The following is a 135329-nucleotide window of genomic DNA, read 5'->3' as shown; positions in this document are numbered from 1 at the left end:
CAGGCTTCCCACCGAGCAGGGAGCCCGATGTGGGGCTCGATCCCAGGAGCCTGGGATCATGACCTGAGCCGAAGGCAGACGCTTAACAACTGAGCCACCCAGGCGCCCCTATTTATTTATCTATTTTAGAGACCATGCACACGCATGCATGTATGTCGTTGGGGGTACAGAGGGAGAGGGTGAGTCCCAAGCAGACTCTGCACCCAGCACGGAGCCTGAGGTGGGGCTCCATCTTACAAGCCTGAGAGCATGACCTGAGCTGAAATCAAGAGTCTGATGCTTAACCGACTGCGCCACCTTGGACACCCTTAATCTCCTCTTCTTTTTTAAATTTTATTATTTATTTATTTACTTATTTATTTATTTATGCATGAGCAGGGCAGAGGGGCAGGCAGAGGGAGAAGCAGGCTCCCCACTGAGCAGGGAGCCTGATGTGGGGACTCCATCCCAGAACGCTGGGATCATGACCTGAGCCTAAGGCAGACACTTAACCGACTGAGCCACCCAGGTGCCCCATCTCTTTCTCTTCTTGAGCAAAATCTATCCATTTAGCAAACTTCACTCCTTTCATTATAAATAGGGCAAGTGTGCTGCAGCTTACCTCGGTACTGAATGCAGCTTCCTGCTCAGTTGGACCATTTCACTACCTTTGATATAAGTCTGACAACAGTTCCTCACATGCAGACAGCACTTTAGAGTTTTCCCAAACACGGTTCCATCTAAAACACCACACTGGACAGGCCCGGGATAATTCCACAGCCACCAGAGGGTACGGGTCCCTTTGTAGAGATGTTGAAACGGAGGCCAGAGTGTCGTGATCTTGGTCGTGATTGATCTCCCTTTAGTCATCTGCACATACCGTCTCATCCAGGCTGGCGTTAGGGTGAGGCAAAGGAGACACATGGCTCAGGCACAAAACTGATGGAGATGCCAAAAAAGTCAGTAATTAAGAGAAATCATATTTTAATGCAACGTTTAAAAAGAATGAGTTGGCACCTAAATATCCATGCGGAACAAACACCAAATCTTGATTTCAAGGCAGGAACAGGAGTACCATACAGAGTCACATAGGTACCTGAGCAAAAGGAAGAATCAGTGCTACTGGCCTGTCTTTTATTTAGAATTTTGATATTTTGCTCATCGTGGGGTTTTTGCATTAATTTTGATTTTTTTCAGAGTGTTGCATTAGATATGATCTATCTTGATTACAGAGGTTTTTTTTTTTTTTTTTTTTTTTTTTTGGTGCCCAAGGGGGGTGCCTCCCTCCCCTCATCCTAACCCTGGCTCTGATTCCACCTTCCGATTTCTGTGTACTAGTGTGACAGGGACCCACCTCCCGGGTCCCTAGGCCGCGGGTTGCCGTATGCCAAAGCCTTTCTACCACTGCTGAGAGTGGCATTTGCTCTCTGCAGTCTATTTTTGTGCTTGCCCTTCAGCGACTGATAAAATGTTGCTCTGGGTCGAGCTGATGTGTTGAAATGGTGAGTGTTCATGTCAGGTGGTTTGTGTGATCCGATATCTTCATTCTTGACCTCGCGAAGGGGCCTGGAACCGGGAAAGAAAAGGAGCTTTTGGCAGTTTTGCCCCCACAGAGTTGGACAAAACTGGAAATCATGATCTGGTCACAGAGGCTACCGGGCATTTTGGCCTCGTCTTGGGGCTGTATGGGAAAAAAATATCCCCGCTGCCTTCTTACTTTCAGGCCCAGTTTACCAGGCATGGCCACGTTGATCTCATTTGGTTTATTGAACACCTACTGTGTGCTGAGTACCCGCTCGGTACTGGGGAAACAGCAGGGACCAAGACAGATAGGCCCCACTCGCAGGGAGCGACGAGTCGGGGCAGGCGACAGCGCAGAGGCAGATGAGTGAAAACTGGGGATGAGCTCTGGAGAGGGCTGGTGGTGGCGGCTTCATAACAGCGTCATTGCACTCAGTGCCTTGGAACTGTACACTTAAAAATGGCGAAAGTGGTAAATTTTATGTTCTGTATATTTACAAGTTTTTCCAAATCTGAAAAAAAGGCAAGGGAGGCTCTCGGAACAGAAAGTGCTGCTTGAGGGCGTGGCAGTGGGGCAACGGGGCAGCTGCTGTGGGATGCAATGGTCAGGAAGGCCCAGCTGGGAGAGGCGCTTCATCTGCCGTGGGAATGGTAAGAAGCCACCAGCCACCAGCCGTGTGAAGATGCAAGGGAGAGGAGGCAGGCTGGGCGGAGGGAGCGGCCGCCCAGAGGCCCCAGGCTGGAAACTCAAGCCCTGCAACCGTTCCATGGGGGAGGTTGGTCTCAGGAGATGCCAAGAGGCCAGGTGACGCCCTGTAAGTAGCAAGTGATGAGCCAGAGCCAGTTCTTCCTCTGCAGATCTTAACAACACCTACCTGCACATGCTGTGCAGTTCACTGAGCACTTTTCTTGCCACTCTCCCTTGAATTCAAGAGCCCTTGAACTCAAGTGCGTAAGATGGACTGCAGTTGCAGACAGGCACAATGCGCGGATCACACTGTCCCCAAAACACCTTCGCTCGCTCCCTTGCTCGACTCAAGTGGCAGAGTAGATACTTCAGCCTTTTCCTGTTTTAAAATAAAAAATGCAGTGCACACCACCTTCCTGAGCCCTGGGGGCAACCTGTGCCTTCTGAAAGGCAGCCCTGACAGGTGCCAGCAGGGACGCAGTGGGCCCGGGGTGTAGCTGCCAAGGGAGGGGCACCTGGGCCCTGGCCGGGCAGTCCAAGAGCTGCTCCACCCCAGGTGACCTCGCTGGGCGCAGCTCCAAGAGACTTTGCAGATCTCTGTTGGATAAGGGGCCGCTTGGAGACAACAGGGGGAAGAAAGGAGATGTAAAGGAGTAAGATAACACCTACCCCAGGAGACTTTCTGCCTCAGTTTCCTTAGCTGCAAAATAAGAGATGAGTCTCTACAAGTCTCTCTGCAGAGTCTTCCAGCACCCAGCCCCCCTGGTTCTGTGCTGTGTTTGTAGTCCGTTGTAAGGATTGATTTCCTGTGCCTTGCAAACCATGGACAATCATCTTATCTGATGGGAGTGGGAACAGTAGCTGGGGGTGGCAGGGTGTTGTGGGGGCTGGAGAGGGGAGTTCTTGGAAGAAGTCAGTGAAAGTACAAAATTATGAAACATAATAACGAAGCCACGTGACATGCACATTATTTCCAGTCTTTTGCTCTAGGGCTGTTTGTGGTGCCAGCACCGAAATCCCAGCTCATCTCCTGCATAGGCCACACCCACAGCACCAGGGTGCCTGTTTCCAGATTGGGGATTCATTCTGTGGGATCAAGCATTTATAGTAATACACGGGTTTGGGAAGAAGCACAGCTGACCCCCAGTAAACAGGCATCCCAGCCGGCAGGTACCCTGGAGAGTCCCCTCTGTGGCTCTGGGGCTCTGGGCATCCGTGAACACTCGTCACAGGAGGAGATGGACAATGTTGGCTAATGTGGCTGGCAGGTTAGGAGAGCTCCATCCTATTGCCCTGCCTACCGAAGGTCACTGGTAACTGGTCAACCTTCCTGGTGAGTGGGTCCGGCCTGGCCTTGTAGCCCAGTGTGGAGTCCTGGAACCCGTTTTGCTCTCCAGGCTGGAGAACGCACTCTCACCAGACCTGATGTCCTTTGGTGGGTCGCCTTTACACGAAGCCCTGAGCGGGCAGCTTGAGGGGTGGGTTGAGGAGCTTAGCCTTGAGTGTTTTGGCGGGAGAGCCTTTCAATGGCCTGGTTTATCTAAGCTCTGGGTGTTTATTCTTTGAGGCTGGGCTCAGAACCCCTCAATTTTCTGGGGCGCCTGGGTGGCTCAGTCAGTGAAGCATCTGCTTTTGACTCAGGTCGATCTCAGGGTCCTGGGATCGAGCCTCACGTTGGGCTCCCTGCTTGACAGGGAGCCTGCCTCTCTCTCTCTGCTGTTTCCCCTGCTTGTGCTCTCTGGCTCGCTTGCTCTCTCTCTGTCAAGTAAATAAATAAAATCTTAAAAAAATTTTTTTCTACTCTTTCTGGAGCTTCACTTTGTGTCTGTGGCTCCTGAGGTCTTATTTCAGAGGATGCTGTAAGTACTTACGTGTGGACTAAGATCAGTTACTCTTCTTACTGTTCTCCTAGAAGGCTCTTTAGGAGTTTTTGTACTAATTTGGAAGACAGTGGGAAGATTAGATTTTTTTTTTTTAATGTAAGAGAGATGAATTAGTCATAACTTTTTCATTGATAGGTGACAGAAACTCCAACTGGCATGTAATCTGGAAAGGGAACTTTTTCACTCATATAACTGCAGATGCAGTTATAAAGAGAATACACTGGCTTCAGGCACAGCTGGATCCAAGTGTTTAAATTACTTTATCGGGACTCTCATTTCAATTAAATTCAGCCGGCTGAGTCCCTTTATTTAAATGCTCTAGCAAAGTCTTGGTGTTCACTCTGATCTACCCCTGAACCAGGTGAAGTACTTACTTGTTGTGGTCACTGGATGAAGCATTTTAATTAGCCAGACTGTGCTTACCTGGACCGTCTGGGTGGCATGGAGGGGCAGCTTCCCCAAGAAACATCAGTAGGCTGCCACCATTAAGAAGGAGAATGGGTGGGAGGCCAGCCAGATAACAGAGGTGGGAGGAGAAGAAAACATCGGTTTAATGAAATGGCTTTGCAGGGACTTCATGAACATCTACCTTACTTCCTTCTTAGGAGGCAAGTATGGGTCCAGAGTCATCGGTCTAGACCAGGCCAGTTCTAATTGACTAGTAGTGGCTACTAAGACTCCATGTTGAGCAGGCTTGGGGCTCAGCAGGAAGTATAGTGGTGTTCAGTTGGTGGTATCCACCATGGTTAGGAAGGCGGGGAAGGTGACCCCACTGCCAGGTACCTGCCACCCTAGCAGATCCCATGGCTGGTCTGGGCATTCCTGATTGCAGTTTAAAAGGGAAAACTTGGCTCAGACCATCAAATACAGCTTCTTGTCAGTGGAGAAGGCTCTGAGCGACAGTAGCATGCCACCCTAACTACCATCCTGTACTAGAGTCTCCAAGATGGTGGTCAAGAGGTCTGTCGGGCCCGGCTGGGGGCCCCGTTCCACGCCATCCCAGGCAGGTCTGGAAAGAGCCAGTGTAGTCTGGCTGTCAGGGCAAGGTTATTTCTCCCACAGAAACCATGAGCGATGATAAAACTGGGATTAGGGGCTGGTGGAGGTTGAAGGAACACAAGGTTGGAAGAGCCAGTAGTTTTAGGATTGAGGGGATGGGTCAGAAGACAAGGTCAAGCATTGACCTTCTGAGAGCCCCCATTTTTCCATCAGTCAAGTGGGGATGCTGACCACTGACCACTTCCTGAACGGGAAGGTACCAGTGAGACCATAGCTGTGAATGTCACTTGAAAGTCAACTCTAGGAGCTGTATCTGTGACCACTACTCAAGGGGTGTCTGATGTATGCTAGGCTCCCAACCTATGTTGCTTTATCTTTGTAAGAACACTATGAAGCAGGATTCTTTTTATTATCCCTGTTTCATCAATAGAAGCTGAGGCGGCCAAAGTTATGTCCTGACCTCAGAGAGTTAGTGTTAAGCGGCAAAGCTAGGGCCCAGACCTTTGTCTAGGCCTCTTTCCCTTTCACGACAGTCCTTCCGCGCTCCACCTTTGTCTCCCCCACGGGAAATTCATTCATTCATTCATTCATTCATTCGTTAAGTGCCAAGTTCTACCTAGATATTTCCTGAAAGCCTATGTGGATTTCAGAAACTAGATTAGTACAGAATTGTACCGAATACTTGAGCAAGAGGGGTCCACAGGTCTGTCTGTTGGATGTTCTCTTTCCTAGAGGGGCAGTGAGAACTGAGAGGGTAGGTGACATAGTGAAGTGCGCACGTGGTGAAAGACGCGTGGTCAAGTGTGGACGGGCCCAGAACCCAAGCTCTGTCACTGCAGGCTGCCTTCTTCCCCCTCCTGCTTCCTTCTGCTCAGTAACTCTGACAGTGTGCTCTAGGCCAGGGCCTAAGCTTGACGATTCGCTGATTGTAGTCAGGGAAGTGGAGCCACCAATTTTTCCTGAAGATGCATTCTTTCTTAAGCAGGGAATCGATTTCCAACAAGATACACAGGCTTCCAATGAAGCCACTTAGGTGAATCTGTACAAAACACCATTAATCCACTGCTAGGGCCGTTTATCTCCCTGGCTGGGGCAGCCACGGCCTTTTCAGACCCAGGATGTGATGCTGCTGGAGGAATGGGTACAGAAGGTTCCCCAACCAGAGGGGCATCCCATGGCAGGGGTGTAAGCGGACCAATGGTGGGGACCCGAGGGAGCCATCTGCAGGAGGCCAGTGCACAGCGCAGTGTGTGTGTGTGGCCCCAGGCCTGTCCCTGCGTAGCCATGAACTTGCCGTGTGACTTGGATCTTTCTCAGCCCTTGTCCGGAAGCCCCCACCTTCCTTCCCATCGGTAAATGGGAATAAATGGTCCTGAATGTTCCTTTCCACTTTCAGAAGCAGATGCCAGGTGATGACACACACTTTGCAGGGAGCAAAGAGACTTGGCTTTGGATCTCAGCTTCACCATTCTGGAACTCTGGGGGCTGTGGGTTGAGTTGTGTCTTCCAAGAGAAGATACGTTTGAGCCCTAACCCCCAGCACCTAGGAATGTGACCTGATTTGGAGATAGGGTCTTTACAGAGGTCATTAAGTTAACATGAGGTCATTAGCATGGGCCCTAATCCAGTATGGCTGGTCTCCTTATCAAAAGGGGAAGTGTGGACACAGAGACAGGCACCCACAGAAGCAAGACGATGGGAAGACATACAGGGAGAAGGCCATCCACAAGCCAGCAAGAGTGGCCTCAGAAGGAGCCACCCCTGCCAACACCTGGTGCTCAGCCTTTTAGCCTCCAGACCTGCAAGATCAAACATTCCTGTCTTGAGGCCCCCAGCCTGTGGTGCTTTGTTACAGCAGCCCTGGCAGACTGCTACAGGGGACTAGATCTCTGAGTTCCCTGAGGAGTGATTTGGGCACGGGGACACCTGCGCTGCAAGGGTTGCTTTAGGAGTCCCTTAGTGCGGCCCTTGAAATTTGGTAAGCGCTCAGTGGCTGTCAGTCCCGCTGTGCCCCCCAGCGCCGCTAGGGGGCCTGCAGAGGAGGGACAAGACAGAACGAGGCCTCAAGTCAGACCTTTCACAGAGAACTGGGTCACGCAAGGCACCCCTTCAAAAAGCCTCTCTAAATATGGAGAAGGCCAGAGAAATCACTATTAATGCAGTGCTTAATGGTTTTCAGCCAGAGAGTGGCCTCAGCCCTAATCGACAAGGCCTCGAAGCTGAGGTTTCTTTATTTTTATGTCCTGGGTACACTTTGAGTATGTTGAGCTGCTATGAATAATCAATAAGTGCAGTAGTCACGGCCATTTTATGGGTGTTCTGTAAAGGAGGCGGCATGGTTCTGATGGGAAGGACACTCCCTGGATGACCCTGAGAAAATCCATTATCCTCCTTGGGCCTCAGTTTCCCTATCTGCAAAGCGAAGGGGGTAGACCAACCAGGCCAGGGATTCTTACGCTGCATTTGTGAAGGCCGGGGGGTTAAGTATAAATTTCTTGCATACACATGCATTGCTCAAACGTATTTTATGGGCAGCAAAAAAGCTATCCATAGCTCTTGCCTGGTTCTTGAAGGGGCCTCTGACTCCCAGATTGTCTGCAATGACTTTCCTGGACAACCTCTCAGGGCTGCTAGTTCCTGGCCGGTCTGCGGTTCTGGGACTCTGATTTTATAATGGTTTCTAAGCCTCAAGAAGCAAGTCCTACAGATGTGGCTTCTCTGAGTTACTGGGATGAGGGGGATCAGGGACATAGAACTCCCCAGAGAGCTCATCGCTGGGGGCTTTGCTGACCAGGGAGACCCCAGCTGCCCAGCACTCAGGTGTCTCTGCTTTGGCCCTCCCTCCTGCCCCACAGCCCTTGCGGTGGCTGAGTGGTGCCTCCCAGCCCCTCTACTCGCCCCTCTCCTGGATGCTACACCTGCCTAACCCATCTGCCTGCTTCAATGCTGGCCCCACCCCCATCACATTTGGAGTAAAACCCAAATCCCTTACAATCCCTCCCTGATCCATCCTCCACCGGTCTCTCTGAAGGCATCTTCCCCCATCCCCCCACGTTCCCTGAGCTGCAGCCTCACCGACCATTGGTCAGGGCTTCATGCCCTAGCCTCCGCCCACGCTTGGGTCTTTGCCTTGCTGGGCCTTCGGCCTAGAACGTTCCTCCCCACATCTTCCACTGAAGATGAAGACTCCTCCAAGTCTCAACTCAGACACCAGCTCTTCAGGAAGCCTTTCCTGCCCCCCACTAACACAGACTTCCTTCCCTCTGTTCTCCTCCCTCAGTGCACCTGGCCCGTTTCCTTCAGAGCACTAACACGACCTATAAGGAAATATTTATGTGTTTTCTTCCCTACCAAAATGTCAACTCGTGAGGGAATAAACTAAGTCTTACATGTGCAGTGCCTGGCTCATAGTAGCATTTAATAAATGCTGGAACACACTCACTCACTTGGTTAAAATTAAGATGACTGACAACACCAGGTGCTGGGGAGGGTGTGGGACAGTGGGCCCTCTGAGTACAGGCGGAGAGCGTGGACTATGGTACAACAATTCTGTCATTTTTACAAAATCACATAACACTTACTTACTCCATGAACCAGCCATTCCACTCCCAGGTATCTGCCCAAGGGAACTGAAGACGTATGTCCACACACAGACTTGTACACACATATTGCAGATCTGTTCACCATAGCCGAAGACTGGAAACAGACCATCTAGAACAGGCAAGACCTCTGCATCCCCACGGTCTGACGGGACCGAGAGGAGAAGGAAGCTGAGAATCCACCGAGCGTGCCCTGTGGCCCGGGCAGCTGAGTGGTGGTGACCCGTAGTGGTAGGGTGTGTTGGGCGGGGCCTGGGGCGATCCCAGGGATGTCCCCAGAGACAGAGATTCGCCCAGCACCCTGGTCCCAAGTCTGAGAGCAGGGGACCAGCCACTTGAGAGAACCTGGTCCTGGTGCTGCCCGTGGGTACAGGATTCTTGCAAAATGCCAATTAAGACATTTGACCCAAATTCAGATAAAAGCCTTTTTCCTGTGTCGAGTGGAGCTAATAATATACATTTGTTCATAATTTATGAGGCTTAGTAAGTGGGAACAATTAAGGAAGAGGCCTGCGCAAAACCTATTTCTTTTAAGTGTCACATAGGCCTTTTCTTGTTCTCTAAGGCCATCCCACGCTCTCTGCGCGCCATGAAACACTTTATTGTTTTTATTATTCTTATTTCTTATTTGTTGTTAGTACTGTTAGCTACCATTTATTGAGCCTCTTCCGAGCCAGGCTGTAACATTGCCTTGTTTAATCTTAACTCTATGAGGCGGGTGTTGTCCCATTCTACAGATGAGGCTGGTGAGCTTCAGAGAGGAGATTTGCCCAAGGTTTCATAGCTGGCGAGTGGGGATTATGATTTAGGTCCGCCATACCCCAAAGCCTGTGGTACGCCGTTTCTGGGTCAGCCTCCCAGCTCAGGCTGTTTCTCAATCTGCAGGGCATCCCTTCTGTTGGTTGTTGTTAAATGGGGGAGACCAGGGTCAGAAAGCCATCACCTTCTGATGAGTCGGTCCGGCGTTTGGCCTGAGAATGTGCATTGTTTCTAACACATTCCCAGGTGGTGTTGACCCTGCCGGTCCTGGGACCACACTTTGAGATTCGCTGGTTCGATCAGTGCTGTTACCATAGTCCTCCATGCCTCCCTCCTCCCCCACCCACCACAGTCAGGTGCGCTTAGAGCCTTATAGACCTTTTCCTGTACATTTGCATATGTATTATCGTACACAAAGAATTATGTAGTTTGATTTTCCTCTTTATGCACGTGAGATTATAGTCTACCCGCTATATTCTACAATTTAGTTTTTATTTCCATTTCATGTGTCTTGGAGAGCATATACCTCTACCTCATTCTTTTCAGAGGCACCATGGTTTTCCAGGCTTCAGGTGATTATAGTTTTATTTACCTGTTGTCCACGGATGGCTGGTCTTCCACATTTTAGACATTACGCATAGTCCTGTAAAGTCGCTGAGAACGTGGATGAGTATTTCTCCAGAACATCGTCATCCCTCAGTAATGTCAGCCATTATTATTGCTGGGTTTTGTTTCATTGTTAATATTGCATTCCAGAAATCCCCTTTCAGGTGGGGACAGGAAATGAGTATCTGTTTAGAGCTTCTAATGAAGTTTTTAACACAGTAGTTCTGCTAAGAAGAAAGAGGTGCTGTGGGGCTTTGAGGGATGTGTAGGAGAGCAAAGGAGGAGGGGAGAGAACAGCAGGCAGGATTTAGCTTAGCTCCTGGTAGATTCAACCCTTGCCGGAGGGTGGGGCCTACCTTGATATCTCTTGGTCGGTCACATGGCAAAATCAGGCCTTGACCAAGGGCTGCCGGAGGTCCAAGTTGGCAGCACCATGAGTAAGAAGTTTGGCCCAATGCCCGGATCCAGCCAAGCCCAGCTCTGACTCGCCTCCTTCCTTCCTGTCTCCTCAGGGTGGGGGGTCCGGGGAGGAGCAACTCTGCGCTGACTTTCCCGAGCTTGACCTCTCCCAGCTGGACGCCAGCGACTTTGACTCAGCCACCTGCTTCGGGGAGCTGCAGTGGTGCCCAGAGAACTCCGACACTGAACCCAGCCATTATAGCCCCGATGACTCCGAGCTCTTCCAGGTATGTCCTCTGAGGCTTGCGGTCACTCTCTGCTCCTGAAAGCCTGGCTCTGCCCTGCCCCACCTGCTTTTGCATTTGCTCATGCAGAGAAGTCTCATCACCCCCTAAAGCTCTTGGGACCCTGCCTCTTGCCCTGGATCTGCCCTTGATCTTGGGCAGTTCTCACCCCCTCACCGGGCCTGTTACCACCTCCGCACAGTGAGGGCCGGGAAGAGCTGCTCTTGCCAATCCCCCCCCCAAGTCAGAAGCAGCCCCCCTATGGGCCCCAGGTGGTTTAAAACCTCGAGACCTCCCTTCCCTGTATTATCTCACTGAATTCTCATCCCCACTCTGCGAGGCAGGTGTGATTATGAACCCATTTTATAGGTGAGGAGACTGAGGCTTCGGGAAGTTAAGTCATGTGCTGAGGGCGATTCACCTGGTCAGTAGCTGAGCTGGTTGCAAACCCAGTCGGCCTCCCTCCTGAGCCAGGGCTTTGTAACCACAGCGACACCATAATGGAGATGACTCACATGTATTGAACAACTGCTCTGTGGCAGGACTGTCCCTGTTGTGTCTATTAACTCATTTAATTCTCTTAACAACTCTTAGAGCGGGTACAGCTGTCTTCATTTTTCAGCTGGGGCCTAGAGATTGTTCAAAAAGAGGCAGTTCTGAGAACTGCAGTGCATATCAGTGCCTCTCACCTTGCATGCTCTGCGTCCAGTCTCGGGGGCCCGTGATGGGTGACCTTTTCTTTAAGAAGCCCCCGAGTATGGAATATTATGATGTCTGGGACTTGCTTCAAAATACGGCAAGCTCTGCATGCATTTGTGGGTGTGGGTGTGTCGGGGAGGGCAGTATGTGAAATAAGATCCGCCGTGTTGAAGCTGAGTGATGGGTACAATCAGATGTATTATTCTTTCCTTGAAATCCGCTCCCCCATAAAGACTGGCAGGAGAAGGCCTCGCTCCCCATGTCTGTCTGGCAAGATAATCATCATACCAGTAATGGACCGTGCGCATGTCACGTGTCATGCTGGTGTGCCATGAGCGTCATCTCAGTCCCGATGGATTGTAGTGCTCCTAGAAATGGAAGCTCCCTCTTCTTGTCAGGCACTGTGCTGTCTACAATCTAGAGAGAAAACTGACCGGAGCTCAGTTAACACAGAAACCGTGGTCATCGTGACACGCGCACAAAAGAAACGAGCCGGGTGTGAGAAGGGGATCCAAAGACTGGATGATCAGGAAGGGCCTCTCCAAGGAGGCCATGCTTCAGTTGGAGGTTGAGACGGATCAGCCGTGTGAAGCTCAAAGAGTGGGGACAGAACTTTCCAGGCAGAGGAAGCAGTAAGGGCAGAGCCAGGGAGCAGGAAAGCTTGCTGTGTTGGGGAACAGAAGAGCTGCGGGTAGCAGGGGAGAGTCAGAGAGGTAGGCAGGGGCCGGATCATGCAGGGTCTCGTGGGTCATGGTGAGGAGTCTGGATTTTTCCCAAGTCTGTTCTAACCTATAAAGAAAGGACTATTAATAACCATTTTACAGGCGAGGAAAGCGAAACTCAAGAGGGGTTAAGGAACCTGGTGCCAGGTCACACAGCTGGAAGGGTCCGGGGAAGACTCTAACTGAGGAAGCCATACCCCTCAGTGCTGAGCAACCTCTCTACCAACGCTATGCAGAGCAGCATGGCTGGGCTCCAGTTCTGGCTTTGTCCAGGCACCTGCATTCTTTATTTGAACGACAGGGATGAGACCTACGCTATGCTGCTTTCTCCCTCAGGGGGGGCTAACCTCCGGAAAATGCTTTCAGGTCATGGAGAGCTGGTGAGCGAGAGAGGTGTAGATGCTTCATGGAGACCACACCCACCTGAACTGAACAGGCCCCCACTTCCTCAGACTGGCCAGTCCCACCAGCAAGCCCCTGCCGAGATCCCACTCTGTGCTTGAAATGGTCTTGGGCACAAGTGAGCCTATGTGGCCCCAGGGCTCCCAGCCCAGCGAGGAAGGCAGGGCCCTCACAGACGGATAGCAGCCTGGCCGACCCCTGCCCACCCAGTCCCTCCCCCGTCACGGTCTGCACACCCCCACCTGCCCTCCCAAGCCCAGGCCAGTTCCACCCATTACCCACGGATGCGCCCCTGTGCATGTGATTATGTGATCAGTGCCTGCCCCCCCCCCCCCCCCCCCGCCACACACAGCATAAACCCCATGACCTTGGGGGCCACAATGGCATTATGCGCTGCTCTATCCTCAGGCTCTGCACAGAGCCTGGCACTCGTTCGGGCCTTAACAAACAGCTATCAAATGAGTAAATCCCTCAAGGCCCAGCTCTACTGTCGCCTCCTTAGGCAGTTGGTGAGTTCCTCTCCTGGGCTCCCATCTGCGTGTGCGCACGCACGGGCGTGCCTGTGTCTCCGTGCCCTTTAGACGGTGAGTTCCTTGAGGACAAACAGCATTGCATTAGTCTCGGGCCGTCACACGTCGTAAGGACTCAATCACATGCGTTGAATGAAGGAACTGATGGTGATACTTTCTTTCCTGCCAAGGACCAGATGTGGCCCATTCCACAAACCTCAAGCTCACGTCGTGGGTTCTCCCTCGGCCGCAAGCTCGGTTTTCTCAGTTGGCCACTGGGAATCCTGGGGCCATGCTGCCTGGGTCAGAGCCGGGTTCCCCCAGTCAGATGGTGCCACTGCTATGGAAACAGACTGGGAGCGTGGAGGGCAAGCCACGGTGACAGGGTTAACAACTCCTCGGGGGCAGGGACGGTGCCCTCTATGTCTCTGCGTTTCCAGAGTCCTCCCGCCAGGACCACAACCGTCGCTAAGTATTTTTGGAGGAAGCAGGCTTTGGTTGTTCTGTCAGTTTGCTGTGTGGTCTTGGGCAGGGAGCTCCCTGAGTTGGGTCTCAGTTTCCCCATGTGGGGAATGAGGAAGGAATGTGGTGGATTCAATCAGTGGTTCTTAATCCGTTGAGGGGAGAGTCACCAGGTCCTTTTAGACTCTGATGAAATCTGTGGACCCACTGCCGGAAAAAAAGGAAAAACCGATTTCCTGGGTTTTCTGGAGCCCAGTTGAGTCTCCTGGACAGGCGGGATTTCTGTCCCTTGTAGCAGAAATCCTGTTCTATGTCATTCCGGAATTCAGGCCCCTTCTAGACCTTCAAAGTGAAGCATTTTCCCTGGGATTTCTTCAAGACTCCTTTTCCTCTGGCTTGAGAGCAGCTCAGGAAGGCTGGGGTGGGCTGAGGCTATTAATATCCCTTCCTTCCCTGATTAACTCTCCATTAATTTGCACTCCGCTTCCAAGTGGAGCAGGCAGAGCCCGGCCAGTGGGCCCGCGAAGAGGAGAGGGTGGTGCGGCCCCTGTGATGTATTATCCTGGGTGCTGACAGACGCTGTGGACACTGTGGGCAGATGGGCCTTGCTTCCCGGCAGGGTCAGGGCCTCCAACCCCACTGGCTGCTCCCGAGCTGGAGCAGCCCAGGGAGGGCAGAGGAGAGGGGGCAGGTCTTACTCATTTCATTTTGGCCCAGCCTATTGGGTGCTTCCTGAGGGCTTGGCTGTTTTACGTTCATTTTCCCATGGTGCCTGGCACACAGTAAATCCTACCCCCACCCTGACTTGCTCTGTGACCTTGACAAGTCTGTTTCCTGGACCTTCATTCCACCCCCACCCCCCGCAAAAAAGAATGGCAAATAGGTTTCCTCATAAGGAAATGAGGAATGTCAGTTATTGCCTGGAGGGCTCTGTTACAGATGTTGGTGTAGGGGCACCTGGGTGACGCAGTCAGTTAAGCGGCCGACTCTTGATTTCAGCGCAGGTCATGATCTCAGGGTGGTGAGATCGAGCCCCGTGTCGGGCTCTGTGCTGGGCGTGGAGCCTGCTTGATTCTCTCTCTCCCTCCGTCCCTCCCCCTCCTTGTCTTAAAAAAAAAAAACAAACAAACCCAAAAACCAGGAAGATACTGGCGTGGAAAGAACAAGAGCCACAGTTGGTGAATGATATGGGGGAGGGGCAGTGGCGTGTCAGGCCCACGTTTAACACCCCTGGTCATTACATGATCCCTGAGGGATCGAGCTCTGATGTGTGTGATAATTCATAGTATCTCTGGGCCATTGGCTGTGTCTCTGTGAGAAAGGGGGAGCTCTCGTTCCATCCGGAGCTGGTGACATCATTTCTGAATAGCTTCCCTCTAGAATCTCTCCTTCGAGATGCTCATCTCAGTATCTCCCGGTGGCCAGAATTCACTGTTTGGTGCATTCGTTGTTGTGTTCGACAAAATCTGCCTGGGTGCCACCTGCCCCAGGCGCTGAGCTAAGCTTGGGAGCACCCTCTGGAGGAGCACTTTCATCATTACTTCCAGACCTGGCCTTCCTGAGCAGACAGTGGGGGTGGGGGGTGAGGGATCATGTTTTCCTGTTTTACAGAAAAACCAGCAACGCTTAGAAGAGAGAAGCGATTTGCTCACAGTCACCCTGTGGTGGCACAGTCTCATGTGGTCAGCCCCCAGGTGGTCATTGGGTCCCTGGTTCCAAGCTCTTACTTCACTCCCTATCAGGAGAGACAGATCACTCTGGGAATACCTGGGACTCTGGCCTGAGGGTGGTGGTGGGGGGCAGTCAAATGAGCCCATCACGTTCTCGAGCCAGGGTCTGCAGGCCCGGATCTGCCCCTGTGTTGTTGCCCTCCCCCAGCACCGCCCCCCTCCCCCCGCCCACTCCCCAGGGCCTGGGGCAGGTCCAACCAAAACCTTCTTTTGACCTTTCTTTTATTTTAGCTCTGTTCCAAAAATGACAAATGCATTTGTTCTCTCCGCCCCATGTCCCCCCTTCGAGTTACTCAGCTGCTGCTCCGGTTGTAAGGCCTGGAACGGGCTGAGTGCAGCCAAAGGCTGTCACGAGACGCGATTTTCAGATGCACTCCCTGAAGAAGGGATAAACACCCTGAGCTGGGATGGGACAGAGTGCGGGCAGAGGCATCACGTGACCACAGGCGCCTCCTGCCAAAACAGGCCCAGGGGGCAGCGCTTCCTGAACGAGGTGCTCGGTGCCTCACCTGGGAGCTGTGTGATCGCCACGCTTCAGGGCTTCTGGGCATGGGGGCCCGCGGGCTGCCGTCTGTGGGCGGGCAGGCCTGTACGTGCTGACCCTTGTCATTGTAGGTCTTAGGCATTGGAGGAGCTCGAGTCCCGGCTCATCTGTGCCCTAGTGGCCTCGGTGGAAGTCCTCCCCTGTGCTGGATTTGCTCTGTGACCCTGGACACCTTGTTCAGCCTCCACGTGCCTCAGTTTCCCCAACTGCAAAATGGAGATGAGAGTAGAACTCCCATCATAGACCTCGTTGTGAGGCTTCCCCGAGGCAGGATTCATGGAGCCTTTCTGCTCCTCTCCTTGGCCCCAGTCTTTGTCCCTGGCTTTTTGCTCCAGGTTTTCCCCTCTGCCTGGAGTCTTCTGTTGCCCCCCCCCCCCACCCCTTTGCCTGGCACCTTCTTGTCTTCCAGGCCTCGGCTGAAGTGCCAGCTAGCTGCTCAGAGCAGCCTCCTGGGACCCCCCTCACTAGCCTGTAACTCTTCACCACGTTGTCTCCGTCGCAGCTTCCGTTTACTTTCTTCCTAGACTTTCATTCTCTGAAATGATCTTGTTTGTTCCCTTGTTCTAAGTCTGTTCTCCGCTGGGGAGGATGCTCCATGGGGGCAGGGGCTGCCCCTGTCCTGGCATGCAGTAGGACCGGTGCCCGGACCCTGCCGGGCGCAGCGTAGCCATTCGGTACACGCGTGTTTGGGGAGGGGAGGGAGGGGGAGGGGGGAGAGGCTGCCTGCACCACTACCACCGTCATCCCAGTAGCGATGGGAGTGGTGGTCGTGAGTACTTATTATGCACCAGGCACCATTTGTTTGCGAGGCATCTTCATATACGTTCACTCAGATGAAGTCAGGTCCTCGACAGTAACCGTAAGAAGTAGGTACTGTTGTTGCGTGGGACAGATGAAGAAACTAAGTAACTTGCCTGAGGACCCATGATTGATAAGTATGGGATCTGAGATGCAACCCCAGCTCCAGAGCCCAAGCTCCTGACCACTCCTGAGTGGTGGGCGAGGCCAAGGAACCCCCTGGGACATGGGAGCGGTTTTATTATTGCTGTGGTTGTCATTGTCACGGCCAACCCCAAAGCTTCCATCCTGTACGCTGCCTGCCTGGGCTCCGGCATCAGTGGGGCTGCGAGGCTGCAATGGGATGCTGCTGCCAGAGGCAGAGACCAGCTTCAGGGGCCAAGGGCTGTGTCCCAGGAGTCAGAACAGGAGGCTGTGGTGTGGGAGGCCGCTGTCCTTGGTCAAGGGGACAGCAGGTGTCTTCCAGGTGGACAGCCCTGTGCTCACACTGAGCCAGGATTGGAGCTTCCGGGGCGAGGCTCTTTCCAGTATCACCTGCTGCCTGCTCGCAAACTTCTGATTCCTGGAGTCTCTAACATATTTCTTGGGCATCTGCTATCCCAGCGATACTGAGAGATCTGAGAGCGGGGGAAGGACGGGAGAGGATTTGGCAAGGGGGTGATGGTGGTGCAGCTGCATGTGCAGAGCAGATTTCTACCAAGAAGACGTGCAGACGGCCGAGCCCAGGGTACTGACTAACCGTGTCCCTCTCTGCTCCACCGCACTCCTCACTTCAGATCATCGACAGTGAGAATGAGGCCCTCCTGGCAGCGCTCACCAAGACCCTGGACGACATCCCTGAAGACGACGTGGGTCTGGCTGCCTTCCCGGCCCTGGATGGTGGAGACGCACTATCCTGCACTTCGGCTTCGCCTGCCACTTCATCTGCACCCCCCAGCCCCAGCCCCTCGCTGGAAAGGCCCCAGGCCCCGACGCCTGAGGTGGACGAGCTCTCCCTGGTGAGAACCTAGTTTCAGCTGATGTGATGGTGGTGGGCTGGGCTGTAGTGTCTGGGTGTAGGGTCGTGGGTGCAGGGGAGGCAGCACCAGCCGCTGCAGGGCTCTCTGTGCACCACTGAGCAGCCTGGAAGGCCTCTCCGGGCCTGTACAGCTGCACCAACTCTGCAGGCTCCACCTGCACTCTGTAGGTCCTTTGGGATTTCATGGATTGACCTTCCTTGTGTGGTAAACCCTCAAAATCACGTGTAAACCTTTCCCTAAAGGTTATGCATGCACGCGCAATAAAAATTCAAGCAGGAAATGTGGATAGTTAAAAGCAAAATCTCCTTATCCATTCCACAGTTGTGTTCTCCTTGCCTGGAGGTAACCATGGTTACCGATCTGTTCTGTGACTTTCCTCTTCCACCTTTTTTTTTTTTAAACTACAAAAGGGAGTCTACATTATACACCGCTCTGTACCTTTTCTCAGTGAACTGTCTTGAAAACTCAGATGAGCACAGGTCACTCTGTTCCATCCTTTTTGTCAGCTGCATAGTGTTCTTTTGTAAGGATGTACCATAACTTGTTTAACTTGTCCCCCGGTTGGTGATTTATGTTGTTCCAACTCTGATTGCTACACTGTTGGGGTCAGTGCCCCGGCACAGGACTTTGCCTCATCTGAGTGGGTGAGTTTCTAGCAGTGGAATTCCTGGGCCTCCAGATACCTGATGTTTCAGTTTAGACAGCTCTTCCAGATTGCCCTCCACAGAGTTTGGGCTGATTGATGCTCCCACCAGCAGAAGTTCAATGCCGTCTATGAGTATATGTGGAATGGGGGAATGAGCAGTTTTCTGCGCAGCTTTGCAGTTTTCTGAGGAGAGGCTCTCAGCTTCTCAGGTTCTCAAAGGAGTCCAGACCTCAAAAGTTACTGAAAGCAGTTGCCCCTAATTCAGACTGAGGGTGTTGGAAGCTGGGAGCTGAGATGTCATGGGGCGTGTGAAGTCCAGCTTCACTCAGCTATCTTGGGCTCTGTGCCTTGGCGCTGCAGCTCCTGGGGGCTGAGAAGACCCAGCTGGAAAATCGGAGCCTACTGAGCTGGGAAGGGTCTTGGGTCATGGAAAGTTCTGAGCGGAAAGGCCCTTGGTGACTATCAAGTGCAGCTCTGGGAAAACTGAGGCCCAGAGCAGGGAGGGATTCTCCTGTGGTCACAGAGCAAGTCAGTATTCTGACTTCTGGTCCAGGAGCCTTTTCCTTCTTTCCCACTGCCTGTAAGTTCCCCAGAGCGGCATGAAACATTTAGTAAGCACCTACTATGTGCTGGGCACGAGAATGTGTTCAGTCCCACATTGTGGCTTCTGCTGACAAGAATCCGACTGGGTCTGAATCCCAGCCCCACCAGTTAGTGCTTGTGGGTCCTTTAGATTCCCAATATCTCTGATTTAGCTTCCTGGTCCATAAGGTGAAGCTGATAATAGGGCTTATCTCAAAGGCTGTTAAGAGGAGTCCAGCAGATAATGCATGGAGAGCACTTAGAACGGTGCCTGGCACATAGCAGTTGCTCAGTAAATACTATCTAAGTAATAGTCCTGGCGGTAGTACTGCCAAGAGGAATTAGTGTGGGGACTCTGGGGAGCGATCAAGCCCCAGAGAGGCAGAGAGCGACCCCCGCTGGCCACAGGGTGTTTCTCTCCCGTGCCTCAGACTGCCTTTCCACCTAGGTCTGTTGAGCACTTCAGGCACTGTGCTAGGTGCACAGGAAACAGACTCACCATCTAGACTCCCAGCATACCCAAAGAGTTCAGAAAGGCCCTGAGAAGTGATCCAGATGCCCAGTTTTCATGGATCCCAGAGAGTCCACTGGTGTACTGACCTGGACCCACGGACCTCTACATATCCGTGCGTCTTTCTGAGGTCAGCAGCTTCTGTCTTATCCCTTGAGAAACTCCTGAGTCCAAAAAGGTTCATAACCAGTCCTTGAGTGTTCTTGCTGCCATTATGCCAATGGAGAAACCAAGGCCTGGAGAGGGAAAGGACTCGCTCAAGGTCTCATCGTGAGTGGGGCTGAGCTGGGCCAGAACCAGGTCCCTCCCACCAGCTCAAGGGTCTTTTCCTGTCCATGTCAGAGGATCACAGAGCTGCGTGTGTTGGTTTGGGGTCTAGGTGCGATGGTGGGAATCGGCTTCTAGGGGAGTGAGGAGTGGCCTTTTCTCTGGTGCCTGAGCCCTTGGCACTCCTTGCTGGGGTGGCCTGGGGGGCATAGCCCTTGAGGGAAGATTGGTGCAATAGCAAACACCCATCATGCTTCCCGACTTGTTCTCAGTCTTGCTGGGACAGCACCCCTGGTGGAATTCCCAGGGGTGCTCGGCTCCCAGCTCTCTTGCTGGGATGCACCACGCACCTGCTCTCTGGGTGCAGAAGTATAACAGCGTCTCAGCAATTTTTATAGAAAGCGTAGAAAAGCTAGACAAACTTTGGTATTCTTCCACCTGTGTAAAAACAATCAGGTGTGTTGGAGGTGATACGTACATATATTTTTTTTTTTTTTTTTTTAAAGATTTTATGTATTTGTTTGAGAGAGAGAGAGAGCATGAGGGGGGGAGGGTCAGAGGGAGAAGCAGGCTCCCCGCTGAGCAGGGAGCCCGATGCGGGACTCGATCCCGGGACTCCAGGATCATGACCTGAGCCGAAGGCAGTCGCCCAACCAACTGAGCCACCCAGGCGCCCACGTACATATATTCTTGCGTGATTGAATTCCACCTTAGGATTGGGTCCCAAGGAGGTGGTTAATAGTCATCGCCTCTGGGAAGGAGGAAGGGGACACCTCGGGCAGGAGGGAGACTTGCTTCTCATTGTCCACCCCTTAGTATTTGTGGTATATATTTTTATACCATTTACAAGTATTACTTTTTTAATTTAAGAAATTAACTTTTATATTTACTTTTTTTAAGATTTTATTTATTTATTTGAGAGAGAGAATGAGATAGAATGAGCGTGAGGGGGGGAGGGTCAGAGGGAGAAGAAATTAACTTTTAACGGAACAGTATGAATAAGCGAAAAGAACAAAAGGGAAATCAGCTGGAATCCCGTACCAAAGAACCATTGTGGTGCCCGGCTTTCCAGATTGTGTGCACATATGTGTGTACCATAAGTGTGTGCAGAGTGTCCCAGTAAACTGTTCATGCCCTATCTTAACAGTAGAATGGGAAGACATTCCCCAAGAAGTGTATGGATTTCTCAAAGGCACAGGTACTCCTCTTGGTTTAGTAACTCTGAAAAGGATTTACATTTTACAGGGATGCTTAGATTGTTAGACAGTCTGCTTTTTATACTTTCTGTAGTGGGAACATATTCATGAAATGCCCTCCCTGTATTCTTCCCATCGTCCTGTGATGACCTGGGGTCAGGGCGTGCTCCATCCCAAGAAGCTAGCTCTGGGCTCAGACTTCTCCCCGAGCCACATTTCTCCACGGCCCCCAGCCAGAGCCCAGCCCCAGCTCCTGTCCTCTCTGCTTCTCCCACAGCTGCAGAAACTCCTCCTCGGCACGACCTACCCGACCTCAAGCTCTGATACCCAGAAGGAAGGGACCGCCTGGCGCCAGGCAGGCCTCAGGTCTAGGAATCAGCGGCCCTGTGTCAAGGTATTTGTGCATGTGTCCCCACATCCACCCCGGCCCCCAGGTGGCCTCTGAGGGGTGCAACCTTCAGCTCTTATTAGGGGGTATCGAGTTCAGTCACCTTCCATTTGCCCTCCTTGTGCCTCACATAGCCGTCGTAGCTGGTGTGCTGGGTACTTCTTGAGGCCCAGGCCAGTTTGGGGTTCTGGAAAGAGCATTGGACTTTCTCCTACACCTCAGTGTTTGAGGCACCGTGTTAGACATTGGGTTAGAGCAGAGACAGGAAGATGTGGCCTGCTCTCAGCGGGCTTATTCTAATGGGTGACACACGGAAACCTCAGATCCTCGCTGCAGACCACAGTAAAGAGTTTGGATTTCTTCAGGGGGGAAGCCATGGGAGAGTCCCAGGCTCTGTTGTGAACACCAAGGAGTGAAGCAAATCCCTTTTCCTCCTTGGACTCCATCTTCCAAGACTTTCAGAGGTTTCACAGGTGATTCCTGGCATTCCCGTGACTCAAAGCCTGCACTTGGTCCTTCCCCTTGGGTCCCTAGACACTCCTGCAGGGTACCGTTGCACACAGTCCCATGCCCTCGGGGCAGAATCAGGGTTTTGTTTTGTTTTGTTTTTAACAGTTTTATGGAGGCTTCACTTACCTATCATAAAAGGCACTTATTTCGAAAGAACTATTCGATGATTCGTAGTAGAGGTACAGGGTTGTGCAGCCATGACCACAATTTAGTTTTAGAACATTGCCGTCATCCCAGAAAGCTCCCCAGCACCCCCATGTACAGTTAATCCCTCTCCCCACACCCAGGCAACCACTAATGTGGTTCCTGGTGCCATTACTGAAGGGTGTAGTGCAGGGGAGCAGGGTGGTCAGAGCAGGGCTGCGGCAGTGAACTGGGTAGGGGTGAAATCCGTGGCTGGGGGGCCTGTTAGGAGGCTGGTCATTCCTTTGCTCCTCATTACCTGAGCACTGCTAGATGCCACGTGGGCCCCAGCTGGTGGCTACAGGCGTGGGGCAGAGTGGAGGGGGGGCGGCATGGGCCTCCCTCCTCACTCGGCCCTCTTTCTCTCTCTAGATGGACGGCACCCAAGACAAGAAGGCCCCCACGATGCAGTCTCAGAGCCGGAGTTGTACAGAACTGCATAAGCACCTCACTTCGGTGCCGTCCTGCCCCCAGACTAAAGCCCGCTCCCCAGACAGGAGCTTGCAGCCACCACCCACCCTGAGTCCCCAGCTCCCAGCCAAGGAGGAGGAGGAAGCTGGTGAGGACTGCCCGAGCCCCCAGCCGGCTCCAGCCTCGCCCCAAGACTCCCCAGCACCGGGCAGGGCAGGCCCCGGCGCCCAGGGGTCCCGGGAGGACATGCAGGCGATGGTGCAGCTCATTCGCTACATGCACACCTACTGCCTTCCCCAGAGGAAGCTGCCCCCACAGGCCCCGGAGCCAGCCCCCCAGCTCTGCGGCAGCCCCTCCAAGCAGGTCAAACCCCGGCCCCGGTCCCAACACCCTTCCAAAGGCTCCTGGGCTGAGTTCTCCATCCTGAGGGAACTTCTGGCTCAAGATGTCCTCTGTGATGTCAGCAAACCTTACCGCCTGGCCACACCTGTCTACGCCTCCCTCACGCCCCGGCCCAGGCCCAGGGCCCCCAGAGACAGCCAGGCCTCCCCTGGCCACCCGTCCCCTGTGGAGGAGGTGAGGATCACAGCGTCGCCCAGGAGCACCGGGCCCAGACCCAGCCTGCGCCCACTGCGGCTTGAGGTGAAAGGACACGCCGGCTGGTCAGCCAGGCTGCAGCGGGAGGAGGAAGAGGAGGAGGAGGAAGAGGAGGAGGAGGAAGAGGAGGAGGAGGAGGAGTGGGGCCGGAAAAGACCTGGCCGAGGCCTGCCGTGGACTAAGCTGGGGAGGAAGCTGGAGAACGCAGTGTGCCCCGTGCGGCGTTCCAGGAGACTGAACCCGGAGCTGGGTCCCTGGCTGGCATTCTCCGATGAGTCTCTGGTCCCTGCGGAGCCCCAAGGAGCTCTGCCCTCGCTGCGCCTGGCTCCTGAGGCCTACGACATGGCGGGGGCACTGGGCAGCCCCACGGATGAGGACAGTGGCCAAGACCAGCAGCTCCCACGGGGACCCCAGATCCCGGCTCTGGAGAGCCCCTGTGAGAGTGGGTGTGGGGACACGGATGAGGACCCCAGCTGCCCACGGCTCCCTTCCAGAGGTAGTCGGAGTCGGTGGTCTGCAAGAGAGGGGGCAGGGATGGGGCGTGGCGTACCCCACTGCGCTGGGAGCCAGGAGCCCTGTGCTGGGCAAGTCCCTTCCCCTCTCCAGCTCTCGACTTCCCTTTCTGTGCAATGGGCTAGTTGGGCGGATCTTCAGGAATCACCCACCCATCTCTGAGTTTCTCATCACGCATGGGCCAGGCACCACTTAATGAACACGGAGCGAGATGCCTGCCTTCGTGGGGCTTGTGTGTCAGTGGGGCAGACAGGCAATCACAAAGTAAATAAAAAAGGAAGATAATTACAAATTGTGCTAAGTGCTCTAAAGAAGACGTCCTGGGTGACGATGTGACGAAAGGAGTGAGTCTGTAAATCCAGCTCCCTAATGATGTTGAATTTTAAATGGTAACAGTAGTGGTGGTGATTATAACAGGTACCTATTGTATGCTTCTGCCAGGCGCTGGTCTAAAACTTGACCCAGCTTAACCCCACTGACTCCTCACGGGGGGCCTTTGTGGTAGGTGCGGGCATAATCTCCATTGTCAGACACAGAAACTGAGGCACAGAGGTATCGAGCAACCCGTCCAGCTAGCAGGTCCTTCATCCATCTGTCCACCTGTGCCTGGGCCCCCCAGCTCCTGGTCTTCCCTGGGGCTCCCCTCCCCCCGACTGTAATACACCGTTTGGCCAGAAGGGGTCACCTGCTCTTTCCGAAACCTCCCGTAGCCCTGCCGCTGCTAATGTTGCTGAGATCCTGGGAAGGAAGGTGGCTTTGAGTTGTCCCTGCCCTTCCCTAAAAATGATGGAGGCTTTTGGGTCACATGCCTGCAGGGAGTCCTGCTTGGCACCAGTGGGAGTTCGGGGTTTCCTCCAGAGGGAAACACCTGCTAGTGATGCCGTGTTGGGGAATCTTATTTTTTTTCTTTTTCATCTTCTTTTCAGACTCTCCCAGGTGCCTCATGCTGGCCTTGTCACAAAGGTAGATTTTTGGAAATCACTGGTTTATTATTCCATGAGTCTTTGTCCCGTTGGGTATGTGTATCAGGGGTGGGGGGTTAGGTGGGTGGTCAGCCTCTGTGCCTGCCCCTTCCCATGCCCCCACCCTCACTGCCATGTGGGGCCCGCAGTAGCTGGGGTCCCTTAGAAGGGAGGTCTCTGCAGGCCCAGGAAAAGTGGGGAATTAAGGTTTCAGGCCATTCCAGAAGCTGTCCTCTCCAGGACGGGGGAGGGGGGTGGAATTCTTTTCTCTGCAGGGGAAAGCTGATAATGCTGTGTGGCGTTGGCAAGTCTCCTCCCCACTCTGGGCCTTAGGTGCTCGTTCTGTAAAATGAGGGTGTTGGAGGGTGATGATGCTTGCCCTCTCTCTATCCTCCAGAAAATGTCTCCTGTGTCTCCTGCCAGAGCCGTAGGCGGCTTTGACTTCCTCTAAGCCAGGATGGGGGTTTCCCAGAAAATTCTCCCCGGGACCCACGTCTGTGGGCAGCAGAAGCAGGGTCTGTCCCGGTGTCCCCTTGCCCCCCTTGCATGGCGGGGAAGTGGAGCCTGCTGCTGATTGGCCTCTTTCCTTTCTGTCCTCCCCACTCCCACCAGTGACCCTCCTTTCGGCAGGAAGAGCTTTGAGCAGACCTTGACGGTGGAGCTCTGTGGCACCGCAGGTGAGCCTGGGGCTCGGCTGGTAGGGTGCCCTTGGGGGAGCTGACACGACTCCTGGCCACGAGTCCCCACACCGAGCGGCCCCCTCGAGCCGTCCCTGCCACTGCCGCGCAGGCTTCAGGGGGCCTGAAGGTGCATGATGAGGGTGTCGTAAGGGGGAGAGTCAGCCGATCGGCTGCAAACGATCCGCACATGAGCTGAGGGCGGGGTTAGGAAAGGGACACACGTCTCCCCCCGGAAGGAGCCCGCCATCTTCTGTAGGAGACAGACTCACGCCACGACGAGTCCTGTTCCAGGCACATGTGTTCAAAGTGTGTGCCACGGCTCTGGGAGCACGCAGGAAGGGGTGGCCCGGGCAGGAGTGTGGCCTGGGAAGATTTGCAAGGCCTCCAGAGCAGGGGGCTTATGAGCCGGGCTTGCGGGAGGAGCAGAAGCTGGGGAGATGAAGAGGTGGGAAGGAGGTCCCTGGCGGGCAGGATTGACGGGAGCAGTGGCACATGGGGTGAAATCACAGGTGCCCCTGGGGAGGCTGGGTACCTGGAGTCGCTGCGTAGCAAAAGGGGGGCGGGCAGGAAAGAGCCATCACAGAAGGCCGAGAGGAACGCCAGGCTGAGGGTTTGATCTCCATCCTGGAGGCTTCAGGAGCCCCTAAAAGGGAGAGATCTTGGGTGTTTAGCAAGTGCCCTTGGGTGCATTGGGGAGGATGGAGGCCAAGGTCAGATGCAGGAAGCACTGATGGCACTGTGGCAGCCCGGTCCAGGTGGGAGGTTTGACCTGTGGCGCCTGCCTCCTTCCCACTCGGGGAGACCTCGGAGCCAGTTGAGAGAGCTTGTTGAGTGACTGGATGTAGAGCAGGAGGAGATATCTCAAAGGACCTGAAGGTTTGGGCTACTGTGGTCAGGCTACAGAGGGATGGCAAGGGGATTTCGTCACATGCCCGCTCAAGATTGGCTGTGGACTGTGTGCACAGTCCTGGGCCACATTCAGGCTCAGCCAGCCGTGCAATGATTGGTTAGTGACGCCTGCCATTCATTGGGCTGGGTCTCTGCCCATTGGAGAAGTGATCTGTCTCCGCCTCACAGGGTTCTCCTCTTGCTTGGCTAGGACTCACCCCACCCACCACACCTCCCTACAAGCCCACAGAGGAGGACCCCTTCAAGCCAGACATCAAACACAGCCTAGGCGAAGACAGAGCTCCCAGCCTCCCCAGCTTGGAGGGCCTCCAGCTCAGGGCTGCCCCCGTGGCTGCCCACAAGCTGCCAAAGAGGCACCCAGAACGGAGCGAGCTCCTGTCCCACCTGCGGCATGCTACAGCCCAGCCAGCCTCCCAGACTGGTCAGAAGCGCCCCTTCTCCTGTTCCTTCGGAGACCATGATTATTGCCAGGTGCTCAAGCCAGAAGGCGCCCTGCAGAGGAAGGTGCTGAGGTCCTGGCAGCCGTCTGGGGTCCACCTTGAGGACTGGCCCCAACAGGGGGCCCCACAGGCTGCGGGGCAGGCCTCCGACAGGGAGGAAGACAGAAGCTGTGACGGCGGTGCCCCTGCCAAGGACAGTGTGCTCCTGAGAGACCACGAGATCCGCGCCAGCCTCACCAAGCACTTTGGGCTCCTGGAGACCGCCCTGGAGGACGAAGACCTGGCCTCCTGTAAGAGTGCTGAGTACGACACGGTCTTTGAGGACAGCAACAGCAGTAGTGGTGAGAGCAGCTTCCTCCTGGAGGAGGAGGAGGAGGATGATGCAGAGGATGACTCGGGGCTCAGCCCCCCTCGCTCTGACCACTGCCCCTACCAGAGCCCCCCAAGCAAGGCCCGTCGGCAGCCTTGCTCCCGCAGCCGCTCCAGCTCCGGCTCCGCCTGCCGCTCCCGCTCACCAGCCACCCGGAGGACCTTCAGGTACGGATGGGTGGCCTCCAGAGGGACAGTGGGCCGCTGAGGACCGCAGTTCCCGGGGTGCCAAGGGAGGGAGGAGCCTGAAGCCAGGGCTGCGTCTCCCCATGTGGCCCACGTCTGGTCCGAGGCCCCAGAGGTTCTCCCTGGGGGAGTTGTGGGCAAGTTCTGGAAGCAAGCAAAGCCTGCTGCGTGATGGTCAGGAGCCACCCAAATCTCTTGGCCCTGGGAGAGGAAGAAAGCCCACTTCCTGGCCATTCGTGGCCTTTATGTCTAAATGAATGTGTCCCTTACTTATCTGTGTTTTCTGCTTTTATATTTGTAAATCGGACGCAGTTTAGTATCTATGTGACAACTACACGTGAAAGGAAGATGAGCAGAATTCTGATCTGCGTTCTAAAAAAAAACCAACCTGGATTTAAAGCAGTGATAAGGTTTATTCCCATTTCTTGGTGCTGCTGAGCTGTGCAGGACTTCTAGCAGCCAGCCGTCCCTCTGGTTGCTGCTGACCTTCCCACAGGGATGGATGGTGCATCATGAGCCTGTGTGCTCATACCATCTTGGCTCACTGAACTGGTCTGAAAGAAGGAGCCGGTCCAAAAGTGCGCGGGGAGCTGGGCAGAAAGAATGAAGGTTTGGCATATGTTGGTGGAGACAGGTTGCTTCTCTCCCTGATCACAGCAGGACCTGATTCTTCACCTGAGGGAGGCCTGAGGAGGGTCAGTGCAGCTCCCAAACCCTCTGCCTGAGATGCATGTGAGTGACCACTAGATGGTGCTCTTGGGCCTAAAGCCGGGCCGCGGCCACCTGGCGCTCGTTACCGTGACGACTGGACCCCACCCGCCCAGCGTCTGATTTTGTGCGTCTGGGGGTGGTGGTGGAGAATCTGCATTTCTAACTAGTTCCAGGTGATGATGATGTCCCGAGTGCCAGACTCTGAGACCCAGAATTCAGGTAATAGAAAAATATCTTTTCTTAGAAAAGCTCGGCTTTATATATCTACACCAGTAGCTCTTATCTGATTGAAAATCTGATTAAAGCAAACACTCCTCTTCCCCTTAAAATGTACATAGACCTCTAACTGGGCATTCGATTTTAGGGGGTTTGTAGACTCTCCAGACACTAAGGTTAAGAAGCCCTGCGCTGTTACTCAAAACGAGTTCCTTCTCGATTTCTTTAAATACCCTTCTATGTGATAAGCCAGGATGATTGGTTGGACCTCTCTGAGCCCTGTTTCCGGCTCCAGTCTCTCCTGGCATCCGCATTAGGCAGTTTCCTCTGCAACATTTTGTAGCTTAGAAGCTACTAAGGCTCTTTTCTTTTCTGAAACATGTCCCCCAAGGCTGGAACTGGAGCTTCTTGGCCTCCTTTCCCTCCTGACCAGTTCAGGGCTGTTGGGGGGAAGGCCTGCATTCATGCACTTGCCTGCAGAGAGTTGGGAGCTTCTCTAGAAACTCCCATGGATTCTCCTTTTCCTCTTCTCGCTTTTGGGCCAAGTTCAGGGCTGGCTTTTTCTGCTCTCTAGAGAAAATTAATTGGTTAATTCGATACTTGCTCAGCTGACAGAACTTGGCTCCTGGTAAATCTGGTAAACCAGTCATCCGTCTTCTCCAAACCCACATTTTTTTCACCCGTGCTGGCAATACCAAACATTGGTCCACAAGTGCTTTGAGCTGGTTTAAAAGAACACAAACCCCATAGTACCTTCCCGTCACTCTCAGCTGATCTTCAGGTGGGAAACTGCCAATCTGTTGCAAATGGATGATGATACTGTTATTCACAGCACTTTAATTAATTAATTAACTAATTTATTTATTTACTTGTTTTTATTGGAGAGAGAGATTCCCAAGCAGGCTCCATGCCCGGTGTGGAGCCCTACTCAGGGTTCGATCTCATGACTCTGAGATCATGACCTGAGCCAAAATCAAGAGTAGGACGCTTAGCTGACTGAGCCACCCAGAGCGCATTTATAGCACTTTAAAGTTTTCAAGTCATATCCCCTTCTGTGACCCTATTTAGCTTCACAGATGCACTTGGAGGGCACGTCTGCTTCTTATTCCCATTTTATAGATGAGGGAGCTGAGGCTCTTAAGAGGTGCAACAGAAAAGCAAGCAAGCAATTATTGAGCAGGTCTTGAGCTCAGCATTTTCTAATGTGCGCCTCACAAATGGCCAAGGAGGCTGTACAGTCAGTTCTCCCTGTCTTACAGTCGAAGAACTGGAGCTAAGGGGATGTAAGTAACTAGCCCAAGGTCACCCAGCAGGGAGGTGGTAGGGCCAGGATTCGAATGCAGGCCGTCTGACCGGAGAGCCGATGTGCTTATCCTGTGTGCTGAGTTTCCCAAGGACGCAGATGGAACGTGCAGAGCCAGGACTCCCCGCCCTCTGCTCATGCCACGCTCCTTCCACTCCAGCAGCTGGCTCCCTGGAGGAGGACAGGCGAGAGGACGCGGGCATGTGGCGCCCAGGAGTGTCCTGGGACTGCGCACCGGGGCTGAAGGGCCTGATAGCCCGACTGGCCGTGGGGGCTGTGACGGCCGGGCTCGCCTCTTGGTTGGGCACCAAGCGCTAGAGGGCAGTGGGTCTAGGATGAGCAGCCCTCCTTCTAGCTCTGGCTCCCCTGCGTTCTAGCTTTAGGCAGATCCCATATTGAACCTGAGCCTTGGGGTTTTCCTTTGGAAAATGGGGAAACGTAAGACCTCATAGGTTGCTTTTCCCGCATCAGATCAAATGCAGTAATGAAGCGAAAGGGCCCTCATGGCATAAAAAGGCGCTGATTAGCGACACGGTGGTTCCCAGCAATCCAGTCCCAGAAGCTGTGGCCAGAGCCATGTGTCTGATGGTGCAGACCCGCACGCAGCCCCGGGCTGTCGCTGCTGGGGGCGAAGCTGGGCTTCTGCAGGCGCCCTTGTGAGCGAGTTCGAAAGAAGCATCCCTTGCTTCCTGGGGCAGCTGCACCCGCCCACCCTGCCGTGGTCCCTCCTGAGAGTGAGTGCCTCTGCTTTGCTTGTTCACTGACAGATGTGAGAGCAGAGGGCCGTGTTCAGACGGAACGCCAAGCGTCCGGCACGCCAGGAAGCGGCGGGAAAAGGCCATTGTAAGTGATCTGGGGCCCCGGAGCCCGGAGCGAGTGGGGAAGAGCAGGGGCATCAGGACGTGCCAGGACTTCCTAGACCCGAAGCCCTTTGAGGCTGGCTGTGGCCTGCAGAAGATAATTCCATTTCTCTGACTTCAGAAAGCACCAGGGTCCCCAAAGGGCACCAGAGGTGGCATCGTGCAAAGTGCGGCCTAGGGACTGGCTGTGAGGCACGGAGCCGGTGGTGATTTTAGGGCTGAGCATCGGAGGCTCGACAGGACCAAGAGGGCAGGCTGTGTGTCGGGGGGGCGGGGGGGCAGCGGGGAGCAGAGCTGGGCCAACCAGGCCACAGAGCAGCCCTGCTGCCACCTTCTGTGTGACCTTGGGCAGGTCTCCCAGCTTCCCTGAGCCTCAGTTTACTCATCTGTACATAAGGGAGTTGGGTCTTGTCATTCCTAAGGGTCCCCCAGCTTGATCAGGGCTAAAGGATCAGGAGAGCCTGCTCCTTGCTTCCCGCTGACCTCCCTCATCCTCCCCCAGAGTTAGTCTCCGGGCCCAGGCTGTGCCAGGAAGCTGCAGAGGAGAGCTGGAACCAGCCCTTCCACGTCACAGGAAGGAAGGGAAGGGAAAGTAAGACGGAGCGCAGAAAGACAGACTTGCGCTTGATTGCTTTCCCCCATGACGGGTGCTCCGGGGCAGAGACGGGGGGTGGGTACATGAGGTGTGCATACCCCAGAGGTGCACAGGTGTCTGCAAGCAGGTCCTTACCAGCACGGGCTGTGCCTGGAGCGTCTTCCTGGAATGCATGTGTGACCATTCAGTGGTTGTGACGTGCTTGGCATGAGCGAGACGGACCAGGTTCCCCCCCTCCCCCCATTCCTGTGGCTGGGGCAGAAGGGGGAGAAGGGCAGCAGACTCATAAACAAGGAATAAGCACTGTAATCAGAGATGGGGAGGGGCGCGGTGGCAGTAATCATGGCAGGCTAAAGTCTCCGAAATAAACAGTCATTGTGTTGACTCTTGGGGAGGATATATTCATAGGGTGGTCTGGGAAGGACATCGGCAAGGAGCTAGATGCTGATGGATGAGAGGAGCCACCAGGCAGTTTCAGGAGGACCGTGGGGCCGAGGCAGCAAAGAACCTTATCAGTTGAAGGAGCCGCCAGGAGCCTGGGGGAGGGCGTTCCTTCACTGAGCAGAACCCCGTTCCCCTGCGATTGGCAGCGGAGGCGTGCCGTGGCCCCTGGGCCGACCTTCCCTCCCTGTCCTCTGTGAGATGAGAATGGAACGGCTCCAGAATCACTGGCCTGAACCTGTTCCCAGAGAAAGCCTGTCCAAACCAGAACCTGTCCATTTGACCCACCGGAGCACAGGTTTCCAGGAATGCAGCTGGAGTTGACCCAGCTGGTCAAAGCAGCTCTTCCACCAGCAGGGCCTTGAACTGGATCCAGTCACAGATTGTAGAGGAGAGGAGGGGACATTCCAGCCTGGGCTTCCACCCCTCCCTCTGCTGGGCTGTTCGAGGGACCCAGCTCGCCTGATGTGACCTCTTAAGTCACAGTGTCTCCACGCTGGCCTGGCACAGCTGGGGATGATGGTGGCTCCAAGCCCCGTGGCCTGCATCCCATTGCCCTCCTCCCAGCCCACCGTGACCCCCACAACGACCTGGCTCCCCATCCTTGCCCATTACCATCTTGGCAACTCTCCTTTCTACCACAGCCTCCCCCACGACCAGAAGAAGTCCCAGGCTCAGAACACAACTGTTAAGTAGGCAGTTACGTTAATGATGATGAACCCTTCTCTTGTCTCTGTCCCTCCTCCGCTCCTTTCCTTCAAGCGAGCAGTTGCTTCCTTTGGGAGCCATTCCCCATCCGACATTCGGCGGCCCCTCCGGCAACAAGGCAGGTCTTCTGGGATAGGGGTCGACACCGTCCTCTCTGACTCCAGCCCCAGCTGGTGTCACCCACTCAGCCAGGTGTCATGGGCTGAGGACGAGGACTCCACAGAAGCCCACCATCGAGGGAGTCCCAGGAAGCCAGGCAGTGACTGGGTCTTTCTGTGTGTCCCTTCTTGAGCAGGGCGAAGGCCGTGTGGTGTATGTTCGAAATCTCTCCAGTGACATGAGCTCCCGAGAGCTGAAGCGGCGCTTTGAAGTGTTTGGTGAGATTGTGGAGTGCCAGGTGCTGACGAGAAGCAGGAGGTGAGTCAGGTCAAGCTGTTGCAGAAGAGGGGAGCGGGGAGGGGCAGAGGTCCCAGTCCGGGGCTGGCCACACAGAAGATGCCCGAGAAGATGTGCAGAACAAATCTGATGAAACCCACAGCCTGGACCTGGAGAGCCAGGCCCCCAGAGAAGGTCCAGTAACAGTCGTGCGGCCCAGCAGTAAGCTGGTGGTTCACTAAGTGCCAGGCAATTCCTGTGCGTTCTCTTCAGCCTTTGGACATTCCTGTGACCTATGCGCTCATTCTAGCGCTCTCCCTTTCGGGAGAGCTCAGACAAGTTAAGTGAGCAGCTAGTTAGTAGCAGAGCTGAATCTGCAGCCCACGTGTCCGCTTCAGGTTTTCTTCCCTGGGGCTGGTACGGGACAGCAAACAACCCCCCGGGGCCTGACCGCACACTTGTACTGGAACGTCGCTGCCCTGCAAGACCCCCACCACTCACATCCCTCCATTCCACTGGACCAGCCAGTTTCAGACCTTTTATTCTGCTGGGCATCTTGGTTTTTCCTCCCTCACCTGGGGAAGCAGTGTTCATCTGTCAGGGGATCTGCAAGAAGAACGGGTTGTGTGTAAATGCACAACTTAGATGTAAAAACTGTCCATTTCGAGATAATTCTAAAGTATCTCCCATTGTATTTGCCAACTAGGTTATTAAGGTTTTTAAATTCTAATTTAATGATCATTTTTTAAAAGCTTCCGTGAGAAAATAGTTTCTATATAGGAATCATTATACACTTCATATCCATTAAGGTGGCTACAGAACATCCCAAGTGTGGAGAAATCAGAACCCTCGTGCACGTTGGTGGGAATGCAGACTGGGGCAGCCACCATGGAAACTGGTATGGAGGCGCTTCAAAAAATGAAATAGAGAATTACCGTATGATCCAGCAATCCCACTGCTGGGTATATACTTCAAAGAATCAAAAGCAAGATCTCAAAGAGATATTTGCACACCCATGTGTATAGGAGCTTTATTCACAATAACCAAGAAGTAGAAACAACCCAAGTGTCCGTTGACTCATGAACAGATAAACAAAATGTAGTCTCTGCATACAGTGGAATATTACTTAGCTTTAGAAAGGGAGGAAATCCTGTCACATGCCTCAAGCATGGATGGACCTTGATAATCATAACCTCATTATGCTCTATGAAATCAGCAGTCTCCGAAGGACAAAGATTGTATGATTCCATTACATGAGGTATCTGGAGTAGTCCAATTCCTGGAAACAGCAAGCAGCAGAGAGAGTGGAGATCCGTTCCCAGTAGCGTGAATATACTGAACTGTACACTTGTTCTAAAGATGGTACATTTTATGTTTTGTGTTTTTTACCACAATTAAAAAAAAAAGTCATTACACAAGTAAATTGTTTAAGTTCTGTGCAGTATTCAGGGCATCAAATGGAAAGAGCATGCAAAAACAAAGTGAGCAGTCCCGGGCGTTTCAAGAGGCAGAAGGGGTCCAACTGTGGCCTGGTTCAGAGAGGAGTCAGGAAATGGAATTCACCCGAGTGTTTATTAGGCGCCTGGTGTTGGTAAGCCCGTCCTCAGCGGTAGGGGGACTCCACCGTCTCTCTGCCCTGAGGATTCTACATAGCAGAGGGACTAGCAGCCAGGATTCTTTTTCTTGCTGTTTGTATTGCTGAAGAGCTGAGGGAAGAACTGACCTTAGGACCCCCTCGCCTCACGTCCTTCTCGTGCAGGCTGCCCTCCGGTGGCAAAGTGGCTGCCTCCAGCTCTAAGCTTATCTACCTCCTACCAGGGAAAGGAGGGGTCTCCCTCACAGTTCCAGCCAAGAGCAAGAGCTGGGACAGATTCTTTGGCTTTCTGTTTTGGGCAGCAGGTGCATCCTTGGACGGGTCGCTGCGAACACACAGCACCGTTGTCAGAGGAAGGGGAGTGGATGCTGAGCAGGCAGACACGGAGTTGCCTACCACAAAGGACGAGATGTGTACAGAATACCAGCTGTATTAGGGAAGGGGGAGGCCACATTAGCAGCCAAGGACGTGGTGGCAGAGGCTGGCTTCGAAGGAGGCTGGAGGGCTAGACTGGGGGTAGAGGTGTGGCCAATAAGCTTTCTGCTGGGAGGCCCGAGTTTGAATACCCTGCCCTACCACTTGCCTTTGGGGCAAATTCTGAACTCCACAGAGCCGGTTTCCTCATCCCTGAGGGGGAGCAAGGTTGAGGTGCGTGGCAGACATTCTGTGAGTCACCGGCTCTTACTATTATTACACAGTAGAGGCCGGCCTAGCGATGGCCATCATCTGTATTTGGGGGGCCATGAGACATGGTTACTGAATCAGTGTGGCTCTTGCTCATTATCTCGTCATGGGTGCTCTGAGAGTGTCGACCAAGCTGGCTCAGTAACGTGCTCCCCCTGACCTCTCACCACAGAGGCGAGAAATATGGCTTCATCACCTACCAGTGTTCGGAGCACGCTGCCCTGTCTCTGAGGAATGGCGCTGCCCTGCGGAAACGCAACGAGCCCTCCTTCCAGCTGAGCTATGGAGGGCTCCAGCACTTCTGCTGGCCCAGACACACTGACTATGGTAAGTGCACAAGGCCCTGCCACACTCCAGTGAAACCTAAAGCCCCCTCTGGACCCAGCTCCCACCCTAAAGCTTTAATGTGCCTGTTGGTCAAACTTCGCAGCCTGGAGGCTGCCATCTTGTTTTTCTTCTGGTCTCTGGTCCGTCTTGTCTAGTCTCAAGACTGGTACCAAGAGAGAGATTCAGGGCCCCCGTGGCCTCTTGGAAGGTCCAGTCTTGTGTTCATAGCCAGTTGGCAGAACCACGATTAACTGTCTCTTTCACCTCCCGGGGCCAGTGGCTGCCCTGCTGCTTTTCAGGGGCATTCCATTGTGGCCCCAACAGGCAGCAGGCAGCCTTGTCTGTTAATGGGCCACAGCGAAATAATACTGTCAGCATGCCCTCACCACTGGGGGACGAGTTAGTGGAGAAGGACAAAGACGTACGATTTAGGAGAGAGTGATCTATGGAGGAGAGTCTGACCTGCCCCCGTAGCACAGGTCTGAGGGTGAGGAAACGCAGGAGGGTTCCTGGCCAGGCCGTGTTTCGCCTGGGCTGCACGTCCACGGGGCATCCTAGCTTTGTTGGCCACCTTAGGTGACTTTGGCAGTGGTTTACTAGTGGGCAAGAAGCTCTTGGGGAGAAACAGCTTTATAGGATATCGGAGCTAGAAAGGAGCTGTGGGGCACGCTAGTTGGGGCCACCACGTTCTGGAAACAGGGCAGCCCCGAGCCGTTGACGACGGGACAGAGGTAATGCTTGCTGTCTAGTGCTCTCTGAGGCCCTGGGCCACACGCGCTCCACGGGGCTGACCCTGGTGGCAGGTTTCCTGATCGTCCGGCCTTTCTGAGTTGCTCACCGCCTTCCCCTCTCCTTGACTCCTCCACCCCCTGCCCAGATTCCAATTCAGAAGAGGCCCTCCCTGCGTCAGTGAAAAACAAGTACGAAGCCATGGATTTTGACAGCTTACTGAAGGAGGCCCAGCAGAGCCTGCATTGATAACAGCCTTAACCTTCGAGGAATACCTCAATACCTCAGACAAGGCCCTTCCAATATGTTTACGTTTTCAAAGAAATTAAGTATACGAGAAGGCGAGAGCGCGAGCGCGTGAGAGAACACACGTGAGAGAGAGAGAGAGAGAGAGAGAGAGAGAGACTTGAAACTGCTGTCCTTTTAAAAAAAAAAAAAATCAATGTTTACATTGAACAAAGCTGCTTCTGTCTGTGAGTTTCCATGGTGTTGATGCCCCACGGCCACTGTAGCGTCCTCGCTTCCGGCGGGCGGCCCCAGGTGCGCCTCCCGGTGCTGGGCCAGCCCCCGTCCCCTCGCTCCCTGACCGGCTTCCCTCGTAGACGTGCAGCCGTGTGCACCATAACATTTCTTGTCCGTAGTATGTGATGATGAAATTGTTACTCGTGAATAGAATCAGGATTATACACTCGTTTTTAATTGAAGACAAAAAAAGTATATCCTTCAAATAACGTATTTATGGCTCAGACGTACTGTGCCTGGGATTATTGTATCGCTTCCTTGATTTTTTAACTATGCACTGTCGTGAGGTGTTTGCCACTGAGCTGCTGTGCTCCCTCGGCCAGGGCGCCCTAGAGGTGCTGGGTGGCTGGCGGGTTGGTCCCCAGGGGAGGGCGGCCTGCAGCCACAAGTCGGAGCAGTGGAGAAAGGCTTCTGGGACTCGCCTGCCAAGCTCTGCCCTGTCTCTCACTGAGCACACGTGGGTCCAGTTCCAGTCGGAACCCTCATCTGGTGCCAGCCGGTGCTTGGAGCTTGGGCCTGGCCTGGAGTGCTCGGATCCTGGCAGACCCTGTAAGGAAGGTGGGGCGAGCCGCCTGAATCTTGTTTTTCCAGGCGAGGCGGGCAGTGCCCCAAGAGGGGATGTGACTTGCCCGAGGTCCCATGGCCAGTGATGGGGCGGAGCAGTGACCCAGCCCAGGCCTCCTGATTCCTGGTCCCATGCCCTTGCAGTAGCTGGGGTAAAAGATGCACAGTTCCAGGGACCGGTGGAGGTGAGACCAGCTACGTTGGGCCACAGGCAAGAGGCCTCTGGGCTTACTCGGAGGGTTAAGTCAAAAGCTGGCTCGCCAGCATGAGGAACGTTTAGGCTCGGGCATGCGTCTTGATCCAGAGGGTTCTGTGGTTTGCCTATACCTGTGGACATGCCATCAGAGCCTCAGTGACATACCTGGAGTGGCACAGGCAGGTGATCTGGGAGCAGTCGTCCTCCTGGGGCCAGCCACCAGCCCATCCTACTTCCACCAGCTTGTCTTCCCCTTCTCACCTGTACAGTTGTCTGGGCGGCATGAGGCAGGGGAAGCAGGAGGGGCGTGTGAGGGCCGGGGGGTGGAGAAGACAATCTCCAAGGTCCTTTCCAACTTAGACAACATTCTAATTGGGCTTTACTTTAAATTTTATGTTCTTGAGTGATGTCAAAACCATGTCCAGCTTGGATGTTCTGCAGGTGCCTTGGAGGCCATTCATGAGGGAAAGCCTGGCCAGGCAGGGTATGAGCTCGTTACCTCCAACTTCATCTTGTTCATATGTCAGGGTTCCTTGGGAAATGTTTGTACTAAGAAGAAAAAAAAGAGAAAAAGTCCTGCTTGCTTTAAAAATAAACGTTTGAAATTAACTCAGTAAACTCAACAAGCTAATTTAATCTGTTGCTCCTGCCAGGCTTAGAAATTTGAGAATTGGTATTTGATCATTATTATTATTTTTAAGATGATCAGATACCTGAGTAGGTATCCAGTGGGCTTGTCCCGGGAGGTGAGCATACTCCAAGCCCATGGAGAAGGCTGGAGGAAACGGGCTTTAGAAGGAATAGGGAATTTGAGCTCCTGTGTATCAAATCACTTCCTTCCACCTCCCTGGGCCCCAACTTCCTTTTCCGCGAAATGGACTGAGGGGCGGAAGTAGGCAAGAAGTAGGCAAGAAGTAGGGACCCTAAGGTCCCTGCCAGCTCTTAGCTTCTGCAAAGGTGGTAACTAGCTCAAGATGGCAATTACATGGCACATGTACCACTATTGGCACATCCTTGGCCAGTGGCAGACATAACTAATCGACCACAGCACTCATGTTCTTTGAGCTTGGGAGTTCTTTTAGAATTCTCAGCACAGTGCTCTGGGCAGCCATTACTAATGGATCAGAGTTTAACTAAACCATCTGACATCCTGGTCTGATCTTTGAAAAGTTTCCATCAAAATAGAACCAAATGGTGGCTGGGTTTCATGCTGGTCCGTCCCTGTCTATCATGTTCTGATCTATGAGAGAAAATTCCCCTAAAGCCATTCATTGGCACAGGACTCCCAATACTGTGACACACAACCCCCACTTGGGTTCGGAGGGGAGCAAGCAGAATAGCGGACATGAAATGTTTGAGGGTGGTGGGGTTTATGAGGATGAACCCAAAAAAGGGACTTTTCCACAGCACGGACCTGAACATTGTAAATTCCTTTTAGAGCTATTCACTGCCTAGCACACAGTAGGCACACAATAAATGGTTATGGAATGCAAGAGAATAGAATTTAAATCTGTCTGCTGCCTCCCCTAAGTCCTGATTTGCACCAAGGAGTATACTGAGGGTTCATCCTGTGGAAACCAGTAGGAAGGAACTCGAGATTCAGAGTCTGGAGAGCTGGGTTGAGTTTTGGCTCCACCAAGAACTCTGTGACCTTGCGAAGTTACAGAATCCCTCCCCCTCTCCTCTGCTCCAGAAGGAGTTGGACCAGAGGTTCTCTAAGCCCCTCCTACTTGCTTCTTCGTTGGTTTGCCCTGGCTCAGAGATTCTCCCCTGGGCAGGTGGTACGGGAGGGTAAAGAAAGGCAGATTTTTAGTAGAAGACCAGTCTCTCCCTCCCCTCTTCTGGGTCAGCTGAGGCTGCCCATCACTTCAGATGGCTGCAGGACACTCGAAGTTCCTTAGATACCGCCCGTTGAGCAGAGCAGAGATGCGAGAGTGGCACTGGGAGGTCCCGTGCCTAAGGTCAGGGCCGGCTGTGTGGGGGAGAGGATGCTGGCAAAGAGCACCAAGCAGTTTCTGCTTGCCATCACATCCCTAACAGGCTACAAGTTGGAACACTGACCGAGCCTGCAGTCAACCTCTATCCGGAAGACTCATTCGGTGCTGTGTACCACTAACCGAGGAGACTCCAAGGTCTCTCCGCGAAACCTAGGCCACCTTGGTCCCTCGCCCACCACACTTGAGGAGTAACCCAGAGGGAGCGGCTGCCGCTGGCAACCATCTCATTGTAGCTGTGTCCTAGTGTTTGCTCTGGATGATGTTTCTGTGTGATGCCATGAAAGCTTACGGTAGACTCTGTTGACAGCCGCCCGTGCCGGGCAGGTTGTGCTGTCCGTCTGTGTGCCGTGCTGGTGTTTCCAGAAATGTCCGGTCCAACCGCTAAGTGGAATTCTTCATCTCCTTCCTCAGTCGGTACCAGGCTGAATCAGAATCCTCAGTCTTGGGGGTTCTGGTTACCGAAGGAAAATGCATCAAAGAGGTAAAGAATATGAGTGGATGGAGTGCAGAGAAGGCCCCCACCCGCCCCTGCTTAGCGCATCAGACCTTGCTCCCAAGCCAGGAAACGGCTTTGAGTCAAAAAGAGCCACTGAGCAGGTGTCCGCATCTGCAGCGGGGCCTTGCAGTGTGGCGTGCTGACCGCGCTGGGGGGGTGGGGGCAGGGCTGGGGGGCAGGAAGAGGAAGAGAGGAGAGCTCTGAGCTGCAGACACTCAGTACCCAGGTCCTGGTGTAGGGAGAGACGCACTAAGAAGGCTGGCATTGCATAGAGCCTGTGCTGGTGGAAGTTTTTGAGAGCGGTTTCTTCTAGGCGTATGCAGCATGCCCGCCGAGGCCACCGGGCTAGTGGTGGGAGGCGGCGGCAGGGAGAAAGTTGACACGTGGTCCTTCTGCAGGGACAGGGGAGAACCTCACCCCAGGCCTTGGGCTGCGCTGAAATCACAGTTGAGCCTGCAGCTTGAGAGACGGGCCGTCCCAGCTGCAAAGCAGAACCAGCCCCGGATGGCGGGTTGATCTGACTCCCTGACGTCAAAACCACAGGCTTTTTCTTACCATCTGAGAGATGGCAGTTACCCTGAGATAGGACTAAGGGGAGAAATGGGATGTACAGTAGCAAATACCGTGAACCTCATGGTTTTGTTGGCCAAAGAAGAGGGAACCCCTCGCCCCTTCCCACCGGGGCAGAAGTTGGTGCAATATGTTTAAGCTGGCCGCCAGGTCCCGGGGGGTATTTGCCCACAGAGGTGGGCTCCAGGGCTGTGCGCTGAGTCCGGAGGTACAGGGTAAATGGAGGGAGAGCTCAGGGGCTGGGAAACCTACAGAAATGCCCTTGGCTGGGTGCGGGGAGGACCCCCGGGAGCCGGCCGCAGGATGTCAGGAAGTAGACAGAGGCTGCCTTCGCACTGAACCAATAAAAGCACTTGGAGAAAACCACAACACTTCAGCCTGGCTCCATGTTTCTACACTGGCAAATGTGGGTCTCCGGCTGTGTGAGGGACTCTCCTAGGGATTGGGCTGGGGTCGGGAGGGGGGGCCGGTCAGAGGGGGGGATCGAGCTTCCCTTCCTAAATAGTGGCAGAGCCGATCCTATGGTCCTTTGCTGGCCCTTTTGTTCGAGGCCCTAGAGAAAGGGAACAGTGAGTTTTGATCTTAGTACCTCTTTTTACGTATGTATGAAAAGCTAAAACAGCCCAGCTGTCAGAAATGGGTTTACAGAGAAAGTCACCCAACTATAAGCCATCTCAGTGAGAAGCCTGATGTTTCTTCTCACTTGCTGTGTGAGCTGGGGCCTCTGTTCCCTCAACTAACAAAGGAGAGCATTGGACAGAATGAGCACCAAGGTCCCTTTGGACCCTGATAGGCTCAGGTTCCCACCCGGGAGCCTCGGAAATCTTGTCACTCACCTGTGAAACCAATCTCATCCTCTGGCTGCGCCCAGCTCGAGTCCCGGATGAGAGATGTCTGCAAGGCCCCCAACCAGCAGTGGATTCAAACCCACCTGGTCCTGGCCCAGTTCCCTTGTATGAGGCCAGCTCCCCAGGACAGATCTAAGCCATAGTTTCTTACGGGGATGGTGAGAAGTTCGACCCCAGCTTGGCTAGGTGGCGGTCTCGAATCTCACATTAGCCTTGTCATCGTCCCCACCGAGCAGCTTTAATCCGAATGTTGTGACCGCTTGGCTGTTTCTCTCTTGCTCTCAGATGATACTAGCAATACAGTTGTTTTTTTTTGTTTTTTGGGTTTTTTTTTCCAAAACAGCTTAACTTAGGCACTTTTCACACATTTCCTTCAAGTGATTGTAAAACCTCTGGGGCAACAGGAGGCATTGATCACACTGCATGTGTTTAGGGCAGCTTTTGCTTTTGTTTCTTTAATAACCCAGCAGTGGTGGCTGAGGCTTTGAGGTCTTGGGGGACAGATTTTCAGATATTCCGGTTCTTCAGGATGCCTTGCAGATCCGGAAGCAGCATAGAAATCCAACTCCCCGAACCGGAGGCTTGGAGAATATGGTTTTGTACGTGGTCCGTCCCTGGGCAGAGCAACACCTCAAAGACGTGTTTCTATGGTTAAACCCCCTCTGTGCTGTATGTTTTGTCAAAGGATCCTGCAAGGAAGCCTAACAGAGCCTCCTTTCCCACCTGGCCAGCCTTGCTCTTGGGTGACTTGTGAAGGGATTGGTCAGCTTCCACCTCAGCACTTTGCCTTATCAACGTCTGGTCGCCCTCTAGTGGCCAAAGACTGTATCCACCAGCTATCCAGATGGAAGGCAAATAAATCCTTTCGGCCACCTTGCTGTCCAACACCAATTTGGGGAATTAAATGTAATGGCCTGAGTGAACTGTTTATGTGTTTAGAACCCAGTGTAACACCAGTCAGAAGACTCCAGAAGCAACCACGTAGTAGACTGAGAAGCACACTATAGTTATCCTGTGGGCAGAGGAGACAGGAGTGGACCCTGTGTCCAGGTGCCTGGGAGGGGTTTACTCTTAACTGCAATACTAGCAGCCCAGCTGCTGACCTTGTTAAGTGAACCTCTGCTAGGTGGCCCACACTGTACCTTCGGGGCGAGCAAAGAGGTTGGGTGTGAGGATTCTGGGGGTGGGGGGAGGGCTGGGGGGCCTGGCCATGGCCTTTGGTATGGTCCACTGAATAGCCAAACAGGTCTTTTGGTTTGTTTTTGTATTTTGTATTTAAAAATTCTTGTCAAGTGTTTTTGTGTTAGGAATAAAAAGTCATAAACAATTCCCAACTTTGTTTCTTGAGGGGTGTTCTGATTCCGAAGGAAACAGGTTGGAGATCTCAAGGGGTGTGTGGTCAGGGCGGTCAGTGGGACAGGGAGGTGGACCACCCGAATTTCCAGATGGTCTCTGGGGAAGATAACCATCCAGAAGTCCGGGTCAGTGTAGTCCGCTCTGGAAATTCACCCCCACCTCCTTGTGCCACGGTATTCGTATTGGCTTTGAGCATCTGCTTCCTCCAGAGGCGGCTGCAAAGGTTGAAACCAACACCAGGTCCCTCTCCCCAACCCCAGGTTTCTAAAGAGACGGTGTCTGTAGCTAGCCTTAATCGACTAGGCGAGGTGGTCCCTATGGTCCCTTCCAGCATTTCCAAATCCTGGACTCAAATCCTTTTCTCTTGGTGTGATCATGCAGCCTAGAGAATTCTGAGCAATAGGGAGCCGGGGCTTTCCCCGGCTCTGTGACAGGGTCAAACCAGGGAGTGGCTGAACTTGTCAGGTTTGGGCATCCCCAGGGGTACTACTGTAGGGGGCATTATCTATCAGGAAGCTCAACAAGGTAACTACAGCCTGGGGTGCGTGAGCGCAGGCTGTGTGTGCGTGCGTGTGTGTCTGCTTGTGTGCATGCCTGTGTTTGTGTGTATGTATGGAATTACATTGATGCATTTCTTGAGAAAGGTGCAAGAATTTCACCTACACAGAGGGACACATCTGCTTTGTTATTTATAATAGAAAGCTAAATTTTAATTTTTTAAAGGACACTGCTAATGACTGAGAATCGAGTTTTTAGTTTTGCTATTTTTTTTAATTGGTAGAGGATTTTTATATATTTTTTCCATTTTGTTGGGTTGTGTCCTTATTTATATAAATACTTTATCTGTAAGAGGCAAGGAAGACACCTTCTTTGCTTTTAATTATTGTGGTTGTCATCGTCCCTATTTTATTTCTGGTGTGATTTATCTGTGTTACCTTCTAAATGAGAAACCGTTTTCCTGTATTTGTACATTGTCAGATTCTATAGTTTCATAGATAATTTAACCAAATTGCTCTATGTATTATTATTCTGTGAGTATAAAGTTCTATTTTAACGTCTGTAAATACTTCAGAACTGGCTTCTTTCCTCAGACTCCCAGTGTGGGGTTATTGTTTACATCACAAAAACTGTAGAATCTCTATGCTCATGTACTGTAAATAGTGAAGTGATCTGCTTATACATAAACTTAACAAATACACTATGGAGATTAAAAAAGAAAATACCACCCACAGCCCCATCTAGGTGTGACTTTATTTGTCGGCGTGCTTGCTGAGGGACACCCTGCCCGCTAAGTGGGAAAAGGATTCTGGTTTCAGGGTCACTTTCCCCGAGAAGAGCCTGGTCAAGGTGGGCCCCGCAGCACCCCCCTGCCCCCCCAGCCCTCTAAGCTCCGTTTTCCTCCTGTCACATCGCATGGCGATCGTGAACCAGTCGCACTCAGCCTCCCCCAGCAGCCATTCCGTGACCAGCTTTTCGCCATGACTTTTTGAAAGTTTTCCCGCTTTCTGCACAAGGACTTCCTTGTCTGGCTACAGTTCCTTTTTCACACGAGCACACTAAATAAACATGCGGAAAGCGATATTTTGACATGTCTTTAAGCAAAAACACCAACTGACAACTGCAAAAGTTTCTGGTCAAAAAAAAACAAAACAAAAAACCACAGACACGCAGAAAAAACCGTTTCTGGCCAGAGGATCCGAAGAACAGACTTGCGCTGTGTGCTGCATGTGGGTGACTTGGAACTATTTTCCTTTGCTCACTCAGCCCCAGCAGGAGCAGTGAAGATGTGATTCTCTGTCTTGGACGTGTGTGTCATTTCCTTGGTTTCAGGCTCTCGCGGATTTAGCCGTATTTTGCCGTAAAACTGCTTTAGCTTTATTTTCTAGGTGCAGTTGGAGTGCAAGAGCCCCATGGATTCCCCCATGTGCCCCCAGAGGGTGGAAACATTGGTGAAGAAAATCATAGATCCACGAGAACAAGTACAATAAGCCGTTCCATTTTATGTTCTGTGCAAGCTATTTCCAAGTTGTTGATTTCCTATGTAAACTAGCTCTCGTTTTCAGGTGATTTATTTTTGCAGTCTGGAAATGGTTTGGATTTCTGCAGTTGGAGAGAAGCCCATCATGATACTTCCCGTGCAGATGAATGGGGATGTTTCCGCTGGGCAGCGGGGTACCGCGACTTGAGTTGGTCTTTAGCAAGGTTATCCATGGGACTGATCACTCAGTATCTGTTGCCTCCTTGCTTGATGGTAAAGTCCAGGAAAGCAGGGCTGCTTTTCTATTCATAGCAGGGTGCCCAACCCTATTGCTCAGGAATTCCTGAATGGACGAGTGAATGGATCCTATCCGTGGCCTGATGACTGGACACAGGTAGGGAGGCAGCCAAGCCACGGAGTCACAGAAATAATCCCTTCAAAGATGCACTCAATGGTGTGGGAGATGTAGAGGCTCAAGACCTGTGTTTGAGACCCAACTCTGCCACTTCTGTATTGTGCGAACTTGCACAAGCCACCCCTTTGGCCCCTGGTTTCCCCGAGTATGAAACAAAATGATCTGCTCAGATGAACTCAGAGGTCCCTTATGTTCTAAAAAGGCTGGTTCTCAGAAGCAGTATGGTGCAGAGAAAATGGTTACAAGCCAGGAGTCTGATGCCAGGCTGTTTGGCTTTGAGTCCTGACTCCACCACTTACCAGCTGGGTGTCCTTGGGCAGGTTTCTTAACCTCTCTGAGTCTCGTCCTCATGTGATAAATGAGGCTAGTGATAGTTTCCAATCCTTAGGGTTGTGAGGGTGAAATTAGGTCGTGAACAGTACCTAGGACATCATAGGAGGTACTTAATCAACAGAAGCTGCTATCCTCATGCATGGTCTTATTGGTGCTAACCATAGCCCTGTGAGGGGCATGGCGGGGACTGGGACTCTCATGTGACAGTTGGGGAAGGCTGAGGACTGGGGAGAGCAGAGGGAACCTGCCCAAGGAATGGAGCCAGGACCAGGATCTGTATGTTCCTGAGTGACACTTACCTCTCCTCTTTACCCTGCCACTTAACCACTAAATGTGGCGTGCTTGGGGACATGTTGCTGTTGAAATGCTCTGAGAGTGTCAATTTCGGGAGAGTTAAAAGATGAGCGTTCCAGACCCAGCTCCCTAGTGACATCCTGACCTGCAAACATGGTCAGGGCTCCTGTGCCAGGAGCCGGGAGTGATCGCTGTGGCAGTCACAGGGCCATGTGCTCTGTACGCTTTGTTCTCTGTGACTCGGGGCATCTGGAGGGAAGCGAGGGAACGGTGCCACGAACTTGGCCCAGCTTATGCCTTCACTAGCCTTCATTCCTCATTTACATAAAAAGGGAGGTTGGAGGAGATCCCTGGTTTACACAGAGTTTGGAGACACCCTCTGGTCCCCTCCTCCAAGCAAATGCTTTAATACGTTAGCCTCTGCTTTAATACATTCTCTCTGGGAGGAAGAGAAGTTCTAGAGCTATCGTCCACCTTGAGAACCAGGGACAGCGGAGCATGAGGCGAACAGGTAAATCCAGAATATGGGACAACTGACACTGTTTCTGCACCGTCATTGGCAAAGGAAAAAGAGGAAGGAGTGCTTTTGTAGATTAAAAGAGGCTTAAGAGACATAACAGTTAAAGTGTGAAACTCGTTTGGATCAGATTCAAGCAAACCAACTAATTAGGACACTTTTGCAACATTGGGGGCGAGGCAACGGACAGGCATCCCCAGCTGGGCTCCCCAGAAGGCAGCCTCTGCAGTGGTCTTGGTCTGCAAGGTGCATATTAAGGAATGCCCATAGGACCAACACCTGCGGAAGGGGAGGGAGTAGGAATGGGCAGAGGGAGAAGCTGAGCTGTGGTGGAGCTCCGGTGGCAGCCTTGGTGATCCCAGCAGGAATCCTGGAGCTAGAAGGGCCCTCTGGAGTTGTCCCGTGAGGGGCCAAGGTGGCCGCGCCTTAACAGGCATGGGTCCATCGTTGTGTGTAGGCCATCCTGGGAAAGGGCGTGACCTTGGACAAAGTGTCTCCTTGGAGCTGAGGTCATGTTTGTGGGACAGCACTGAGAGCAGCAGGGACCGCAGGTCCTTTACTCTTCAGGAAAGTGTCTGTGCAGCTCATCATGGCCTCTACCACAACTGGATGTGAGGTGTTCATTTGCTGCACGTGATAATGATGTGGTTATATTAGAAAACACCCAGATGTTTTTGAAGACATGTAATGGAGGAGTGAAATGGTATGTCTGAAACGTGCTTGTAAATACTTCAGCTAAAGAGAGCCTGGGTGGTTCCTTTGGGGAAGAGCATGCAACTCTTGATCTCGGGGTTGTGAGTTCGAGCCCCGTGTTGGGTGTAGAGATTACTTCAATCAATAAATACACTTAAAAAAAAAAAGAAGAAGACAGACCATCAATTTAATAAAGAAAAAACTTCAGCTAAGAGAAAAAAATGCAAAAGAAATGTAAAAGGATGGATGAGCAAATGTGGCAAAATCTTGATATTGGAATCTGGGTGATGAGGAAGGTGGGAGGGATTTGTTATACAGTTCTCTACTTTTGAGGATGCTTGACAATTGTTACAAGAAAACAAACAAAGTATAAGGACAAAAATGATTCTAAGCAAGCAGGTGAAGCTGGCCTTAATGAAATGTTTAATTGATATCTATGAAAGCTAGAATGTTGGTTTTAGCTCAGTAAAATACTCAAAACAAAAAATGTTTGAACACCACTAGATAGGATGTAAGCTAAATTCTCTTTCAGCTTTCAAATCCTATTACTCTTTTGCTTCGCAAGCAGGCTTTTGGTTTTCTGCTGGCTTGGGTAGTGTCTTTCCGCAAAGGGTGGTGCCATTCCGTTCAGCCGATGCTGGTCAGCATTACTGGATACAGCAGGACTTGGATGCAGGTGTGCCCCCTGCTTGGCTGGGGCTGCCCCCTGGCTGATTTCCTGCCGCTGCTGCAATCAGACAGAAAGAGGACCCCCTAGGTGAGAGGAGGCTACCGTGCGCTTCCCCTTTGCCCTGGTTTAGACCAAGAGTTGCAAATTCAGGGGCTTTCCGCGGCTGACAGATAATCACACGTAGAAGGCAAGCCAAGAGAAACCAAGAATGGCAAATAAGAATAAGGAAAAGAGCGGCACAATCGTGATGATAAACGGCAACCAGCACTTGTCACCACTGTCTGAGAGACAACAGGGAGTGGTGGAGACTGAGGCAAACTGGAGAGATCCCCGGTCCTGTCTAAAGGGGGCAGTTAAAAGGCAAAAGCCACTCAGCTCCAGCTCATTGTTGTCCTATAGAAATGCAGACTGATGTGGCTGAATACTGATCTTTTATTTTATTTATTTATTTAAATTTTATTTTTTGTTTGTCAGAGAGAGAGAGAGAGCACAAGCAAGGGAAGCAGCAGGCAGAGGGAGAAGCAGACTCCCTGCTAAGTGGGGAGCCCGATGTGGGGCTCAATCCCAGGACTCTGGGACCATGATCTGAGCTAAAAGCAGACGCTTAACTGAATGAGCCACCCAGGCATCCCGAATACTGACCTTTTAAAAAAGAAATGCTGGAAATCTGGATTTTTTAAAATCTGAAATATCCCAATTTTAAAACATATCTGCAGGCTACACGTTTGCACAGACCTGCCACTAGCCCCAAAGATAATTTGCAAATTAGAAAAAGATTCATCTTCCTCAGGACACTTTACTGCCATTTCTGGAAAATTGTAATAACCATACAAACCTATGATGACTAGGGCGCCTGGGTGGCGCAGTCGGTTAAGCCTCCGACTCTTGGTATCGGCTCAGGTCGTGATCTCAGGATCATGAGATCGAGCCCCGCGTTGGGCTCCATGCTCAGCGAGGAGTCTGCTTGGGATTCTCCCACCCCATTTCCCTCTGCCCCTCCCCCTGCTTGCATGCTCTCTCTCTCTCTTTAAAATAAAATAAATAAATCTTAAAAAAAAAACCCAAATCTATGGTGAGTGTCATGTACGGGACACCTCCTGGAGCTTTGCAAAAAGCAGCCCTTGCAAAATACAAACAGTACCTCCACGTTTGCAGCCACCAGTTTAGAATCTCCCCGTGATGCCAGAGCAGAGCTGGAGCCATGACAGGGTCCATGAATAAGAACACGGGTAGAGGGGCAGGTGTGCAGAGGCGGGCAGTCCGAGTGGGGCCTGGACTACAAGTCAGGTCCTGTGAGGGAACTGGGCTCACACAACCCACAAAAGAAATGACCCAAGGGAGGGAGAGTGTGCTGTCAATCGGGAAGAGCTGGAGCAAACAAATCCCATCTGATTCCTGAAGGCGGGACTATGGCCGCTAGGTGGAGGTTTCAACAAGGAGAAGAACTGCAGCTCAGGGAAGAGCCTTCTAATAGTGGTACTGAAAGAGGATGTCATGTACGGTAGTGAGCCCCCCATCACTGGTAGTGTGTAAGCAAAGGCTCACAATGGTATAGCGAGCATTCAAACACCAGACAGAAAGCCAGAAACACGGCCCCTCAAATTCCTTCAACCTGTAATTCTAGGTTTTCTCCTTGGCCCCTGGGTAGGGCCCTATGTGCACAGCCTTGGAATTGGAATCTGTCCTGCATTGGCTGGGGGACAGTTGGGAATCCTAACTGGGAGGCTCAGTCTTGGGAATGAGACTCTTCCCCTGACTGTGCCTTGGCCACGGTACTTCATCCCAGCGAGCCTCAGCACGCCGTTGTGTGCAGAGTGAGGGCACTAACAGGAGCTGGGGAGGCCTGCACGGGACCACACGGCTGGGGCTCTGAGACCAGGCCAGGCACGCTGTGAGTGCTCCGTGTGTCCACACACCTTGCTTGGCTGCCTCTCGCTTTTGCTTCTCCTCCTCCAGGGTCTTCATCTTGGCATCGTATTCGTCGGCGAGCGTCTTCCACTCCTTGCGGTTGTTGGTGATCCCATCCAGCATGGGAGTGATCTCCTCGTGGAAGCGGGAGAATTCCTGGAAGAGAGAGAGCCTCTGGCGCAGGGGCCACGCCCCAGGGTCCAGTGCAGGGGAGAGGCTGGGCTGAGCACGCCCACCACAGGAACGAGCTGCCTGGGGCGGCGGGCTTCCCGTCACCCAGTGGTCTGCGTGCTGACGCTGTGGGGCCTGCAGTCAGCAAGAGCCCATCCATCCCTCTCCTGCTTAAAACCCTCCTGTGGCAGCCCCTGTCCTTCAGGACGAAGTGCAGACTTCTTCACACGGCTTCCGAACCCCTCCAGGGCCACTGCCCTCGCCCCTTGACCATTTTGAACCCTCTGGGTGAGCAGAGTCCTCTAGTAGAAGCTCACAAAGCCTCTCTTCCACCTCTCACTTCGTCGTAATGACTCCCTTTGCCTGTGTCCCCCAGGGGCTGTGGCCTTGGAGAGGGCAGGGACAGTGGTGCCTTGTTCACGGAGGTGGCTTTGGCCCAGCACAGGGTCTGGGGCATAAAGACACCAGGAAACACTTGCTGAGAGAAACTGGGATTTGTGAAGGGGATTCTTACGGCCCCTTAACTCCAAGAATGAAAATAATGCCTTTGAGCATAGCACGTTATAGTTTATGCAGCGTTCTCTCCTTTGATCCCCAGAAACTCCTGGGAGGTGGGAAAACAGGATGCCTCCCTCCTAGATTTTCAGGGGAGGAAATCAAGATGCAGGTTGATGGAGTCGATTGGCTCAACGTGAGAACGGCAAATCCAGGGCCCACTGCGGAGTTCCAGCCAGAGCCGGCTGTGCTCAGAGCTCCTGGGTTTGGATCCAGCTCTGCTGCAAGCTGTGTGACCATGGGGAGGTGACCTACAGAGCTCAGCGTCAGCCATAAAGTCAGGACGGTACAGTACCTACCTCACAGGGCTGTGATAGTGCGTGCAGGGCATTCAGCCTCGCCTACCTGGTTTAGTAATCTTGCTGATGATAGTGGGGAGCACGGTTACACTGCCCTGTTGCTCTGAGGACCCCAGTTAGACAAGGTATAACAGAGAAGCACTGTCCTCCCCAGCACAGCAGAAATAGCCCGGGACTAGGGATCAGGTACCCTGGCTCTAGTCCTGGCTCAGGGCTGACTCCAGCAATGCTGGCCGGGTCATTTCTTATGTCTGGCCTCTGCCTCCTCAGGTTACACAGGACCAAAATAAAAATGACAAACGGGAGGCAGATGGTAGCACAAATCACACGGAGTTGGGAGCAGTGGGTTTTCAGTGGGTTTTCTCTGAGCAAGAGCTCAAAGAAATTCCAGACGATCTTTTGACAACTGGTTTACCTTGACCTATCACATTTCCACCAGCAAGGGAAGTTAGGAGGGTGTGTGTTTGATATGCCTCCCCTTTTCCTGTCTGAAACCACATTTAGTCATCTGTCCCTATGGTGTTGAGCAACTAGAGTGGGTGAAGCTCCAGGCTGTGGCCTGAGTAGACAGTCACTCAGGACCCCATCGGGCTGGACTGAGGACCAAATGCCAATGCAGATGAGAAGCTCTTTGTAAACACCCACCGGTCACTTGCCAGGGTTTATGATTCCTGATGGTGTTTGGGAATTCCTGGGTTTATCAGAGACACCTCTCTGGGCCTGAGAAAGCCAAGGACCTACCTTGTAGACAAAGGTGCAAACAAAGTCAATGAAGCCGACCTGAAGCTTGGGGAGTTCATCCGCCTTGTTTCTGTCCATCATGGGCTGTCGTGGAGGAGAAAAAGTTAACTGTACCGGGCTCCTCTTGGCATGATGCATTAAAAGGGACCCCCCCCCCCACCTAGGAAGCTTTCTTGTTCAAAACAAAACAAAACAAAAACCTAACTAAACCTGAACTCATCAAGTTTCCAGATCTGACTAGCGGTTTGCAGGAAATATGGGGATAAAGGAACATATTAAATAACACCATGAGAGTGCAATCAACCGAGTCCAGACTGTGGGAAACTACACAACAGAAGACCGACGGTCTTCAACAAGCAAGTACACGGCAGACAAAAACAAAAAAACAAAAACCAGGAGAAAATCTGCTATGTATTGAAAGAGACTCAAGAGACAGGACAACCAGAGGGAGTGTGGTCTGTGACTGGATCCTGATTCGAAAAAATCAAACCTAACTATTTTTCTCACTCGATCAGGGAAAATGAACAGAGATTAGATGATAATAAAGCATTATTTCTAATTTTGTGAGCGTCACAATGGTATTGGGGTGTGTGCGTGCCTGCATGCCCCACGTGTTTTTCTTATCTCTTAGAGACCCACACTAAAGTCTGTATGGAAAAAATGATAACATCTGGAATTTACTTTAAAATACTTCAACCAAAAGATAAGAAAATGCCTGAGGGTGGAGGGATAGATAAAACCAGAATGACTGTCACTAGTGGTGGTGGTTGAACCTGGCTGCTGGGTCTCTGGAGTTCGTTCACTAGACCCTCTACATGTTAAAGTGCGGAAAAGAAAGAAGAGAGATCCAAATCCGTGGCCCTGTGCTACTCAGGTTGGGACGCTCCCTGCTCAGTTGCACTCGGGCTCGCACAACCCTCACTGCCTGTGCCCTCCCTCCGGCCCTGCCCAAGCCTCACGTGGGTGCCCCCCCCCCCATCCTCAGCACTGCCCCAGGCTTCACCCATCCCCATCTCCATCAATGGCTCTGTCCTCAGAATGTCGCTCCCTCCTACCCCACCTCTGCTTCCCAGCCCTGCCCTTGCTCAAGGCCTTAGTGAACCTCTCCCTGGGCTCCTGGGCTCGGTGACTGTCCTAGCCAAGCCTACTTTCAGTGTTGATGGGTGCTCAGCTTGCCAAGGTCTTCCCCTTGCACGCTCCGTACTGTTAACACAGGGCCTGGGGAGGTGGCCTCCTAGACTGTTGGAACCGGGAGGAAATCTGTTTTGGGGTCCCCTTGTCCACCTCTACTTAGCTGAGGGAGCCAAGGATACCTACCCAAACTTGAGGAGGGCTTATGATTTAGGACGGCACACATTTGCCCAGCCCACTTCCAGAGTTGCTGCTTAGGCGGGTCTAGGATGGGGCCTGTGAATTCTCATCTCTAATATGTTCCCAAGTAATAAGGTTGATGGTGGTATGGGGACCATACTTTGAGAACTAGTGCATTAGGAAAAGGTCATCTCTACGGTAAGATCACACATGCCTATGTCAGGGGGCACGTCTGTCTATCAGGATAAGATCATACACACTCAACATCAGGCTGACGTCCCCCCACCCCCTACTCACAATGGGGTTCTGTTGCAGCACTGTGCGCTCAAGGTCACCTTGTTCCCAGAATTCCGCGGCAACCAGCAGAGCTACCTGCAATAGGCAGACCACCCCCCCCCCACCCCCGACAAAGTCAAGCCCCAGCCCAGATCTTCCTCCCTCTGCTCCCACCTTTCCTGGGTGTCCAGCTCAGTGAAAGTTAACCCCCACCCCTGCCTCGCCACCCCCTTTGTCATCATCACTGGAGAGGCACTAAAGTGGTTTCCGTGTCTTGGCAGATGAGGCGAAAGTGGGCTGCTTCTGGAACGGGGAGTCCAAGCCACATCAGCTGCTGTCGTGATGCCGGGACTCCCCTCCTCTCAGGTCAGGAGGGGTCCATACCTTACTCTGCACCTCCCAGGGCTTGGTGATGGCCGAGAGATCACAGGCGGTCATCATCATGGCCCTGCACACAAAGACACCATCCATCAATCCAGAGCTAATTAAGGCTGCAGGTGCTGGTTAATTCTAACTATCTCTCCTTTCTCTGCACCACATTGCAAGGAGGGGGTCACTACTGCATTGCATCTGGAGGTCGGGCTTTGAAGTCAGACAGAGATTAAAATCCTGCCTCTGTCAATTACCAGCAGTTTGGCATGGGGCAATTAAACCAACCTCTGTAAGCCTCGGTTTCCTTATCTGTAATAATAACGGTACTTTCCTCATGAAATGGGTGCAAGATTAAATGAGATAAGATGTGTACAAAAATCTTAGCAGAGGGCCTGGACATAGTATGTGCACAATAAATAGTGGCGATAATCATGAACATCTACTGGGTTTTTCTTATGTGACACGCACTGTTCTAGGTACTTTGGAAACATCGATTTCATTTCAATCTCAGCACCTCTTCAGAGTTCTTTCCGTCCTGTCTAGTGGAGACCAGTGTTTCTCAAGCTTTATCTCATCATCCTCCACCTTCCACATCAGCCTCTATACACATTTTTTCTGTAATCACTCCACCATGAAATCTTAATACCATAGACACGCTGTGTATCTGTTTGGAGGGCCACAGGTCACCTTAATACTTAAGGCTTTTTTTTTTTTTAAGATTTTTATTTATTTGACAGAGACACAGCGAGAGAGGGAACACAAGCAGGGGGAGTGGGAGAGGGAGAAGAAGGCCTCCCGCTGAGCAGGGAGCCCGATGCGGGGCTCGATCCCAGGACCCTGGGATCATGACCTGAGCTGAAGGCAGACGCTTAACGACTGAGCCACCCAGGCGCCCCTACCTAAGGCTTTTTGCTCCACCTCCAGGAACTGCTTTTTGCCTGGGCTGGGGAGTGATAGCACCCCCATTAAAAATGCATGGTATAAGAAGTACCACGTGAGTCATTTCAGGAAGCCTCACATGAAGTAGTAGAGAGAGGGATTGGGGACAGAAAGAATGGAAAGATAAACTCTTAAAGCAGTTTCACAATAACAGGAGGAAGGTAAGACAGGTATTATTACCTAGGTAGGTAGAGTAGAAGGCAGAGAAGGAGGGGACAGAGACAAAGAACTGGAGGAAGGGGGGAGTTGGGGAGGGTGTTTCAGAGCTGGGGGACAGCAGCATGCACGTCCGGGCTAGGAATCCAGGCTCGTGTGGTGTGGACATTGCTGGAAATGGAAACTGCATCCGAGAAGAAGTGGAGAGCTATTGAAGGTTGAGGACCCGGTCATGACCTCTTTCGAGCTGTGCGGCAGGAAAGCAGGCTGGCAGCACCCGGAGGGTGGCGCAGAATGGAGCGCGTGGGGAGGAAGGAGAGGATTTGCTGCGTTGATTCCGGGGAGGGCAGCAGGGCCTGACCTGCCGCTGTGTCTGCTGGTCAAGCTGCCTTGGTGGGCTCCACCTGATCTGGTGAGGCTTGGTGAGGCAGGTGGCCAGGGGCCGGGGAGAGGAGATAGTTGGAGAAGGCTGGGGGTCTTGCTGTTTGGATGATTTTACAGTTAACCAGCTGCATCTGGCATAATTTATATAAGCTGGTCTGGGAAGCCTTCAGAATTACTCATGGAACAAACTGGTGGTCACCAGAGGAAAGGGGGCTGGGGGAATGCGCAAAAGGGGGGAAGGAGGATGCGGAGACAAGCTTCTAGTGAGGGATGAATACACAGCATAGGGAAGACCGTCGGTGGTATTGTCACGGTGTCGGATGGTGACAGACGGGAGCTACACTTCTGGGGAGCACAGCATAACCTACAGGATGGTCCGATCACTATGCTGGACACCGGAAACCAGTGTAACATTGTGTGTCAATTATACTTCAGTAAAGAGTTATTCATGAAATACTATCAGGTTTAGTTATCTCTCATTAAGTAAACCCTCCAAAATTTGTAGGATTCTTTAAGTATATAAGCTTTCAGAACTGCATACATTTCTTTTGAAACACCTTCATGCTTTGTAATAGCTTCAAAATATATGCCTCTGCTTCCTATCAAGTGTCAGAGACCTGTTACCCTCAAATAAACTAAGCAAATGAATGTCTGGCCGTGCACACCAGAGTCCCCGGCTCCCTGTTACCCATCAGTAGCCACACTTTCAGTCCATGGGTAGGTGTGGCTTCAGGAGAACACTGGATGTTTACTTTCCTTGGCAGGAGAGTTGGTGTGAAAATCACTCCCACAGCTGGGGAAACACACCCGGTGTTTTACAGACAGAGTCTGTGGGCCTGGGAATGGGGGAGCAGGGGAGTGAGGACTTCTGGGCACCAGAAAGGCAAATCCAAAGCCTCGTGCCCTAAAGACAAGGCCTTGCATTCACTTCAGCACCATCTCCTTAGGTGCCGTGGGGCCAAGGCGCTACGCTAGGTCTTGGGCATCCAGAGAGTCTGGCAGAGAGCTCACAGGCACTCAGAGAACCGACAGCAAAAAGCTGTCATCACAATATGCTAAGGGAGATGGCAGAAAGAAGTACAAGTTTTAAGAGGGGAAAAAAAAAATCTGAAGGTGAGAGCAACTAGCTCAGGTCAGGGGGCATGCAAGAGATGACAGTGGAGGAGGGTCCTGAGGGGTGCATAGGAGTTCTCCAAGAAAGGGTACAGTCAGGAGAGATGCAGTGGAGAGTACGCAGGATTGCCCAGGGCAGAGGGTTATCCAGGAGGGGGCTGGTTCACAGGCTCCCTGCTCTCTGAAAGCTTACCCACGCATTGGGGAGTCACGCATTTACCACACTAATGGATGTGAATGTGTAAACATTCTCTGGGGGAAAGGAATTCGATTCTTGAAGAACAGGTCTGAACCATCAGGGAGGGCTCCCTCACCGAAGTGACCAGGACCTGAGGTCTGGAGACAGTGTAGCTGTCCATTTGGTAAAGGACTAGGTGGGCGAACACATTCCCAGCAGAGAGAACATCCAGTGCAAAGGCCCTGGTGGAAGGAAGCCTGGCACATTCAAAGAGCTAGAAGGTGGGAGGAGCTCAGGAAGCAGCAGGAAATGGGGGGGGAGACGAGGCCCAGGGTATAGCCAGGGCAGGCCCGCAGAGCCTGGGCCGTGCCAGGGGACCGTCTTCATGCCAAGAACAACAGGAAAAGCTTCCAAAGGAGAGTTTGAACAGAAGCCTGAAGCAACCAGATTTGCATTTTACGGGGTCACCGTGGCTTTAGTGTGGAGGGGACAGGAACACCAGCAGGGAGGTCCAGCCAGGAAGCCATTGCAGGACCCGGACAAGTGTCCGGATAAGCAAGGCTTTTAAGAAATAGACTCAACAAGGCGTGGGGCTAGATGAGACGTGCCTAGTCAGGACGAGGGAGGTGGCAGCATGGGGGAGGGCAAAAGACAACGGGCTTCCCAGGCAGAAAAAAGCAAAAGTCACAAAGACTTTGTATGTGGAGACATGTGAACCTTAGCCTCTGGGTAAGCAAGAGGCATCAAGAGGAGGAGGGCATGGAATGAATGGAGAACCGTCTATAAAATGCCATGCAGGGGGGCGCCTGGGTGGCTCAATGGGTTAAGCATCTGCCTTCGGCTCAGGTCACGATCCCAAGGCTCTGCACTCAGCGGGGAGCCTGCTTCTCCCTCTCCTTCCTGCTTCTGCTCTCTCGCTATCTCTGTCTCTCTGTCTCTCCAATAAATAAATAAAATCTTAAAAAAAAAAAGTGCCAGGCAGGGCTTTGGAATCAGAGCAACTAGATCTCTGCTCTTCTCCTTACGTGCTGTGTCAGGGCAAGTGACTTCATGTCTTTGAGTCTCTGTCTGTTTTGTAAAAGGAGATAATCATATTAGATTGCATCGTGAAATTCTGACTTTGTGGGTCAAAAACAATCAAAAGTCAACAATTTCATACGGTTTGATGTAATACATGCGTCCTACGGGCTACTGTGACCATCTCATAAGATGATCCTGTGAGTGCGCACATTGTCCACATTTTCTTTATCATCGCCTTCATCACGTTAACCACGGTCACCCAGGTGCGCAGGGCTTGCTGATGGAAGCAAGCTGAGCTCCTGCTCACCTGGCCCGTCGTCAAGGCAGATCTCTCTTCCGCAAGGCTTTGCGGCTCAGTGGCGCTTCTTCCCGACCCCTGGCTGACCTCTGAAAGCACCCCAGCCAACCCGGCAGGGCATTTAGACACTCCTGGAAATGCACCGGGCCTGGAGGGTGTGGCCTGCCAGGGAGGGCCTAGGAAGCCTGAGAAAGCTGTGGGTGTGCAAGAGAGGGAGAGGGTGAAGGTTTCCGGTCCCCGATGCTCCAGTAATGTGCATGTGACACTGCGTAAGTCCTCACTCTCTCATTTGCAAAACACTAGACCAGGGACTGGCAAACTTTCTCTGTAAAGCGACAGACAGTAAATAATTTTTGCAGACCATGTGGGTTCTGTTTCAGCTACTCAACTCTGGCATCGTGACGTGAAAGCGGCTGGAGGTAAGTAAAGGCAGAGGGCCCAGGGCGCAGGATACTTTTAGAGGCCTGTGAAAATGTTTGAATTTTATTTTCAAGTCAGAAGAAAAAAATAATATAATAATGATGGAGATGTAAGAGTGAATTCAGCCTGCATTATATTGGTCTTTATACCAGCACAGTCATAAAATACCATTTTTTAAAAAATTTATTTTAATGGAGGAAGAAGCCACGGAGGCAAAAGTGCCTAGGACCCACCAAAGTCATAATGTGGCCATCTGCAGAAAAATAAAATGTTATTTATGGGTATTGAAATGTGAACTTCTTATACCTTTTGTCAGGAAAGCTTTTTTTTTTTTTTTAAGAGTTTATTTATTTATGTCACAGAAAGAGACACAGCGAGAGAGGGAACACAAGCAGGGGGAGTGGGAGAGGGGGAAGCAGGCTTCCCACCGAGCAGGGAGCCCGATGCGGGGCTCGATCCCGGGACCTGGGACCATGACCTGAGCCGAAGGCAGACGCCTAACGACTGAGCCACCCAGGCGCCCCAGGAAATCCTTTTTTGATTATTTCCCACCCAATCATTTAAAAATGGAATAGGCATTTTCGCTCATGAGTGGTACAAACACAGGTGGCAGGCCTCACACCCCAGCGCTGAAGGATCCCAAAGCCCCTCCAACTCATGGTCTGGTCAGACTGTGAGGAGGGAAACTGGAAATTAAGTGGAGACGTGAGGGGTTTCATGAAGAATGGGCAGTCACACCCTCCTTCGAGAGTTACTTTCACACCTCAGCCCAAAGTCACTATATTGAAGTAGGGTCACCTAAGAACTAGCTATGCAGCTAGGAAAGGCCGGTTGGTTTAGGTTGTGTCAAGGGGTTAGGTGTGGACCTCAGAGTAGATGGCGCTCACTGACAGGAGCCCTCCAAGGTCATCAAAGCACGGGGCGGGGGAGGGGAATGTTGAGTGTTTTCCTAACAACAACCAATTCTGACACCAACTTCGTGTCCTACGATTCAATTCTGACACAAACTGTCAGACTCCACAGGCTTAAGGGCTCAGTCCCCACAAGACTGCCCTCGCTTCAGAGGTCAGTCACAAATACCAGGTCCTCCGGTTACCCACACTCTTGTCCAACTTGGCTACAAAGTCGGGGGTTCCCACAAACATTGCCTTCGGATTCAAAAATTTGCTGGGACAGCTCACAACATTCAGGGAAACTCTTTACTTACAGGATACACTTCAGGAATAGCCAATGGACAAGAGGCACAGGAGAAGAGATGGGGTGGGAGTGGGGCATATGCAGAGTTTCCACGCCCTTGTCACATCCCCAGCACCTCGATGTGTTCACCAACCCAGCAGCTCTTCGCACTCTGTTGTTTAGAGATTTCTACCGTGTGAGCATGCTTGATTAAATCACTAGCCACTGGTGACTAGCTCAGTTTCTAGCCCCTCTGTTCTGCACAGAGATTGAGGGTGGGAGCTGGAAGTTCCGAGCTTCTAATCATGCCTTGGTCTTCCCTGGTGATCAGCCCCCATCCTGAAGCCCTCCAGGAACCCACCCAGAGTCGCCTCAGTAGAACAAAAGACACTCCTATCACTCCTACAGCTCAGAACATTCCCAGGGTCTTAGAGCTCTGTGTCCGGGAACTGGGCACAAAGACCAAACACATACATCTTCTTAAAGCCCAGGAAGCTCCCCACACCGCTAGGTGCTGTGAGCAATACTGCACAGCACTCCGTGCCCCAGCTCAAACCCCATGATGATCCATCAGGTAGAATTAGGAAGTAGGATCCTTCGTGCTCTTTGAGCGGATGAGGAAACTGAGGCATGGGGAGGTGAAGTAACCTGCTCAAGGTCACACCAAGCGGTAAGTGAGAGAGCAGGGACTTGAACCCTGGTGGTGGGTGCCAAAGCCCTTCACTGGGCAATAGCCGCACTCTACCCACGTGGGAAGGTCTAATTGCATGTCATTGAGGGACCCTAAGACTGCTTCACAGCAGTGGTTTTCAGTCAGGGACTGTATTTTGTCCCTAGGGGATATTTGGCAATGTCTGGAGACATTTTTGATTGTCACAACTAAAGAGGACGCTGCCACTGGCATCTTGTAGGGAGAGACCAGGGATGCTATGAAACATCCTACGATGCACAGGACAGCTCTCCACAGCGAGTTGTCCCCAGATTTCAGCAGGGTAAACACTAACCTTAAGGTAGAGAAACCGGATTTACAGGCATTCAAACGGTCATTGAGTGCCTACCTAAAGAATTTTGCGAAATGTTTACTCTCTTATGTGTTTTTAAGTTGACATCTTGACAATTTCATCATATGCTTAAATATTTGCAAAGGATCTAATTTATAGCACATTATAAACATTGGCATTTAAAAATGAAGTTGTTACATCATTCTTTATATACAGAGGAATCTAAATGGCATAGCAGTGTCATGGCAACCTTTGGCCCATCATCCATTTAAAAATACATGAACAAGCTTTTCTTTAAGAGTTTAAAATTTTACATCCTTCCTTTTATCCATAAGCTTGTATCTCCACTTGACTTCACCCACGGATTTTATCCTAATTTTTTTTAAAGATTTATTTATTTATATGCGAGAGAGAGAGAGAGAGAGAGAGAGAGAGAGAGTGTTGGGGGGAAGCAGAGGGAGAGAGAGAATCCCAAGCAGACTCCCCACTGAGCGTGGAGTCCAACATGGGGCTTGCTCTCACGACCATGAGGTCATGACATGAACTGAAACCAAGAGTCAGACACTTAATCAACTGAGCCACCCAGGCGCCCCATCCTAATGTTTTATATTTGTGTGTGTGTGTGTGTGTGTGTACATGAGTACATATGCAAGTATATATATGTATATCAATGATCACTGATCACCATTTCACACTAATCTGTAACCAAATACGCCCCTTAACTGAAATGATGTAACTAAAGATTTTCTTTCTTTGACCATAGGCCTCCAAGTACTGAAAACTTTTTGGGGAGGCACTTATTATATTTACACAGTTAACCAATACAACAAAGATATATTGCCTGTTCTTAGAAATAATTATTAAATGCTCAGGGTAAATTTTTTTTGGCAATTCATCTCTTAATGAGACAGGATGAGGCTTATTTAAAAAATCAGTTAATGGGCACCTTGGTGGCTCAGTCGGTTAAGCATCTGCCTGTGGCTCAGGTCATGATCCCAGGGTCCTGGGATCGAGCCCCGCATGGGGATCCCTGCTTAGTGGGGAGTCTGCTTCTCCCTCTCCCTCTGCCCCTCCCCCTGCTTGTGTGCTCGCTCTCTCTGTCAGATAAATAAGTAAAATCTTTTTAAAAAATCAGTTAATGAATGAATATTTCTTATTGCTAGATTAAGATAGGATTTAACATGTGTTTTATGCCAGTTTTTTTCTTTTTATAGATGCAAGTAATTAGAAGCCTTGGGAATGGAAATTTTGTTACAGCGATGTCACTCAATTCTTCCAAATTAACTGTTAAAAAAGTATACTGTGATCATTCTTCTGAATGATTTATCAGCTGACAATTCCATTAGGTTCTCCTTCAATTTTGTTTAAAGCAAAACTTTGAATCACTCACTTCCTCAATTTCTCGGAAGCATGCCATAAAGATTTCACCAAGGCTTCTAATTTAACTATTAATTACACCCCGGACACTTTCTCTGCAGCATTCTGGTTTAAGCCAAGATCCTCAGAATGGGTAAGGTCAGTTAAGATATTACTAATTTAAATATATCTTCCAGTGTTATATTTTTTATAAAGTGCTTTCATCCTCTAACAAGTTTTAACTTTTCATCAAAACTTTGCAGCTGCAGATTTGACTCGTTTAATTTACAGAAATGTTTGCCATATAACATCATTGGAAATGCCTGTCTGTTACTGTCCAGGAAAGCAAGCAGATCAGATAGATGTGTTTTTGTCAGAAAGAATCCATTTTTATTTTCCAATTCAAATAAGCATGTTAGAATGCATCCCAGCGTCATCCATCTTATTTTTTTATTCTCAGTTCTAAGAAAGGTAGACGCAGGTAGATAGATGGGTATGTAGGTGGAACAGATACACGGTAGCCAGCCAGACAGATAGATAGACAGATGATAGAAAATGGCACAGATTAAATGTGTGTTGCTACTCTCAGTACTTACTTTGATGCCCCTTTGCCCTGATATCAGGGGGGCATCCCTGGACAATGGTACATTCTCTGAAGTAAGACTGTTAAATAAAAAATGCCTTAGCTCCTGTTGCCCCACTGTACAATCCAGGACAGAATTCTCTTTCTCTAATGCCTTGTTATGCCTTATATATGTGTGGGGGGGCACGGGGAGAGAGAGAGAAAGAGACAGGGAAGGCCTGAGTAAGACTTTATTTTGTAAGGAGGGAGAAGAGTAAGGGGACCGTCAATGCTCCACCTCCTGGGCTGGGAGTAGGGCTGGGAGGGGTGTGTGTACCTCAGTTTGAAGACTTCCAGTTAAAACTCCCTTGGCTTTTGCAGGGATTGAAGTCCTGCCGCTGGCCTTTTTTTTTTTTTTTTTTTATTCTTTCTTTCTTTTTTTTAAATTAAACATTGTATCTGGGAAATCCTCCCTATCATTCTCTGGAAAGCCTGCCTCACATCCTGTTGTATGAACGTCCTGTGACGTAGCTGACCTGCTCCCCCATCAGTGGATATTGGTTTTCAGTCTGTTTGGCGATTACAAATAAGGCTGCGTCAACTAGCGGTGGACACAGTTGTACCTCGTTGGTACACGTTGGGGACAGTAGCTGGCGGGCAAATCCTGCCCGTGGGATTGCTGGGTCAGAGGATGGGCATTTACAGTTGGACCCAAACTGCTGCCCACAGAGGCCGTGTCTATTGACCCTCCTGCCACAGTGAACGCGATTAGATTGCTGTTGCCCCTCACTCTGCCCAGCACCGTGTGCTTGCAAACGTTTTCATCTTGACTGATTGGAGGGGTGAAAAAATTCTATCTCGCTGTGGTTTTATTTTGCATTTCTCTGACTGTGAGTCAGGTCATCTTTTCATATGTTTGCTTCCCTCTGTAATTCCTCTTCTGGGAAATGTCTGGGAAAAATGAGCCATTTGCCCATTTTTCTGTTGGATTAGTCTTTTTCTTGAATTGCATTAACACTTTATTTACTAAAGAAATGGGCTCTTTTTCTGTCAAAAGTTCTGTTGGATACATTTCCCAGCTTATCACCTGCTTTCTGACTTTAGCTATGCATTCTTACATGTGTTGTGCAGAAATCCCTAGTTTTTATGTAGTTAAATTTATCAATCTATTTATGACTTTTCAATTTTATGTCACACTTAGAAAAGCTCCCTTTGAAATTATTCTTTTTAATTCTACCATGCCTTTTCCCCTCTCTTCCTTTTTTTGGTTTGTTTTCTCATTATTTTAAGACCCTTGATTCATCTGGAACTTATTTTGCTATAGGAGTGAGATAGCGATCCAGCTTTGTGATCACCTATGGTATCATACAAAATATCATTGGTCTTTGTTTCTGGTTCCTGGAACAAAGCTTCTCAAACCCTTGGAATTTCCTGAGTGACAGCAGTGTCCTTCCTAGAAAGTCCACTATGGGTTTAGGCTAATGACCATGATTTAGTGTGGGGTCCCTAGAAAGGCTCAGGGTGGGATTGGACACCAGAAAATCCAAGCAAATTGAGGGCTGGAACCTTCAGCCCCACCGATCAACCTCTGTGAAACGGTGGGCGTTGGGGGAACTGTAGATTAAGCTCTGTAATGTTCAAACAATGGCGATTTGATGAGCTTCCAGGTTAGTGGAGCACCCACTTGCAGGGAAGGTAGAGCACCCCGTTCCACAGGGACAGATGCTTCCGTGCTAGTGACCCTTCTGAACCTCACTCTATGTATCTCTTCATTGGGCTGTTCTTCTGCATCCTTTATAATATCCTTTATAATAAACTGGTAGATATTAGGAAATGTTTCTCTGAGTTCTGTGAGCCGCTCTAGCATAGTAACAGAACCCAAGGATGGGGTCGTGGGAACCTCCAATTTATAGCCAGGTGGTCAGAAGCAGAAGTAGCAACCTTGACTTGCATTTGGTGTCTGCAGTGTGGCAGTCTTGTGGGACTAGCCCTTAACCTGTGGATTCTAATGCTATTTCCATATAGGCAGTGTCAGAATGGGGTTAAATTTGTAGGACGCCCAGTCTGGGTCCACCAAGAAATGGAGGAAAAAAAACCCATCAGACTACCTCCCGGTCTCAACATCATTTATGCACTTATCCCTTTCTTCACTGGTATAAAATCCACTTTAAAAAAAAAAAGTTTTATTTATTTCTCTACACCCCCCAGGGGCCAAACACACAACCCCGAGATCAAAAGTCTCATGCTCTTCCGACTGAGCTAGCCAGGCACCTATAAAATCCACCTTTAACACAGGCATAGTCTTTCCAGCTGCCCCCATTGACCCGTCCTACTCAAGTCTAGGACTGAACTGCCTTCAGTTCTGCTTCTTCCTACCATTACTCTTGTATTTCAGAATTTTCTGGCTATTCTTGCTTACGTATTCCTCATAAGAATTTTGGCATTGCTTTCTAATGATCCCTGAAATAAAGTTAATGTTTTCCTTGGACTCACCTTACATGAATCATTAATTAGGGAGAATAGACAACATTTAATACTAAGTGCCCTTATCCAAGAACAGGGTGTGCTTCTCACTTGCTTGATTTTTCTGCTGCTCCATTTTGAAATGTCCAGTCAGGCAGCGCCTGGTGCTCCTGGGAACAGCCATAGCCTGAGTGTGCCCCCCTTGCTCAGTGGGGGCGGGTCGCACAGCTCCTCAAGATCAGGGGCTCCGCCTGGTTGGACAACCGCAAGGCTGAGGGAAGGGCAGCTTGCCATTTGCCCCTCTTCCCGGAGCCTGTCCCGGCAGCCATCTCTTCTCCGTTGCAGAGACTTGCAACATTTGTGGTTCAATCACGCCTCATCTCCACAGAAGCATCTGGAGATAAAACCTGATAACTTCCTTGGGAATGGGGTCAAGCCTTCTCTTCCCTGACCGTTGATACCTGGGACTCATCACATGGGAGCCAGGAGACCATTTGGCTTGGGCCACCTAGTCACAAAAGGCCTCAAATTTACACTTCTCACCCCATCATCATTTGAGGTGAATCACAGAGGTACACACTGAGGCAAGTGAAAGAAGATATTCATTAAAAACTTAAATGTGAGTCCCATTACCAGACCTCATGCCAGCAAGGCACTAGAAACTTAATATAAATCACGTACCTGATTTGTGAATAGCAGAGCTATATCGTAGGACATTGCCACATATAAAGGAATGCTAAAAAAAATTAAGCCTACAAATTGTGAGTGACACATAGGTATCACTCAAATCATACCGGGTGTAATGCTCTGTGTTTTATCAAAACCTTTAAAGTCATATCACTTTACCACCCAAATTCTGAATCTTAAGATAGAAATACTTCAAGGACAGTGCTTTTTGTATCCAGAGAAATAAAACAATATTATCTTGTATTTTAGTGTTAAAATAAAAACTAAACATAGACCATAGTTTCTGCAATTCCATTTGGGCATAACCTCGTTGTTTTCCGATGTTGGCAGCCTCCAAAATGGCAAGTGTCCCAGGGCTCTCCTTAGGACAGCAAGGCCTGTCAGTGCAGCATCTCACCTCAGGGACCCCCGGCTTAGAAAAATCAGGGGGTAAGCCCTGTCTTACTCACATAACAATCTCCTTCCGTGTCTGCTCCAGCATCATGTACTGCGTCCACTCCTGTTGGGTTTCATACGTCTTAGACTGATCCACAATCTTTTGGAACATTGTTCTCTTCCTGCAAAACACACCAGTTCGTTAAAGGAGCTTGTCTTAGAACAAGGCAAACCCCGGGGCTTCTAACATTGGCTGTTTCAGACAGGGGCTTCTGAAAACAATATAATTAACAAAACAAGGCGGAAAGAACCAAGGCCCAGGAGTGAAGACCTAGGTCCTAACCCAGACTCTGTCACCAATGTATTACCGGGTCTTACTTAGCCAATCTTTCCCCCTGGATTTCAGGGTCTCATGGATACAGTGGGAGTGAGAATATCTAACTCCCAGGACTGTAGTGAGAGTTACTGTTTCATAGCACAAGAGCTGTGCCTGGCACATAGAACATATTAAATCAATTGGATCTATGGTGTTTATTATTATAGTCATTGTTATTGTTATTCTTGTTCTTAAAATGAAAAGAAATACCAACTTGAAATACAGGGCGAGGTCTGTGGCAATGATTGCTATATCCATCATGTGGATTGCATGCTCATGCTGTCTGCGATTGAGATTTTGGAAGATATTCAGGCTCTAAAGAGAAAACCATAGAAGAGATGTGAGAAGTGATGCTGGCAGGGTAGTCACCCAACGACCGATGGTGACCCCCTATGGTGGGAGAGGCAGCCCAGGCCAATGGGAAGAGTGCTGCCCGGCCACACTCAGGCTTCTTGTGAGATGGGGTCTCCCAGCCGGCAATGCGGAGGGCCCTCCACCCACCCTACCTCATCTCTCAGCAATGTTTTGCCGAACTCCAAGTGGTGTCTTTCCAAGATGGAGGACCCATGGAGCTTGGCCAGTGGGTTCTGGGATCTGAATGGGAGAAACACACACACACACACACACACATACACACAATCAGTATGGAGTTGCCAAGAGGGAGCTTAAAGATGTCATCCAGTCCTGCCGCCTCCTAATTCTGCAGGCAGAGAGGCTGACGGCCAGCACTAAGAAGGAGCTTGTCACACAGTGAGATAGTGGGAAAGAAGACTAGACATCAGGTCTCCTGACTCTCAGGCTTTAGCTTTCTCCACAGTTGATTCTGAGCCTCTCTGGGCTCATTGGACTCCTCAGAGAGGCCGCTGAATAGCGTGTGCCCCAAAGGCACACCCACATACAACGTGATAGGCAATTTTAGAGATTTCTGGGTTCCCTGTACTCATTCATGGACATTGGCCCTGGGCCATACTTTAAGGATCACAAGCCCTTGATGCAATACTTGAGTCTCAGGAGAAGCTACTGAATTCCCACAAGTGGTGTGTCTATTCATGTCTTTATTCAATAAATATTTGTTGAGCACTTACTGTGTGCCAAGCACTGAGCTCAATACTTAGCTTCCCATAAGGTAAAGTGTAAACATGACCTCTAGCCTCAGAGCAGCATGTTCTAGGGCTTGTTTATGACTTATTGGCTGTGGGCCCTGGGCAGAGCCTCAGTTTCCTCCTCCATAACATGAGTACAACACTAGTCCCTGCTCTACCCAGCCTACAAGGTGGTTATGAAGGTCCACCAAGACCATGGTGCAAGGACCATGTTTCAGAGGCTGTCTGGAATGTAAGCTGTGTGAGGACAGGGACTGTGTCTGCTACCATGGTACCTCCTTTGTCTAGCACAGGACCTACCACACTTATATTAGGAGCATTACAAATACAAGGTGTATGAGTGAGCCAGTGTCGGTTACTAACATTTGGCTTAAATTCATTCAGCAGGTAGGAAGGAAGAGAGGGAGGGAGTCTCATATATTGCTGCCATAGCAAATTACCACAAACTTAATAGCTTAAAACAGTTAAGATTTATTATCTTATAGCTCTGGAGTTCAGAGTCTAAAATGGGTCCACAGAGCTGCTTTCCTTCTGGAGGCTCTAGGGGACAATCGGTTCCCTTGCTTTCCTAGCTTCTAGAGGCCGCCTACCATCCTTGGCTCGTAGCCCAGCCTTCATCTTCAAACCCAATGGTGCAGCATCCTCTCTCCTCTCTAACCTCTTGCCTCCTTCTTAGAAGGACACTTCTAACTACATGGGGCCCACGTGGATAACCCAGGATAATCCCTATATTGCAAGATCTTTAATCACATCTTTGAAGTCCCTTTTGAATATAAGGCCACATATTCCCAGGGTCTAGGCATGGCGGCATGTACATATTTGGGGGTCATTATTCTGTCTGTCACTGGAGTTTACCCAGACCCACAGGGCAGGAGGAAGTAGGAAGCTGTGGACTGTGGGACTTTCCCTTGGCCAGTAAATCTGCCTGAGAGCCTTTCAGATCTGGGTAATGAATCCCTGGGAGCGGGAGGCAGATGGGGGGACAGTGAGGGCCGACTCACTTCATCTGGTAGAGGTTGTTGGTGCCTCTGTGGTCAATGTCATGGCAGAAGGCAGCGGTGACCATGGCCAAGGCCTCTAGGTCCGTGAAGTATCGCTTCAGCTTTCCGGTCTGGAAGAGCAATCAGAGGTGCCACTCACTCCTTCCTTACAGGGGTCGGAAGCAGAGCAGATGTGAGGGGGAGGCCTGGAGCTTGGGAACACAGGTCTGACCTTGGCTCTGTCCCTGGCACAATAGTTTGACCAGATGTTTGTCTGGGACTGGGGGTTTTTTCAAGGATATGGGACTTTCCATACTAGAAGTGGAACAGTCCCGGGCAAACGGGGATGATTGGTCACCCTAGTCCTGAGCGATCTTAACTGGTACGGTCTCCCTCTGGGCCTCAGTATCCCAATCTGCTCACTGGAGGTAGAGGGCACTGGACTAGACGATGGTTGAGAAATTGCAGCTGTCAGGTTTTAGGATCTGGAGGGCTTTTGAACATGCCCAGACTGGCAAAACAGACCCTCCACTGGTTTAAGCACAGCCCAGAAGAATCTTTCCCTGAACCTCCTTCAAATACTTCTAGTTTATGCTGGGTGTTGGAGAATGGGTTGGGGAAGAGCTCTGGAGAGGTGATGCTGACTCCGTGACTCTAAGAAATAAATCAAGTCTCAGCGGTGTCACTGTCTCTTCTGTGGTGGCCTGGCCAGAATTCCTGCCTTGAGGCCCTAGTGCCCATCCCGCCCCACCATTCCAGCCATGAGGGAAGACCTGAGGAGGAGGGGGGCTGGACAAGGCCAGAGACTTGCATCATAATCTGGATGGGAAACACTTTTACATGAAATACGAATCTCTGAACCCTCTGAGCTGAAAAGACTGACACAAATACACATGGGTATATCCATCCAAGGACACCGTGGCAGTGTTTGTTAACAGCGAAAGATCGACAACGAGCCCTGTGTCTAACAGTAGGGGGCTTGGCAAAGATATCATGGTGTATTCGGACAATCCAGAATACTATGCGGCCATAACATGATAATCATGGATAAGCCTCGAAAGCATCATGCTGAGTGAAAGAAGTCAGACACGGAAGGGCTGATACTGTCCGAGATACTTAGGGTACATGAGGTACTTAGGGTAGTCAAATTCATAGAGACAGAAAGGAGAAAGTGGTCACCAGGGCTGGACAGAGGGGAAAGGGGAGTTGTTTGATGGGGACAGAGTTTCTATTGGGGAAGATGAAAAAGTTCTAGGGGCGGATAGCAGTGATGGTGGCACAACATGGTGAACGTACTTAATACCCCTGACTGAACCATACACCTAAAAACGGTTAAAACGGGGAGTTTTCTGTGATGTATATTTAACCACAATCAAAAATTAAATATATGGAGAATGTGAGTGGTATAGTTTTTCAAATGAAGAAACATGTTATAGGATATAACTATTCAGCTGGATATAAACAGACACACACTCTGTGTGTCTGCGTGTGTAAAAATAGGTCTCGATGCTTCTAGAAGAGGATTTGGAAGTTGTGCCATGGTTATCTCTAAATAACCGCACTGGGATTGCGGGCAGCCTGCAGCTTTCCTTCACTTTTTATTTTATACAACTCCCTCTGCTCGGAATTCACGTAGGCTAAGCGTGTACTCCTCTCGCGCCCTTTTTTTTTTTTTTTTTTTAAAGCACCAAAAACAGAGCAAAGCGTCTGCTTCCGGGCGTTGGTGCGGAGGTCATCTGGTGTGGCCGGAGCCCCGCGCCGCGGTCCCCCGCCGTACCACCAGCAAGGAGAACATGGTCTGCCCCACGTTGAAGCCGTGCCGCCAGTTGTGGTAGGTGATCCTGCGGTAGCCCTTACTCAGCGAGTACATGAACCGCACCAGGGCCTGCGAACACGGGCACCGGAGTGAGGCCTGGGGCCCTGCGTCCTTAGGGAGGTCCTACCACCCCCAACCCCCCCCCCCCACGGGGGCCGAGCGGGCGGGCAACAGCTGCGGGAACGCTGGGAGAGTCCTTTGCAAACAGCTAAATACTAGGAAAATGGACGATGTTTGGGAAACCAGGTGCATGTGAGTCCCTCCACTAACTCCGCTAATGGAGCGTCATCGGTGTTTCCCAAACTCGGCCCGGAGAGCCACCGGGGAGGAAAACAAAAGGGGTCTTGAAGTCAGTGGTTCTCCAATGTGAGTGCCCATCAGAATCACCCGGAGGGCTTGTTAAAACACCCACTTTCTGATTCATTAGCGCTGGGAGAATGTGTGTGTGTGCGCGCACGCGCGCACAACGGTGACTTTGTGCTTCTGATACATTCGCAGCTAGTGCTGATGTGGTTTGGGGCAGCACTTGGAGAACCGCTGCTTTAAGCAAACAAGTCTGGGAAATTCTGAGCTTAACCCCCACCCCAGCCCCCCCTTCCCCGTTGTCCGTCCCCAGGCCCCTAGATTCACAGTACGCTGTAAGGAATCCTGCCGGGGAAAAGTGCTGTCTAAACTGACCCACAATTCCCACCCTTGTTTCGCTACTAGTTCCCATTTATGCCTTGGCAACTCAGTGCCTCACAAGCCACCTTGAGAATCCAATGCGCCCAGAACACCACAGTTCAGAGGAACTGGGTGTCTCTTTTCTGATAATTGACTCACCTGTGCAACATGACTAATGCTTTATAGCCTCAAAGCTGAGGGTGCAGTTTACAGATTGAGTTAATAAAAGGAAGCAAGCAAGAAGAGAAAAGGAAACGGAAGAGGTTTATTTTGACCTTACCTCCTGAGGAATGTGAAATTTGTCCACCACTCTGAGCTCATAGTACATCTGTATCCCACATTTCACCAGCTCCAGTTCCGTGAGGGGCAAGTCGCTGAAGTGGAACTTATTGATTTCGTACTTCTCTGCATCTGGCAGCTCTCCTTGCTGTGTGAGGAGGGGCGTCCAGGGGTTGGAAGCATCTGAAGCGTTCGTGGGCCCCTCCCCCGGCAGCCCCCAGCCCTGGCCCCATCCCAGCTGTGCCCGGAGGATCAGAGCAGGGTGGCAAGGGGCGTGCTTTGCAGAGGCAGCCCCCTGCCCTGCGCATGCTCAGGACGCACCCTGCGAGGTTCTGCCCCGCTCACCAGGATCTCAGCGAGTTCCTCTTCCTCACATTCCCACGGCTCCTTCCCGTACACCTCTCTGGTTTTCTGCCAGCGCCCAAAATAGCAGAGAGGGAGAAAAAAAAAAATTGGTTACTACATCTGAGGTCTAAATATGGCTCCACTTTTCCATTTCCATTCTCCTCCTTCCTCCAAAGTGCTTGCAGCGGGGGCCGCCAATTCAGAGAAGCTGCCCTTCACCATTCATTGATGGGCAAAATCAAAGTCCTGGGCTTCCGACCGTGGGGACCTGGCTGCAAGTTCAGCTCTGCCACTTACAAACAGAGCTGCTTAACGCCTTCGATCCTCCATTTCCTCACCTGTAAAATGGGGATAATAAAAGTATTTAACTGGTGAATTAAGATTAGATTTATGCCAAGTCATTTTGAAAAAACATGTATACAGCTAGATGAAATAATGCACGTAAGTCCCTCAGTGCAGTGCTTGGCACATAGCAAACACTAGAATTAAATAATGTTGCTGATATTCTTATTGTTTCTATTACTGACTGGAGTCAGAAGGTCTTGCTCATGGTCCTGGCTCTTCATCTCACTTACTATGTGACTTGGGGCAAGTTTCTTCCCTCCCCGGGCCTATTTCACCATGCATGTGCCAGAGGAGGGGGGACCTGGACCCAGTTTCTTGCTTCTGATTTCTTGACCCAGAGCATAGTCTCTTCACTTTTCACTGGTTGCCTGAGGCTATGCTGCCAGAGGGCCCACATAGCCATCATTTGGCTGAAATCGTGGACTGAGACAAGCAAACCGTGAGTCAATTCATCCAAACTAGATGATTCCTCCTTTGAATTTATCAGTGATTGGGATGAAATGATCAAATTTGTTGTGATATCTTCCCAGCTTAAGAAATCACTTCTGAAAACATTGGCCTGTATTGTTTCAACTTGTGAGATCTATAAGCAAGGTCTTGGGAGCTCAGCTGGGCATCTTATCCAATGCCATTTGGTTAACTCAATTGACTTCTAAGATCATGATCTCTTTGAGAACAAAATCCCAGGAATGATGAGTCACTAATCACCATATATCTTTCAAAGTACCTCATCTAGTTTCCTACCCCAGGTAGGACTCTCTTCTATAGCATCCCTAATAAATGATCATCCAGCCTCTACTTGGATACCTCTCTTGACAGTGTGCTCACTACCCCATGTGGCAGCCCCCATTCGTAAGAATAGTAGAGAATTTGCTCATTATCCTGATATAGGTTAAATGAGAACTGTTTAATGAGCTGGGTGATTAGGGGACAAGGTACTTCCCCCTTCTGGACCTCGGTTTCTTCATATCTACAATAGGGATAGAAACACCCTGCCCACCTTAGTGTGCTGTTGTGAGCATCAAACAATATACTAAGTGTGAAATTGCCTTATAAACTGTAAAGTGATGAAGCTATGTGAGGACTCCCTACTAACATCTAACTCCTTCTGTCATACTTCTTTGCTCACCAAACCCCTCTGTGATCTGATTGGGTTTCTGAGTGAGCTGGCCCCATGGAGGGAGTCTCTGAGAAACTGACCATTGTCCAATGGGCTGTCAGAGAGAGCTTCCTTTCAGAGTAGGTGCTGTGGTTGGGTGACTCCATCTCTACTACCAAGTCAGCCCTCAGCACAGTGAAAAATGGAGTTTCCAGAGCTGTTAAGCCAAGATCTGGCCCTAAGACTGAGGCCAGCATGCAAAGGACAGTTGTCACCAAGCCACACAGATCAGCCATTATGTATGAGTTGCTGGTACTCATGGAGCCATCCATCCATCCGTTGAATGTGAGGGTGCCCGGGACATCCCTGTGCAAGGCCAGCCCACCCATCTCTGCCTTCATAGAGCTTGAGTATTGCTCTGGCCACATACCGAGGGTGTTTCTGCTAGAGCAGAAACAATAAAAGAACTTTACCCACCAGGATTTTCTGGATTTCTTCATTGTCACACTTCACGTGGTATTTTACCATGTCCTGGAAAATATCCTTCCTGTTTTCAAGTCTGTTCATTGACTCATAGGTGTCAGGGTTTAAGACGGACCAGCCCAGGAATTGAGTCAAAGACTGAAAGGAAAGAAAAGAAGAACCAGAGGCAGAACATCCAGGCTTGATCCTGTCTCTGCAACTTAGGGCAAGACTCTAGGATTCCATTTCCTCAACTGTATGATGGGTTTGATCAGCTGGATGTTGCCCTCCTTGAAGAGATGGTGTGAGGATGAAGATCAAACAATGGATGGGAATGCACTTTAAAATAAAGTTCCAACACACATAAAGCATCATTCTTAGCTGCAATAACTTCACCCAAGTGTGTGTACCCATGTGGGAACAGGAGGCATATGAGAACACTGCACTTTCTGCTCATTTTTGCCATGATCCTAAAAATGCTAAAAGGTGAAGTTTATTAATTAAAATTTGTTTCAAAGGGAATGTGGATTTCTCTGACAGCACACGGTAGTGCAGAAGTGGGAGCAAAGAGAGCGGACGTTGAGGCTGAGTCAGAGTTGCTTCGAAAAGGTGAGCTCCCACCCCTTCCCAAGTGAGGGCCTCCCACATGCTGGCAACAAGCCAACGCTGCAACCCAATGGCAAAGGCCTCCTCCCAAACCGTACCTCCATGAGGGTCTCGTCCATCTCATCAAAGGGCTTCCCATCTTTGCGATTGTAAAACGTGGCCACCCCAACAATTTCTTCCTTCTTGTTCACAATTGGCATAGAAAGGACATTCTTAATCATCCATCCAGACTCATCCAGAGGCTCTTTCTACAAGAGAAGCCAGAGTAGGTTTATAAATCTGTTACTGTTCGGGAAGACCTTTCATTCAGAAATCTGGCCAGAACTCGCCCTAGAAATAGCAGTCAGAAAAGGACAAGGGAACAATAATTCTGTCTGCTCGTTATCAACAACATATGCAACAACAGAGGGGGAGCAGAGGGGTTCCGATGAGTTTAAATACCATACAGTTCATGAGCCTCTGTGCGTCAGAACTTTCAGACTTTCTGCCACGCCAGCTATTTAAGCCTATTTAAAAAGTGCCTGTGCTTTCCAGGTAATATCTATAAAATGAAAACTGCAAAACAACTAGGGTCTGTGGGTAGGTGGTAAACAAAGCAGACTGTGGCTATGTCAACAAAACCTGTGGCTTAATGATGGGCTCTGTGCTTTGTTTTTCACCTGCCTGCTCTGAGAAGAGGTTAAGGTAATCTGGAGTGTATCACCTGCTTCTGATCGTTCAGAGTCTAATTCACGGTGTCTCCCACAAGCTACCAGGTGCTGGAAAGGGCTTAACAAAGCCATCATTAAAGATCTTGTTTGTTTGTCTCTTGACTCTTTTTTTTTTTTAAGATTTTATTTATTTATTCATAAGAGACAGAGAGAGAGGCAGAGGGAGAAGCAGGGAGCCTGATGCAGGACTCGATCCCAGGACCCCGGAATCATGACCTGAGCCAAAGGCAGACGGTTAACCATCTGAGCCACCCAGGCGCCCTGTGTCTTGACTCTTGACGTGACTTCCTGGGTTACTTTTGGCCTGTCATTTTATCTCAGTGGGCCTCAACTGTCTCATCTGTAGATGGGGATGGTAGCAAGAATCTCTGGCTCACGGAACGAATGAGACAGGGGAGCTGAAGTCTCTCGGTCAGTCGTAAGGTGCCCTTTGTGAGTCATTTCCCCCTCTGTCTAAGCCTCTCCCTTTTATCACTTATAACATGGGAAAGACTGGGCTAGGTCATTTCTAGACTCTTTTCTCATGAATTCATAAAATATTAAACATTTAACTGAGCTAGAAATCGAAAAAACCAAGGCAAATGAGGCACAAAAGTTATCCTCAGGTTGCTCATAATCTGGATGGTAAGCGAGCAACTGCACAGCAGGTGGGGAGTTTCTTATGGTTCTGGGGGAGCCAGAGGAGGGAAGGAAGTCAAGGAAGTCTTCCTGTACTTGGAGAGTCTTCCAATCCCAAAGTTCTAAGATTCTTAAGGTGGTGAGATGGTGATGATGATGACAATGATGATTTCAGTAACACTGGAAGTCAGCACCTGGTGGGAAAGTGACTCCAGGAGGATGCAGATTACAGCCCAAAGAGCAAGGGGCTATTGGTCAGGAGACATGAGTTCCAGCTCTGCCTTCCCCTCAAGTCTCTACCTAAACTTCGGGAAACACCTTCCTTCTGAAGGCCATGATAAGGAGACAGGTTTTATTGAAAGCCAAACAAGAAAGCATTAATGATTTTTAAGCAGAGAAGTTACTTGATGCAGCCTGAGTTTCGAAAAATTACTCAGGCTACTTTGTAGAGGATGAGTTGGAGGAAGAAGTCTAGAATCCAAAAACAAGATCAGATTTGATTTTTTTAGTGTGGGTAAATGGAATTAATTGGGTAGGGACCAAGTTCTGTACCGTTATAATCAGGTTAGCCACTCTCAGCAACCATTCGAGCTCGTCACACGGATACGATCAAAATCCCAACACAAGACATACAACTTTAACTTTGGAAGGATATCCTTGCTAAGTTCTTTCATGATGTTCCTCAAAGAGTAAAAAAATAATTCACTAATTTTTCTAAGAATCATTTTTATTTTCTTCTTAATTATTTCCTGATTGCTAATGCTTTGTTTTTCTTCCATCTGGCGGGCTAACCTCAACAAATATCCATAGGCCACCTGGAACTGAAAATATTAGGAAAGATAAGGCCCAACCGTTGACCAAAGGAAGCTGATATTCTGCTGAGAGGAATTAATCTGAAAGCAAAGAAAGGTAATAAAAGATAAAGTAAGGGGAATATAGTATGGAGAACTCCAGGCCATGTGTCATCTGTCCTCACCATGTGTCATCTGGCTTTGGTTTACTTCTCTAGAATCTCCTCCTGCCACTCTCCATGCTCTCTCTCCCTCGGATTCATTGGGCTACTCTAGGTCCTTCCAACAAGCTCTCTCTTTCCTGTAGTCTTCTCTCCTTTCTTTGCTGCCCCAACATAATTGCTCAGGGACATTCCTTGATTCCTTCCAGATTAAGTCAGGTCCCCAGAAAGATTCCCTCCTCTATCCTTCTGTCCTCTGGCCAGCACTCCATGGCCTTTCTCCCCATGCAATCATGAGCCCCCCTGGAGATAAAGACCATGTCTGTCTGGTCCACCGTTGCGGCCAGTGTAGCCCTGTGTCAAATCCTGGCACAGACAACGCCCTCCATAAACATTTGTGAAAAAGACAGATAAAATCAAATGGAGTGCTAAACAGTATTCCATGAAAATCCCAAAGAGACAGAAATGATATTAGCCAGAGGAAACAGAATAAAACTTCATAGAAGTTTCAGAGCATTTGAGGTTGTACTGAAGGGCAGAGAGTATTTGGGCAGGACAGGATGGTTCCGGGGCAGGGGAACAACACAAGCAAAGGTCCGGAGGCCAGAAAGCAAAGCGTGTGAACATTAAAACCAAATGAAACCTTGGAATTTACCAAAGTCATTCCCGCCCCACTTCCATGGGCACATGATTTTTTTCCATCCGTATTTTTACTTTGTTGAGACTGCTTCCCAATCAATAGATGGATTTTAATGTATTCGAACCCTCTTTAGGGGAAAAAAAAATCAGATGACTAAGAGACCAAACAAATAGTGACTTACCTGGAATGCAAAAAAGTCCTCCGCAGGCGCATTCATGATGTTGCAAATCTGAAAGCCATGAAGAGGAATAATGGAGCCGTGATTAGACTCGATAGCATACCCAGTGAGCCCTGCGTGCTATCTTCAGAAACACTACGTACTTGCCCAAGGCGTTCACATTCTTTTCCTCAGGTAGACATGCTCTAGATGGCTTTCAATGATTAACTGAGGCCACTGAACAGAAAAGCTACCTTATAAACATTATTTCTTGCCATTTGCTTCACTCCTTAGTCATTTCCAAGCTTTGGAAAAATTGAGGCTACAGTTTGTCATTTTCAATAGCCGTATTGTATCTCATTGTATTGTTTCTCTTTTGTTAAACATTTGAGTTGTATCCAATTTTTGTCATTATTAGTGTAAATAATGCCACTCTAAGCATCTTTAAATCAATTACACTTAGGTTTGGTATTGTTTGTTTTGTAAAGAAAGAGTTTTTTTCTTGGGGCATAAACCCCAAAGTAGAATGAGAAATAAAAAGTGTGATAGCTCTGGTTTTACGTTGCCAGACTCCTCTCCTAAAAACTGAACCAGTTTACCCTACCATACATATGGGACTTACCTGATCACTCCAGAGGCCTGCCCATGGGACCTCTCTGTACCGTTGCATAGTGTGTGTACTGCACAAAAACATCTCACTGAAGGGCTGACTGGGAGCTGAAATCCAGCCTATTCTTGACTCAGCCTGTTTGCAGAGCCATGCTCCTCGTCTTTCTCTTTTCGTCCACTGAAGGGGTACTATTTTCTAGTTCTCAAAAAGGCACCAATATGAGCTTGAAGTAACCCAGCCAGACCCACTGGCCCTGACCATCCTGTGGTCTCAGAGGGTGAGCTGTCTCCACTCCTGTTCCAGAACTGGCCTCTCTTTAGACCAATTCCATCAGTTGCCATTGTTCCCTCCTGATCTCTGACCTCTCCGAGGGCTCTTTCCCTTCATCCATGAGCTTGCTTGAGTCTCTCCCATCCTGGAAAATGAAATCCTCCCTCGACCCAAACATAGTCCCAGTAGCAACCATCCAGGCTTTCTCCCGTTCTTTTCTTTTGCGATTCTCTACCTCCTCATTACCCATCCACACCTCGGCAGACCACATGCGGGTCCCCACCTCCACCTCACCACCAAATATGCACCTATCGGGGCCACCAGTGATCTAACTGCCAAACTCAATAGGGTTTTCAGTTCTTATCTCGCTAGATCATTTTTGCTGCATTTGGCCATCTCTCTACTTCCCCGGTTTCCATGACACTACTCACTCCCAGATCTCCAGATACCTCTGAGCCCTCCTTCTGATCCTCCCTCACACACTCCTCTTTCTCCACCTAATCTTTAAATGCTGGCATCCAACAATATCCCACCCCAGGCCCCTCTCACTCTCCCTGGTGACTTCATTCACACACATGGTCTCAAGTACCATCTGGTCCTGATGTCTTCCACATCCCCATCTCCGTCCCTCCTCTCTCCCACAGCTTCAGAGTCATCGCTTCAGCTGCCTACTGGACATTTGCTACCAAAAAAATGTCTCAGTGTCACCTTGTCTGAAACTGACCTCCTCATCTTCTATCCAAACCTGATGGCAGCACTACTCATCCAACCCAGAAGCCCGAAATTGGCTCTGACCCTTCTTTCTCCCTCCCTCTCTGCTCACAATCACAAAGTCCTGCCAGTTTTACCCTCCTGGTATGAGATCTGATCCCTGATCTCCCTCTCTCCATCTTGTCTCTGTCAGACTTGTGTGAGTATCAAACGAGCAAATTTATTTACTGCGTGGCTCCTAGGCACTCAATGGCTGTGGGCCATGCTGGGACTCTTCACTGTCTGCCCTTGTTGAGACGCTCCTCTTCTCTTGCTGGTAAGGATGTACTTTGTGCTCTGCCTCTTAATCCCTTCAGATCTCTCAGAGTTATGTTTTGAAAATGAAAATTGGCTATGCCAACCTCTTGCGTAAAAGCTCATTGTCTACAGATTAACGTTGCGCCCCCGCGACCTGGCATCCAAGGCCACTGCTATCTGGCGCTCCCCTCCCCCTCAAGCCTCATCTCTGGACCTCTTCCTCTCTCAGACCTAATATTCCGGCCACACTGGACTGCACACACCATGCCAGTCAGAACTCCAGGCCTGGGTTTGCTCAAGTTGTTGCCTTCATCTTGAATCCCCTTTCCTGTTCCTGCCTGCCTAACACCTACTTATTTTAAAACCACTCAGACTAACACTCTAGGAAGAAAAGCCTGGTTTATATGCCTCCTACTCTGGGTTCCTAGAATATACCCAGTATATCTCTCTTGTGTCCTCATCACATTGTATATAAGAATCTGTTTAAGATCGTTCCCCATTCAATTATGAGCTTCGGAACAGAAGCTGTACCTGGTACATCTATCTGTCTATCCCCAAAGCCAATGACAGTGCCTGGTACCTAGAAAATATTCAATATATAAACTTCTTGCTACGTGAGCAGCATTGAGTAGTGTGTGCCTGGGGAAGGATAAAGGGGGTGACCGGGCTCAAATATGGGGGTGATGTGCAGCTAATAGACAAGACCTTTCTCTCTAGGGCAGGGGATGCTTACTCCATTTTTGACCCCAAGTGGGTGGGGCGTGGTGGGAGATGGAGCATTTGAACTCTGCTGTACATTGTACAGCTGGAAATATGGCAGGGATGAGGGGTAAAGAGTGGCAACTGAGTCTCTGGAATGCGAGGCTGGGACTGGGTCCATGGTGAGCCTGGGAGACCAGTCTGCCATATGCTTTTGTCCCTGACACACGAGCAAGTGTCTTTCTTGTCAGTGAGACCAAGCACCTTCCCATCTAAGGATTATTTCTCTGTGTATTTCATATTTCCTCAGACGTCAATTCTCTGTTCATGTCCTCGGACCAAGTGTCAAGTGAGTTGAGAAATGAGAGTCAGGCTTTGAGAGCCCCACACTCCCCATCGTGTTTCCCACTGTCTCGATCTGAAATCCTTTCACTCTTCCGACTGATTCAAGACTCTCCCCCTTCCAAGTTGTGTTACTTACCAGGCCATTCTGGGCAACATAGGTGGGCAGACCACTTACTAAAGCCCAGTGATCAGGAGGTGGATTCCTGTAAAGGCCAAAGACAACTGGTAACTTTTGATGTAGGGACAGTTGGACTAAAACCTTGAATCTGGGTCTTTGCCCCTCTCTACTCTCTCATGACTCTCAACTCCTGCTTACATCCCCTATGCCTGAATGAGCCCCAAACCTTGTCTAAGCATCTTCATGTTTCAAATTTAGACATGGAAAAAAAGCATGATGGATACATTTTATGATGGCACACTGAGTGTGATTATCCAAGAAAAGGGACAACTTCGATTGCTGAACAAAAGCCGCCACCATCTTTTCCCTCCATTAATACCCAGCGAGAGGTAGCTTAATTCCACAGAGAGACTGAGGGAACTCATGTACGGTGAACTCCTGCCATGCACCGAGCACTAAGCTGGGTGCTCTATGTATTCATTTATCCCTCACGACAATATTATAATTTTTGGTATTATTATCTTTTATTTATTGTAAGATTATACTTTTTTGTTGTGAGAAAAGATATAAATGTGGAAAGATACATTAAGATCTTCATGAATCGTTCATTTGTCTTTTTATGTTATTAATTTCTGGGCTTATGTTTATTCTTTGGGCTCATTTTTTTGCTGGTTTGTTGTTAATTTCTTTTTTTTTAATATTTTTATTTATTTTTTGACAGAGAGAGACACATCCAGAGAGGGAACACAAGCAGGGGGTGTGGGAGAGGAAGAAGCAGGCTTCCCATGGAGCAGGGAGCCCGATGCGGGGCTCGATCCCAGGACTCTGGGATCATGACCTGAGCCGAAGGCAGACACTTAATGACTGAGCCACCCAGGCGCCCCTTGTTGTTAATTTCTTGAGATGATGTGATAGACAGCTCCTGTCTGTCCCTCCGGATCCACTCTTGAACCCTCCCCTCCCTGTGCCAGGAGGCCAATCTGTATGGACTACATCCACAGGGCTCCTGGCCTTCTAGTTTCTCGTTGCATATAAAGACTGTCCTAATTAGTTTTTTGTTATTGGTTTCTAGGATTTTTTCGTTGTGACCAGGGGACATTCTATGTATTATTTCAGTCTTTTGAAATATATGAAGTTTACTTTGTGGCCCATTTATCACCAGTTATTATAAATGTCACACGTATGCTTGAAAAGACTGAGTGTCCTCTGGTTTTGGGGTTGGAGTACTGTGTTCTCTCTGTATCCATCCAGTTAAGTTTAACTGTGTTATTTAAATATTCTGTATTATGTTTTAGTCTGCTCCTCCTATCAATTAGCAAACATGGATCTGCCTATATCTTCTTATATTGCTGTCCCCTTTCGCTTTTTTTTGAGGCCATGTTATGAAGCGTATACAGATTTAGAATTGTAATAGCTTCCGGTCATGGCCAGGTGAGTTAACCCCTTAATCATTAAGAATTGACTCTATCTCCACTTGTGCTCTTTGTTGTATTATCCAGTTTTATCTGATATCTGATATTAACATAGTTACATTAGTTTTTTCTATTAGCGTCTGCATGGTATATATTTTTTTCATTCTTTTACCACCAACCTCTCTTGTATTCTTGTCTTTTAGATAGGTCTCTTATAAACAGGATGTACAGTATTTCCTCATACCTAGAAAGTCAACTGTTCCTAGATAGACCATTCCCTACATGTAACTAGAAAGGTAAAACGCTACCCGTTCATCTGTGACACAATGTTTTTTGCACTTGGGATTATTACCTTATTAATATCAAAAGAGGTCTTTTAGAATTTAGAATTTAGAAATAGATTTTTACATTCCACACTTTTCCTATCTTTTTGTGCCATTCAAAGCAACTTTCTGTTTCAGTGCTGCATTATGGTATATAATCTCTTCAAGTTACTTAAAAAAAAAAGATTATTTGAGAAAGAGAGAGAGCGCAGAGGGGAGGGGCAGAGTGAGAGGGAGAGGGAGAGTTTTAAGAGTTTTAAGCAGACTCGGAGCTGAGCAAGGAACCCCATACGGGGCTCAGTCTCATGACCCTGAGATCACAACCTGAGCCAAAACCGAGTCTATTTCTTTTTTTTTTTTTTAAAGATTTTATTTATTTGAGAGAGAGAGAATGAGAGATAGAGAGCACGAGAGGGAAGAGGGTCAGAGGGAGAAGCAGACTCCCTGCCGAGCAGGAAGCCTGATGCGGGACTCGATCCCAGGACTCCAGGATCATGACCTGAGCCGAAGGCAGTCGCTTAACCAACTGAGGACCCAGGCGCCCCAAAACCGAGTCTATTTCTAAATGACCAAGATCAACTCCCATTGTGGCCTCTCATACCCACTGTTTAAAGATTAAGGTGACTGAAGGAAAATCCCAGAGTCTGATTTTGGCCTGGAGGTGTCTGCAAGTCAGTTCAGAAAGTGAGCTGATTTCAAGGCAGAACTGTGAGTGTGCCTCTTAGCACAGAGAAGATTTCAAATAACAGTATTCATATAACAATATTCAGATAACAAGACAGCTCGGTTTCTGACAGAAAAAAGTACAAAAAAGTACAAGCTTCTACTGAAGAAGGTTCTTGACTGTTGGAATCTTAAAATGGCCTTTGAGTCCTTACCACGTACAGGGAGGTGGAAGCCTCACCCTCTGGGAATTCTTTCCTTTCCATCCTCCATGGTCCAGGAAGAAGAGGACAACAGAGAATGAGCTTTCCTTGCGCCAGCTGCTTGCCTTTGCCTCACCTCCCTGGCTGGGCCCCAGATGTGCCTCCACCAGAAACCACGGGAAAGCCCTAATCAGATCCCACGGTCTCGTTCTGTAGATGGGGAACTGAGGCCTGAGACCAGAACTCCCAGGAGCTGACTCAACAACATGCAGCCTCTCTTCCCAACTTGTATGGTCTTTCTGCTCTTCCACACTGTCTCCTTACTGCTCTTCCTGTCTCTGACCAAGTGTGTGGCCCTCTTGGATTTGCTTAGTGTTGATCTTGGAATGAGTATCAATGGACATCGATAACATGCTTACCATTCTACCTGTTTTGAGGAGAAACTTACGGGATTACTTTGATGTCTTCTTTGCCATGTAGGATGTAGTCAATGACCTTGTAAAAGTTGATTTCCTAGGCAAAAGAAATAAAGAAATCTATAACATGAGAGCCAGACACAGAACTTCAGCATGAGGGTGTCCATGAGACAGGGCTTGTTCTTTACCAAGTACTCTGTGGTTTTCCAGAAACACCAGCCTGGCCCTCTCAGGGTGTGTCCCGGCTGCCTCTGGAGCTCACTGTCCTCAGCTGACTCGTGATTCAGTGTGCTTAACCTTCAAAACCAGCTCACTGTGGCCAGGCAGGGGCTGGGATCTGGGCAAGAGGGATAGGAAGTGTTCCAAGGGGAGCTGGGGGTTGATCGCAAGAAGAAAGAGAGACAGACTGCTTTCTGGAGTCCAGGGAGAGAGGGAGGTGGAAAGGAGACTCCTGTCCATTTAGAGTTATGGTCAACTCAGCCACCCGTGCAGGGCTCAGCTCCATGGTTCCAGCCCCCCTTTCTCCTTGACTCCCATCACTCAGCTGCTCTCATTGCTGTGTCATCTCTTCCAGACTTGTCCTTCCAAACTTACTTCATGCCCCCCAACTCACTTTCCACCTCTTCCATCCCTCCCACCTCCTTGTACCATTAAAACTCCCATCCTCTAAAGTAGATCTGTTCAGTTACATGACTTCCTAACATGAAGTGGGATATTGGCAGTGGGATACTGGATATTCCCCTAACTCTCCAGGGAAAATTCCATCACCTTATTAGATCCTCTGAACACCCAGCTGCGATGGACAGGTTAGAAACCATTTTACAAATGGGAAAAATGAAACCCAGAGAGAGGAAGAAAGGGACTCATTTTATAGTAGACAGTGAGTCAGGACAGGAGTGAAACCCTTGACTCCTACTCTCAGGGCTCTTTCTGTGACGCTACTGAAGGTTAACCTTATGTTAACCTAATACAGTGTTTTACTCTCTGTATCACTCTCACCCAGAACAGGGCTATTCAAAGCATGGACCCTGGACTGGGACTATCAGCAGACCATCTGGTACCATTCCATGATGAGATAAAAACAGAAATTGAGAGTCAGTGTTTAGAAACTTGAATATAGCCGTTTGACTGAGTTAAGTTAGGTCTGTTGAGACTAATAAAGAAGGGGAGGGGATTTACAATTTGCATGTCTTTGAAATTTTTAATTTTTCTGGTTATATAGTGTGATCCCATTTTGAAAAGTATCAGTCCAGAGTGGATTGGAAATAAAAAAAAAAACCAGGGGGGTGGGGGGATGGGTTAGCCTGGTGATGGGTACATTCTGCGTGGAGCACTGGGTGTTATGCACAAACAATGAATCATGGAACACTACATCAAATACTAATGATGTAATATATGGTGATTAACATAACAATAAAAAATTAAAAAATAAATTAATAAATTAATAAGTTAAAAAAACAAACCAACAAAGCTGTTCCTTGAGTGCAGTATTTTGAGAAGTACTGCTCTAGAGATGTAAATGTAGATACCTGAGCCACATCTGGTCTCCTGACTCACAACCTCCACAAAGGGAAACTCCTGATTCAGTCAAAGGTGTCTGAACATCCATTTGGTTGCAGGTGATCATGACTTTCTTCAAGTTCCAGAGGCTCTGCTCCTTCTGACTAGCAGCCACTAAGACTCATGCTCTAGTCTTGGTTTTACTGTGTGCACTCCTGGGGGCTCAGTTTCCCCAGCTGGAAAACCGGTGGTATGTGTTTGTTTCAGCTGCCCTAATGGGGCAGAGCTGGGCACATGGAGATCCTGCGTCTCTCTTTGTTCTCTCTCACGGCCTTTCCTGTCCTTCTACCTTCCTCGTTAGTCTGGCCAAGGCAAGCACTGTGGACCTGGAGGGGTCTAAAGACAATCAGAAAATAGATAATCCCCAAACTAGATAATCCCCAAAGTTCTTCCCAGCTACGATTCTAAGATTGTGGTTGGATGGTTAGCCATATCCCTCGTAGATTAAAATGCATATCTTCTTTGACCCAGCAATTCCATATGTGGTCATGAATCCTAGAGACACACTTCTAAATGTGGGTAAAAGCATCCTTTGCCCCAGCCAGGGCTCTCAGCCAGACTACTTTCAGAAGTCTGGAGACAACGTAATGCTGTCACCAGGAGGGTGGCTGCCAGGTGCCTGCGTCCAGTGGATGCTCTGCATGTCTCCAGAACAACGTAGCTGTATCTGTGCTGACAGAGGAAGGTGCCAAAGTGTCGTCAAGCTGGGAAAGTAAGGCACAAACCAGAAGCATCCCATTTGTTGAGGGTGTTGATGCTGGTGGTAGAATTCTAGGAATATTTGGGCATCTGTAGATGTTCCTGGAAGGATAGACTGCTCCCACTGGCTGCCTCAGGGGAGGCTGGATTTCTGTGGTGTATCCTTTTGTACAGTGTGAGCTTTTCACATGCTCATGTATCGCTTTTTCAATAAATGTAAACAAATTGTGCTGAGGACATTTTTGAAAGTGAAGTTGTATCCTGTAGGCAGTTCCTGAAAGCAAAGGTGGCGGTCGGCGTTATCTGCTGAGACTTGGGCAGAGCTAAGTGTCCTTCTGTGGGGAAAAGAAGGCCGACTTCTATGACCTCGACCCTCTTCGGCTCTTTGTTTTAGGTCATCTGTCCTTGGGTCTGGGCTGCTCCCTGAGACAAGCTGCTGGCTCCCTGGGCCCCCCCAGGCTTCCACCTCCAGGGGTCTCTATGAGACTCCTTTAGAAAGGTTAGAAATGGATTTTTTTTTTCTTTCTGAAGCCCACAGGAGAATCAATTTACTTTCACAGAAAGCAACAAAAAAATCAGTGTACTTTAGGTAAATAGGGCTTTTCCATACACTGCAGCTCAGCCCAGTTGCCTTCAAGGCCATATTCATGTTAAGAATTCACCAGCCTTTGGAAAGTCAAAACTGAGCCGTCAATGAGCTCCTTTGTTACCTTCCACCTGAGCAGCTGAGGCTACAACACAAGGGGCTTTGAAAGGGCCAAAAACACAGCCATAGCAAAATTATCCTGCACAGAAATATACCCGTTTTTAAACGAGTGCAGTTTTTTTTCCCCACAAAGCCTAATCAGCCTGTATAACCTTTTAATAATGAAAACACACACATGTACAATGTTTTATTTTTAAAAGGAGATGAGGGGCGCCTGGGTGACTCAGTTGTTAAGCGTCTGCCTTCGGCTCAGGTCATGGTGCCAGGGTCCTGGGATCGAGCCCCACATCGGGCTCCCTGCTCCATGGGAAGCCTGCTTCTCCCTCTCCCACTCCCCCTGCTTGTGTTCCCTCTCTTGCTGTTTCTCTCTCTGTCAAATAAATAAATAAAAGGAGATGAAGTGAGGTGTAGCTGCTGTTAGTGATCTTTAGACTCACAATTTGGAGAGGCTAATTGATCAAAGTCCAGACCAAAGCTGTATTTCTCACGTGAATGTGGCACTTAAAGTGTGAGGCTGTTAGAAGGCCAGAGGGAATGCTAAAAAGCAGGACTGTAATGAGTTACCAGAAAGAAAAGCATCCTGCATTTAAATTTGTGCAAATGAATTGACCCCTCGTAACCTCAATCTCCTTAACCGTGAAATGGAAATCATGAGGATACTTCCTTTATGAACCTGTTGAGAAGAGTAAATAACATTGTCCAGGTAAAGTGCCAGCAGATAATCAGATTCAACGCTGGTAGCCATGATGATTGTTTGCCTATTATGTGTCAGCGTGTGGTTTGCTCTAGCTACCGCGGCCTGGCCAGGCCATCTTGATTATCCAGGCATTACAGATGAGGAAGGTGAGGTTAAGAGAGATTGTCCAAGGCCACATAACTGGCTGGCAAAGCAGGGATCTGAACTGAGGCTTGCTCTTTCTGAGCGCAGTCTTTCTAAAAGATCCACTTTGGGCCAATCCTGTCATGCTGGGTCTGGGCCCCAGCTCAAGCCTATGTGTGTCTCCTCCCTAGCTGTGTCCTAGACCTAGAACTGACCTTGGAGATGAGTTCAGACAGATGAGAAAATCGAGTTCACCCCACAGGTTAGCAACCAACCCAAACCAAAGTCCTTTGCCCTCTGGCCTTCGCCATCACAACCTAATGCCTCATACTCTTGCAAGGACAGAGCCCTTGCTACCTGAGATGTAGAAAGGTTTCTGGAAAGGACAGTCTTAACCATAAGTGCGCTAGTCACCTCAGGGAAACCAATCAAATGGTGGGCAGCATTTCCTGGACTGGCGCTCAGTAAGAAAATGTTCCATTCAGCTCCATCTTGAAAAGCCGGATAATTCAGAGCCCAGCATTTCTCTGGCCATCCTGGAGTTGGAGATGGATGACCTCTGACCTCAGGGCTTCGCTCAGAGAGCTGAATATTAAAAGCAGCCTAGGAAGCTGAAGGTAACTGAAGTTGGTGGTGTCTGAACCCAACAGTGACCTCTATTACAGATCTTCTCCTTCTGCATTTCCAGAAGATACAGACCCAGCTCTTCCATGAATTGGAGAGAAAGCTCCGTGAGAACACGTCAACTAGACCAACACGAAAAGCTGTGCTTAAAAATAAGTGTCCCTGGGTTGCTTTCTGACAGTAGCACGTGATGCAGTGCTTGAAGACTCGGTCTTCCCAAATGAAATCATGGAATTGTGGGGGTGGAACAGTAGTTTGAAGCGGAACAAGAGCAGGTAAAAAAGTTACTATGGATAAAGCACAGCAGATGATGTAGATTTCCAGAGTGAACTCTTTCCTGGTGTGTTCATGAAGCTCACAGGCAAGGGTGTTAATTTTGAATTCTTGGAGTTTGAATTAAGACTAAATAAAGTCTATCATACACACATATTCACCCACGTGAGCGTGCACGCACACATTAATTTGGGTTAGGGTTGGCTGGGTGGAATGAGGCCTCCTAGCAGAAATTGACACACAATTTCAGACAGGCTAAAAGATCTTGTGGGGCAAACACAAGACTAAAATTCAATTCTGGGCATGACTCCGCTGCTTACTTGTCCTGTGTGGCCTCAAGTACGGTCATTCAGTCATTCTACAGGTTCCCTGGGTTGTTTGAGTGACAGATCTGATTACCCCGCCTCATCTTTTCCTCCCCACAGCTGTCATTTCAGCTTCTCTAAGGTGTTGATGCCTCATCTTTTAAAATAAAGCAATGGGGGGCGCTGTGTGTCCCCCTGCCTTTGGTTCAGGTCAGATCTCAGGATCCTGGGATGGAGCCAGCTGAGTCAGCGGGGAGTCTGTTTCTCACTCTGCCCCCCCACTCATGTTTTTTTTCTGTCTCTCTCTCAAATAAATGAATAAAATCTTAATAAAATAATATAAAAATAAAATAAAATAAAGCAATGCTATGAAAGCAGAGGTCACAAACTCTAGTGCCTGGAGAGATCTGAAGGAACCATAAATGAAAGCAGGGGCTGGGGGCAGGGGGACACCAGGGGAATGGAGAGGACTTTGGCAAACTAGAGAGCTCAGACCAGGTTCTAAGGAGGTAGCTGCTACTTCGCTCCCACCAAATTCATTCTGTTGGAGCGCCTGGCTGGCTCAGTCGGCAGACTGTGTGACTCTTGATCTTGGGGTTGTGAGTTTAAGCCTCACATTGGGTATGGGGATTACTTAAAAATAAAATCTTAAAAAAAATATTTACCCTGTGGGACTGTGGGTCCAGTTTCGACTGATCTTCCACTTTTAAAAAAAGAAACTGAGAATCTGATATTTATGGGAAATATCTTGACTTTTTAATGTTAAGCTACAAATTAAAAAAAATAAGTAAAAGGAAACAATTTTAAATGTATGCAGCCAAATAGGTTTATCTGTTGGCTGGAATTGACCTTCTGGCTATCAATTTATACAATTAGATATTAAGGTTATTTCCAGCTCTAATTGCCTGCAATTCTAAACATTTGCTGGGTGAGTCTTTGAGCAGATAGCTTTGACCTTTCTGGGGCTCTTTCCTTATCTGTGGAATGAGAATATTAATTCTTCCTTAGTCAATCCCACCACGTTACTCTGAAACTCTAGCAAGATATTAAAAATACCTTGCAAATTACAAGGTGTGGCAATTATGAACAATTATCAGACCTTCAAGGGAAATGACCCAACCCAGAGAAGATAAATATCTAAGTGAAAAAGAAATGTCAGCAAGGTCTACAGTGCCTTACATTTGTATTTCAATAAACATTAGCTCATACAGGCCAGAGAGAGACCTACCCTTCCATCCGGAGTCCTGGGACCAGAATAGGGTGGAGCCTCCCCCATCAGGACTGGCCAGACATCAAAAAATTCCTAGGAATGAGAAAGACAATAATTACATGTCTTGAAAATAGGTCAAAGAAAGGAGATTAAGAAAAGAAGACCCACCTATATGAGTCATCTATCACTGAAATTTGGAAGGTGGGAAGAGCTCACTAAAAACTAAGCTTGGAAGGGAGGCAAAATTCATTAGCATTAGAGGATGTTGGTTATGCCTGTGCCTCAAGATACTGACGAACTAAGCCTGTCTAATCATTCAGCAACAAACAGGAGCTGAGATGGAAAACCCTCACGCTCCCCACACTGTGGGAGGGGACATGAGAAGGAAACTGGGCTCTCTGTGTCTAAGAAATTGACCTTAAGGACATGCTAAGCATGTGACAGAAGGTTTAGCTAAAACGATGTCCTCTGTAGCATCATTTATAGTAGTGAAAAGTTAGGAACAACCTAAGTGTCCAATTAAGAGGAGACTTATTAGACAATTATGGTATATCTATTAACAGTAATGCTACAGACGTCTGTATGTTGGTTAAAAAGATGCCCTTGTCTCACTGATGAGTGAGAAATGTGAGGTGACAAAAAATATAGATCACGTAACCCCAATGCTTAACTATCCATAGACAATGCTCTCAAAGAATTCACAACAAAGCATCAAAAACTGGTTTTCTCTGGGTAATTGCAGTGAGACTCTATTTAGCAATTTTTTGTAATAAAATTAATTGCTTTTGGAATCAGGGAAAAAAATATCTTGCCTAAATAAGAAAGAAAAAACAATGGTGCCAAATATGGACAGATAGACTCACATCTGGGCTCCAACAAGAAAGGATGACACCCTTGAGACAACTTTTAAAGATACAGGCAGGAAAGAGAGAAAGGGCCAGCTAAGGCATTGTATGGGCACACAGCCTCAGAAGAAGAAACTCACTGGGACACCACACGAGCTCTTCCCTGCCACTTGTCTACTGGTTTTCCTGGGCCTGGCAGAAGAGGCCTCCATGCTTTATTGCCCTCTCTGTTCATTCATCTGTTGCTATTAGGGACAGTGATCCATTCGTCCTGGGTCCATTGCGGGTAGGATGCTAAGCCCTTCCGCTCTTGGCCTCTTTCTCATTTGGTTGGGTTACCTATTCCATCATGCAGAGCACAAGCAGAAGAAAGTCCACATGAAATTCAAACTCCATGTCCTCAAGCTTCTGCACAGTTGGACTCTTTGTCTTGACTACACAACAGGAAGAAATTCAGTTCTGTGGAAAAATGTGCATAGGGAGCCTATCTGAGCCCCACAACATGTTTGCTGCTAGATATGCAGAGACAAATAAGGCAGAGTTCACACCCTGGGGGACCTTGCTGTCTCTTGGAGGAGAAAATCGAGTACTCAAGTAACTACAGTTAGGTAGGGTAGGACAGGGTAAGAACCAAACAGCAATGGAAAAAGAACACAAATGTTAGAGGAGCCCAGAAGAAAGACAAATACATTGGGCTGACACCCTCTGTGTCAAACACTGAGTGGCTTTGAAGATTGTCCCAGAGAGAAGCAGTGGGCTGGGTGGAAAGTGGGGCATATTTACGCTTGCCTTCCTCGCTCTCAATCTCTCTCTTTCTTATTTCACCTATTTTTAAACATCTTTATTGACAGATAATTCATGTGCCATATAATTCACCTAGTTAAAATGTACAATTCAGTTAGTTTTATTGACTTCTTTCATAATGTCAGTAGCTCAGATAAGAGCTTAGCCTACCTTGGACCTACCTGGCAGGTTGTTAGAATGATTGTGTGTGGACCAGCCCATTTCTAAGTACTAGATTATTCCATCTTTTGGGGATGACTAAGGCAGAATATTCTTGTTTAAATGTGACTTTCCTTTTTGAGAGGGAGTTCAGAAGAAACAGAGCAGAAGACAACAACACAAAGCAGCCTGCACCTGAGGTCAAATTCTTTAGGGTGTGAACTGGGCACTTTTTGAATTCAACTACTAAGAAATTCTTTTGATTATGAAAGAACCATTCATTTGTATGAATTCATTCATTCGCTACTTCCTGAAGGTGTGTCAAAGGACTTATTCCTGGACTCGGTGATATTTGGCAAAATATTTGGTTCAGAAGTATACAAAAGTCAAATGGACATCTGCACTAGAATCAGAGGTTCCCTAAAATCAGTAGATAGCCCACCTGCACCAAAATCACATAAAGAACTGTATTAAAAGCAAAAATCAGAAAAATTGACCCATGAGTATATGGATAGCTGGTATATGATAAAATAGCATATCTAAATGGTGGCATTTTAAAACAGTGAAGAAAGGATAGACTATTCTTTAACTGGAGAAAAATGAGTGAGGGACAAAATTTATCCCTACCTCAAACCATACACATTCATAATTTCTAGATGAATGAAAGATTAAAATCAGAACACATCAGATTATTTCAGATTGTCTTCATCATGTTAAGGTTGGGGAAGTCCTTCTTAAACAAAATCCAAAACTCAAGTGTCCAATATATATGGACACTTGATTGATGACAGAGGTATGTTAGGGAAAGATGATATTTTCAATAGGACAGTGGAGAAAGAATGGTCTTTTCAGTAAATGGTGCTGGGTCAATTGGATATTCATATGGAAAAAAGTTAATATTAACCCTACCTTACACTGTACATTTAAAAAATTCCAGGTAGATTGTAGAGCTACATGTGAAAGTTAAAACAATGAAATTTTAGAGTTAACATAGATGAATATCTTTAATGCCTTGGGGCCAGGAAAGATTTTTTTAAATAGGGCACAAAAATCAATAACCATTAAAAAAATCAATAAATTGAACTACATTATAATTCAGAATTTACATTCATTGAAACATACTATTAAGAGAATGAACACACAGAGTGGGAGAAGGTATTTGCAATGTGTGTATTCCACAAGGAACCCCTATCTAGAATATATAAAGAATGCCTACAAATCCTAAGATTTAATTTTTTAAATCCTAAGATTTAAAAAGACAAAAGATTTTTTTTAAATGGAGAAGAGACTTGAATAGGTACTTCTTTTGAAGATATCCACATGGTCAATAAATGAGAAAAAATGTTCAACCTCATCAGTCATTAGGGGAATTCATATTAATACCCAATGAGATATCACCACATGCCCGCCAGTATGGCTAAGATTAACAAGACTGGCAATACCGAGTATTGTAAGGAAACCCTCATACGTTGCTAGTGGGAGTGTAAAATCATTTTGAAAATCAGATGGGCAATATCTATTAAAACCAATACCCAGAAATTCTACTCCTAGGTAAACATCTAACAGAAATGGGTACAACTGTGTATCAAAAGATATGTACCATAATGTTTGTAATAGCAATATTCATAATAACCCAAACCTTAAAACTCAAATTTTGCCCATCAACAGTAGAATGAATAAATACTTTGAGGATTATTTATATAATGGAACATTCCACAAGAATGAAGATGAATGAATGAACACTATGTGAAGCAATAAAGACGGATCTTACAACCAAAATGTTGAGCAAAAGGAGCTAGATACAAGAGTATATATTTGTATGATTTTGTTTATAGGAACTTCAAAAATAGGCAAAACTAACATGGCATTAAAGGTGAGTGTTAAAGAAGCTCTATGTAGGGTGCAAGCCAGAAAGAAGAAAGTTGCCAACTTCAGGGAATTCTCAGAAAATGCTCTTGAGGGCGCCTGGGTGGCTCAGTTGGTTAAGCGACTGCCTTTGGCTCAGGTCATGATCCTGGAGTCCCCGGATCGAGTCCCGCATCAGGCTCACTGCTCAGCAGGGAGTCTGCTTCTCCCTCTGACCCTCCCCCTTCTCATGTGCTCTCTCTCTCTCTCTCATTCTCGCTCTCTCAAATAAGTAAATAAAATCTTTAAAAAAAAAAAAAGAAAGAAAATTCTCTTGAAAGTGGGCAAAAACCTTCCCCATGTTTGTAAAGCCTACAGCCCACCTGGGACTTCTTTAATGAACTCCCCCCTTCAGGGAGGAGGGTATGGAAGTTAATGGAAAGGGGTAAGCAAGGGGCTTCTGAGGTGTTAGTAATGTTCTATCTCTTAATCTCAGTGGTACTTACATGGGATGTTCACGCTATACAATTCACTGACCTATTCACTTGCAGTTAGTGCCTGCCTCTGTGTATATGTTCTATTTCAACACAAAGCCTTATTAAAAAGAATCCACATGTACTGATGTGGAGAGATGTTCACAAAACATTAAGTAAAAAAAAAAAAGCAGACTATCAGGAAATATGGTCTAGCATCTATTAAACAGTTCTCAGAAGATTCTGATTCAAGTCTAGGAGCCTCTGGACTAGACCCAAGGTCCTTTCCAACTCCAGATTCTGCAATTCTTTAATCATTAAATGAAATATTTTGAGGGTCTGCATTGGTCAGTGCACCACACTCAGCACAAGGCCCTACAAAATGAAACTGACAGGAATCCTAGATCTTGGCTCTTTGGGATAAGAAATCACAAATCTAGATAACTCTGGAACTCTATTCCAAGGCAGAAAATTATTAGTTGCAGGAAGTGGAGACAGGTAGAGAAAGAAAAATGGGGGGAACTGGTTGGGGAAAACCTGGCTGAAAAATACTGCAGGGGGCTGTATTGGTCTCTGTGTCCTTTGCCTCTGCAGATCTGCCCCCTGAGCATCCAGAGGGACCAGATCCAAACATCTGCCTCCACTTTAACTGCCCAGATGGGCCGTGGGCTTGACAGACCATTAGGAAGGTTTATGCCCACCTTTGAGTGCATTTTCTGAGAATTCCTGAAGTTGGCAACTTTCTTCTTTCTGGCTTGCACCCTACATCGTACCTCTTTATCACTCACCTTCACCACCTCATCAAGCCTTCTCACATATGCTTTTTGCTTTTCCCACGGACCAGGGAAGACCAGGTTGTTTTCACTCACTTGTGCCCTAGGTCGACTTTTCCCCTTTAAAGGTTGGTACTCCACTCTTCAGTATGAAAGACCTGGGAAGACCTTTCGCAACCAGCCACATCCTCCCTGCCTCTTCCCGGTGAACAGAATGTGCGACGCGAGTCTGGGTTCCACTGCATATTTAACCTGCTCTTGGAGATGTCTGTTTCTGAAGTCTTCTTACCTTCTGCTTGGTCATGTCTAAGAGCCCCACAGAATATCTGTCACAGTTGAGGAAGGCTCGGACCGTGTACAGGGCTTTGTGGAACTGCCTCTCAATGTCCGTAAGCTCTTCGAAGACTTTGCTCCCAGACCACAGCAGTACCTTAACAAAACACAAAAACAGAGTCAAAGTTTCTAAGGCACAAAGCAGTGCCTCACAATAACCAAGAGACAAAGACAGGATAATTATCCCCATTTTACAGATGGAGAAACTGAGTCCCCAGAGAGCTGAAGTAACTGACCAGCTTATATTGGGTGCGACTCTTTCCATTTCTTTCATTTCATAAATTGTTAATAAGAATAATAATAACAAACATTGATTGAACACAAGTGCATTATCTCATTTGCTATTGACAATATTTTTTGAGGGTGGAACCAATCAATAATAGCCTCACTTTTCAAATGGGGAACACTGAAGCTCAGACAGAGGAAGTGATTTGCGCAAGGTCTTAGAGTTGGTAAATGGCTTAACAACTTAATCTAAGCTGCCTGACTTGAAAACTGTGCATATCATCCCTCTGGGGTACAGCTTTACAAACATGGCTACCTCATTAACACTGGGGGTGCTGGGCAGAGACTCCCTGATAGTTCCCAGGCACTTTTATCAACCACTGCCTTTCCAGCCTGACTACATCAGTGCATCAATAAAAAGACATGCCCAGTCCATTCCCTTGAGCCAAGCCCCTTACCTGGCCACGCCGAGTCTCACAGTTGTGCAGGTAACTCAGGTGGTATACCTTCATGATTAGATTTGCAAAATTAAGGTACTTGAGAAGAATCTGGAAATCAAACAGCATGAGGGGAAATAGATGAGAAGGAGAAATCCCTCCTCTGGCCACTTCTGCCATCAGCAAATATTTGAATATTTTAAAAGCAGCAGAGGCGATTTGAGCAGATGGATCATGGAATGCTGACTCATAAAAGGGTGCATTGTAAGAGTGTAAAACTCATAGAATGTAGAATGTCAATGTTCATAGGACGTATTAATGAAAAATTGCTACTATTTATTGAGTTTGCAGTCCCTGTGATAAGTCATTTAGGTAAGTTATCTTATCTGATCAACACAAGCACCCTGAGAGATGGATACTGTAAAATTAGGCCCATTTTACAGATAAGAAAACTGAGGCTTAGAGGTGCCTGGCTGGCTCAGTTGGTAGAGCATCTGACTCTTGATCTCAGGGTCCTGAGTTCAAGCCCCACGTTGGGCGTGGAGCCTGCGTAAAACAAAAACAAACAAACAAACAAAAAAACCCTGAGGTTTAAAGAAATTATGTAACTTTCCCAAGTCAAACATTTAGGTATTAGCAGAGCCAGGACAATTATCCCTGTACTCCTGGCTTCGGAGCCCCACATCCTAACCACTACCCTGTCCTGTCTCCCTCAGAGAGCATCACACTAATCCCCTTATCTTACAGATGGGGAAGTCAAGGCCAGGCCAAGTAACAAGTTCAGGGGACTTCTTGAGCTGGGACACCTGCTGGCATGACCACCCCAGCAGTTTCTAAAGCATTCTTACCTCCTCGTCTGTCTTGGTGAAGTGGGGCCCGTCCACTTTATTCACAGCCATGATTATGGCCACCACATCCTTCCCATTCATTATGGGGGAAGCCAAGATGTTCTTGGTCTGGTACTCTGTGAGGGTGTCCACGAAGTCACAGAAATGCTCATCCTGCAGGAAGGCAGAGACAGGCATGGGTGGGCAGAGGAAGAGCAAAGACAGTAAAACAGCCCAGAGCCCCATGTGCCCATGGTAGGAGGTGGGAGGAGGGGACTCGCTATTATCTTTTGACAAGAGAATGAAGTCATTTCCATCAACTTCCATTCAGCAAGGGCAATGCAATCAGGGGTGATTTCTGCCCTGGAAGCCTCCCAAATCCAGTAGGAGAAAGTCTGATTTACAACTTACTAAGGACTGCGGAGGAGATGCAAGCAAAGCTCTGTGGGGACCTGAGGATGGGGCGACTGACTTTGAATGGGGAAGGGGTTTAGAGGAGGCTCTCTTGAGGTGTTGGCAATTAAGCCCGAAATAGAAGCTTGAGTGAGGAAAAGACTTTGGTGAGTATAACAATCACAATTGCTAGCAGGTATCACGTGTGGTGCTTTACTTATATCAGCTCACTTTAATCCTATGAGATGGGGACTGCTAGTAGCCCATTCTCTGCAAAGGGAAACTGAGACTCTAGAATGTTAATGTGACTTTGTGTGTGTGTGTGTGTGTGTGTGTGTGTGTGTGTGTGTGTGTGTGTGTGTGACTCCAGAACCTGCCCTCAGCTCTGCTGCCTTTAAGGGAAGCCTCGGTAAGGGTAGACCTGAGTTCAGGTCATCCAACAAACCACTTGGTACTTCCTGCTTTTTGAGCAATTCGGTTCTAGCACCACACAGTCAGTCCAACGGAGATCGCTCTCTCGCAGGTCTTAATGGAAGCCCCGTTGTGTGTCAGGCCTTACGCTGAGCGCTAGGGATACAAGGGAGACTAAGGTTCAGGCCAACTCACAGACCGATCAATAATAGTAATACAGGACCTAAGGCTCGGCTCAAAGCTGTGGGAGTACAGAAGAGTACACATCTCGACCCCCAACCCCTAAAGCAGCCTGGGAGGCCAGCACAGGAACAGAAAGGGGAGGCAGAGCCTGAAATGTTGTCTTAAATCCGAAAGAATCCACCTCTCTGTTTCTTGGTAGCACTATGAGTTTTCCCAACCATCGGCATTGCTTGGGACACAAGCCAGATATGCACAGTTCATGCTGTTCTGAGAAAGGGAGTGTATTTCATAGAGCCGATTCACACAGCTTTTCTAGAATTGAGTGTGCAGAACCTTTCCCACGATAGAGAAATGCAGAGCGTGATGCTCCGCATCTACGGATTTCTTCTTGTCAGGGTAGGATTAGACAGGCAACCACACTGTTGTCAGTGAAGCTGTCTCAAACCAGGTGAAGGGTACAGGAATTAAGAGAAGCCTGTAGAGCTCTACTTGAATTAGCACCCGAGGATTAAGCAAAATCTCTAAAGAGGCATTAGTCATGAAGCGTTTTCTATGTCATTCTCTAAGGACACTGATAAAGCTCTGAACACAGGCCTGGGTGGGGCATGCTTGGATTCATTTCATGAAGCCGTTCTGTCTTGCAATATTCACTTCTATCAAGGAAGACAATACTTGGGCCTTACCTGCCTCTGAAGCAGATGTTACTAAATCCACCAGAACCTTCTTTCCCACTGAGAAGCCCCAGAACTCTCTCACAAATAATACAGCTGCCCACTGACTGGTGTTCCCACAATCATTGCCATCCTTATACCTTCAGCATAGAAAGTATTCTACACAGCCATGTCACAGAACCTCAGGTTATCAGAAGCGGGGGGGCCTTAGAAGTCATTTAGCTCAAACTGTTTAAAGTCCTGGGAATCAGATGCCCCACTTAGGGAAAGCCCAGAGTCATTCATTCATCCAGTGAGCATTCATGGAGTGCCTTATGCCAGGCACTGTTCTAGACCCTGAGGCTGCAGCAGTGAACAAGGGAGGCTTCTCTGTAGAGGTGATGTTGAGAGCTGAAGTTTCAGGGGAGCCAGGTGGGTGGAACGCATTCTAAGCAGAGACCACAGTGAGTACAAAGGCCAGGAGGGGGCAGTGAGTTGGCCCATCTGAGCAACATAAGGAAGACAAGTGTAGCTGAAGCAGAGCGAGGGAGAGGGAGAGTGGAGGGCAAGGAAGTCCAACAGGTGGGCAGGAGCCCCATCTGGCTGAGCCTCGGAGGCCACTGTGAACAGGTTAGATTCTATTCCAATGCAACGTAAGACAGCTTCTCATTCTCAGAAATCCCAGTTCCTCTTTTCAAACCTTCATGGTGTCAAGCTCCGCTGTGTCCCATGGTGAGATCTACTGTTTATGGAGCAATAATGATATACGCAGCCCAGAGCCTGATGACTTAATCTGTTATCTCATTAACTCTCACATCAGCCCTGTCACATAGAACCTTCCCTCTTCTGTAGACAACTCCCTTGCTGGCAAGTGGGACAGCCATTCATTCACTGGTTTATATATTGATACACTGATTGATTGATCGATTCATTCATTCATTCATTCATTCATTCATTCATTCATTCATATTTACTGAACACAGGCTCTGTGAGAAGCACTGGATATGCCAAGACCAATAAGAAGGAAGAGGTTGTCCTCACTGGGTTCTCACAGGATACTGGGAACATCATGTAAAACATGAACCCACAATTCAAATCATAATGTGAAGGATGTCCCCACAGGATGGGTGAATGGAAGGGAGGGACTTGTTCTCTGAGGCTTCAGGGGGTCAATCAGTATATTATCAGTAGTTGAAAATTCTCTGAGCCTCAGTTTGCCCTTTGGTAAAATCAGAGTGTTGGACCGAGTCCTCCTTGAGGCTTCCTTCCAGTCTAGCACCCTGGGTTCCGGGTCTCATGTGCAGGGAAGGACAACAGCTGTGAGAGTCTCTGGAAATGTGCTCTCAGGTTCAGTCTTCAGATATGGGAATTGTCATGTGTTGGAAAAACTCCCTGTTCTCCTTTCCTCTCACACTAGTAACACACTCACGTCACTCTGACACCAGATATGTAGGTGTCTCTCCCACACCGACCACTTCTCTGACACCAGCTGACCATCCAACAGTTCAGCTGAGTTCTGACACCATCCGTCTAGAGTCAGCGTCAGACCCCACAGGTAAGAGTTCCATCCCACAAGACTGTCCCCACTTGAGATGCCAATCACAAGTCCCAGTTGGTCACCTATACTTCTGACGAGCTGGCTAGAGCAGGATCCCAAGACCCCCTCCTTGGGTTCAATAATTGGCCAGAACAGCTCACAGAACTTAGGGAAATGCTTACATTTATAGGTTTATTGTATGATAAAGGACATAATAAAAGATACAGATAAACTGTCATGTGAAGAGATACATAGGGTGAGATCCAAAAGGGTCTTAAAAGCAGGCACTTCTGGCCCCTAGAGTCAAGGTGTGCCGCCCTCCTGGCACGTGCCTGTGCTCACCAACCCAGAAACTCTCTGAACCCTGTCCTTTTGGGGATTTTTATGGAGCCTTCATCACATCTGCATGATTGATTATTAGCTCCATTTCCAGCCCATCTCCTATTGTCAGAGAATGGGGAGGTGGGCTGAAAGTTCCAAGTTTCTAATCATGGCTTCAAGTTTCTGGTGATGGGCTCCAGCCAGGAGCCCACCAAAAGTCATCTCACTAGAACAAAAAACCACCTACCAGACAGGAAATTCCAAAGAATTTAGAAGCTCTGTGTCAGATGCTCCTATCACTTAGGAAATGGTAAGAGTCTTAAGAGTTCTGTGTCAGGAATCAGGACAAAGACCAAATAAATATTTCTTTTTATAAATCACAATATCACAGCCAACTGGCAAGGGTCATCATTTATTAATTCATGCAATAATCTGTAATGAGGACCCACTCTGTTCCAGGCGAATAAACCAGACAGGAACAGGCAGGCTTTGTGGGCTTTCCTAAGGAGAAAGGATAAAGCATAAAACACACACAAATATTGAAGGGCTAGTAGGGTTGCCAGATTTAGCAAATGAACACAAGATGCCTAGTTAAACTTGAATTCCAAGTAAATAAATACTTTTTTAAGTACAAGTATATCCTAAATATTGCATGGGACATACTTATACTAAAATATTGTTCTTTGTTTACCTAAAATTTAAATTTTACTGGGAATCCTGTATTTTATTTTATTTTTTAAAAAAGATTTATTTATTTATTTGAGAGAGCGTGAATGAGAGAGAGAGAGTACATGAGGGGGGAAGGGTTAGAGGGAGAAGCAGGCTCCTCGCTGAGCAGAGAGCCCGATGCGGGACTTGATTCTGGGACTCCAGGATCATGACCAGGGCCGAAAGCAGTTGCTTAACCAACTGAGCCACCCAGGTGCCTCGGGAATCCTGTATTTTATCTGGCAATCCTAATGGCAAGTCTCCCTGAGGCGATCCCAAGGTTGAGCAGGAATTTGCTAGGACATGGAGAGTTATATTACAACCCTGGGAAATTTCTTCATTCAGGGTTTCACATTAACCATGGCCCAGCTGTTTTGAGGGTGCTGAAGGCTATCACTTGTTGATGGTGCAGGGCCAACCCAGACCTCAGTCTGTACCATCTTCCTCGTCCTCCCCCAGCCTCCAGTCACTATCCAGAGTTCCAGGTTGAGCACGATTCCTCAAGGAAAGAGCAAACACAGGCAAATGCTGATTACCAAGGCTTGCTGGCCTGGACAAACTTCACCCTGGCCTGAGTCACCAGCCAGAGAGACTGACCTAGGCTTGAAAGCTCCCAGGGAAGCTCAGGCATTCCTTTCAGAGTGAACTTTGGGTTTGAGCAGGAAATAGCAGGCATTCCCTTAGCATAGAGGCTCAGCAAACTCTTAGGCCAGGGTACGTCAGCATCAGAGCACCTGCCTACATCCTCAGTCCCTCAACCCGGGATCGACAGACACTCTTAGCACCTCTCTTCCGTTTTTCCCACCAACAAATTTTAAACTGAAAGCTCCAGAAGGGCAGGACTGGATTTTTCTCCAAGTCCTACACAGACCTAGTACAGCAGCCATCCCTTAGAATAGATTCTTAACAACAGAAGAGTAATAATAACAACAAGGAGTGGGAGCGGCCAATAGCAGCAACTACAATGTGCCAAGAACCTTGCTAGACGGGAAATAATTTGCTCTTTTGATCCTACAACAACACTGCACAGTAGGTATTCTCGCCCCCATTTTATAAATTAGGAAGTGACCCCAGGCAGGCTCAACAATACACCAAGGCACTATTCTTAGAAAGTCACAGTCATGATTCACACTGAGATGTGACCTCAAAGCTTAACCTCTTCATTCTCTGCTATATGATTTGAAATGACCACTAGGAAACAGCACCTAGTCCAATGCCCTCATTTTATAGATAAGGCAGAAGTACAGAATAGCAGAGCAGTGAAAAGTGTGGGCACAAGGCCAGAGTGCCTGGGTTCAAATACCTGCTCTGTCACTTTCTGTCAGAGTGGCTCTGAGCAAGTTATTAACCTTTCTGGGTTTTAGTTTCACCATCCGTGAAACAGGGATAATCAGTTACGTTGTAAGACTGTGGCAATCCTTGTGGGCTACAATGAAAGTCTAGAGAGAGTTGAAGGGAGAACAGGCTCCAGTCTAGTTGAAAGCCCCCTGGATGCACAACCATCCTCCTACCCTCGGGTGTCCAAGGGGAAACAGGGAAAGATGAGCCCCATGGGAGATCCAGCCCAGTGGATTTCAGAGAAAACCATCTCCCACAGAGGTCGAAGTCTGTGCTTCTTATCTTGCCAAGGAACCCAAGTCAAAAAGACAATCCGTTCAAGTTCCTGCATTTGTGGTTTAGAAGTCCTGGCCTTGCCCTAATTCCTTGGTCACTTTGGACAAGCCCCTGCTCAAGCTCTCCTGACTCTAGGCTCCTCAGCCATTAAATAAGGCAGATGGATGAGATAATTTCTGGAGCCTCCTCTCTCCCCTTTTAACCTTATGACTCTTAATCTGAAATAAGGCCAGAGGTAAGGTGAGCATAGTCACAAAATGTCCAGGCTGCATCTCGGGAATGCCTGAACACAGGCTCCTGGTTTGGTCAGTGCTGCTGACCAGGCTTGGGCCCTGCTAGCATGGGGCAAACATCCTTTTGGGCAAGACAGGGGTCAAAGGAATTGAGTATAATTACCTGATGGTGAGTCTTTCATGCCGAGTATTGACTGAGCTTCTGCTTTGTGCCACACATTTGCTAGGATAAAGTGGAGAATAAGGCAGGCATGGTCCCTGACCCCCAGACTTATTAGGATAAATGATTTTAGGAAGGAAACTGTGACAGAGGGATCTGGGAGGGCCTCCCGGAAGAAGTAACTTGTAAGTTGAGATCCAGAGGATAACTGGGAGCTGGCCCCAGGGGCAGAGAGCCTTGGGGGGGGTCTGTATGAAGTGTTTTGTCCCGGTGATCAAAGAGGTCTTTATCAGAGCTGCCAGCAGAATCCCACAGAAAGCTGGACTCAGAAACAAGAGCCAAGCGCTTAACCAAGAGGTACTATTAACGTTTCCAGTAATGAAACAGACCGCCATCATATATCTTCTGATGTAATGCACAAAGATAAACACAACATCACCTCTAGGGTACTCCTGATAGAAACACACGACCTGAATCTAACCATGAAGACACAGACGAAGCCCAAACGGAGGGACACTTCTGCAAAGTATTTGGCCTGCTCCCTTCAAAAACATCAGCATTGTGGAAAACAAGACAGGCTGAGGAACTGTTTCAGATTTGAAGGGACTAAAGAGATAGTGCTATCTGGGTGTATTTGAGGCGAATGGCAAAAACTGAATCTGCACTGTTTATTAGATAATAGTATTGCATCGATGCTACATTTCCTGAATTTGATCACTGTGGATACGTAAGAAATGTCCTTGTTCTGGAAATACACAGCACATTGTCTACTCTTAACTCCCAAATGGGTCAGAAAAAAATGGAGAGATAAAGCAAACGTGGCAAGGAGTGAACAACTGGTGAATCCGGATGAAAGATACATAGTTGTTTGTACTATTTTTAAACTCTTCTGTTAGGTTTGGATGTTATAAGTAAATAAATTAAGAGAAGTGCCAAACTGACCAGCCCAGTATTGATGGCCAGCAGCTCCCCACCCCACCTGCACCCCCCAAGACCCCAGGAATAATGCCTCCCTGCCCCCCATTCTTATGGGGAAGAGGATACCTCTTCTGTGTTGAGGACGTTGGTGATCTTTTTAGAGTGCGCGACGTGACCCACCACACCCATGTCCAGGGGGAACACAATCTCTGAGTCGGGCACCACCAGGCATTCCTCAAGAACAGCATCCTTGTGGACGTTGAAGAGCCGGGTGGCTAGCTCTGCGATGCCATTTCGGACCCTGTACATGAACAGGCTCATGCGGTCTGCCCGCATGAGGAAGCACAGCTTCTTCATGACGTTGAAGACGGATCTCTCCGCCTGCAAATTTTCCCGGAAGTCCCGCAGGAGGTCGAAGATGATTTCACTCTCCTCCACACTGCTCAGCGAGTGGTAGTTGCTGAAGTCCACGGCTGCCTCCTTGGCCCCTAGCAGCTCTGAGATGACCTTGGCCCGGTAGTGGAGGTTGTAGTACTGTTTGGCAAACATGATATTCGAGTCCAGGAACTTCTCCACCTGCTCTGCCGTCACCTCGCCCATGGCGAATCCCACTGGCTACTTTGGTGGAGAGGTAGCTCCGGCTGGCCTTCCCAGGAAAGGCTTATAGTTCGTGGCAAGACGGAGTCGGGAGGTGTTTCGTGCCAAGCTGGGCTTCTGTGGGTCTGGCCTGTGGATCTCGCCGCTATGGCTGCAGAGGTGAAGGAGAGAGCTCGGGAGATTAAATCATTAATATTTCCCGAGACCAAGGATTATGAGGATCAGAAGGTTCAAGATGCCGCCAGGCCCCAGCTGGGAGAAGGTGAGAGTTTCCTTTTCACCTTGGCCTGAGAGCTGAGAAGGGATTTCTAGACAGAGCAGGAGGTGGGCAAAACTAAAAACCACCCCCAAGCAGAGACTGCCAAACGGGCAGCGCAGGGACGACCCGCTACTGTAGGTGTGTTTTTCTTCAACGTTTGACACAGAAGACTACATACGCTGTTCAGGAGATTTGTTCAGCTGCTCTTGGAGAATCGGAGGATCTAACAACTCTGGGCCCACTTTCCTCCCTGGCAGGCAATGGCTAGAGCCGAGAGGGACTGCCCACCCGACCCCCATCCCCCTGCCCCTCCCCCCACCCTTCTGTGCCCCCTTTCACAGGGCCTCCCCAGCACGGCCTCACTGCGCATGCTCACCATTCAGCCTGCTTCCCTGTGTACATTACAGGTCTGGCACCTACCGGCCCGATTTCAGAATCTGCATCAAATTCTTCCCCAGCTTTAGAAGTCAACGACCCTTTAATTTTAGAATTCGAGCGGCCCTCGTAAAAATAACACCGTTGGGGCGCCTGGGTGGCTCAGGCCTTAAGCGTCTGCCTTCGGCTCAGGTCATGATCCCAGGGTCCCGGGTTCGAGCCCAGCATCGGGCTCCCTGCTCTGCGAGAAGCCTGCTTCTCCCTCTTCCACTCCCTCTGCTTGCGTTCCCTCTCTCGCTGTGTCTCTCTCTGTCAAATAAATAAATAAAAATCTTAAAAAAAAAAACCAACACTGCTCACATTTTTTTCTTTTATGACAAAAATACATGTTCACTGTAGAAAATACAGAAAGAGCATTAAAATCACCCATACTCTTGCTACTCAGAGGTAACCTTTAAGGAGCATTTTTGGTTCTGTCCTTTCTGTGGAGGCTTGCTTTTAAAAATCTGTTTCCCTTAAACCTCCCTCCCCCACCGCCCCCATCTTTCTCTTGGCACTTTAATGTGGTTTTTTTCTGGATACAATCTGTATCTTTTTGGATTGTCAGTCAGAAATGCATACGTAGTCTAGCTGCTATCGGCTCTTTTTGAATCTCGCAATACCAGAATCTTCACTGAAGTACCCTCTAGTACACTAGGGGAGGAGAACATTTTCTTTCTGATGAAATGTACTTTTCATTTCCATGAATATACCTGTGAAAGCCTCGTGTCTCTATGTTGTAAATACTGTGGAATGCAGGCTAATGGACTGTTGCTGGCACTCTGAACTTTGCAAATGAACTTTAACGGAAAGTAGATTACTTGCTTTATTGTAGTGTGTAGTAAAGTCTTATTGTGCCCATTCAGTACTGTGCACACAGGTGACTCCTTGGCCTGGCAGGCCATGCAGCAACCTGAATTTCTACATTCTCACCGTAAATAACGTGAGCCCTCTGTCTGGAATGCTCTTCCCCAGCTCTCTGCACACCAGCTCCTGCTCAACCTCAAGGTCTCAGCTCAAGCTAGTAATCCCTTGTCATCTTATCCCGAGTAGTACCCTCTCCAGGTCCTGCCTGTCACATCATCCTATTTATTTCTTCTATTGCATTTATTACTGTTAGAAATGATCTTGTTTGTTTTTCGTTTGTCTGTTGTTTGTCTTCACCTCTATACTGTGAGTTGCATGAGGCGGGGACCTGCCAGAGCTGATTCCCTAGGCCTTGCAGTGCTGCCTGGCACATTCTTGATGCTCAGTAAAATAATTGTCTTAATTGTGAGTCTGGAATGGTTAATTTCATTTGCCAACTTGACAGGGTAAGGGATACCCAGATAGCTGCTAAAACATTACTTCCTGGTGTGTTTATGAGGGTGTTTTTATGAGACTGGCATTTGAATCGGTAGGGTAAATAACGCAGATCACCCTCATTAGCATAGGTGGGCCTCATCCAAACAGTAGAGGGCCTCACTAGAATAGAAAGGTGGAGGAAGGATAAATGTGCCCTCTGCCTGAACTGGGACATCCCATCTTCTCCTGCCCTTGGATATCGGCACCCCCGGTCCTCAGATTCAGACCAGGACTTACACCTTTGGCCCCCTGGTTCTCTGGCCTTTGGACATAGACTGAATTATACCAGTGGATTTCCTGCTTCTCCAGTATGCAGACGGCAGATTGTGAGACTTCTCCATAACCACGTGAGCCAGTTCTCTAGAGAACCCTGACTCATACAAAATAAAAACCCCTATATATTCTTGAGTACAATTTAGAAAAGACAAGAAGACACAAAGGAAAGATATTGAAATTAAATGTAATCCCAGATATTACCATTGCAATATTTTTTGGATATTTTTAAATATATGGACTATATAAATATATATTCTCCAGGAAAATATTAAAATACACATTATTTATAAGATTTAATATATATTTTAAAGATTTAGGTATAAATATAAAGAATACATACATATTGTCAACCTTGACACTGTCAACATTTTGGGCCCAGTAACTCTTTGTCGTGGAGACTGTCTTATATATTGTGGCATGTTTAGCAGCATCCCTGGCCTCCACCTACTAGACTAGAATTCTTCAAGTTGTGACAACCAAAAATGAATCCAGACATTTCCAAATGTCCCCTGGGGTCAAAACCCCCTCTGGTGAGAACCACTGCTCTACAGTTAGACATGTAGGTTGTTTGTAATTTTCTAGTATTAAAAACAATGCTGTAATGAACATCATTATATTTCTAAGTAAAAATACCTAGAAGTGGGACCCCGGGCCAAAGAGTTCATAGCTCTCTAATCATTTGGATAAATAATGCTACTTTTGCTCTCCAAGGCTATACCAGAGTATATGAGACTGTTCTCATCCCCCTCAGAAAGTAAGCAATTTTTCTTAATCCTGGCATTAACACAGAACGTGGCCCTAATACTCTTTCTGCCGTGTTTCTCACAATGTCTCTACAAGTACTCTAAGCTCCACTCTAGTGTTCGTCATTCCTTCTGGTTTTGGCACCTTCATTCTTGCTGTGGTCCCTGCCTGTCCCTTCCACCCAGTCCAAATGCCATTCCCTCCATGGATTCTTCGATGCCCCAACTAAACTCTTTTCCTATTTGGAACCCCCAAGCTATTGGTTTCTTTCCATTTCAATTGGAGTTTCTACATTCTAGGCTATATTACTTCTGCACATCTGTTCTCTCATCAAACTCAAGCTCTTTGAAGATAGAAGTAAAACTTTATTTTTTCTTAAAATCTCCAAAAAAGCCCAGCCGAGGTGCTTTCTCATAATATACCAACTAGGCTTAGTTGCAGCTGGCTTAGGAAGCAACTGTTCTGCAAGAAATCTACTTTTACCTCATTTTTCAGTATGCCAGCATGAGGAAATCAAGCCTGTTGAAAAATTTCAGTTCTAATTGTTGGGTAGGTACAAATCAGCGGATATTTGCAGCAGGTGACCTCCTAACTTGCTTGTAGGCCTGATTTCAGATATCAGCAGAAGGAAATCTGAAGTTTCTTTCACTGGGAGCAGGGGCTATTAGTAGGGTTAGGAAAATTTTTTCTCTGTAGTCTAAAAAAGAAACACATACTACTAGAAAGAAGAAAACAGGACTCTAGGCCCAGAATGCCCCCGATTCATTCTGTGACCTTGAAAAAGTCCTGTCTTCCCTCAAGGTTTTGTTGATTTGCCTAACCATAAAACATCTAATAATGTGTCCCAAACACTCTAGGATCCAAGACTCCAGATGGGCTCAGCGTGAGGGAGGACTGGTCAGGAATGGCTGATCTATCCATTCCTGACCACAAGCCTTGCTGGAGGATTCTTCTGAAACAACAGCTGGAACTATTTACTTAGAATAATCTCTCCTCCAAGATCCACATTTCATGGGTGAAGAAGGTGAAAAGTTTTGAAAGGTTAGGTGACTCGTCATAGGTGACTTAAAATTTTTTGAAATTGAGATATAATTCATAAAAATTCACCATTTTAAAGTGTACAATTCAGTGGTTTTTAGTATATTTGTTATGGCATGCCACTGCTAATCTACTTTCTCATCTCTTGGTGACCACTAAGCTATTTTCTCTAATGGTTTGTCTCATCTGGACATTTTATATAAATGGAATTATACAATATGTGGCTCTTTGTGTCCCACTACTTTCACTTAGCATAATGTTTTCAAGGCTCAACCATGGTATAGCATGTATCAGAACTCCATTTCTCTTTATGGCTAAATAATGTTCCACTGTATAGATATACATATAAATATATATTTTGTTTATCCATTTATTAGGTTTTTTAAAAATCTATTTATTAGTTGATGGACATTGGGGTTATTTTCACTTTGTGGCTGTTACGAACATCCACGCACAAGTCTTTATAGGGGCATATGTTTTCAATTCTATTGGGTATATACTCAGGAGTACAATTGCTAGGTCCATAGGTGATTTTAAGACTCTGAGTTTGGAGGTAAAAGGGGGGAATAAGGAAAGAAATAGGACGAAGCAAGGAACCAGCTGGGTCAAGAAGAGGCATTTCTGGAAAGGTGTTTTGTGAGGCACTTTTTTGGAGAGACTAGGACTCTGAAATTCAGGACCTACTTGAATGGGGATGGTTGGCATATTAGTGCCACGAATTCCAGTGCTGGGTGAAAGGTCTCCACAGGCTCCCCACCATTCGTCCCTCTTGTAAATAGCAAGGGTGAAGGAACCACGGATATTCCATTGAGAGGAAACTCTGAAAGGCTGTTGGGAGTGGAGAGTGTGCCAGTTTGTTCAGAGAGGTCCAGGGAGTAGGGCAGAAATATAGGTTATTATAAGAAGGCCATACCCAGGGGCGCCTGGGTGGCTCAGTTGGTTAAGCGTCTGCCTTCGGCTCAGGTCATGGTCCCAGGGTCCTGGGATCGAGCCCCGCATCGGGCTCCCTGCTCCGCAGGAAGCCTGCTTCTCCCTCTCCCACTCCCCCTGCTTGTGTTCCCTCTCTCGCTGTGTCTCTCTCTCTCTCTGTCAAAAAAATAAATAAAATCTTAAAAAAAAAGGAAGGCAATACCCAGAGTGCTTAAGAGGTGGAGCTCAGGAGTCAGATCTGGGACGGACCCTGGGCGTGTCATTTACTATTTGTGTAAATGATTCAGTTTCTCCTGGACCTCATTTTGTTTATCTGTAAAATTAGAATGCTTTTACAAGGATGTTGTGGAGATTGAGAAAGTTTATAGTATAGTGCCAAGCTATGTATTAACCAGTGCATATTAAGTTGAACCCTATGAAATTGCCCCTATTTGACTATTTTTGTCCTACACAAACAGCAAACTCATAGGGTTCAATTTAATAGTAGTTATCCAACACCCATTAGTTATCATAACGTTCAGAGATGGATTACCTTGAAGATAGTGCGCTCCCTTGTCGTTGAAGGTATGCACGCTGAGGACTTGGCAAAGAGGTCTCAAACACCAGCATTAGGAAGATGAGACTGGGGCTAGCAAGTCAGTAGGGGAGCTGTTGCAATCCTCCCAGAGGAAAGGAACGAGTCTAGGATGGGGGCTGAGAGAGTAGAGAGGGGAGTGGGCATAGAAGCAAGAAGAAGGGTGTAGAAGACATCCTGACTGATGAGGAAAGAGAGACAGGGGAAGAGTGGGGCAGGCCAGGTAATTCGTGTGCTGTCGGGTCCTGTAGGACCCCTTCAGCACATGTCACTGGTGTCCAGTGTTGAGTTAGTCTTCATTTCCCGGTTGAAGGCGTTTCCTCTCCTGGCTTGCCAAACCCCATGTCCTAGGTGAAGCCACAAAAGAGAAGGCAGTTCCCTGGCTCCATCCTTATAATTGCTGGAACAGTCTGGTTGTTTGCCACCCTCGTTTATACTTACCTTGGCTCACTCCCTTATTTCACTTGTACTTATCCTTGACCTACAGTTGTTATCAGTTCCTAACTGTCTGGTCATCTGCTGACTAAATAACTTTATTCAACTACTTGGGTTACCTGTTGATCTCTCTCCGAAACTTGGCTAGTCTGTGATGTTCTTCTTTGACTTTGAGGGTCTAAAATGGGTCAATGGTTGAGCCTGGCAGAAGTTTGTCCTAGGTGCATTTTAAACTTCTGTGCATTTTCCTAGAGCTCAGATTCTGAAAGGGATCTGTAACTCAAAAATAGTTAGGAACTCTGGGGAATCCTGAAAAGACAGGATAAATACCTGCCCTGTGACCACAGCAGTAGAAAGGCAATAGGCAGGAGAATACACCGGGGCTTTGGATCCAGAATGGGTTGCGTTTGAATCCTCATCCTATCATTCACCAGCTTTGACATTTGGCAGGTTACTTAATCTCTGGTCCCAACTTTCTCATTTGCAGTTTGTGGATAACAACGATACCTAGAGAGCTGTTGTGAGGATTGGAGGCGGTGATCCTATTGAACTTGGTTAATGGCCAGGTCCCAATAAATGTAACCTTTAATAATGATAATGTGAGTGGAGTATGAGGCAGTGGTTTTCAGAGAAAGCAGAAGTAATGCAAATATATCTATTTTCCTATTCTTTTTTTTTAAAACAAAAACTCTTACTTTTCTCTTTATAAAGTTATACATCTTGGTGTTATAGGAAATTGAGAAAATACAGACAAATCAAAAGAAGAGAATGGTTACCACCCAGAGAAACATTTTGATGTACATCCTTCTTTTCTAATCATAAGTTTTATAACAGAACTGTGATGATGGACTATGCATTTTGTTTGTTTAATAATATATGTAGACATCTTTCTGTGCCATTAAATAGTCTTCTTTAATGACCTCCTTGACTTCCACTGAGTGGCTGAATCATAACTTGTTTAACATATTTCTAGCTGTTGGTTATTTAGGTTGTTCCTAATTTTTTGGTACTCTCAATGAATATTTGTGTAGTGAAATCTTTGCATACTTACTTGGTTATTTTCTTACCTTGTTATTAAAAAACTTGCCCCAAAAGACAGAATGATTTCACTACTAATCTTTGAAGATGTTGCCTTGGCTATCCCAAAACACAAGAATTTAAGTAATGAAATAATGGGAAAGTCAATATTTTAATGCTAAGGATCATGTTCTATTTTGAATGACTGTCTCCCATAGCACCTGGCACATACTCATGAAGGAACAAATCTGGGAATCTGGGGCTTGTAATTGCTGGGACAAGTCAAATAACAGATCACTTCCTATACCTAAATATTTGTAGGAAAAGTGACTTGTGTTCCTTCACACGCTTTTTCTTTCTCCAAATTAAATGTTCTATGTTCCAAGCCTCCATCCCACTGTGCTGGCAAGATAACTGAGACTTGTGCCCCACCCCAGGTTCATGTGAAGGCCTATTGGTGTAACTCAGTGCAGCCCGGAAACAGCCCTCTGACCTTTCGTTCACACTGATACCATAAATGTGCCCCTCATTCAGGTTGGTATGGCCCCTGAAAGGCCAACTGTTCTGCTCTTCACAGGGGTTCAGAGGTCCTCCAGCCTCCCAGGGCAACCCATATGGTTGCCTGCCCAGGGCAGAGAGAGGCCCAGATCCTCGCCACTCAAACGTCCTGCAAAGCCTAGCCCATGGATCAACCTTGGGGAGGCTTTCAAAAATCTCCTTTCCTCCTGACTACTTGACTCTCCATTCTTTCCTCATCTGGGACAGTTCAGCATAATTTCCCTCAAAGGCCCAAAGTGGAAGGGGATCTCTTCTTGAGCCTGAGAATGGTTACTTCCAGTCCTGCCACATGGTGGCCCTGAGCGGTGAGTGATCAAAAGACCAAGCCCCTTCTAAGGAGTGGGGATAGGGGGCAGAGGGAAAACATCTATAATATCTCAAAGCATCCTTTGTAATATTAAAAGAATGGAAACAACATAAATGTCCCCCAGTGCTTACATAAATGACAGTGCACCCAAACGTTGGAATACTATTCAGCTGCTGTGACCAAGGATGACCACAATATTTCCCATCCCACAGGTCCTTCTTACAATGTGACTTTGACACCTCTCCCATGGAGATTTGGGGTCTATTGTCCTCCCCTTGAAATCAGTCTTTTTTTCTTTTTTCTTTCTTTCTTTGTAGGCGCCATGCCCAGCATGGAGCCCAACATGGGGCTTGAACTCAAGACCCTGAAATCAAGACCTGAGCTGAAATCAAGAGTTAGATGAACTGACTTGAGCCACCTAGGTGGGACCCCTTGGTCAGGCATTTATGACTTTCAACCAACTAAGTGCAAAAGAAGTGAAGCTATGTGCCTTTTGAGGCTAGATTGTAAAAGGCTTTACCGGGTCCTCTTTGTTTACTGAAACACTGGCTCTTGAAGTCCTTAGCTGTCATTTAAGCACAGACTGCTCTGAGACTGCCATGTGTGTGAGGAAGCCCAAACTAGCCCACACAGAGAGTCGTGAGGAGAGGGCCAGACAGCCTTCAGCTGCTTCATTCCCATGCCCTGTCCCCACCCTGGCCACTCTCTGACTGTAGGTCTGTGAGACACCACCCAGTCAAGCTCTTAGCAAATTCCTGAGCCACAGAAACTGCAAATTAGCAAAATGGTAACTGTTGTTTTAAGCCACTGAGTTTTGGAGTGATTTGTTACTCAGCAATAGATAGCCAGAAAGCAGCTCTTTATGCACTGATATGGAACAGCCTTCAACTGTTCATTTTTAAAAAATGTAAAATAGTGTATATTGTATGTCCCTTTTGTTTAAAGAGATATAGTCTCGTATCTGCGTAGATCACTGGTTTGCCAACCCTCTGTGTGCATTAGAATCTCCTGGGAGGCTTTTAAAAATATCAATGCCTGAGCCCACTCTACTCGAATTCGATCAATCATAATATTTGGGAAGGGGACCCAAACATTGTTATCTTTTAAAAGTTCTCCAGGAGATTCTGGTGTGTAGCCAGGACTGAGAACTGTTGGTATAGAATAACCAGAAGGTAACACAAGAAACTGATGCTGTGTTTGCTTCCAGAAGGAACAATGGAGTAAGAATGGATAGTGTGGGAGAAAGACTTCCTTTTCATCCTAAACTTTTTGATCTTTTAAATTTACTTGTATGTGTTACCAGTTTTCAAGAACATCAAATTAAAAAAAAAAAAGAAAAAAAGTAAAACACCCATAGCAGTGAAAATAAATCAGAATAGCAAATCGGGAATAGCCTATTCAATAATGGGGGTCAGCCTGGGGCCCACTAGAGCAAGGCCTCAGGGCAAGTGACCTGTCCTACCTGGGAAGTGTGGCTGGTCAGGAAGTGCTGCAGAGGTAGTTCCTCAAGTGGCCTCTCACCTGAAATGACTTATCTCTTGGCCCACCACACCCCCACTTTAGTTACTCTTTGGAAAGCGGTTGGGGACAGAGTAATGGCTATAACATGTGACCCTCCAGCTGCCAGTGCCTCTGTGAACTCCGAGAGCAACGGGAGGGAAAATACCCAGGCTTACATGGCTTCTGGCTGGCCGGGCGGCTGACCTGCTTTTATTGAGGAAAAGCAGATTAGCAGGGATTTGGTTATCTGTTTCACCTCTTAGATTCCTGCAGCAGGGGCCTAGAGAATTGACGAAGGTAAGGTAGGAACGGCAGACCCAAGTCTGCTTCCAGGGGCCCCTTGGGATGTGCGTGGGGGTAGGCAGAGAGGCCCACTGCATTAAATAGCAGTTGGAGATGCTGAACTGGGCCAGGGAGAGAGGCACCAATGACTGGCCTAAAGCTTCCTCTCTAGCACCTTCCCCTTGCATTGGGTCAATGCCACAGGCTCTTGGGTTTTGGCATCTGGCAGCTCTCAGTTTGAAAATTCACCTCTGTCCCACGTCAAAATCCACTTCTGGCTAGTCGCATGACCTCTTAAGTAACTTAATATTCTGACCCTCAGCTTCCTCATCTGTAATGTGGATTAAAAAGCATGAAATAAGAGAAAGACAATCATAGCCATTATTAAATTATTAAATAGACACCAGTTTTTATTGGTGTCTATTACATGCAAGGACGCAAGGTGGATTCTTACATTTGACCAACACAATGGGTGTGGTGGTTAAGAGTGGGTTTTGCCATCAGATGTAACTGGGTTAAAATCATATTACTGTCACTTACTAACTGGGACCTTGGGCAAGTCACCTAACATCTCTGAGTCTCATTCCCTCACCTATAAAGGGAGCATCATAATATAGCACCTCCTTGAAAGCTGCTATTAGGATTAAATTAAATAATGAATGTGAACAGTTTTGTGCATCCAGAAATTTCAGCATCTGTTGCCACTGTATGTTTTGCAGGCCTACAGGGAGTTGGCAAAGTACTTTACACTCATTGTCTTACTTGACCATCTCCAGGTCTAGGAGGGAGGGGCACATTAGGTGTGTGGGGGGGTGGGGCATTAACTACCTTTGGAGAAATGAGAACACTGATGGCTACTGACTTATCTCCAGTCACAAGGGACAGCATCAGGAGTAGAACCCAGGTGTTCTGATTCCCAATATGGCTTGTGACTTCTGGAAGCTCTGGATCTGATGGTTGACAGAAACTTGAGGATCATCTCTAGACAAGAAATGGAATTCCTTAAAATTACTATGAAGAGGTTCACTTGAAAGGGAAGGAAAGGAAGTTAACCATTTTGCTTCTTTCACAGGTGCTCTTGACCTTCCACTCCGGTCCCTTCCCCGCTCCCACAGGCTATAAACAAGAGGAAGAAAGAATGAATAAATATGTGTTCAATATCAGAGAGGGCCCAGTTACGGGGCAGATCGTTAAAGCAGGCTGACACGATAGGGTGTGACTGGCAGGGTAGGTAGGCCTCCGTGGGGAGAGAGAGCAGGCTTTTAGGTTACGACCTGAGACTAGAAACAAACCAGGCATTAGGAACCGGTGTTCGGGTCCCAAGAGAACAAGCTTGGCGGGCAAAGGAGGCCAGGATGGGTGGAGAGCAGAGAGGGAAAGACAGATGTCCGGTGAGGAGAAAGGCGCCAGGGCCCAGAACATTCAGGGCCTCAAAAGAATAGGGAGGAATTTGATTTTATCTATATATAAATGTCAAGACAACCCACTGATGATTTTAAACGAGGTTGGACTTATATTTCATATTTATTCTTACATTTTTATTCACATGTTAAAAGGCAACTCTGGCTATTGGGACCTTCAGTGGAGAGTAGGTTACACTGAGGGCAAAATCCCCTAACTTCCCAGCTGACCTTTCCCCATTCTGGGCCTTCATTCCCCATCAACAAGGCGGGGGTGGGAGGGAATGGGGTTCCAAGGAATCAGCGATCAAGACCTTGCCCTCAACCAAACGCAGAATACTTAACAGCTCTAGACAGAGCGCTTCCGGATTTCTCCTGACACGTTTCCCTCCCTTCGCTTTCAGAGTTAAGGCGGAAAACCGGTAATAAGCCCTCGCAGGCGCGAGCTGAGCAGGAATCGCCCTGAGTCTGGGACTCGTGGCTCCGCGGCCCAGGGCAGCCAATGGTGAGGAGGAGAGCAGCCAGGGGGCGGTACCCCCGCGGGCCGGGCCGAGTCATTGGCTGGCGGCGGGGTCGCTCGCCGGCGGGGACACGTGACAGCCACCTCCTGAATGGTTGTGCTGGTTGGGTCTTCCGCACCTCTCGGTCGGTTGCTCCCGGCCGCTGCCCGCTGTCCCACCCGGGCCCCGCCTTTTTCGGGGGCTGGGCGATGGGCGGAGAAGGGGACGGGCGGGTTAAAGGGAGGCCGGCCCGGGACCAGGCTACCTCTGCTCGCGCCGCGGTGTCCGCTCAGTCCCGCCACGGCGGAGGACGTGCCGCGAGCCCTCGTTGAGCGGGGAGGCGGCCCAACACTGAGAGGTGAGAAGTGGGGAGGGGACGCGAGAAGGGAGAAGGGATTGGTGCCGGCATGCGCGCGGTCAGCTGGCCCCTCTTGGCGGCATCCTGGCCTGTGTCCGAGGCGTGGTGGGAGGAAGCCCCGGCGTCGTGGCCAGGCCGTGGTAGGTGGGCGTGCGTCGGGGTTGTACCCTCGGTCAGCAGGGGCGGGAGCTGGAGCCAAGCCCGCCTCTCCCACCGCGGCAGTCCGGACCCTGCTTCTCGGCTACCCACCCTCTACCCCACATCTCGCCGGGGCCCCCGCACCTCTTAGATAACCGTGCTGTTCTTCTGCCGGAGTCCTCATCTAGCCGTCTGGAACCCAGATAACTGGGAGAAAGACCGAGGAGATTGGAGCCGCCACCACCACCCAGCCTCCCACCCTTGGACAGATGGGGAAACTGAGGCTTGGACACGCGAGAGGACTTCATTATCTTGGTTTTTAAAACCACACACCAGGTTAAGTTCACATCAGGAACTGTACTTCTTCGTAGACTAAGTTGAAATGCTTTCGCTGGATAGATAGGGACACTGAAAGGACACAGAGCTGGCCAGATCCTTGCCTGACATTTTACAGCAAGCCATTTGCGGAGCTAGGACTTGTACCCAGCTCTCCCAAACTCACAGAATATCAGCCTGGGCCTTTTCTTTGCACAGATTGGGGACCACGTGGGTTAGAAATATGCAGGCACCCATTAAACTTTCTGGCACCCATTCTAGTTCTTTTTTCCATTTCCTTATTTCTAGGACTCTTTATATAAAATCTGGAACTAATGTGATATCCAGTATTGGAGTAAGCAGAAATTCTTGTTTTTGAAAATCGAGTGAGTAAGAAATGGAGAGCCAGCCCTGTTGGAAGAAATAAGCCCATTTTTTCCCTTCAAGAATCTCAAAGGACAGACTGGTAGCTGTCGTTTATTGAACAAATGCCATGTGCCAGGCACTGTGTTAAGTACTTGTGTTAGCTTTATACAACTTGCAAGTTAATGTTATTCCCATGTTGTAGGTGAGAAATTGATGCTGAGTAAAATGAGGTTTTTCACCAGTGCCATAGAGTTGTTGAATAGTGTAGCTGGGATCTGAATAGAGATCTGTCTGACTCCAGTACATACCCAGTGATTCTCCTGGTACGGCCCTCACCTCACTGGCTCTGAGTCACCCAGAGTGCAGTCTTGGATCTCATTCCTGAATTTGCCTGAGAATCTGAATTTTAAAAAATCTCTGCATTTGAATATCATTGTACTATAATATGCTACCCCCAAGGGTGAGCATTTTGAGCATTGACATTACTTTTAGTGAGCATAAACCCCCAAGCAGATGGTTGCCAAACTGTAATTTCTTGACATAGCTTAGTTCTGGTGAATGGAGGTGGAGAGAGAGGGGTCACTGCTTTTTCTTTACTCCATAGCTGTTAAGCTGTCATTCATCCATTCACTCAACAAATATTTGTTAAGCACTTACTAGGTGCTGTACATGGTTCAAGGCATAGGAGATAACAACTGTCAACAAAACAGAGCAAGTTCCTGCCCTCATGACAAAGACAATTAACCATGAATGAATGAATGAATGAATGTAGCGCGAGATGGTGAGAAAGGCCATGGAGAAAAATAAAGCCAAGTAAGGGCGATAGGAGTGCAAGGCAGGGATGGGCCCAGGAGGGAGGCATGGCGGCAGCAATGGTGCTATTTTAGAAGTTGTGTCTGGGAAGGAACTGATTAGGACAGTAGTTGAACAGAAACCTAAAAGAAGCAAGAGACAAAGCCATGAACATAGCCCCAAGCAGCATTCCAGTTGGAGGGCCAGCAAAAGTAGGTGGAGGTAGGAACCTGCTTGGCTTGTTTGACTCTTGGCTGGGATATGAATTACTCTAACCAAAGTGTAGTTACAGAGGGAAATTTTACATTGTTTCTCCTGATAGAGAAGGAAAATGAAAATGTTACCAATGCATGTGTGTCATATGAAAGATAAAAGTAATTTTTTTCTTAATCCTTTACCAAACCTGCTTCAATAATGTTGTGTAAACTGCTTCAAGCAGTTTGTTACCTTCACTTATTAAAATTAATAAGATTCAGAAATGAGTTGAGCACTTAACCACGAAATATTGATTTGAGCTAGCTCTTAAGCCTTCTTAGCAAGGGAACAAATTTGGGGGTGAAGTGGTATTTTAGAAAGAGAGGGAACCTTGGAAATGGGAAAATGAGGGTTGAGAATCTGGTCCTACTAGTTGAGCAGGTGACTGGAGGAGAGGATTCATAATCTGTTCTCAGATTTATTGAGGAGTCAAATGGGAGGTGTATGTGAAATAATTTTGAAAGCATTGAATTATTGTTAAGGAACTATTTAATAATTCGATCGTGGTTTTACATTAAGTTATTTCCCTCTTGGGTATTTTACTTTTCTGTCTTACATTGGGCTTTATGCCAGAATAATACATCATAGCGCTTGTACTACTGGTATAAGCTATATGGTGGTTCTTCTTTTTGCCTCACAGACATAAATGAACATTGTTAATCATTTGTGATGACTGGAAAATAGGAAGACGTTTTTGTCTTCATTACATTTACTTGAAACTTCACCTATTTGTTCATTTCAATAAATATAGGTATACCACTGTATACACCAATGGGAGGCATTGGGTAAGGTGTTGGGTTCTGTAGGAATGAGGATGACTTGATGTTTGCCTTTACATGAATACTGTAGTTTGAAAGACATGTAACTTTAAGTGCTATGTAGTTATATGGAATATGTCAGGGCAGCACAGCCAAAGGAGTTTCAGCCTCCTTGTCCTGTGGCGTTTGAGGTGGGCCTTTAAGGATTAGGAAAAGGACCAAGATAGATGGAGATGGAAGGAAAAGGCATTCCAGATGAACAGACAACATGAGCGAAGACCCAGAGGAACAAAGGGTGCTTAATATTTTCATGGATTCACCAGTGCATGGAAGGAAACAAAAGAAAGGCAGGTTCAGCTCATTTATGGAGAGAAGCCTATACTAAACTTTTTAGGTTATGTGCAGTAGAAGGTGGGGAACCATTGCAGATTTTTGAAGAGTGTATCCAAATGGTTTGATCTCATGTTGTTAATGAATGTTTGTTTCTCTTGAAGAAGAGGGAGCCTAGCATGGTGGTTCAAAGATGTTGGTTCCGGGATGCCTGGGTGGCTCAGTTGGTGGCATCTGCCTTCAGCTCAAGTCATGATCCCGTGGTCCTGGGATCCAGCATTGGACTCCCTGCTCAGCCGGGAGCCTGCTTCTCCCTCTGCCTGCAGCTCCCCCTGCTTGTGCTCTCTCTCTTTCTCTCTGGCAAATAAATAAAATCTTTAAAAAAAAAAAAAAGTTGGTTCCATTAAGTGTTTAAGGCTAAAATATGTCTGTAATTTTCAAGTAGTTGAAGGAAAAAAACCCAAACAAATATGTTTGGAGAGTGCAAAAGTGCAGATGTAGCAAAATATTAACAATTGGTGAATTGTTAAATTGTGTAATAGGTGAATTGTGAATAGCCAGTGTTCCATGTATCATTCTTTCAACTTTTCTGAAGATTTGAAAAGTTTCAAAATAAGCAGTCCAGAGACTGAGTAGGTGTGAATCAGATGGGCTTTGGCTCCAGTCACTGTTCCACTGCTTACAAGCAGTGTGGGTCCTGGAAAATTATTTCCAAACTACACAGTCCACACCAATTACAGCCTAGTTTAACTGAGATTTTCCACATAAGTGAAGAGAGTCTCTTGGTAGAGGACTTGTTTACCTCAATAATAGGTTAATGTTAAGACTGCAAGTTTTCCACAAACTTTAGAACTAGTTTATTTTATAGGGTTGCTATTTATTTCCCCTTCTCTGTCTGCTTTTGGATTTTTCAGTATTTTCTGTGATTCCATTTTATCTTCTTTGTTGGTTTATTAGCCATAAATCTTTGTGATTAATGGAATTGCATTAGGGTTTATAGTAGGAATGCTTAATTTATCACAGCCTACCTTCAATGATATTAAACCATTTTGTGTATAGCATAAGAACCTTATAGTACCATGCTTCCTCTCCTCCTACTTTTGTTTATGTTAAAATATATATTTAACATAAAATTGGGGGCGCCTGGGGAGCTCAGTTGGTTAAGCAACTGCCTTTGGCTCAGGTCATGATCCCAGGACCATTGGGCTCCCTGCTCAGTGGGGAGCCTGCTTCTCCCTCTCGCTCTGCTGCACCCCCGTTTGTGCTTGCCTGCTCTTTCTCTGTCAAATAAAGAAATAAAATCTTTTAAAAAACCCATAAAATTGGCCATTTTAACCATTTTAAATTTACAGTTCAGGACATCAAGTACAATTCCACAATGTTGTGTAACTATCTGTAGTCATTATTTTTAAAACTTAAAAGAGACTGTAACCATTAAGCAAGAAATCATTCCCTGCAGTCCCTGGTAATCTCGAATCTATTTTCTGTCTCTAAAAATTTGCCTGTTGTAGATATCTCTTGTAAGTGGAATCATGTAGTGTTTGTCCTTTTGTGCCTGGCTTCTTTCACTTAGCATCACGGGTTCAGAGTTCATCCATGATGTAGATAAAGAGTATCAGAACTACATTCGTTTTTAGTGGCTAAACAATATTCCATTGTGTGGCTTGTACCACAGTGTTTATCCATTCATCTGTGGGTGGATACATAGGTTGTTTCCACCTTTGGGCTGCTGTGAATAATGCTATTATGAACAGTGGTATACAAGTATTTCAGTCTCTGTTTTTAATTTTGCGGGGGGGTTATACACCTAAGAGTGGAATTGTTGGGTCACATAGTGATTCTCTCTGTTCGAGGAACTACCAGACTGTTTTCCACCAGGGGTTGTACCACTTTACATTCCCACCAGCAGTGTATCAATTATCTTTCAGAGAAACAAAAATCAGATTTTAATAGTCAAAAGTAATTCTTTTTGGAACTTTTTTTGTTAAAATAGCTTTTTTAAAAATAGAAATCAGTCCATTAACAAAATATTTATTAAATGCCTTCTGTGTGCCAAATTTTATGCTAGGTATTGTGAGAGTTTGCAAAAAATGTAAAATATCTCCTTGAACAATTTTTAATCCAGTTGAGAAGGTAAAGCATATATTCAGCACGTTTATTGAACATCTAAACAATGGGAATTCAGAGAAAAATGAGATAGCATTTATGTGCTAATGACCAATATAGTCCTCCTCTCTTCATTTATTTTTCCAGTTTCGGTTTCTCTCTTGTGCTTGACACCCCATTTCTAAGTGCTCACTGGACATCCTCATTTGGACATCTAATAGAAATGTCAAACCTATGAAACCTAAAGTCAAACTTTTTGTTGTCTCCTTTCTTTCCATTTCCTCCTGCATATTCCTATACATCATTCTTCCTTTTGTGTGGTCCACCTCACAGTTTGTCTTAGATTTGTCCTCCTCTACTGTCTCTTGTCTGGTTGTACCACTGAAATGTCAAACCTCTTGCGCCCCTGCCCTGCCTTGGAGTTTATGCCTTTGTCAGCCGTAGCCTACAGGATGAAGTCCAAGCTTCTTGGGATCAAATGAGAAACTAATCTTTCACTTTAGTCTTAATCTCCTGCTGCTTCACCCCAGGAATCTGGCATTCTGGGTGACTTTTTCCTGGGTCTTGGATTATACTAGGACTTTTAACTGCCCTGAGTTCCCTTTCCTTTCTTATTTGCAGCTTCCTCCCGTTGGCCTATACCCTATTCTCCACTCTCAGAATAGGACAAACCTCTGTTAATGGCACTTAGACTGTTATAGCTTATCTGTTTATAATTGTCTTAACCCTTTGATTGTGGGTAAAAACTGGGTTTCTTATTCATTTTAGCAAGAACTTATTGATCTGTTATGTGCTAAGCATTGTTTTTGGTACTGGGGTTACAGTATGTGTGAGAAAGACTGTAATAGTTTCTTTAATGTATAAATACATAATAGAACTTCAAAAGTTACTGTGAAAGTGCTATGAAGAAACAAAGCCAGGTAAGGGTTTAGAGAATGATGGGGTGGAGTATTATTTTATTTGGAATGTTCAAGGAAGGTCTCTCTAAGGAGATGATACATCAGCTGAGACCTGAAGGATGAGAAAAAACCTGCAAAGATCTGGGGGGTGATTATTCCAGGCAAAGAGAACTTGAGCAAGTGCAAAGACCCTGAAAAGGGAATCAACTTGGCATGTTCCAGGAACAGCAAGAAGGCCAGTAGAAAATGAGGGTGGAGAGGTAGGCAGGGTTCAGATTTCGTAGGCTATTGGAGTAGCCCAGATAAGATGGGATGGTGAAGGGGAGTGAAAAGTGGTTAGATCCCAGGTCCTTTGGGCGGTAGGGAGAAGAGCAACCAGGACTTACTGATGGATCATATACAGGATTCGTGGGGTAGGGACAAGAAAGATTGACCCCTCCGTTTGGGGTCTAGGTTCTGATGCATTTTGTCTAGCAGCACAGTGGTTCGCTTATAGTAGGTGCTTAGTAAATATTTATGATACGATGAAGACCAGTACCCAGTCTCTAGGAGCTCCCATAGAAAAGTTAACCAATCCAACCTTGGAAGGCTTGTTGTTGGCCCTAGTGAACATTTGTGGAGTAAGCAAGGGTTGCAAACCCACAGAAAGAGGATGGGTCTAAATTTTCTTCCAGTGGGCAGCAGTCCTTCCTTTTCTTCCAGGAGGCCTGCCCTCTCCCAGTGCTAACTTCTCAGTCTTGGGCAAGGGCCTGGAACAGTTGCCTAGGCTCCAGCCATCCTGACTGCAAGTACCTGTGAATGGGATGGAGATGGGTATGGAAGCTATGATCTTCCCTGGATTTGCTGGGCAACAGTGAGTTGGAGGATCAGATGGTACTGTGTAAATGGATACTGTACCTTAGTTGTACCCGTTTATGGTTTAGTTTTTTCTAAAACAATCTTAAGCTATTTCTTTATTCATAAAAGGCAAAAAAAGTAAATATTAATTGCTTAGTAGGAAAAGAATTAAATATTAGCATAACAGATCAGAAGATGTAATAAGATAATATATAATTATTTATCAAATGAGTGATATTTTAAACCCTTCTCAGAAACCTTCAGGGACTCTGTACTGTCTGCAGATCAAAGTCTCCCTTTTTTAATCTGGCATACGGGATCCTCCAGAATCTCCCCCAGATACCTTTGCAAAAGCTTCCTCTTAAACCAATTTCCCATGTGCATCTGGTGCTGTAAACTGTCTAATTTCTTTTCTAACAACCTCAGAACTATCTCTGAGTTTTCTTCTCCCCCATACATTTTCCAAGTCCTCTCTTATTCTTTCAGCTCTGACCCAGACTTTGGAGCCCAGGTGAGACATGAGCCAGGTTCTTCCCTTGAAGCCTTTCTGAACTATTCCAGCTCTTGGAGATTTTTCCCTTGTGCAGATGCTGTGATCATGGTAGTGGGCAGCTTCGATTTTATGTAGCAGTGAGTCGTGGTGGCACGTACATCCAGGTCGAACAAAACATGACTATGGAACCGTTATGTTTCAGAGGCCAACTTTACCATTCTCTGAAAACGATTGCCCTCTGAAGAGGCATTTCAGTTTCACAAATTGCAAAACTGTTATATAAGCACTGTTAGTTAAAATTATATGCTGTAATGCTGTGAATTGTGCAAGACTGTTGAATCACAGACCTCTACCTCTGAAACAAATAATGCAATATATGTTAAGAAAAAAAAAAAAAGAAGATAGCAGGAGGGGAAGGATGAAGGGGGGTAAATCGGAGGGGGAGATGAACCATGAGAGACGATGGACTCCGAAAAACAAACTGAGGGTTCTTGAGGGGAGGGGGGTGGGGGGATGGGTTAGCCCGGTGATGGGTATTAAAGAGAGCACGTTCTGCGTGGAGCACTGGGTGTTATGCACAAACAATGAATCATGGAACACTACATCAAAAACTAGTGATGTAATGTATGGTGATTAACATAACAATAAAAACATTTAAAGAAAAAAAAGTTATATGCTGTAATTACCAAAAGTAGACATTGTTTTGCTTATATCCAAGTCTTCAAAAAGAAGTTGGCTGACCACTATCGGGCATATATAGAAGAGACGTAACCTGTCTTCTAGTCCAGGGCTCTAGCCTCTCGGTAATTCCCACGGGAATTGTGCCAGTGCCGCTGGTTACTCATCTGGATCAGACTGCCTTCTACATGGTCATAGCTGCATGTGTGCAGTTGGAGAAGAAAGTACAGCAGTGTCTTTCCTTTTGATGTTGCCTGAACTCCTGTTGTTTAATGCAAGCCTGTGTAAATGTACTTTTCAAATGTTTTGTTGTTTTTCCTTCTGATTCCTTCAAAGTAATGTGGACAGTTCGAGTGTTTTCCTCTTGAACCTTTCCTTTTCTCACTCTCAATTATCAATGTTAGCAAAGGGAGAAACTAGCCTCGACGCTACAGTAGAATCATGTTTTATTGAACTTCATGCAATGTACAGTTTGTATTTCAACTTCCTTAAAATGGCTGTCTGGCTGTAGGCTCTATTCCAAGGATAAACACTGTCATTTTTTAATTTTCATGAAGCAGTTGATGAATACGATAATTGAAAGGAGTAATTGTCTTGGGGAAATGAGAGGATTTTGGTGCAAAAAGGGATATTTGAAAAATATATCCCAAAGCAGATGTTTCCACTTGAAAAGAAATATTGCTTTGCATCCAACTTTTTTTTCTGTGTTTGAGTTATTTGCTTAGCAAATGTTGTAGTTCCTATTTTTAGAAAGCATATACCTGGACATTTTGGAGGATACAAAGATGAATTAGAGTGGAGCTTGCTTTCAAGGAGTTTAGTTTGTATGAAGGTCATACCTACAATTTAGTTTTAAGACAATTTTTAAAGTAGCTTTATGTTGCCTTGGGTTTTAATATACGTATGAAAAAGAAAAAATAATAGTGTTGAGAATTTTAGGAGGTGAGTAGGACAGATAAAGGAGACTATAGAGGGCTTTTGGATTCAGACTGATGGCTCTATCAGTGCCACTGCTAGGACTCTTTGTGAATGAATACCTAAATTTTTGAGAGCTAGAGCTGAAAAAAGGACCATGGCCAAGAATATAGCAAACAGAGAGTAGGGTACGAGTTTGTAGTCATCAGTGCTAGGTAGCAGGTAGGTGAAAGTGGGATGTGTAGGGTAGCTGAATTCTAACGTGTTTGGAAGTATCTGAGGTTAGAGAAAGCTGATGAGATAGGTGATAGGAATAGTGTCATGCTCAAAAAGAGCTATGCTTAGAGTCCTAAAATCTGGATTTTATTACCTGGCTCAGTCACATGCAAGCTAAGTAAATGACTACATTGGGCAAGTGCTTTCACTTTTATAATCTATCTATATTTAAAGTGGGTTTCTTGGGATGCCTGGGTGGCTTAGTTGGTTGTGTCTGACTCTTGATCTCAGCTCAGGTCATGATGTCAGGGTCCTGAGATCCAGCCCTGTGTCAGTCTCCATGCTGGGCGTGGAGCCTGCTTAAGATTCTCTCTCTCCCTCTGCCTCTCCCCCCACCCTTCCTGTCGTGCTCCCTCTCAAATATAAGTAAGTAAGTAAGTAAATAAATAAATAAATATTGGGTTTCTTATAGATAGCATATAGTTGGGTTTTATTTTTTTAATCTAATCTTACACTCACTACCTTTTAATTGACACCTTTAGACCATTCGCAGTTGTAATTATTTTGTTTGTTTTAAATTCTACCATCTTGTATGGTACTGGCACAAAAATAGATACATAGATCAAGGGAACAGAATAGAGAGCACAGAAATGGACCCTCAACTCTATGGTCAACTCATCTTCGACAAAGCAGGAAAGAATGTCCAATGGAAAAAAGACAGTCTCTTCAGCAAATGGTGCTGGGTAAATTGGACAGCCACATGAAGAATGAAACTGGACCATTTCTTACACCACACACAAAAATAGACTCAAAATGGATGAAAGACCTCAATGTGAGCCAGGAGTCCATCAAAATACTAAAGGAGAACACAGGCAGCAACCTCTTTGACCTCAGCCGCAGCAACTTCTTCCTAGAAACATCACCAAAGGCAAAGGAAGCAAGGGTAAAAATGAACTATTGGGACTTCATCAAGATAAAAAGCTTTTGCACAGCAAAGGAAACAGTCGACAAAACCAAAAGACAACTGACAGAATGGGAGAAAATATTTGCAAATGACATATCAGATAAAGGGCTAGTATCCAAAATCTATAAAGAACTTATTAAACTCAACACCCAAAGAACAAATGATCCAATCAAGAAATGGGCAGAAGACATGAACAGACGTTTTTCCAAAGAAGACATCCAAATGGCCAACAGACACATGAAAGAGTGCTCAACATCGCTCAGCATTAGGGAAATCCAAATCAAAACCTCAATGAGATACCGCCTCACACCAGTCAGAATGGCTAAAATTAACAAGTCAGGAAACGACAGATGTTGGCGGGGATGTGGAGAAAGGGGAACCCTCCTACGCTGTTGGTGGGAACGCAAGCTGGTGCAGCCGCTCTGGAAAACAGTATGGAGGTTCCTCAAAAAGTTGAAAATAGAGCTACCATACGAACCAGCAATTGCACTACTGGGTATTTACCCCAAAGATACAAATGTAGGGATCCAAAGGGGTACATGCACCCCAATGTTTATAGCAGCAATGTCCACAATAGCCAAATTGTGGAAAGAGCCAAGATGTCCATCGACAGATGAATGGATAAAGAAGATGTGGTGTATATATATACAATGGAATATTGTGCAGCCATCAAAAGGAATGAGATCTTGCCATTTGCAACAAGGTGGATGGAACTGGAGGGTATTATGCTGAGCGAAATAAGTCAATCAGAGAAAGACATGTATCATAGGACCTCACTGATATGAGGAATTCTGAATCTCAGGAAACAAACTGAGGGTTGCTGGAGTGGTAGGGGGTGGGAGGGATGGGATGGTGGGGTGATAGACATTGGGGAGGGTATGTGCTATGGTGGGCACTGTGAATTGTGTAAGACTGCTGAATCACAGACCTGTACCTCTGAAAGAAATAATACATTATATGTTAAAAAAAAAAAAAAAGAAGATGATAGCAGGAGGGAAACAATGAAGGGGGGGAAATCGGAGGGGGAGACGAACCATGAGAGATGATGGACTCTGAAAAACAAACTGAGGGTTCTAGAGGGGAGGGGGTGGGGGATGGGTTAGCCTGGTGATGGGTATTAAAGAGGGCACGTTCTGCGTGGAGCACTGGGTGTTATACACAAACAATGAATCATGGGACACTACATCAAAAACTAATGATGTAATGTGTGGTGATTAACATAACATAAAAAAAAAGATAAACTCTACCATCTTGCAAGCTGTTTTCGATGTGTTCTATCTACTTTTGGTCCCCCTTTTCCTCTTTCTTTGCTTTCTTTTGGATTGAGAATTTTTTATGATCCCATTTTATCTCTACAATTGACTTATTATTTATACCTTTAAAAAATTTATTGGCTACGGGCGCCTGGGTGGCTCAGTTCATTGGGCAACTGCCTTCGGCTCAGGTCATGATCCTGGAGTCCCTGGATCGAGTCCCGCATCGGGCTCCCTGCTCAGCAGGGAGTCTGCTTCTCCCTCTGACCCTCCCCCCTCTCATGCTCTCTCTATCTCATTCTCTCTCTCAAATAAATAAATGAAATCTTTAAAAAAAATTTAGTGGTTACTCTTGGGTTTACAATATACATCTATAATCAGAGCCGATCTTCAAATAATAATGTGTCACTTAACATCTAGTTTAAGACCCTGCAATTCCCAATTCCTCTACCCATTTTTTGTGCTATTTTTTATACATTTTATTTTGCATATGCTATAATCAAAATACGTTCCTATTGTTGCTTAGATGTTTGTCTTTTAGAGCAATTAAAGATATTTTAAATTAAAAAATTATTTTATTTTTATATGTTCCATTCCTGGACTTTTACTTCTTTGTTGTGTAGACGTACTTTCTGTCAGGTATACGCATATATAGTAGTGCTGGTCTACTGGAAATTCTCTTAGTGTTTGAGAAAGTTTTTACTTCTCCATCTTTTAAAAGATATTTTCTCTGGGTATAGAATTCTGGGTTGGCAGCTGTTTTTCTGTGGTAAAGGCATTACTCTTTTATCTTCTGACGTTTCAAATGAGAAGTCCGCTCTAATTTTTGTCTTTGTTCCTGTGTGTTTAATGTGTGTTTTTAATTTGGCTTTCATCAGGCTGTTCTTTGTCTTCAGGATTTTATCTTTGTTTTCAGCGGCTTGAATATGATATATGTAGGTGTGGAGTTTTGTTTTTGTTTCTGTATTTGTTCTTTTTGGTATTGTCTGAGAGTCTTGGATCTATAGTTTGGTGTCTGTCTTTAATTTTGGAAAATTCTTGGCTACTATGTCTTCAGAGATTTTTTCTGCCCATTCTTTGTCCTCTCCTTTTGAGATTCCAATTGTACATAAGTTAGATTGCTTAATATGTCCCATAGCTCTTGGATGTTCTCTTACATTATTGTTACTGATTTAAAAAAAACATTGTTTTTCTCTTTCTTTTTCAGTTTGGGTAATTTCTATTGACCTGTTCTCAATTTCATGGATTCTTTCTTTGGCTCTGTCAAGTATATTGACGACCCTGTTAGAGGCATTCATTCTTCATCTGTTACTGTGTCTTTCACTTTTAGTATTTCAATTCAATTCTTTCTTACAGTTTCTATCACTCTGTTGCATTTTCTAGTATTAACTTTTATCTTTTTCCTTCCCAGATAGCAGCCATGTAGGGCAAGATTCAGATTTTCTTAGTTTTTTCTTATGCCTCTTTTGCATTTCTTAGGTTTGGAAAAGGCTTTTGACCCAGGAATCACCAAGAGCTGTTCCAAAATAGAAGGACATAAGAAATTTATTCAAACTAGCTTGGCCTGAGTAGGAAGTAAGAAGAGAGTTATAGACGGGTTGCATTGAGGAATGAAGAGCTGCTGTGTGTATCCGCAGATCTGATTGACTTGCTCAGGGTAAGTGGTCATCTAAATCTGTTCTTTTCTTCTTTATCTACTTAATAAGACCATCAAGTAACTATTATTTCACTCTTGTTAAGTGGGATGACCAGCTATAGCCCCTTCATCCAAAGAAAATTAACGTGTGTTACTTTTACAATAAAGGACATATTTTTCTGTCAGTTCCAAAACAGGAAATTTTCTGAGTCTTCCATCTAATATATTTTATCTCTTTTTGGCCACAGTCATAAAGTTGTGTGTTCATTTGTTCTTTGATTCATTCAAACATTTTGTAAGCCTACTGTCTCAGAGTTGCTATGCATTTGTTGGTGACTACAGTGATGAACAAGATATCCTTTCCTCCAGGAGCTAGGGAGACTCTTACTTAACTAACAGAAGAGTGTGATTAGTACTATAATGAAGGTGCAAAATGCTATGGGACACAGAGGGTATAGTGATTCACTTGACCTAGGGGATTGGTCGGTGTAGAAGAGGTAGCATTTTATTTTTATTTTTTATTTTTTTAAACATTTCATTTTATTTTTTTTTAAGATTTTTATTTATTTGAGAGAGAAAATGAGATAGAGCATGAGAAGGGGGAGGGTCAGAGGGAGAAGCAGACTCTCTGCCGAGCAGGGAGCCCGATGCGGGACTCGATCCCGGGACTCCAGGATCATGACCTGAGCCAAAGGCAGTCGCTTAACCAACTGAGCCACCCAGGCGTCTGAAGAGGTAGCCTTTTAACTGGGTATAAAAATGATTAGAATCTTGATGGGCCTAGAGGTCAATGGCCATCCTAAGTTAAGCAAACAGCTAACTCAAAGACATTGATTTGTGAAGTATCTGGTAAACAGTTTATGGTCTACTCCAAGAAAAAGACCATCTTATGTTTCAGGGACTTGCAGGTAGCAGTGAAGGTTTGAGACGAGATCCTGTTTTGCAGTATACCTGGGAGTGAAAAACTTGGAAAGAAGACAGTGATAGCAGGAGGAGACAGGCCACCCTGATACCTTTTCTAGAGGAAAAAACTGCAGGGGGAGCCAGGCAGAGATGGGAAGTCCTATACCCAATGACTTATTTGCTTTGACTTGGCTTTTTGTAGTCTGTTTTTTCCCCGATCAAGACATATGAGGCTCAACTAAAGAAAGTGAATATAAGATACCTATCCCCAAACTGAACTCCTCTTAACTCTCATGAATGACAAATAGAACTGTTAAAATGTGTGAGCACTGAGAATTACTTAATCCATTAATTCTGGTGTTTTCTTCACTGTAGGAGGCTAAAGCATCTATCTTCAGAAATGTCTTTGGAAAATAAAGAGCAATATGATCTGTCACCCAAGAATTCAGCTGAAGGAAATCACCAACACAGTCCTCTGTCTAATATGCATCCAGCTCTTGAAAAGGAATCAAGTACCTACTTGAAGCAATTTGAAGCCAGCGATCAATGCACACCTTATCGTAGGATCCATATGGAGCCTCAAGAGAAACCAAGTCCTAACTTCAAGCAATTTGTCACTAAAAAACTGCAGAAGAGTTGCCAGTGCAGTCCAACCAAAGCCAAAAATATGATTTTGGGTTTCCTTCCTGTTTTGCAATGGCTCCCAAAATATGATCTGAAGAAAAACATTTTAGGGGATATGATGTCTGGCCTGATTGTGGGCATCTTATTAGTGCCCCAGTCCATTGCTTATTCCCTCTTGGCTGGTCAGGAGCCTATCTATGGTCTGTACACGTCTTTTTTTGCCAGCATCATTTATTTCCTGTTGGGCACCTCCCGTCACATCTCTGTGGGCATTTTTGGAATCTTGTGCCTTATGATTGGTGAGGTAGTTGACCGAGAACTACACAAAGCTGGCTATGACACTGCCCAAAACGCGCCTTCTCATTTAGGAATGGTTTCAAATGGGAGCGCGTTATTAAACCAGACATCAGACTGGCTGTGTGACAGGAGTTGCTATGCAATTGCAGTTGGCAGCACTGTGACCTTTATGGCTGGAGTTTACCAGGTAAGAAACAGTGGAGGAAGTGGTTACTTCTAGCAAAAGAAATCACTGTACATGAAATGTCAGATCTGTAAAGGATCCCAGAGATCATAATGATTAAAGCTGTCATTCGTTGAGTGCTGCTTAGGAAATGTGAGGGATAGAGCCAAAATTCAAACCCTGGTCTGACTCCCCAGGTACGTTAAGGCTGCTTCTCTTTGCTTAACCTTAGGCTGCCACTTAACCAGTGAGTTTCAGTCAGCCAGATTGTCATTATATGGTCGTAAAAATGTTGACCAGAAAGGGACCTGAGATCACTCAGTACAACTCCTTCATTTTCTATGTTGAGAAACAATGAGTTTGCTTGAGATGACGTGTGGTTGGTTATCGGCAGAGTCACCATCAACGAGCAGAGGAGGATGCCAGGCTGAGGGCTGGCAGAAGGAAGAGTGCACGAGCCTTCAAATTATAGATGCCTCCCCTCCCCACCTTCAGATTTGCTGCTCTAGTGAGTGACTCTCACCACAGATAGCAATTGTCCTGGACTTCTGGGGAACAAGTTGAGAACCACTATTTCATGTTATTAGCCAGAAGAAAGGATTAGAAAATGAGATTCTCTTCGGGTCTCCCATAGAATCTCCTAACCCACCATTATCATCATGCCCCTGTCTTTTGGCATCCAGGAGTTAATGCCGCACTAAACCTCTTCTCCCTTAGAGGCACTTGGTTCCAATATGGGCAAGGGGAGAGTGAGCAGCTCATTTCATGTTGTTCCTGGTGAAGAGGGGAGGAAGAAGTGGATAATGTGCAGAAGGGTGATGCTCTGCAGGGTCCGTTTTTGCTTTTTTATTAGTATGTCCCACCAATAAGAAAGGGCTCTGTAGAATTCGGAGGAATCATTTGGAAGAGGAAAAAATAAAGAAATAAAAAAGTTTTGTCTTTGAGGATGCAGATTTGGTATGGGGAGCAGTTTGGCATAAGCTTGTAGACACTGAATGAGAATAGTTTCTCAGCATGAGGTTAAAGAGTGTGTTCTATAATAATTTTAAGTGTGATTCTTTGATGTGAATCCAGTTTTTTTGTTTTATCAGTTAAAACTTCACTTTTATTGTAATGATTTGTAGTTTAATGAAAACACATGGTTTTTTAATTAGGAGACTTTTTCCAGTTTGAGTTTTTATAATTTCTTGTGGATCCTTAAGAATTTTTTCTTTTTCAAAGAGGTCTGAACTCTATTCATGTTTAAGAAACATTGTAGACGAAGGTAGGAATCCTAAGTTCTTGTCTCATCCGGGCTGAGTAACAGTGTGACTTTGGGCGAGTTGCTTAGCCCTCTGAGTGTCAGTAAAATGAGCCCTCTTTGTAAAATGAGACGACTGATGTACAATTGGTTTTTTCTACCTCTGACATTTTCTGATGCTCCAATGGTATGTCTCCACGCAAAGCAATGCCAAGGTATTTATTGGAAGGTTTAGAAGCTCTTTTACACTTATATGTAACACTTGTATATCCTTCCTTCCAGGTAGCGATGGGCTTCTTCCAAGTGGGCTTTGTTTCTGTCTACCTCTCAGATGCCTTGCTGAGTGGATTTGTCACTGGTGCCTCCTTCACTATTCTTACATCTCAGGCCAAGTACCTCCTTGGGCTCAGCCTTCCTCGGAGTAATGGTGTGGGCTCGCTCATCACTACTTGGATACAAATCTTCAGAAACATCCATAAGACCAACCTCTGTGATCTCATCACCAGCCTTTTGTGCCTTTTGGTTCTTTTGCCAACCAAAGAACTCAATGAGCACTTCAAGTCCAAGCTTAAGGCACCGATTCCTACTGAACTTATTGTTGTCGTGGCAGCCACATTAGCCTCTCATTTTGGAAAACTAAATGAGAAATACAATACCAGTGTTGCTGGGCCTATTCCCACGGGGTTTATGCCACCGAAAGCACCAGATTGGAACCTAATTCCTAGTTTGGCTGTAGATGCAATAGCTATTTCGATCATTGGTTTTGCTATCACCGTATCACTTTCTGAGATGTTTGCCAAGAAACATGGCTACACAGTCAAAGCCAATCAGGAAATGTATGCTATTGGCTTTTGCAATATCATCCCCTCCTTCTTCCACTGCTTTACTACTAGTGCAGCTCTTGCAAAGACCTTGGTTAAAGAATCAACAGGCTGCCAAACTCAGCTTTCTGGTGTGGTGACAGCCTTGGTTCTTTTGTTGGTCCTCCTGGTAATAGCTCCTTTATTCTATTCCCTTCAGAAAAGTGTCCTTGGTGTAATCACCATTGTAAATCTCCGGGGAGCCCTACGTAAATTTAAGGATCTGCCCAAGATGTGGAAGGTTAGCAGAATGGATACGGTTATCTGGTTTGTTACCATGCTGTCCTCTGCACTGTTAAGTACTGAAATAGGCCTGCTAATTGGGGTTTGTTTTTCTATGTTTTGTGTCATTCTCCGCACTCAGAAGCCAAAGACCTCATTGCTTGGTTTGGTGGAAGAGTCTGAAATCTTTGAATCCGTGTCTGCTTACAAGAATCTTCAGACTAAGCCGGGCATCAAGATATTCCGTTTTGTAGCCCCTCTCTACTACATAAACAAAGAATGTTTTAAATCTGCTTTATACAAAAAAACTCTCAACCCAATCTTAGTAAAGGCAGCTCAGAAGAAGGCCGCAAAGAGAAAGATCACAAAGGAAACAGTGGTTCTCAGTGGAATCCAGGACGAAGTTTCAGTGCAACTTTCCTGTGATCCCTTGGAGCTTCATACCGTAGTGATTGACTGCAGCACAATACAGTTTTTAGATACAGCAGGGATCCATACACTGAAAGAAGTTCGTAGAGATTATGAAGCCATTGGCATCCAGGTTCTGCTGGCTCAATGCAATCCCTCTGTGAGGGATTCCCTGGCCTGCGGAGAGTATTTCAAAGAGGAAGAAGAAAACCTTCTCTTTTATAGTGTGTATGAAGCAGTGGCCTTTGCAGAATATCAGAATCAGAAAGGAGTATGTATTCCCAATGGTCTGAGCCTTTCCAGTGAATGACTGAGAAAGCAGATGGAAAGGAGAATGATGTCCAGCCAATAGGTTAAGGTTTGAAGTATATAACATTTTCTAGTTCCACAGTGGAAACTGTTGCACTTGAAATTTTAACCTGGGACGCCTGGGTGGCTCAGTCGGTTAAGCATCTGCCTTCGGCTCAGGTCATGATACCAGGGTGCTGGGATCGAGCCCCATATCGGGCTCCCTGCTCAGTGGGGAGTCTGCTTCTCCCTCTCCCTCTGTGTGCTCGCCCTCACTCTCTCTCTAATAAACAAATAAATCTTAAAAAAAAATTTTTTTTAACCTGTTGGTTAGACATTATTCCGTTGACGCCAATGGCCTCTGTAGGTACACAAATGCAGCAGAGTTTATAGTTGGGCAGAATCACAAAGAAGAAAATACTGTAGTTTCAGGCTTTCTTGCAGATATGAGGTTTTCTTGGAATTAAATAAACATCTATTGAATTGAACTGTAAAGTAGCCCCTAAACTCAGTTACCATGCTGTTGTAGAAGATAAGCAGTTGGACTCTTCCTTGAGAACCAGGAGGTAAAGCTGACATTGACGTGGCAAGTGCTGGAGCCCACTCGCCGTGACTCTTTGGAGAGGGAGTAGAAAGGAGGCAAGGCGACAGTGTTGTGCCTTCTCTGATGCCAGCAAGCCAGGAGACTTCTGGGGCAAAAGGTTTGTCCTTACTGGTACATCTCTGTTCCCAGTCTTTGCTCCCTAGACGGCAGTAGGATCTCTGGCTTTGAGTAGGAGAGCACCATCCCTTAAGGTAGGGAACCACAGGCGCAGTCTTACTGGGGGTTGGGTGGCTGAGCAGGCTGGTGAAATCCTACCGCCAGCCTCATGTTACCTAGAGCATTCTTTGTAATACATTTGATGTTTTATTCCTGCCTTTTTATTTAGGGTAAGTAGGTAAGTGAAGAGCTCTTCTTCATAATCAGCCAGAATAATAGGAATCCTCCCTGTCTTTTCTGTGATCTCAGTCTGTCCCTGTTTCTGACTATTTCTCTACCGTTAAGCTCTGTTGTAGCTTTCATTCATTTAGTGTTTCTCATGGAATCTGTCTTACACTGCTGTGGATTACCAGCGACAAGCTTGCTAGGTAAAAGGCACAATGCTGACTCCACAATTCTAGACAGCATTTTAAATGAGCTTGAGGCAACTGTTAAGGATGGATTGAAAAAAGGAATGGTTGACGGTTTCCCTTAAGAATTTGTTTACTTAGCAGTGGATTTTTTTTTTTTCTTTCCCATGGCATTTTAGCAAGGGTGCCCTGGGGATTGACAGTCTTTCTCAAATAGAAGATACTATTCATCTTTACTCTTGCAGGAATATTTTATTGTAACCAATGGAAAGGAGTCCATGGAAGTGATAAAGTGCTTCCAAAAGAACATCAATAATTAATTGGTAGATGTTTTAGTGAAAACAAAACTAATGCTTACTGCCATGCACCCTATTGATGTACAATAAATATGGATGACAGCGACAGCGTTTAACTCCTTGGGTCACCTAAAACTATTATGCAAGAGGATTTAGAAACATCACATTCATACATCCCAAGTTCTGTGTATATATTTTTTATCACGGCTGGCTACAGGTTGTGACCACAGGAATAGTTCCTTTTTAAAAGCAAGAATGTCCGACATTAAAAGCTTTTCATTCTGTATGTGGACCTTGATAGGCAACAAAAGAAAAAAACAGGTTTTCCAAAGTTAGGACTAGGAGACTAATTTATGTGAGATTGAAACATTTAGCTACACTAAAGCAAGCAAAATAATTACAGAAATGCAAATCATTTTTAACCTGCTACTACATTCTAAACAACTTAAATATTTATGAGAAGCAAACCCTATGTGTAGGGCATCTGTTGGAGTGGGACACTTTTAAACATATGTAGCTTCCTTGTTGGCTCCAGAAACTCCAAGTGTTGCGTTTCTATTGGTAGAGCTCTGTCCAACTGTTTACATGGAAAATGCCTTTCTATTAAAACAAAACTGTTCCTCAATTAAAAAAAAAAAGCTGGATTTCTGTCTTGGAAGTGATTGATTTCATGGTTAAATGTAATAGTACTAAATTTTGACATCCGTTTACAACTTAAGTCTAGAATTTCAGAAATACTGACTGCTGTTTGTTGTGTGGGTTTTTTTCTTTTGTTGGTTTTTAGCCACTATTTGCCCTTTCTGTCCAGTTTTAGAAATAGTAATAATAAAATCACTGTGTCTTCGTTAGTTGTTTGTTTTTAATCCCTCTTACCCACCCCTCCCAAGCCAGGTTTGAACCCAGACCATTATAGATGTCTAATGCCATGTGAGAGAGTAAATGAGTACATGTTCAAGATGACCCTCTCATTTAGCAAACACAAGCAAAAAAAGTGTCCAAAGAATTTGGAAAATGGAGTAACAGGATCTGACTTTACCTGACACTTCTGTCCATATGTGTATATAAACAATTCTGAAGCTTTATGTAGTTAGCAGAGTCTTTTTTTTATTTTCTCTCTTTTTTAAAATTTTTTTATTATGTTAATCACCATATATTACATCATTAGTTTTTGATGTAGTGTTCCATGATTCATTGTTTGCGTATAACACCCAGTGCTCTACGCAGAATGTGCCCTCTTTAATACCCATCACCCGGCTAACCCATCCCCCTACCCTCCTCCCCTCTAGAACCCTCAGTTTGTTTTTCAGAGTCCATCATCTCTCATGGTTCGTCTCCCCCTCTGACTTACTCCCCTTCATTCTTCCTCTCCTGTTATCTTCTTCTTTTTCTTTTTTCTTAAAATATGTTGCGTTATTCGTTTCAGAAGTACAGATCTGTGGTTCAACAGTCTTGCACAATTCACAGCGCTCACCGTAGCACATACCCT

The 135329-nt window shown here is 47.6% G+C and overlaps 3 protein-coding genes across 9 annotated transcripts in view; 2 read left to right on the top strand and 1 right to left on the bottom strand.

The window, feature by feature from the left end:
• PPARGC1B (PPARG coactivator 1 beta) overlaps positions 1-41862 on the top strand; it is a 106596-nt gene extending 64734 nt beyond the window's left edge. Inside the window, exons 2-12 of one of the 4 annotated variants that reach the window (XM_025867260.2) lie at positions 10547-10720; positions 17360-17581; positions 21082-21198; positions 22258-23389; positions 24333-24369; positions 24981-25045; positions 26148-26934; positions 29950-30025; positions 32082-32203; positions 34612-34766; positions 35644-41862. In XM_025867260.2, the coding sequence (XP_025723045.1) occupies positions 10547-10720; positions 17360-17581; positions 21082-21198; positions 22258-23389; positions 24333-24369; positions 24981-25045; positions 26148-26934; positions 29950-30025; positions 32082-32203; positions 34612-34766; positions 35644-35744 (2988 nt within the window). In that variant the 3' untranslated portion in view covers positions 35745-41862. Of the gene's footprint in view, positions 1-10546; positions 10721-17359; positions 17582-21081; positions 21199-22257; positions 23390-24332; positions 24370-24980; positions 25046-26147; positions 26935-29949; positions 30026-32078; positions 32204-34611; positions 34767-35643 lie in introns of those variants that run through there. The other 3 variants (XM_025867259.2, XM_073890876.1, XR_012377568.1) reach the window with 3 other exon arrangements.
• Positions 41863-46453: 4591 nt separating this feature from the next.
• Positions 46454-103044, bottom strand: PDE6A (phosphodiesterase 6A). Of its 2 annotated transcripts, XM_025867262.2 has the most exons (22): positions 102075-103044; positions 94842-94994; positions 94015-94104; positions 93288-93428; positions 88139-88213; positions 81956-82020; positions 78925-78991; positions 75881-75928; positions 72878-73027; positions 72189-72332; positions 70268-70333; positions 69924-70070; positions 68942-69049; positions 67186-67295; positions 65588-65675; positions 65296-65396; positions 64780-64887; positions 52590-52653; positions 52227-52301; positions 50619-50702; positions 48861-49008; positions 46454-47001 (listed from the first exon to the last, which is right to left on the bottom strand). In XM_025867262.2, exons 1-22 carry the CDS (start codon positions 102546-102548, stop codon positions 46922-46924), a joined length of 2586 nt encoding a protein of 861 aa, XP_025723047.1. In that variant the 5' UTR covers positions 102549-103044; the 3' UTR covers positions 46454-46921. The 2 variants fall into 2 exon arrangements, with proteins under 2 accessions (XP_025723047.1, XP_073746975.1); XM_073890874.1 differs by lacking the exon at positions 68942-69049.
• SLC26A2 (solute carrier family 26 member 2) lies at positions 68913-134691 on the top strand. Of its 3 annotated transcripts, none has more exons than XM_025867264.2 (6): positions 68913-68995; positions 72692-72782; positions 74918-75016; positions 127276-127453; positions 128711-129443; positions 130942-134691. In XM_025867264.2, exons 5-6 carry the CDS (start codon positions 128736-128738, stop codon positions 132457-132459), a joined length of 2226 nt encoding a protein of 741 aa, XP_025723049.1. In that variant the 5' UTR covers positions 68913-68995; positions 72692-72782; positions 74918-75016; positions 127276-127453; positions 128711-128735; the 3' UTR covers positions 132460-134691. The 3 variants fall into 3 exon arrangements, with proteins under 3 accessions (XP_025723049.1, XP_073746976.1, XP_025723048.1); XM_073890875.1 differs by lacking the exon at positions 68913-68995 and adding an exon at positions 69197-69232; XM_025867263.2 differs by lacking the exons at positions 68913-68995; positions 72692-72782; positions 74918-75016 and adding an exon at positions 114188-114481.
• Positions 134692-135329: the final 638 nt, after the last annotated feature.

This window comes from Callorhinus ursinus, unplaced genomic scaffold (assembly GCF_003265705.2).
Source record: "Callorhinus ursinus isolate GAN/ISIS: 27379988/994484 unplaced genomic scaffold, GSC_fseal_2.0 scaffold3, whole genome shotgun sequence".
Classification (NCBI taxonomy): Eukaryota; Metazoa; Chordata; class Mammalia; order Carnivora; family Otariidae; genus Callorhinus; species Callorhinus ursinus.
This window is presented reverse-complemented; position numbering and strand designations above follow the sequence as displayed.

Excerpts from the sequence above, each read along its gene's own strand:
- PDE6A (XM_025867262.2), bottom strand. The coding sequence starts at position 102,548 with ATGGGCGAGGTGACGGCAGAGCAGGTGGAGAAGTTCCTGGACTCGAAT. Across the intron at positions 75,929-78,924 it reads ATGTTGCCCAGAATGGCCTG|ATTTGCAACATCATGAATGC; the intron begins GTAAGTAACACA and ends CATGGCTTTCAG. Across the intron at positions 65,676-67,185 it reads AACAACCTCTACCAGATGAA|ATCCCAGAACCCACTGGCCA; the intron begins GTGAGTCGGCCC and ends TCTCCCATTCAG.
- SLC26A2 (XM_025867264.2), top strand. The coding sequence starts at position 128,736 with ATGTCTTTGGAAAATAAAGAGCAATATGATCTGTCACCCAAGAATTCA. Across the intron at positions 129,444-130,941 it reads TTATGGCTGGAGTTTACCAG|GTAGCGATGGGCTTCTTCCA; the intron begins GTAAGAAACAGT and ends CCTTCCTTCCAG.